The sequence below is a fragment of the Eucalyptus grandis genome, chromosome 5 (genome assembly GCF_016545825.1).
Source record: "Eucalyptus grandis isolate ANBG69807.140 chromosome 5, ASM1654582v1, whole genome shotgun sequence".
NCBI lineage: Eukaryota > Viridiplantae > Streptophyta > Magnoliopsida > Myrtales > Myrtaceae > Eucalyptus > Eucalyptus grandis.
Genome location: NC_052616.1, coordinates 48439323 through 48560873, shown reverse-complemented (window position 1 = coordinate 48560873; position 121551 = coordinate 48439323). Strand labels below are relative to the sequence as shown.

The 121551-nt window shown below is 39.2% G+C and overlaps 11 protein-coding genes, 1 long non-coding RNA gene and 2 other non-coding genes across 14 annotated transcripts; 8 read left to right on the top strand and 6 right to left on the bottom strand.

Moving 5' to 3' along the window:
- The first annotated feature begins 13404 nt into the window (after positions 1 to 13404).
- On the top strand, positions 13405 to 13600 carry LOC120294174. The gene has a single exon (XR_005551665.1). It is a non-coding gene; the product is annotated as a U2 spliceosomal RNA (small nuclear RNA).
- A 6319-nt stretch (positions 13601 to 19919) lies between these two features.
- Positions 19920 to 25641, top strand: LOC104445311 (COP1-interacting protein 7). Its single transcript, XM_010059160.3, has 10 exons — positions 19920 to 20076; positions 20275 to 20363; positions 20496 to 20672; positions 21126 to 21259; positions 21471 to 21523; positions 21613 to 21665; positions 21757 to 21909; positions 22118 to 22371; positions 23251 to 24992; positions 25165 to 25641. Exons 2-10 carry the CDS (start codon positions 20293 to 20295, stop codon positions 25384 to 25386), a joined length of 2859 nt encoding a protein of 952 aa, XP_010057462.2. The 5' UTR covers positions 19920 to 20076; positions 20275 to 20292; the 3' UTR covers positions 25387 to 25641.
- A 1924-nt stretch (positions 25642 to 27565) lies between these two features.
- Positions 27566 to 29595, top strand: LOC104447258 (uncharacterized protein At4g04980-like). Its single transcript, XM_010061021.3, has 5 exons — positions 27566 to 28317; positions 28406 to 28571; positions 28651 to 28815; positions 28933 to 29085; positions 29200 to 29595. The coding sequence occupies exons 1-5, from the start codon at positions 27566 to 27568 to the stop codon at positions 29392 to 29394; spliced, it is 1431 nt and encodes a 476-aa protein (XP_010059323.3). The 3' UTR covers positions 29395 to 29595.
- A 1650-nt stretch (positions 29596 to 31245) lies between these two features.
- Positions 31246 to 34618, top strand: LOC104447257 (uncharacterized protein At4g04980). The gene is made up of 9 exons (XM_039313808.1): positions 31246 to 31643; positions 31747 to 31836; positions 31932 to 32058; positions 32207 to 32899; positions 32974 to 33493; positions 33603 to 33768; positions 33860 to 34024; positions 34130 to 34282; positions 34389 to 34618. Exons 2-9 carry the CDS (start codon positions 31750 to 31752, stop codon positions 34581 to 34583), a joined length of 2106 nt encoding a protein of 701 aa, XP_039169742.1. The 5' UTR covers positions 31246 to 31643; positions 31747 to 31749; the 3' UTR covers positions 34584 to 34618.
- On the bottom strand, positions 34606 to 35904 carry LOC104445310. Its single transcript, XM_010059158.3, has 3 exons — positions 35564 to 35904; positions 35274 to 35461; positions 34606 to 35192 (listed from the first exon to the last, which is right to left on the bottom strand). The coding sequence occupies exons 1-3, from the start codon at positions 35639 to 35641 to the stop codon at positions 34991 to 34993; spliced, it is 468 nt and encodes a 155-aa protein (XP_010057460.2). The 5' UTR covers positions 35642 to 35904; the 3' UTR covers positions 34606 to 34990.
- Positions 35905 to 40115: 4211 nt separating this feature from the next.
- On the bottom strand, positions 40116 to 42359 carry LOC104445309 (lactosylceramide 4-alpha-galactosyltransferase). Its single transcript, XM_010059157.3, has one exon. The coding sequence runs from the start codon at positions 41915 to 41917 to the stop codon at positions 40586 to 40588; it is 1332 nt and encodes a 443-aa protein (XP_010057459.2). The 5' UTR covers positions 41918 to 42359; the 3' UTR covers positions 40116 to 40585.
- Positions 42360 to 46014: 3655 nt separating this feature from the next.
- On the bottom strand, positions 46015 to 49510 carry LOC104445308 (protein RTF1 homolog). The gene is made up of 2 exons (XM_010059156.3): positions 49217 to 49510; positions 46015 to 48427 (listed from the first exon to the last, which is right to left on the bottom strand). The coding sequence occupies exon 2, from the start codon at positions 48414 to 48416 to the stop codon at positions 46455 to 46457; it is 1962 nt and encodes a 653-aa protein (XP_010057458.2). The 5' UTR covers positions 48417 to 48427; positions 49217 to 49510; the 3' UTR covers positions 46015 to 46454.
- A 2094-nt stretch (positions 49511 to 51604) lies between these two features.
- LOC104445307 (wings apart-like protein 1) lies at positions 51605 to 63131 on the bottom strand. Its single transcript, XM_010059154.3, is given in 14 exon segments — positions 51605 to 52120; positions 52582 to 52663; positions 52751 to 52845; positions 53091 to 53241; positions 53665 to 53930; positions 54263 to 54864; positions 56534 to 56638; positions 56764 to 56857; positions 56953 to 57078; positions 57535 to 57647; positions 58488 to 58568; positions 58571 to 58826; positions 59814 to 59913; positions 62308 to 63131. Coding segments are annotated over 14 exon segments (2724 nt in total). The 5' UTR covers positions 62877 to 63131; the 3' UTR covers positions 51605 to 52036.
- A 3768-nt stretch (positions 63132 to 66899) lies between these two features.
- On the bottom strand, positions 66900 to 72490 carry LOC104445306 (protein ABCI12, chloroplastic). The gene is made up of 7 exons (XM_010059153.3): positions 72019 to 72490; positions 70978 to 71094; positions 70166 to 70402; positions 69697 to 69861; positions 69525 to 69600; positions 68628 to 68692; positions 66900 to 67237 (listed from the first exon to the last, which is right to left on the bottom strand). The coding sequence occupies exons 1-7, from the start codon at positions 72370 to 72372 to the stop codon at positions 67085 to 67087; spliced, it is 1167 nt and encodes a 388-aa protein (XP_010057455.2). The 5' UTR covers positions 72373 to 72490; the 3' UTR covers positions 66900 to 67084.
- Positions 72491 to 79492: 7002 nt separating this feature from the next.
- LOC104445305 (RNA polymerase II C-terminal domain phosphatase-like 1) lies at positions 79493 to 89706 on the top strand. The gene is given in 17 exon segments (XM_039312268.1): positions 79493 to 80526; positions 81553 to 82029; positions 82280 to 82490; positions 82712 to 82869; positions 83001 to 83071; positions 83257 to 83362; positions 83470 to 83553; positions 84022 to 84614; positions 84707 to 84759; positions 85247 to 85377; positions 85485 to 85538; positions 85741 to 85837; positions 87503 to 87738; positions 87840 to 87926; positions 88249 to 88314; positions 88427 to 88500; positions 89017 to 89706. Coding segments are annotated over 17 exon segments (2931 nt in total). The 5' UTR covers positions 79493 to 80202; the 3' UTR covers positions 89126 to 89706.
- A 2791-nt stretch (positions 89707 to 92497) lies between these two features.
- LOC104445304 (clathrin light chain 2) lies at positions 92498 to 97459 on the top strand. Its single transcript, XM_010059151.3, has 3 exons — positions 92498 to 93044; positions 96415 to 96568; positions 96659 to 97459. Exons 1-3 carry the CDS (start codon positions 92644 to 92646, stop codon positions 97136 to 97138), a joined length of 1035 nt encoding a protein of 344 aa, XP_010057453.2. The 5' UTR covers positions 92498 to 92643; the 3' UTR covers positions 97139 to 97459.
- A 4845-nt stretch (positions 97460 to 102304) lies between these two features.
- On the bottom strand, positions 102305 to 103485 carry LOC120294135. The gene is made up of 3 exons (XR_005551621.1): positions 103296 to 103485; positions 102944 to 103010; positions 102305 to 102351 (listed from the first exon to the last, which is right to left on the bottom strand). It is a non-coding gene; the product is annotated as an uncharacterized LOC120294135 (long non-coding RNA).
- A 10378-nt stretch (positions 103486 to 113863) lies between these two features.
- On the top strand, positions 113864 to 118718 carry LOC104433399 (MDIS1-interacting receptor like kinase 2). The gene is given in 19 exon segments (XM_039313807.1): positions 113864 to 114035; positions 115380 to 115595; positions 115888 to 116002; positions 116004 to 116030; positions 116195 to 116226; positions 116229 to 116269; positions 116591 to 116636; positions 116639 to 116660; positions 116926 to 116985; positions 117133 to 117173; positions 117176 to 117284; positions 117378 to 117458; positions 117559 to 117614; positions 117617 to 117629; positions 117779 to 117818; positions 117820 to 117851; positions 118389 to 118463; positions 118561 to 118590; positions 118592 to 118718. Coding segments are annotated over 19 exon segments (1335 nt in total).
- A 1849-nt stretch (positions 118719 to 120567) lies between these two features.
- Positions 120568 to 120642, top strand: TRNAT-AGU. Its single transcript has one exon. It is a non-coding gene; the product is annotated as a tRNA-Thr (tRNA).
- Positions 120643 to 121551: the final 909 nt, after the last annotated feature.

The following is a 121551-nucleotide window of genomic DNA, read 5'->3' as shown; positions in this document are numbered from 1 at the left end:
TTCTAGACATTTTACTATGTGATTAGATGGATGGTATACTTAGATCGTTAATTATAAGGGGTAATGTCATGAAAGGTTCTTAGAATTTTCTTTGATTGTTTAATGTTATCTTTGAATTTTATTTTATTTTTGAATTAGTCCATCGACATTTAGAAATCTGCTTAATGTAGTACTATAAAATTAAATGGATCGCCTTACGTTAGCAATCTTACCGGACTCAAGAGACCAAATATGTACTTTATGCACCAATCACCATATTTATAGCATTATTCATTTTAAATAATCTACACTTGTGTATTCCTACTTTACTTTCATGTGTTCTAAATATTTTAATATGTTATTAGATGGTATGCTTAGATTGTTAATTACAAGAGGTAATATTACAAAAGGTCCCTAAAATTTTCTTTGAATGTTCAATGTCGTTTTTGAATTTTGCTTTTGTTCAAGTTAGTTCACCGACAAGTTGTTGTTGTCCCTAGTGACAACGGAATTAGGAAGAAGAAAGAAGGAAAACAGAGAAGAAGTAGCATCCACATCAACAAATACCATTAACTTCGCATCGATGTTAGTTCAAGGTCCAACGAGGATCCTATTGAATCTAGTCATAATATCAATATATTGCCAAGTTGGTATCGCTTAGATAATCGATCTCTATTCACGGATAATACCCCTTTGGACATTCACTTGCTTAGGTTCGGACATCATTTTCATACTCTTTTTCATATGAATGCTTCCTCACACAATCTGTTTTTCTAAATGAAACTTTGCCTCTTGTATTGCTCAACGCTAAGTATTCATAGGCTTAACACAAAGTAATTATCGTTCATATATAAGTCTCATAATTTCAACGTGGATGTCTTGCCTTTTACAAAACTTATGTGGGTAGCACGGTACTCAAAACTAATTTTCATTTTGGAGCTTCCATAACAAAGAGATGCTGGTTTATAAGGAAGTTTCGAGAATGTGTAGAGCCATTTGTGCTTTTAACTTGTGGCTCTGCAAAAAATTCGGGAAACTCACCCTATGTCTTTTATTTAAATCTGAGTCACTCGAAACATTTTAAAATATCCAAATATTGCACAAGCATGCATTTATTTTATGATTTGTTAGGAATTAAAGTAATTTTTTTGCATTTCCAAATTAAGTAAGGAAAGTTTATACGCAAAAGCCAGATGTGGCTGGCTATAAAATTAGGATTCTCACGGAAGGTGTTGCATCCCTTCAAAACTTGTATGGCTTCTTGGGCCTAAATCACTTTGATCTTCCTTCCATTTACTTTGGACTTTTCCGAAAGAAAAGCCCCTCAAGGTAAAGGCCGAACTTGACTTGAAGTTGTGACCCAGATCCGGAATTGAATTGAAGACTGGGTTGTTGATTTTCTGTTTTCTTATATATTTGGTTGTGGTGAATTAACTTTTGAAATTAACCCGACTGAAGTGTTCTTCATATATTTACCCTTGATACTTCACATATACAGCCAATTAAATGCTACTATTCGCATCGAGCTTTAATTTTTGTAACATGGCTGCATTTTGGGCACATTCTCAAAACCCTTTGATTTTCTAAAAGTCCCAAGACAAATAGGAGCAAACTTCTTCTTCATATTACAATGTTTGTATCCATAGGAAATCCATTTTCAGGAAATCTACTTAAATTACAAAATGTACTTGAACTAAGCTTGAACTGAGATATCTATTTGGATAAAATTCTCTTCATAAGCTCAAACTCAAAACATATTCTGATAAGAGGTTAGAACTTTGTGTTCTTGGAAAGCTATTATATCATCACGTTTTCTTGACAACGAAAGACGCTCGGACAATTACATCGCAATATCACTCTCAGCTTCCTTTCGATTTTCGTACACCCGACCGCATCTTCGGACATCATCATTGCCTTGTGGTAAACGAAAGAGTTTTTTCCACAAGAGAGAGTAGCATGCAGCCTGACATTTTGACTCACTTAATGATAACAATCAAAATCCCCTACGTTTTCTCTTCTTCGACACTTAAGAATATTCATGCAGAGACATTGCCCTACGTGTCTCTACTTCATTGGCTGACCTGTCGGGTGAAGCCTTCGTTACGCTCGTAGACTCGTCCCCCTGGCCAACAGTAGCGGAAAAGAACTTTACTTTTTGCCTCGTGCATTGTTTGCCAAGGCATGAAAAAGAAAATTTCACCTAAAACGGCTTTTGGATTCTAGATAAGGGTTGCGATTTTCATACATAAATTTAGACGAACCTAACCAGAAAAAAGGTTTGGAAATATTTAGTCATATGAAGAAATTTGCTTTAATTCACGATATTTTGCTAGTCGTGACTTATAAGTTACTCTTATGCTCTCTCTTGAATCAAGCAATTTTGAGATATTTTGTTGAAAAAAGAATACATTAAAATAAGTGTTTGCTAAGACCATGAAAAAGAAAATTTCACCTAAAACAGCTTTTGAATTCTAGATGAAGGTTGCGATTTTAATACATTAATTTAGACAAGCATAACCAGAAAAAAGGTTTGAAAATATTTAATGAGACGAAGAAAATTGCTTTAATTCATCATATTTTGCTAGTTGTGACTTATAAGTTATTCTTACGCTCTCTCTTGAATCGAGCAGTTTTGAGATATTTTGTTGAGAAAAGAATACATTGAAATAAGTGTTTGCTAAGACCATAAAAAGAAAATTTCACCTAAAACAGCTTTTGGATTCTAGATGAGGGTTGCAATTTTAATACATAAATTTAGACAAGCATAACCAGAAAAAAGGTTTGAAAATATTTAGTGAGATGAAGAAAATTGCTTTAATTCATCATATTTTGTTAGTCGTGACTTATAAGTTACTCTTACATTCTCTCTTGAATTGAGTTGTTTTGAAATTTTTTGTTGAAAAAAAAAATACATATTTCAATATTTCGTATATTCACATTTACAAGATTAAGTTGTTGAGTTTCAAAGAATAGTTAGCTTACTCTACTATTTAATGAATGCTACATCGACTAATTGTTTGTCACATTACTTTCCCCGTTGGTTTTCTACATTTATATACACTTGATATACTTATTTAAGTAGCTATATAAGATAAATTTAGAGTGAAAACAAATTCTTTGATTGGGACTTGAATTCTTTAAAAAAAAATTGCCCACTTTTTTTAATAGTTCGTTTTAAGAAAAAGCGCCAATCAAAAGTTCTTTGCATTTCTCTAGTCAAAGTTTTGGGGAGTGATTGGTCCAATGTCAATACTAAACTTATTGACTTTTTCTCCTTCATCAATTCTTTTCTAGATTTTCTTTCATTCTCCGTTGGAGATTGTTGCTCCTGGTTTGCTCTTAGTTGCAGAATTGCCGCCCTACGCTTCTTTGATGGGTAGAAAAACTCGTTCATCACATTCAACTTCTGTTGAGATCATATACGAGAAATCCATGCTTCCAAACTGCGCAAAATTTCGATCGATGTAGCGCATAGTTCAGCTAGTACTCTCACAAAATCTCCAAATATAAATACATACAACAAATATATAGTTGGAGAAAATGTGAAACTTCTTCCCCTTTAAGCTCGGTTAAATTGTTCAACGACAGCAATTGAGTCGTCTGTTGTTTTCCTCCGGGCTCGAAAAGCCTTGTCCAGCTCTCTTTAAACGGTCTTTCATGATCCCACACGAATTCCCACCTTCGTTATTGAGGGACTGAAACAGCATTTCAAATGCGACCGAGCCAACAGCTTTTCTTAAAACTCTCCAAAACACTTTGCGAAGTTGCTTTTCTGGGTCAGTCCCAAGGTGTGAAAAGCTGGCCCTTCTTTCCCCCATTTTGAAGAATCGATTCGTCACCTTTGGAATTGGTCGAACCCTAGCCTATGTTGATAATAGAAACGTGAGTTTGGACGATATAGGCTTCAAGATTTTAAGTCGACGTGGCTTTATTTATTTGTCAAAGTGTCTGGAGCATAAAATCAGTCAGACGTCCTGAATGTTGAGAAAGAGAGAGGGAAAGTACTTGGAGATCAAGGAAATAGACACGTGCCTCAGAAGTCCGAATGGAATTTGAAACATTATGGTTTCCAAATACATGGAGATGTCCTCAAGGAAATTATCCGACGCAAATTCTCTAGTTTTGACATATGATTTGACACGATCTTATTGGACCCAAAAGACCAAATTTGTGCTTGATATGCTAAATTTGAGAGCCAAGGGAAAAATAATGGTCAAATATGTACTTAATACACCAATCTCCCTATTTCTAGCATTTTCCTTTTCAAATAAGGTGCAAATGCATATTCCTACATAGCTTTCGGGTGTTCTACACCTTTTGATATGTGATTGGATGGTACACTTCAGTATTAATCGCAATGGGTAATGTCACAAGATCTTGAAAATTCTTGTCCATTGTCTAGTGTCATCTCTGATTTTCTTTCTTGTTCAGTTTAATGTTTGAACTTTTAAAATTTGCCTAATGCATCGCGTTCATCAAATGGAGCGCTAGTCCTTTTCTTTTAATCTCTATGGTGGCCCAAGTCGGCAATCACGAGATAAAACTAGTGAGATGTAACACCAATTTGATGACAACAGTTCTTTCAACTACCCTTTTCGTCTATCCACCGGGGCGGCCGATGCCGGTTTATCGAGTTGAATATGTTATGTGTTGCTAAACATCACCACATGCCAATACCAGTGCAATGCCACCATCACTACCACCCTTCTCTCTCTCTCTCTCTTTTTGTGGCTGGCTAACCTCCAATGGAGGTAACGACATTGGCCAGCGTTGTTGGCTCATATTGGTGTAATTGTTGGTGCTAATGAATAGTGGTTGACGAGTTTGGGGTCAGTGGGCTGATCACATGGTGGTGGGGACCGAGCTCGCCGTGGGTTGTCATGATAATGGGGCAGTGGCAGAGTTTGGTGGTGGTAAACGCCACCGCCTACAATCCATTTCTGAAATTAGTTCACGATCTAAAATGCCAAAAAATTTGATGTCATTATTTAGTCACCGTGTTAAAAGTTCCTAAGTTAGTATCTCTTGGATAATCAATCTTTCTTTGAGCACCGATGGTGTTTCTAGTCATGAGTAATAACCACATCGCAATATTCACTCGCTTAGTTTTGGACATCATATTCAATGTATGTTTTCTAATACAATCTATTTCAAGAACATCGATGTTATTTTCCCTCCAATGTGGAGGATCATTTAAATCTGTAGGCTGATCCATTAATATTTCTCTTTTTGTAGTGAAACTTTGCTTCTTTAATTGCTCGAAACATTGATATTCATAGACTTGCAATGAAGTAACTATTGTTCATATATAAATTTAGTTATCTCAACGTGGATTTCAACGTGGATGTCTTGCCTTAAACAAAACTTATGCAAGTAGTACAATCCAGAAAAGCTTAATCACCATCCCACTTAACTACACTATCTGTACAATAAAGACAAGGCCTTTATGTTTGGTAACTTTCGATCGTCTTAGCGGATGCAAATTTTGTCCAAGTTGGATGCGGAATTTCAGAATAAAAAACAAATCGGTCTGCATCAACTATTGAATGCTTTTTGTTCTCTTATCGGCTTGAAAGCTTCGTCAAGGTCTCTTGAATTGAAACAATCTTCTTGAGCTACACGTATTCACACCTTCGTTTTTTTTTTTTTTTTTTTACAAGTATTCACACCTTCGTTATTGAAGGACTTGCTTTGCACTTCACGTACGACCGAGCCAATGGTTTCGTGAAACTTCCCAAAAAGACGAACTTTCTCTTTTGGGTCAGTCTCCCGGTGTGAAAAGCTGGCCCGTCGTCCGCCACGTTGAAGAAGCTTTTCGCCACCTTCAAATCGGTCAAACCCTACCTTGTGTTGATAATAACAACTTGAGTTTGGACTGTAGCCTTCGAGGGTTTAACCTGTGAGACTTTATTTTCTCTGTCAAAGGGTTTGGAGCAAAACCAGTCGCAATTTCAGAATATTAAGAAGCGAGAAGAGAACAGAAATATGCTTGGAGATCAAGGAAATACATGCCTCAAAAGTCCAAATGAGAGTTGAAAAATTAGGGTTTCCGTTCTTCTTATTGCCGCAAACTATACACAAAAGTTCTCGAGAAAATTATCCGACCCAAATTCTCTAGCTCTGGAATGAATTGACTCGATCTTGCCGGACCCAAAGGCCAAATATGTACTTATGGCCAAAAGAAAGGTCTCTAGAATTTTCTCTAATTGTTCAATGCCGTCTTTGATATTTTTTTCTCAAGTTAGTCCATTGACTTTTAAAAATCTGCTTCACAATTAGATGGTTCGCTTAGATTGTTAATTACAAGAGATAGCATCATGAAAGGTCCCTAGAATTTTCTCTGATTATTCAGTGTCGTCTTTGAATTTTTTTATTCAATTTAGTCCGTCAACTTTTAAAAATCTACTCAATGTAGTACTTTAAAATTAAATGGAACGCCAAATATTAGCAATCTTACCAGACCCAAAAGACTAAATATGGACTTCATACACCAATCACCATATTTCTAGCATTATTTTTTTTAAATAATCTACACTTATGTATTCCTACTTGACTTCTTGGTGTTCTAAACATTTAAATATGTGATTAGATGATACGCTTAAATATAAGAGGTAACGTCACGAAAGATCCCTAGAATTTTCTCTGATTGCTCAGTGTCATCATCTTTGATTTTTTTATTTTTTTTTGTTCATGTTAGTCCATCGACATTTAAGAATCTTCTTCATGTAGTCCTTTAAAATTCAATGGAACGCCATATGCTAGTAATCTTACCAGACCCAAAAGACTAAATATGGACTTCATACACCAATCACCATATTTCTAGCATTATTCATTTTAAATAATCTACATTTATGTATCCCTACTTGACTTCTGGTTGTTCCAAACATTTAAATATGTGATAAGATGGTATATTTAAATTGTTATTTCCGAGGGGTATTGTCACGAAAGGTCCTTAGAATTTTCTTTGATTGTTCAGTATCATCTTTGAATTATTATTTTTTTTTTTTGAGATAGTTAAAAATCTACTTCACGTAGTACTTTAAAATTAAATAGAGCGTCATATGTTAGCAATCTTACCAGACCCAAAAGGCCAAATATGTACTTTATGCATCAATCACCATATTTGTAGAATTATTCAGTTTAAATAATCTATACTTGTGTACTCCTACTTGACTTTCTGGTGTTCTAGACATTTTACTATGTGATTAGATGGTATACTTAGATCGTTAATTATAAGGGGTAATATCACGAAAGGTTCTTAGAATTTTCTTTGATTGTTTAATGTCGTCTTTGAATTTTATTTTATTTTTGAATTAGTCCATCGACATTTAGAAATCTGCTTAATTTAATACTATAAAATTAAATGGATCGCCATACGTTAGCAATCTTACTAGACCCAAAAGGCCAAATATGTACTTTGTACACCAATCACCATATTTCTAGCATTATTCATTTTAAATAATCTACGCTTGTGTCTTCCTACTTTACTTTCATGTGTTCTAAACATTTTAATATGTTATTAGATGGTATGCTTAGATTGTTAATTACAAGAGGTAATATTACAAAAGGTCCCCAAAATTTTCTTTGAATGTTCAATGTTTTTGAATTTTTCTTTTTTTCAAGTTAGTTCACCAACAAGTTGTCATTGTCCCTAGTGGCAACGGAATTAGGAAGAAGAAAGAAGGAAAACAGAGAAGAAGAAGTAGCATCCACATCAACAAATACCATTAACTTCGCATCGATGTTAGTTCAAGGTCCAACGAGGATCCTATTGAATCTAGTCATAATATCAATATATTGCCAAGTTGGTATCGCTCGGATAATCGATCTCTATTCACGGATAATACCCCTTTGGACATTCACTTGCTTAGGTTTGGACATCATTTTCATACTCTTTTTCATATGAATGCTTCCTCACACAATCTGTTTTTCTAAATGAAACTTTGCTTCTTGTATTGCTCAACGCTAAGTATTCATATGCTTAATACAAAGTAATTATCGTTCATATATAAGTCTCATAATTTCAACGTGGATGTCTTGCCTTTTACAAAACTTATGTGGGTAGCACGGTCCTCAAAATTAATTTTCATTTTGGAGCTTACATAACGAAGAGATGCTGGTTTATAAGGAAGTTTCGAGAATGTGTAGAGCCATTTGTGCTTTTAACTTGTGGATCTGCAAAAAATTCAAGGAACTCCCCCTATGTCTTTTATTTAAATCCGAGTCACTTGAAACCTTTTAAAATATCAAGATATTGCACAGGCATGCATTTATTTTATGATTTTTTTAGGAATTAAAGTAATTTTTTTGCATTTCCAAATTAAGTAAGGAAAGTTTATACGCAAAAGCCAGATGTGACTGGCTATAAAATTAGGATTCTCACGGAAGGTGTTGCATCTCTTCAAAACTTGTATGGCTTCTTGGGCCTAAATCATTTTGATCTTCCTTCCATTTACTTTGGACTTTTCCGAAAGAAAAGCCCCTCAAGGTGGAGGCCGAGCTTGACTTGAAGTTCTGACCCGGATCCGGAATTGAATTGAAGACTGGGTTGTTGATTTTCTGTTTTCTTATATATTTGGATGTGGTGAATTAACTTTTGAAATTAACCTGACTGAAGCGTTCTTCATAAATTTACCCTTGATACTTCACATATACAGCCAATTAAATTATAATATTCGCATATTTTTTTGTAACACGGCTGCATTTTGGGCACGTTCTCAAAACCCTTCAATTTGCTAAAGGTCCCGAGGTAAATAGGAGCGGACTTGTATTTCAATGTTTGTATCCATAATAGGAAATTCATTTTTGGGAAATCTACTTAAATTACAAAATGTACTTGAACTAAGCTCAAACTGAGATATCTATTTGGATATAATTTTCTTCACAAGCTCAAGAATTTGTGTTCTTGTAAAGCTATTATATCAGCACGTTTTCTTGACAACGAGAGACGCTCGGACAATTACATCGCAATATCACTCTCAGCTTCCTTTCGATTTTCGTACACCCGACCGCATCCTCGGACATCATTGCCTTGTGGAAAACGAAAGAGTTTTTTCCACAAGAGAGAGTAGCATGCAGCCTGACATTTTGACTCACTCAATGATAACAATCGAAATCCCCTACGTTCTCTCTTCTTCGACACTTAAGAATATTCATGCAGAGACATTGCCCTACGTGTCTCTACTTCATTGGCTGACCCGTCGAGTGAAGCCTTCGTTACGCTTGAACGACTCGTAGACTCGTCCCCCTAGCCAACAGTAGGGGAAAAGAACTTTACTTTTTGTCTCGTGCATTGTTTGCCAAGGCATGAAAAAGAAAATTTCACCTAAAACGGCTTTTGGATTCTAGATGAGGGTTGCGATTTTAGTACATTAATTTAGACGAGCATAACCCGAAAAAAGGTTTGAAAATATTTAGTGAGACAAAGAAAATTGCTTTAATTCATCGTATTTTGATAGTCGTGACTTATAAGTTACTTCTTACGCTCTCTCTTGAATCGAGCAATTTGGAAATATTTTGTTGACAAAAGAATACATCGAAATGACCATATGAAATATTTCGTATGTTCACATTTACAAGATTAAGTTGTTGAGTTTCAAAGAATAGTTAGCTTACTCTACTATTTAATTAATGCTGCATCGACCAGTTGTTTGCCACATTACTTTCTTCGTTGGTTTTCTACATTTATGTACACTTGATATACTTATTTAAGTAGCTATATAAGATACTAAATTTAGAGTGAAAACAAATTCTTTAATTGGGACTTGAATTCTTTAAAAAAAAATTTGCCCACTTTTTTTAATAGTTCGTTTTAAGAAAAAGCGCCAATCAAAAGTTCTTTGCATTTCTCTAGTCAAAATTTTGGGGAGTGATTGGTCCAATGTCAAAGAATATGATTCGGGTTACTAAACTTATTAACTTTTTCTCCTTCATCAATTCTTTTCTTGATTTTCTTTCATTCTCCGTTTGAGATTGTTACTCCTGGTTTGCTCTTAGTTGCAGAATTGCCGCCCTACGCTTCTTTGATGGGTAGAAAAACTCGTTCATCACATTCAACTTCTGTTGAGATCATATATGAGAAATCCACGCTTCCAAACGGCGCAAAATCTTGATCGATGTAGCGCATAGTTCAGCTACTACTCTCACCAAATTTTCCAAATATAAATACATACAACAAAATTTTTGTTCCCGGAACAATTTTGGATATTCTCCGTCCGAGAATTAAAAGAATCACCTCGGTCATAAATTGTTCAACGACAGCAATTGAGTCGTCTGTTGTTCTAGCCGATGAAGAAGAAGAAGAATAGGAAAAAGGGAAAAAACAAAAAAACAAAAAAGTAAAAAAGTTATTTAAAATTTATTTAAAAATTAAAAGAAATTAATTTGGAACATAATCAATCCGGGCTCGAAAAAAATTTTAAACGGTTACCAAACGCCTTGTCCAGCTCTCTTTAAACGGTCTTTCATGATCCCACACGTATTCCCACCTTCGTTATTGAGGGACTGAAACAGCATTTCAAACGCGACCGAGCCAACAGCTTTTCTTAAAACTCTCCAAAACCCTTTGCGAAGATGCTATTCTGGGTCAGTCCCAAGGTGTGAAAAGCTGTTCCTTCTTTCCCCCATTTTGAAGAAGCGATTCGTCACCTTTGGAATTGGTCGAACCCTAGCTTGGGTTGATAATAGAAACGTGAGTTTGGACCACATAGGCTTCAAGATTTTAAGTCGACGTGGCTTTATTTATTTGTCAAAGTGTCTGGAGCATAAAATCAGTCAGACGTCCAGAATGTTGAGAATCCAAAAGAGAGAGGGAAAGTACTTGGAGATCAAGGAAATAGACACGTGCCTCAGAAGTCCGAATGGAATTTGAAACATTACGGTTTCCAGACACATAGAGATGTCCTCAAGGAAATTATCGGATGCAAATTCTCTAGTTTTGACATATGATTTGACACGACCTTATTGGACCCAAAAGACCAAATTTGTGCTTGATATGCTAAATTTGAGAGCCAAGGGGAAAAGAATGGTCAAATATGTACTTAATACACCAATCGCCCTTTTTCTAGCATTTTCCTTTTCAAATAAGGTACAAATGCATATTCCTACATAGCTTCCGGGTGTTCTACACCTTTTGATATGTGATTGGATGGTACACTTCAATATTAATTGCAATGGGTAATGTCACAAGATCTTGAAAATTCTTGTCCATTGTCTAGTGTCGTCTCTTATTTTCTTTTCTTGTTCAATTTAATGTTTGAACTTTTAAAATTTGCCTAATGCATTGATTTTATCAAATGGAGCACTAGTCCTTTTTTTTTAATCTCTATGGTGGCCCAAGTCAGCAATCACGAGATAAAACTAGTGAGATGTAACACCAATTTGATGACGATAGTTCTTTCAATTGCCCTTTTCATCTAGCCACCGAGGCAGCCGATGCCGGTCCATCGAGTTAAATATGTTATGTGTTGCTAAACATCACCACATGCCAATACCAGTGCAATGCCACCATCACTACCACCTCTCTCTCTCTCTCTCTGTGGCTGGCTGGCTAACCTCCAATGGAGGTAACGACATTGGCCAGCGTTGTGAGCTCATATTGGTGTAATTGTTGGTGCTAATGAATAGTGGTTGACGAGTTTGGGGTCGGTGGGCTGATCACATGGTGGTGGGGACCGAGCTCGCCGTGGGTTGTCATGATAATGGGGCAGTGGCAGAGTTTTTTGGTGGTGAACGCCACCACCTACAATCCATTTCTGAAATTAGTTCACGATCTAAAATGAGAAAAAATTCGATGTCATTATTTAGTCACCATGTTAAAAGTTCCTAAGTTGGCATCTCTTGGATGATCAATCTTTCTTGAGCACCGATGATGTTTCTAGTCATGGGTAATACCCCCTTCACAATATCCACTCACTTAGATTTGGACATCATATTCAATGTATGTTTTCTAATACAATCTATTTCAAGAACATCGATATTATTTTCCCTCCAATGTAAAGGATCATCTAAATCTGTAGGCTGATCCATTAATATTTCTCTTTTTGTAACGAAACTTTGCTTCTTTAATTGCTCGAAATATCGATATTCATAGACTTGCAATGAAGTAACTATTGTTCATATATAAATTTGGTTACGTAGATGTCTTGCCTTAGACAAAACTTATGCAAGTAGTACAATCCAGAAAAGCTTAATCACCATCCCACTTAACTACACTATCTGTAAAATAAAGACAAGGCCTTTATGTTTGGTAACTTTCTATAACTACTATTCATCTTGGAGCTTCTATAACGAAGAGATACCGTTGTTTATGGAGAATTAGGGCATGTCTAGAGTGCCTCGTGCTTTCAAGTTTTAATTTTTCACAAATTGTGGGGAAGTCACACTTTTGGTTTTATCCAATGCGAAGCACTTGAAACCTTTTAAAATATTCAGATAATGTAGAAAGTTTATATTATTTTTTTTTAAAGCTATTAGAGTGTGTCTCCTGTCATTTGTCCTGTTGCAAGAAGTTTGAGAAAGCAAAACTTTTGGAGTGCGTATCTCATCGCTCCAACAATTTTTTTAGACGATATTTATGTTGATTTTGCATAACTGTTCGGGAGGAAAGTAATGAGCAGAAGCCAGATGTAAATGTCATTAGGATTATGATTCTTAGGGAAGCTATTGGATCTCATCAAAACTTGTATGGCTTCTTGGACCTAAATCACTTTGATCTCCCTTCCATCCACATGGGCTTTGCCAAGAATAAATCCCACAAGGCTTGAGGCCCAACTTCAGCTGAAGTGTTGGCGTCACTTAGAATTTATGACCCAGAAACGGAATTGAATTGAAGACTGGAACTGCTGATCTTCTTCTTTCGTTGATTGAAATGGAAGGCTGGAGTGTGGATTTTCTTCCGGTCTGTTCTCAAGGAAGTTTCGAAAAAGAAGCTATCGCGATTGTGCAATTTGCTTTAAAGTGAAGGAAGCCCTTTTCTTCATCAGAGAAGCCGAAGCAGCTCAAGGCAAAACCATGTTTTCAGTGTGCTCATTCAAGCCTCATTTAGTTGAAGAGTCTGCTCATCTTACCATTTTCTTTGAGCTTCGTCCTTCCTGCAGCTCGAGTCACTGATTAGTAGGTTGAAAACCCATTAGACTTTCCACTGATTTCGCATCTTGCTGAATTAGTTCTTCTCGAGGTCAACTGTTTGTCGAATATATATGAACTGAAACGTTTTCAATCAAGGCAAACTCCTGGTTTCCTGATACAGAGAGCTTTCACAGCACATGACTTCTGATGCTGGGAAGCTGAAAGAGAAAGAGGGAGGGAGGGAGGGAGGGCGTGCACGAGAGCGATGGAGAGCTTTGATCAGTCCCACATCAGTAGGGAGAGCAGAGGAACGAGCAGGGATGTGGGCTTAAGAAGCAAGGCGGAGAAGGCTTAAGCATACCTTTCTCGGCCTTTTGGCTAAGATCAAGTGTAGTATCTGTTCTTATCAGTTTAATATCTGATACGTGGGCCATCGGTCCACATGATATTAAATTAATTTCTTTAGGGGGAGAGCCCATCACGGAAGCTTGCTGCTGGGGCTCTCGCGCGTCGCCTTGGCGTTGCACTATTGCCTTGGCCTGGCGCACCCCACCAATTCTAGTTTAATTTTCTCTATGCAAGAGCAAGAAGTTTAAGGCACAAAACTTTATGTTTGGTCTACTTCGTGTGGAATTTCATCACTTGATTCAATGAATTTTTCATGAACCCGACTTACACAGGACTTGAACAGAAACGACAGGTTGATTCTGGTTTACTTGTTTTTTCCCATTCCTTCCTCCTCGTCCTTCATATCCGTCGCAACTTCATAGCAACTTTGCTCCATAGTCAAGCGCATCATCATAGACATATTTTGAGATGATGACGGAAGGTCCGAAAAGTCATCGACGAGATCATCTTTACCGGCGACAAGGTGCCTTCAGATCTGGGGCGTGTCCTCTCGAATTGGAGAGGATGAGGCTCTATGACTGCTAATCTCATCGAAGATCTGGATGGCCATGGAGGAAAGAAACAGAGCTCGAGTGTGGACAACCATGACCACAGCTCTGAATATCTAGACGTCCATGGACGCATCGAGACTTGGACGACCATGAATGACGGATCCGGCAAAGTTGATGTTGAGTTGTTCGCGTTGAGGTGCCGCCGAACATGAAGGTCCGGCGGATGGTGGCAGTGAGGGGGATGGAGGCGGAGGTGCTGACGGAGGGAGGGGAGCTGTCTAGCGTTTATTCCTTCTATATATGTTTAATGTGTCTCGAATCATTCGGACATACAATTCAAAACGAGGCCAAACCGTCAAGATAGCTTTTTACTAACTACCCAAATGGGCACGAGACCCAGGATCCGTGCTTCAGTTTGGGTATTTTTCACACCCCTACCCATCAACAACATTATTTCATATTTAAGATGAAACTTACGGACCCTGAACATAATACAACTTGATTTATACATATATTTAAGGATCATATTATTCAATTAAAAAGTTTTTGTTCCAAGACTTTGAGTACACCTAATTATCTTAGAAATATCAATTAATCACGAGATATCCAATTCACACATTCAATAACCTTTTAAGGAGAACCTGTTGTGGAAATAATTTGAAGTAAAAAGTTGTTAACGTTCAGCTCTCCTTTTATGTGAAATCATTGATATTTCTTGGTATCTAGGGAAGAAAAATATTTAGAACCAGCTTAAGGGTGTGAGACGATGGGTATGGACACGTAAAAATGAGGAGCGCGGTCTTATTGGGCGCCCTGCTAGGGGACTATTGGGTACGGAATAGCCTCTTACGCATTGGGCCCAAGTCACTTAAATGTGCAACCCTCTTGGACACCAGCCTAAAGTCAAACAGACGACATGAACCAACTTCGAAACCCTAACAAAATTAACACGGAAATCGCTTTCAGCTACGGCAGTCAGAAAGTCATGGTTTCAGTGAAAGAGCTCGTGCTCGAAATGACTGTTCGAAAGTCAAACTTAGGATGAGCTATCTAAGTCAACTGAAGAGATGATCCATCGACCCAATGAAGTCGCCGAGGAGCATTGTAGAATAATGGCGGGCAGCACATGGGCATTCCGATTTCCAGATCATATATATGGTCATCATGTGCTCCGAGATTGAGCTGATTTGTCTCATAAACTACAAGTACGCAACATGCATGATTACCTAGCTAGAAAATTCACAATTCAATTAGTGTAGGAAAGAAGATTAGTGTCGAATGCAAATGCAAAAAGCTTTTGACTTGACGTACCACTCTTGCAAGTCAGAGAAAGCCTAAAAGGATTTTATAAATATAAAAGAAAAATCATTTGATAGTGAAGTTCTACTGTGTGGTTAGTATGTTTGAGAAAGTAAAAAATAAATTTATGCTTAATATTTTGAAGCGTTAACCCTTGGATTAGTAGTGTGATGAATTGGGTCTTTACATGTCAGAAACTATGAGGGTTGAATTCATTTCCAATTTAATGCAGTCTTTCTCACATAAAGTCTGAGAAATTGATTTGATCTGTATGCGAAAATTATTCCAAGATAAATTGACTGTTATCCTGAAAAAAGGGTAATAGTAGTAGGTATAATAAAATAAAAGATGTTAAGTATTTAATGCCAAGTCATTTTCCATTACTGGTATTAGGCTTTTTTGGAGGCCAGCAATCGGTGTATGTACGGTAGAAGAAGAACCAATTTCTTTAAAAAAAATGGGTTAAGGAAATTTTCCATTTTTTGAAGCCAAAAAAACAATTGAGCATTGATAAAAAAAAACAAAAGAAAACAAAAAAAGAAGAAGCAAAGAATATAAATATGGTGTATTCTAATGATATTTGCTGCTTTTCTCTCTTTGGCAACATGTGACTGCTTGACTTGCAAGAGGAGCATTGTGAGCTGGTGGATGCCAGCTTCTTTCCCTTTTATCAAACAATGAAAAAGCTAGCCCGAATTTTATTTAAAAAAATTATTTCTTCAATTCTTTTTTTTTAAATCAAGAACTACCTCCAAGTAAAAATCAAACCTAAGACCCTGTTGGATCTTAGTGAGAAAGGACCACCTCACCACACTTCGGTCAAGCTCTAATTCCTCTATTTTATTTTATTTTATGGGTTAAAATTTATATTATGGGAGGAGGATGGGATATCTAAATCATTGTAGCGATGATTATATTCTCTCACATAGAGAAAATGACAGAATAATTTATTAGAAGCCAGAAGGAAGGTCATGTGTTTATCCAGCTAGACCAGCACATGTAGCTGTGGCATGGTTGGCTTTGTTCTATTCCACCCATGTTCACTTAACTCTTTTGGTGTTGACTGTTCTTGAGGTGTTAAGCCACATAAAACCAAAACATGCTGGTCCATCATCAATGATGTTGCAGCTTCTGTTCCTGCTTGCGAGAGAGAGATAGAGAGAGAGAGACCCAAGATATTTCACATCTTTTTCTTTGCGTGAATGTATTATTTCTTGAGATACTACTAGAAATATGTGGATTATCTCACGCCACACATATTAAATGAAAGTTTAATAGATGAGGGAACGCTTGTGACCTTTGCATCGTGTTGATGTGTCCATGAAATTTCAGATCCACTCAAAGTTGTACTTGATAAAAAAAAGCAGAAAAGTTGAGTGTGAAGGAAAATGATGAGAAAAAAATAGATTGATAGAGAATGAAGTATGTAAAAACAATTTTAACGCGACGAGAGATTCATAAGATACTTCACAATTACTTTGATTTCGAATTTAGAACATAAGAGGACTTTTTTCGATTATCGCAAAAATAGATTGATAGAGAATGAAGTTTAAAAACAATTTTAAGATACTTCATAAGATACTTCACTTTTGATTTCGAATTTAGAACATAAGAGGACTTGCCACTCATTTCGATTATCTCAAATAACGATTTTTTCTATCTATAATTATGTGTGGTGATGGAGTTCTTTTCTTAAATATGGCACAAGTTTTTCATGAAAGTCTCTTCGTAAAAGTTTGATAATGAAGTGGTGATTGAGTTTGGTTAATTTATAGTATAGATGCTTCTATGACTTTTACCCAAGATTATGTCACAATAATATTTTCAAAATCCTACCAAAGATCGAATTGGATTTTATAAGAGATAGTGACAGGTGAATCGGGTCAATTCGCTCAAAACCTTGAAAAATACAAAAACATCATATAAAAAGCCAACCAATTGTTAATTGAGGCTCCGTTTATTTTGCGGAACAAAATGACTTGAAAAATATTTTTTTAAAAATAATAGTCTATATCGCTTGAAATAATTAATCAGCGAAAAATATTTTCATTATCAATAACAATTTATGTTTAAATATTTTTGTTCGTTAATTTTTTCTAGCGACAAAGATAATTATTTTCAGGAAAATATTTTTCAAATCATTTATTTTCTTTGAAACAAATGCACCACGAATCTATCCAAACTGAGCCCCCTTAATTCAATTTTCAAAATATCAATAAATAGAGAATTTCTATGAACACATTCTTTCTCCTGACCTTGTTAAAAAAGAAATATCACGTGGTAGATCTAGCTAGGTCCAGTTGTCGATGATAAAAGAGGGATACTGATGTCGACTCTCCACCTAAAACAGGTCCGCAAGATTTCTGCTGCCGCCCATGAATGAAAAGGAAAACCATTTAATGAAAACAAAAGCGGCCTCATTTGCGGCTTTGACTTTTCTTCATGAAACAAAATTTCTACGAAAACCTCATATTTCTGTGAAATGGACAATATTATCTAATATAAATTTACCATATGCTCGACAATTATTTTTAACCGAATTTTGCAAAATGAGAGATGCATGATTTCTGTTTGTCCATAAATACTTTTTGCAATGCTTATCATTTATTTTAAAATTTAGGGATGAACTTTGCGAGATTTAATTTCGAAGTTACTATTGAGTTTGCTTCTTCTTCTTTTTCCCCTAAAGGTAGAAAAAAAAAAGATTAATTGATTTTGATGTCGGCTCCCAACAACAGTTAGCATATCGTGTCAATCCAATTATTTATCTGTTAAAAAAAAAAAAAAATCAATTATTTAAATCAAATGTCACTTTAAGATCTACATGGACCCCAATGATTGTCTGTCAAATCCCCCACTACTTTATGAATAATTAGACCATTATGAAAACTATGTTTATCTAGCTAAAATAGATAAGCAGGCACAAAGTCTATCATAATTAAGAGTGATCATGACAACTTCACAGTATAAGCTTCACCATGAGGAGATCATTCAGTAAACTATGCTAAACTTCATTGTGTTTGGAAGAAAATGTACACATATGACATCTTGACTTATTCTGCTATTTTTTTTTTTTCAGTCCTCAAGCTTGTGATATAAGTCTTGAATGTAGTGAAGTTCTCTAATCAAATCCCTCTAAGTTGGCAAATCTATCAATTATAATCAAAAGTATAATATTAGGAAAATTAGTGCCACTACAACGACCAATTTCCACTCACCAAAAGCTCCAAGAGCAATTATATAAAGATACAATTACATGAATGTTTAATAGTTTTTCATATCCTTGTACATGCTGTACTTGTACCAGACTTTAAGTTGGCACATCAGCATGTTAACTTTAGTTTGTCAAAATTAGAGATAGAGGGACTTAATTGGAAGAATCCTTCATTTTTTAAGACTCAATTGCAAAAGTTACTTGTTTGAGATCCTCATTGAAGAAATGGTGTGGTTCCAAGGACCAAATGTGCACCTTTTCCAATGTTAAATATGCACGGATTGATTTTAAATAGGGAAAATATCACCCGTGGTCCCTCTACTTTTGTTAAACAAAAGCACTCATTTACCTTTTTTTTGGGTCCAAACTCATCTTTGTATTTTTTTAAAAGTGAAATTGTTCAATTCTTTGATACTAATTTCTTTTGGCTGATTACTGCTGGCACGGCTTGGAAAGCTAAGTTTTCAATCTGAAAAGCTGGTGTGAAAAATTACAAAAATAAAATGTAATACCATTTTAGTGACACAAATACCCAAAAAAATTGTAACTAAAAATCCTTAATTTGCTTGTTATGATACAAAACCCAAACTTTTTTTTTGTTATAAAAAACTCTGAACTTATACTAATATGATAAATATACATTTGATGGAATTGAAATAAAGAACACATATGTCACATATAAAAGTTTAGATTTTTTTGTGACAAAAAAGGTTTGGGATATTTATGTTACAATGGATAAGTTCAAGTTTTTTTTTTACATAAAAATGTTTGACATATTTATGTGGCAATAAGGATGGTTTAGATTTTCTGAAGTATTTGCCCAAACTAAAAAGAAAAAAAAAAACCCTAGCCTCGTCGGCACTGAGATCACAACTTACCTCCGAGTCTCGATGTTGACTCAAGTTCAATCTTCCATGGTTAGGAGACGCCAAAGCTCAAGTGGCCTTGGCTGCAAGCTCGAGATATGACAAGCTTCATGGCTACAAGGTCAAAACTTATACGGTCATGGCTGCCAAGAGCTCGAGCACAACCACCAATTGTGAAACTCCAAATCAAATGTCCATTGCCACCGACACTCTGTAAATCTAGCAACCAAAACTAACACTAATCATCTTAGCATCTTACATTGTTTATGTGCTAAATAAGATACATCAAATCACTATACTTCCTCATAAATGGAAATTAAATTACCAAATGCCATAGTGATATATTAAAATAAAATCGAAACTGTTCAACCACATGATTATACTATGGTTTCGCCCCGCGATTCTATAGATCAATCTTTTCGAATTTGATGTTAATTAGACCTATAATAATCCAGCAGTGTACTAAACAATGATAATTAATTTAACATAGGATGCTTTAGTTAATGTCTCGGGTTTCTTTTAGGCACATATTTTGATTAGGTAGTTATGATCATGAATGACATGATAAAGGCAAAGAAAAGGAAAGGAATAGGAGAAAATGAAAGTAGGTAGGAGAGAGAGAGAGAGAGAGAGAGAGAGCCAATGAATGACATGCTCTCATCAGCTTTTCTCTGGCATCTCTGGTTGCAGCCTGCTTAAGGAAGAAGGAGAAGAAGAGGAAAGCTCCTGCTTCACACTACCCTGTGAAAAAGTAGGTCCCACCTCCAACCCATCTCACAACACTCCTTGTCAATCTCTCAGTTCAACTCCCTTTGCATGTGCATGCACCTCTCTCTCTCTCTTCCAGTTCAGAACCGCCAAGTACCTGCAACACCCACGTTTGTCCAATGTCCTGATGTTCTTGTCTTCTTGACAACTCTCTCTCTCTCTCTCTCTCTCTCTCTCTCAGGGTGTGTGTGTGTGTTGAATGTGTGTGGGAATGGACTCGGGAACTGGTCTTGATCATGCTGTGTTTCACCTCACCCCGACTCGGACCAGGTAAAGATTCCATCTTCAATCTCACTCCACTTCTCGCTCTGTGCTCTGCAATTTCCAATGTGTACAGTCACGAACTGCTCCTAATTGCGGGTGATTTTGGATGTGGGTGTGTTCCTACTGCGGTGCTTGAAGATGTGATCTGGTGATCTTCTGTGGAGGCACCCAAGAGAAGCTGGCTTCTGGGCTGTTCCAACCCTTCGTCTCCCACCTCAAATTCGTGAAAGACGAGATTTCCAAAGGTGGGTATTCGATCACTCTTCGCCCACCCGCCAAAGATCTCTCCTGGTTCACCAAATCCACCTTCGAGAGGTAATGATTTCTTCTTTTCTTGATTTTGCCTACTCACTGGTCTGTTGCGAGTTCACTTGTAGTTTCAGTTGTTTTTTTGTGTTCTGAATTTGATTTCTTGTTCTTTTGATAATTGGATGCTGTAGAGAGTAAGCCATTTGCTTTTTATCTTTTGGGAAATAGGTTTTTTTTTTTTTTTTTTGGTGAAAATCTTTTGGGAAATAGTTTCTGCGTGATTATATGCAAAGATTTCTTTCTTGTTCCGTATTAACTGAGAATTTGTCCTTAATTTGTTTTCCGACTACCTGTTTGGACGGCGAAAGCGTAATTCCTACTGTAGCCATATTCTTTACAAGCTCCGGTAAAAGATCACTGAGATTGAAGATTTGTTAAATGCTGTGTTGCTACGACTCGTTACAGGGTCGAAACAAAGGGGTAAAGGGATTATTTAATACTGATTCACTATTGTCACAGATTTGTGCGCTTTGTTAGCACACCGGAAATTCTTGAGCGTTTTATTAGCCTGGAGAAGGAGATTGGACAAATTGAGAGTTCACTTCAAGATTATGACCTGGATGTTGCGACTGTAGCTGGACAAGGAGATGAAGGTATGTTCAAGATCCTCATGCTTACTTGTTTTTGGCCGAACTTAGTCCCCCACAAGGTTAATTGAGAGAAGGGAAAAGAAAAGAAAAAAACCATTGTGCTGTGTGGGATATATTTCCCATATTGTGCTTTCGGTGACTCATGAAGGACCTGCTCATCAACAGTAACACACTCCTGGTATTCTCATTTTATCTATTTGATTTTTATGTGTAGGAAGCCCTCCAGCTGCGAATTTAAGCATAGTGAAGTTGCCTGATTCTTCTAAGGTAGTATATTAACTATATTGGATTCAGCCAATTGTTATGCTTGCAAGAAGCTCATTCAAATGCTATGAACTCTTTGGTGTCTACTACAGCTACAGAGTGAAACTGTTGAAGAAAATAATCATCCACAAGAGGAAAACTCGAGGTATTTCTTAACTTTTTCTAATAGTATCTGCTCTTTGTGGTGCTTTTGTGAATAACTTATCACTGATTCATTCAGTCTTTCTGTTGGCAAGGCTTCGTCTTCAACACCTTCTGGAATCTCGGAAGGCAATGCTCCTTAAATCACAAGCGATGGCATATGCTCGTGGACGAGCTGCTGGATTTGATATGGACGATATGGATGAACTTATTTCTTTCGCAGATGCGTTTGGAGCATCACGTTTAAGGTATGAACAAGGCTGAAGATGAAGAGATTGTGCAGAATGTTTGAGTTGTGAAACAGAACACACAATTTCGTCTAACCGTTTTTATAGCGATGTCTTAATGTTTACAACTTCTCTTTATTTCTTGATGATAGATTCACTCATATTTTCCAGCAAAGTTGAAATCTCTTCCTGGCTGCAATAATCCTAACATATGGATTAATTACTGCAGAGAAGCATGCCTTGAATTTAAGAAATTATGCGAGAAAAAGCAAGCAGATGTTCCTTGGATGGAAGAACTATCTGCAATGGAGGCATACGTATCATCAAACCTGTCATTTCCTGCAAATTCTGGGATTATGCTTGCTAATGAAATGAGTGCTCCTGGTCAAGGTGTCACTTTGCACTATCCAAGCGGAGATGGCTCCAATGACACTGTTGCGGCAAATGGGTTTCCTGGTGAACCAAATGTTGAAAACGGGAAAGGTACTTACTCGTGCTGGGCTTGCTTTTTTCATTGCATAATCTTTTCCCTCTTTTCAATCCTCATTGGCATAATTAAGGATATCTTCTTTGTGATAGTGCAATAGAACTTTATTGGTACTCCTTAGGCACATTTTGTCAATCCCCATCAGAATATCACCCACTAAAGTTTGTAGAATATACTTAGGACCTTAAATAGATGCTAGAGATGGTAATGTTGATTTGAACTAAACTTTATAGTTACTCCATCCCTTATCCTGACTTTGTATATTTTTCTGATTTTCAAGAGTATATTGCTAACGCTAAAGTCTTTTGCAGATAAGGGTGTTTCATGTTTCTTTTCTCATACTGTTAATCTTTCCATAATATGCTCCGTGGAAGACATAACCTAATTAAACATTTCATGCCTAGTGATTGGGTATCTTATGCTACGACTCGCCATTCAAGTAGACCTATTACTTAAGCAGCCATGCTATCTTTTTGGTCTAGTAAGGATGGTGATAGGGTTAAAGAGCATTTCAGGGTAGTGAAACATGAATTCAAATCTGGAAGCAGACAATGCCAATATAGAGAATTTCTATCACGGTCTAAATTAAATGTATTACACAGAATAAGTCTCAATTCATCCTGTTTGTCATGATGGATATTGGTCAGTAAACTGCACTTCATTAAGGGAGGCATTTTGAATTTCAAGTATGAGAAGCAAATTTTTCGTCTTATCTTTTAGACCTCCTATGTAAGATTTCTCAGTTCTCTTATTGTGATTGCTGATACCACACTCCATACCCTCTATAATGCTTGGACTCCTCTTTTTGTTTGTCAGAACCCTCTTAACCATATACATAAATATTCTGTGTTTTCAAGCTGAACTATCTTGTGCAGATGATAATGTTTCTTCAACTCCATCTGCCAAAGCTCAAATGCAAATTCCATGGCCACATCAGTTTCCTCCATACATGTACCCTATTCAGCAAATGCCTCCATATCCCGGATATCCTTTCCCTGTTATGCAGTCTGGTCTTCCTAACAATCCAAATGGCAACAACCAATGGCCTTTCAATTCAGAAGCATCGTATCCTGATATGAAACGGGAGAAGAAAAACGTTTCCAAGTCATCCTCAGAGAGGAAGAAGAAAACTTCACATAAAGAAGAAGACGAATATTCTGAAGAAGAAACCCACTCCAGCAACTCTGACAGTGGGGAGGACTCCGGAGAATCTGATACAACTTCAGTACGGGAGAGGAGGCATTCCTCTGCAGGGAGTACCCATCGTCGAAAACACAAGAAGAAATCCTCTCGGACAGTCGTCATCCGTAATATTAACTACATTTCATCAAAGGGAAAAGAAGGAGACCCAGATGGGGACTCTGCCGAATATTCTTCTATCGAGGATGAGTTGATTGATGGAGATACTTTGAAACAGAGCGTCGAGGATGTTGTTGAATCCTTGAAGAAGAACCGTAAGACCAAGCAGCATACTCACGGTAAAAAGGACAGAAACGACCAGATTCTTGGGAATGGTACAGTGGATGCTGAGGATAACGATCATGTGGACAACCAATCTCCTCTGGGGAATAAGACAAATGACAACTGGGGTGCTTTTCAGACTCTTCTTATGACATCCACAGACAAAACTGACCAACCACCGTACTCTATGGATGAGCAATCAATGCTCAGAAGCTTCGAGAATGAATCTTCTTATATGACTGAACAGACTGTAGAACTGGGAAAAGAGAAAGTGGGAATAAAACTGAAAGCTTCAGAGGATTCGTTTTTAGCAACTAAGGATAGGCGAGGGATGGATGGTAGTGTGATCAACTCGATGGATTTTGGTAGTGTGGAGAATCTCCGTCCAGGTTTGAAGAGGGCTGATTGTGGTAATGAGGTAATGTTAATCTCAGGAAGAACTGAGGAATATGGAAAGATGCTGAATCACACACCTGCTGGCGATGTAGACACATCTTTAACCAGAATGAGGAAGGGTGAAGATTCCTTTATCGTGAACATGAGGCCATTACAAAGCGGAGATGCAACTCTCAAAGAAATGATATTTGACGGCAACTATGCATCCATGGAGAATCAATCCGTCAGGCCTGGGAGAGGTAAAGAAGATATTGTCGTTGACGATTCTATCATGATACAATCTCGGCCAACAGTCGATGAGCCATACAATGATTTCCACTTGACAAGAGACATCAGCATGGTTGCCGAGTTTACTTCCACCATCCAACATGAAAATGGCACATTAGATAATTCAGAAGATAAGCGTGGCTTATCAAAATCCTATGAGCCTGATGATCTTTTCATGATGCTCGATAGGGACTCTGAAGTGGATCCTGGCAAGCAGTCTTGGTCTATGGACTCTGCAATCAATATTTCGCTTGCAGAAGCTGAAAGGTTCTCTAGAAATGAAGCATGCGATAACACTAATGACAAGAATGCTTTGGATGGGGACACCAACTCTGGGAACAAAGAAGTCCAGGCAAAGAAAGAACCGGGTAAGGATGCGAAATCCAAAGTTGTACAGAGAACCATCGGAAGGAGCAGACCTGACCTGACCAGTAAAACCAGGAAACCGAGTACTATTACTCGACCAACTGTTCAAAAGAGCAAATTGGAAAAGGTACTTCCGAATTTTGGGCTTTACAGTTATCAAATTCTTGATTTTTTTTCTCTTCACCATATTTCGACCGCAATCAACAGATCTAAAAACTTAAGCTGTGAAAGATAGAGACAATGCTTGATCATTGGTATTTATTTGAGCAGAATCGCTGACTTCTTGTGCCTGTAAACAGGAGGAAGAGACTCGGAAGAAGATGGAAGAATTGTTGATTCAGCGCCAAAAAAGAATCGCCGAAAGAACTGCCACGAGTGGATTAACTTCAGCGGGTTCCAAGAAGTCACCTGCTGATAGCAAAACCGCGAAAACGCCCACCAAGGTCGACAAGACTAAGTCTCCATCCACAGGCAGGGTGATAAATAAAGTAAATTCTCAGAACCGAGCCGTGCGTGTTTAGCCATTCATGGCTGCCTTGCCAGAAAGAGGATAGAATGTCTGATCAGGACACAAATTCATTTGGTATTTAGCTAAGCTTGTTGTGATTCTTTATTACGTGCAGATAAGCACACTGTATAATCTATACTAATAATCGTGGTTTTCAAACTATTGGTGGTCACATTGAGTTTAATAATAGGCATGGAAACTTTACTTGGGGCTGTAATGTATGGTGGAAGTATATTTTATGTATTTTTTTTATTTTTGGGTTTGTGTACACATTTTGCTTACTTCCAAGTTTCATCTGTAGTATGAATAGCCAATTCAATTAGCTGAAAGCATCATCTATATCCTCATATACCCTTTTTGGAATATTTTCACTTCACTCGAATCTGGGTAATAATGTAAATGTTTGTTTTTTGCGAATCAAAACCCGAAAATAACGAAAAAATATCACCGAAGCAGCATCAAATTAAGCAGGAAAAAGCTGTGAGCAACTCTCATATTCATCATCAAATGTGACCTGAATTTCGACCTAAAAAGAAAGAAAGAAACTCTACATCTTCAGTTTTATGGTAGGAAATGTCCATAAATCCTTTTTTTTTTCATGGAAATAATTGGAAAGGGTAAAGATAACGTTTGCCTCCAACATGGAAGGACAATCTGTATTCCTTGTTTACCGAGTGACAGAAACACTGCCATTCCTTATAGGGCATCGCCTAAAGAAGAAATATATATATCAAGATTTCAATTATTATCTTCTTTTCCTGATTTATGCATCGGCTCGGCTCGTCACTATCTCAGATACATGCTGTTAATAAAATTGACCATGTACAGATTCTCGTGGAGGTTTCTTGAAGTCGACCCATAAGGATTTTCCACAAATTCTTATAGGTAATTTGGGATCAACCGAAAAGTCTAGACAAATAAGTATCTAACATACCACGAAATAGAAATAGAAAGGCGAATAACCCTAAATCGGTCTTCGCACGACTCATCCAACACGAGTTGTTGTCATTGTGTTGGTAAAAGGGCACCTACATAACCAACGTTACATCTGCAGCTGCAACTTAAGCAAGACATTTGTATGCAAGGTATGATAAAATAGTGGATTTAGAGTACCTTTCTATGCTCATCTCTCCTATGTAGGTCTGATGAAAATTGAGGACAAAACAAATAGATAGTACAGACAACTACTGTCTTTTTCCTTTCAATCAGCAATAAGGTTCTGACTGCACCATCAAGAAATCTCCATGAGAATCTGCACTATCAAGTTCTGCCTTCATGCTTGAATTGAACATATTGACATCTAGAAATTTATTATGTTCTAGTGTTTGATGTTTTGTCTAAAAGAATGATTCTGTCCCACGGTATCAAAACAGATCGAGACCGGCCATAATTTGAATCCAGGTGCTGGCAACAAAACCGGAAACTTTCTGGGTGAATAAGGAAATTAATTGATGAAGATGACTTGGTGTAACCGGAGAACATTATGGTGACAAAGTGATCTTGTTGCCGGAGGAATAAGATGATCTAATTAGCCGAGGATCAACAAATCAAAGGCTTTGAATTCTATGGATCAACGGACAGGTGAATTCATTTTGATGATGAAGCTCAATTCAATGAATACTGTTCCTAGAAAGCTCTTTCTACCAACATCTTGCTGTCGCTTTACTTTTGCAAAATCGCCTTGCCTTGTCCTTTTATCATTGTCAGCAAATCTTTTCCGAAGCAGCCTGAGAGACATTAGATTTTGACTGCACTGGCAAAATTTTCTCAGCAACATCACTTTTTTCTTTACTGGCGACAGAGAAAATGAGTGATCTCAAAAGTAATAGCCCCAAGGGCAGGGAGAGGCTTAGACTCTTAGAAATGAAGAAAGCAGCAATAGATCAGGTTTTTTGCTATTTCATTAGTACAATGACAAAAGAATCGTCCTGTGAAACTAACATATCATAAGATTTATCCTAAGCCAGGACTTGCTTCAACAGGGAGTGGCCTACTTTTGTACTGCTTTGAAATCTCTAGGGGAGTTCTGGAAGACGAACCATGAATGGATGGCCAAGATGAATTGCGACAAACTTCATGGCAAGGAGAGCATCAATTGGGAAAAGCTTGGTACACTGCAAGTATCTACTAAACTCAATTTGCACAGGCATTGAATTCTCACTGTGATTTTTCAATTTCTCTGACTCCACTTGATGATTTGTTTTTTTTTTCCTATTCGGTTTTTAACTGCAGTTGATGAAGTGTTGGCAACTCTTTATGACCTGATAAAAGCAGCGGCAGAAAGTTCCGAGCAGACGGTTCAACCTGAGCAGAAGAAAGATCACAGTCAACAAAACATCACACCTGGCAAATTCCCCACGGGGTCTCCGCCCTGTCAGACCTCTTGCTTTAGACCGCCAACTTTCAATTTGGTATGGAAGACAGCCAGAAGGCCTTTCACCGATGTGTCATTCATCCTGTGTCTTCTCCAGTCTTGCGGTGGTAGCACTGAGTGGAAACTGAGGCCCATCCAGGTGAGAGAAATCGAGGCAAGCAATTCGGAAGCACAACCTGCAGCTGCAGTACAAAGAAATGCAAATGTAGTGGTCGCAGAGGCGGCACCACCACCACCACCACGATCTGTGCCGCCACCAAGACCCCCACCACCACCTCTTACTACACCCTCAAAAGGTTTGCTTACATCACCGCCGCCGCTGCCACCAGTCAAAGGAGGTGCTCCACCGCCTCCTCCTCCACGAACTACAACAACATCATCATACACCAAGAAAGCAACCACTAGGTTGAGAAGATCAGCTCAATTTTCCAGCCTTTATCGGTTGTTGAAAGTGAAGATGGAGGGGTCAAATCTAGAGGGTAAATCCAACAGTGGAAGAAAACATCATGCTCGGGTTTCTTCCGGCGGAAAGCAAGGGATGGCTGATGCATTAGCAGAGATGACAAAGAGGTACATTGATGTAGCACATAATTAATCTAGATGTATGAACTAAATTGTAGAATGTACTTTACCATTTTATCCTCCCTGTTTCCCTCAGATCGGATTACTTCCAAAAGATCGAGACAGACGTACAAACACATGGAAAAACGATCATGGACTTGAAAGCTAAGATAAATTCCTTTCACACCAAGGACATGGTCGAGCTTTTCAAGTTCCACAACTTCGTTGAATCACATCTCAATAGCTTAACAGATGAAACACAGGTCAACGGATAGGGTCAGATTGTTGCACATTGTTTCCAATACGTAATGCTGTGGTCATAAGCTTAACTCTTCTGCACAGGTTTTAGCAAAGTTTGAAGGTTTTCCTGTGAAGAAGCTGGAAGCTTTAAGAGCAGCAGCTGCTCTGTACTCGAAACTTGAGGTGATTGCCATTCGCTTGCAGAACTGGGAGATTGTGCCTCCACTTGGCAAGCTCCTTGACCAGATTGAGAACTACTTCAGCAAGGTAACTTACATTTGCAATCCTTCATATCTTACCTCATGAAAACTTTCTTGGCGGTTTTTGTCCAAATGCCTCTACCTACATATTAGACTAACTTAAAGGAACTTAAAATGTATATAGATGAAGCGAGAGGTTGACATGCTCGAACAAATAAAGGAAGAAGAGTCCAAGAAGTTTCAGAGATACAATGTTGAATTCGACTTCAATATCCTTGTAAGAATCAAGGAATCAATGGTTGATGTTTCTTCGAGGTGCATGGAGTTGGTACTTGAGGTACTCCACAGTCCACATTCAGTTAATGATACTAGAGTCAGCTATGTCAATTTGGAAAGCATTAGAGAAAAAAAAAACTGCCCTCAAACTTGACCTTTGGGATATCTGATTCAGGAAAGAAGAGAAGCAAAGGAGAAAGAGAAAGAGGACACCACAGCGAGATTGGGAAGGCAAAGAGATGATAACAACAAGATGCTTTGGAGGGCTTTTCAATTGGCTTTCCGGGTGTACTCGTTCGCCGGTGGCCATGACGACCGTGCAGACAAACTCAGCAAAGAATTAGCTCAAGAAATCGAGACCGGTGCCTAGCATCATCAAATCCCACATTTCTCTAACTTGCCGTTTTAACCATGCATTATTTTGAAGCGCCTCTTACTAATTCTGTTGATGATCACTTGACAGTGGACAGATAGGACACAAGTACAGCTGAGAACAAAGGGAGAAAGTAATCTTATTCCATCGGATACACAACGTGCCACCCATCCGAGTTGAGACATTTTGATGGACTACTGTTTTCCCTGTAACACACACTGACTTTATTAACATTTAAATGATGTTCTTGACAGCATCAATAGTGCAACTTATACAATACTTTCTCAGTGCCACGAGTCTTCTAAATACGCTTGATTTTGCTGTGGCGCTTACTCATAACACGTCACGAATTATCCATGAAAACATGACATCCACCGCCACATTCCATACAACGTAAAATATGCCGGCAAAGAAATATGGTTGACAGGATATTATCAAACCCAAACTGCATCTGAGCATAGACAGCACCATAATCGTCATCTCGATTCCATCTCTCTGTTAAGTGAAGAAGCGATGATTCCTTATTGTTTCTGTATGAAACGACAGGCCGAGTTTGAGCAGCATAAACTCATAACTTCAGTCTCTTCCTCCGTTTAGAGAGAACGCTGGAAACTAACAGCTCTGTCGAAAAGGAGAAAAGGAGAACTTGCACCAGTGAACAATAACGTTTGGCATCTTCGCAGCTGAGTTCTCAATTTATCTTTCCTTTACTCCGATCACGTGTGATTCCAGTCCTGAAGCCAATTTTAGGACAAATTTGGATTGCAGTTCTGCCAAGTGACACATTTTTCACTGGCATTTTCGGGTGTCCGAAGATTTGTAATGGTGAAAAGAGAAGAGAGGGACCAAGAACGTTCATTGCTCGACTCTGAGGGCATGTCCATAATCAACAAAAAAACCCAAGTACCATGGTTCTTTTAGGGTCAGAATGAGAAAACCAAATAGACCCTATGGCTTCTCTGTTGTATACTTGTCAACCTTACCACAAAAATATATGAAGTGAAAGCTTTTGTTTATATAAAGCCTCGAACTTTCACAGTTTGGTTCCCAAGCAATAGCAAGAACAGGTGTCGTGTTATGGTCGATGCAGAAGAGATCTGCACGAACCCACGAGAGGTATAAAAACTATGATTGCAAATTTGCGAATTAAGAGAGGTGCTACTGTGTTATGCCAAAGGAGGCTGTTCTCCTAAAGATGAATCCAAGCTTATATATCAACAATAAGTCGAGCAATTGGCGTTTAATGTCTTATCGACTATAACATCGGAAGCGCAAACCCGTAGTTATGTAATTATTACCCAATTTGCGAAATTCGAAGTGGAAGAGGTCAATGATTCAACTCTTGGCCCTAAAAGAGGTGGGAACAAGCGATTTATACGAGGACCACTATACCTTGGTTTTCCATAAAAGTATGAAAAAAGATGGTGTGTGCGCATGTGCGTAATGCAGTTCATCAGTTCTTGATCTCCAAGGCCAGATTACTTGTGACCCATTGACTTTTCTTTCCTAGTAAATTTCCCGGCAAATTGAGTAATCCTTGTACATTAAGCAACCCAGGCTTTGAAGTCGTCCAACAAATCTAGAAAAGTTGACTTTTCCATGAGAAATTGAGAGGGAGTTGCTCAAGGCTTGAAGCGTTAAACCAATACTTTTCCTCCCATATGACACAGTTACTTCTAAGACCAGAAGGCTGACCAGGACTCTTAAGACCAAAGTGATTTAATTCATCAAAACCTCTCGAGCTTTAAACATGGCTTCCTCGAGGTGCTCTGGCGAAGCAAGGCTCATCTACAGCTGCAAAACATGCAGGTCACATATATATCAGGTATGACTGTGTCCAATTGAAAAGATGTTTTAATCTCCGCCTATCTTTGATGTAAATCAAGGACAAAACATGCATGTGGTGTCAAAGGTTATTTTCCAAAGAACCAAAGCTATGTATCAATCATCGAACTCCGAGTCAGTAATCATGCTTGATGGTGCTAAAATCTGTTGGAAATTCAACATGCTCAAATAACAATTGCTTTTTGCCAAGTGTACAAGTTAATTAAAGAAAATATGCAATTGCATCAGTACATCAAACAATATAGACAGAGCAGTTGCAGGAGATACTGAATCTGAATTAGACATGAATCGACAGAAGAAGCTGGTGGATTCAAGAAGTGGATCAAATTTATGGACAGGCAAGTTCATTTGGATGATGACACTCCGGCTGAAGACAAATTGATTCAAGAGACGGTATTAAGGTAACTCCTTGTTGCTTTACTTCCACAGGAGTACCTGGCCGCCAAGAGCCTTTGAAGGTACTGTCACACTTGAGAAATTTATGTTCAATGGTCCATCTCACAGCTGATGATAGAGGCAATGGATGACTTCCATGGGAATAGGATAAGGAGGAGAGTGAAGCTCATAGAAATGAAGAGAGCCGCAATTGATCAGGTCTTTTGCTATTTAATCAGATTCAAACTGTCATGCAGAGCAGGGACATCACTTATCAGAATATTAATGCCAATGGTCAATTTATGTTTCGACAGGGAGTGGCCTCCTTCTGCAATGCTTTAAAATCTCTAGGAGAGCTTTGGAAGATGAATCATGGATGGATGGAGAACATCAGGTCTGATGAAGTTGGCATCATGGAGAGCATCAATTTGGAAAAACTAGGTATGCTCCAAGTCCCAATGAAATTCACTTTGCATTGGCAAGACATTCTTGCCGTGGTTTTTCAGTTATCTATTCCACTTGATGATTCAGTTTGTTTGAGAATTCAGTCCCTAAATTGTTTTCACTTTTCCCTTTTTTTCTCCCGCAGTTGATAAAGTGGTGGAAACTCTTCATGACCTCATAAAAGCAGCAGCAGAAAATTGGGAGCTGGTGTATCAAGATGACCATGAGAAAGACCATAGCCAACAAAGCACCACATCTTATGATGTCCTTGGGGAGTCTCAGGCAAACCAAAACTCCTGCTTTAATCCCATTCCAACTACTTCCATTTCAGAACTGAGGAAGACCAGAAAGCCTGATGTCTCATTCGTCCCTTGTCTTTTTAGGAGTCTCAGAGGTGAAGCTGTGAAAAAACCGGAGCCCCTTCAGGGAAGATTAGCAGAAGCAAGTAAATCTGGTGCAAGACCAGCAGCTTTGGCACAAAATTCTTCCTTCAGTGCAAAAGCACCACCAACACCCCCACCCCCACCTCCACCTCCACCTCCACCTCCATCTTCTCCCAATTTAATACTAACTCTTGCAGCTCAGCCAGCTCGACAGCCAGCACCATCCAAGATCTCAGGAACAGTGTTGCCAAAGAAACCACTACCACCTCCTCTTCCTCCTTCTCAGGCGGCACCACCTCCACAACCACCAAAATCCAAGATCTCTGGAACTGTGTTGGCAAAGAAACCACCACCTCCACCTCCACCTCCACCTCCACCTCCTCATCGGCCAATGACTCCCCTAGAACCGGCACCATTCAAGATCTCTGGAGCTGAGTTGACAAAAAATCACCACCGCCGCCGCCACCTCCTCTTCCGGCTGCAAAAGAAGCCCCACCTTCTCCACCTAACCCTGAACCTCCTGTACCAGAAAATGTAGCAACTCAAGGAGCAGTGGATTCAGAACCAGCAGCTCACACGATTGTAGTTGTGACGATAAAAGCACCACCCCCTGCTGCACCGTCTTTACCACCACCTAAATTACCACCAATTGAATTGGCTGCAGGAGAACTGCCCCCATTGCCAACAGTACCAAAGATACCAAGAACTGCACAAATAGCAGCATCGCCACCACTTCCGCCTGCGCCACCTCCCCTTCCTGCACCCTCCAAATGGTCAATTCCATCACCATCGCCTCAACCACCGGTCATTAAAGGAGCTCCTCCACCACCTCCTCCTTCGCTAAGTGCAACTAAATCCTTGTACCCCAAAAAAGCAATGACAAAATTGAGGAGATCAACACAAATTGCAAGCCTTTATCGGTTCTTGAAAGGAAAAATAGAAGGGTCGAACTTAGAGATTAAACATAACAGTGGAAAAAATCGTCAAGTTGGGGGCTCTGCCAGTGGAAAACAAGGAAAGGCTGAATATATAGAAGAGATGAAAAAGAGGTAGGCTTCCAGTACCTCAACAAACAGTGATCTATCTAAATGATAGAAGGTAAACATATAAAGTAAATGGAATTCTCTACTTAACCATTTTATGGCTCTTGTCTCCCAGATCAGCATACTACCAAAAAATAGAGAAAGACATGCAAACACATGGAAAAACAATCATGGATTTGAAAGCTAAAATAAATTCTTTTCAAACCAAGGATATGATTGAGCTCATCAAGTTCCGCAACTTCATTGAATCCCATCTCGAAAATTTGACAGATGAAACACAGGTAAACATAGGCTTACACAGTTTTTAGCCCCTATCACGCATTTTATCTAGTCCATTATATCAGGATCATAATATAATTTTCTAACATGCAGGTTTTAGCAAGGTTTGAAGACTTCCCCACAAAGAAGCTGGAAGCTTTAAGAGCAGCAGCAGCTCTACGCTTAAAGTTAGAGGCAATTGTAGTTGACTTGCAGAACTGGAAGATTGCACCTCCTCTTGGCAAGCTATTCGACCAGATTGAGAACTACTTCAACAAGGTAATTTCAAATTGCTTCTGTAGTTTCTTGGTGAACAAAACCTTTTTATCGGCTATTTTCTAGACACTCTATATTTTAAAGTAACATAAAGGAACTAAACTACAGATGAAACGAGAAATTGACACGCTCGAACGAATAAAGGATGAAGAGTCCAAGATCTTTCGGAGAAATAAGATCGAATTCGACTTCAGTATCCTTGTAAAAATCAAGGAATTGATGGTTGACATATCTTCAAGATGCATGGAATTAGCACTTAAGGTACTCAAAATAATTTGACCAGTGAGCTGTCTTTGCAATTTACATATTACTCGGGGAAGAGAACATGAGCCCTCAACTGCTCCTTTCTTTTTTGGATTTGACACAGGAAAGCAGAGAAGCAAAAGGAATTGAGAACAAATTGACGTTAACAAAATCACAAACACAAAGAACTGATTACACAAAAATGCTTTGGAGGGCTTTTCAGTTCGCATTCCGAGTGTACTCATTTGCCGGTGGCCACGACGACCATGCTGAAAAACTAAGCAAAGAATTAGCTCACGAGATTGAGACCAGTTCATAGCACCATCAATTATTCATGCAGAGTCGAATATTGGTCTCAAGCAACATACCAGATGGAAGCATCTCCAGCTAGTTCTGCCTATACGGTATATTGTGGGAGAAGCAATTCCATGGACTCTTGTAAATACACTTCATTTTGCAGTTAGCACATCACACATGATTGCAGTCACAGAATATCATAACATGATACTTTATATCTTCAAGTTATCTCGTATGCTACTCAAGATGAACCATAGCTCTATTTCATCAAATCAAAATCGAACATGAGCGAAGATAACAGGGAAAATAATCTTTCTTCATTCTCTGGTGTAGTAGCCAAACAAGTAATAAAAGTTCATCATTATCACTATCACCTTCCAGCCTTTGATCCAGCCAACAGAATCATCCACTGAATAGCACAGTATCACGTCAGCTCACAGATCCGAAAATAGAGAGCTTCTCTTTTACCTCATTTAGCTCGTCTCTTAATTCCTCTATGCGAATCTGGCAATCCACGACGAATCCGTTAGTAGCTTCCTTAAAATCCTTCATTTCACCGGTCTGCGCTCGGTAGAATCCGTCCTTCTCCTTCTCCACCTCCTCGAGCTCCTCCACCTCGCACTTCAACGCCCTAAAAATCAAGCATAACCGACCTCGTATGAAGAGAAAGCCATAGCACGCGACTAATCTTAACGTACGAGCAGTGCTTCACCTTAATTGCTGCACATTGTTGTCATACTCGGCATCGAGAGCGGCAATCTTAGATTCGAGAGCCGAGATCTTCAAGCTCTGCGAAGCCAGGCTCCGCTCAAGCCTCAAGCACCTCTCTTCCATCGACCTGATGCCCGCGCGCTTCGACTCCAGGACCAGTGATTTGGCGGCTTGCAGCTCTCTCTCCGCCTGCAAAATTTCAGGCACCTCTCATCCGCTTCCGATCCGTCGACGCAGACCGAACCGATCGCCTCGCGAAAGAAAAAAGTTCGAGAGATCGCGATTGGGGACCTGGAGGAGAGAGAGGCGCTGGTTCCTGGTCCGGTCCAGCTGTTCCAGCCGCTCGCCGAACGCCGCGGAGAGCGACATTTCCGTACGGACCGGAAGCTAATATCAGGCGGCGGCGGCGCCGGGATGCGCTGGCCGGCAAAAGGCTCGTGGAGGCGGCGATTCCCGGCGAACCGGCACGGCGGATTCGCGCGATTCTCGCCGGATCCCGTGCTCGGAATCGGAGCAGGACGGAGCAGATTTCTAGGGTTTTCGGCTTCGTGCTGGAGAGGATCGAGGCGCGACGGTTTCTTTACCGTTTGAGCGCCGGAATTCAACGAAGCTGGAGATGAAGCTCTGCACAGAGAGAGAGAGAGAGAGAGTGGCGCGAAAATATTTTCAGATTTACCCCTGAACTTTCGGTTTTTTGCATCAAGAGCTCTCAATTATGCCCGCCGTGACAAATTTACCCCTGAATTTTTATTTTTTCCGGTGATGTCAAGTAACTCTAAATTATGATTATCTACCCATGCAACACGTTTACCTTCCCTCCGTCGAGGTTCCGTTGGATGATTTTTTTTTCCCAATCGAAAAGACATCATTTTTGTTTCGTTTAAGATAAGTGGGTGACATGTCAACACCATTTGTTTTCCACTGTCTATGTAGGTAAATTTTTTAATGGTTCTCATCAAAAGAACCTTAATTGAGGGAAAATATGTCGGGTTTAAGTTTAAGATTTTCAGTGTCACTCATAAAAAATCGTTAAATTGTTGATGTGTAAAATGAACTTCCTCCTAGACCCATCAATCATCCAAAATAGGAAAATGTTCAAATAAGAACTCAAAGTATTCTCATTTTCTCAATTAAGGATTTGAAGTGGAAATCTTGTTCCAAATAAAAAACTAACTTGTCCTCATTTTTTCAAATAAGGACCTAAAGTAAAATTTATTTCAAATATATACATGGGTAGCTATATCTATTTCAAATAAAGACTTAACTTTCTAATTGATTAAGGTTATTTTCGTCATTTATCTTTCTTTCTTTTTTCTCTTTTCTAATTTTCTCTTCTTCTTCATCAATTGCTGAGAAGCAAGCTAGGTAAGGGTCGCCTTCGCCAGATCTTTCAAGGAATCACAAGTGAGGTCACCTCGCCTGAGGGAGGCAACCCTCGCCCTGAGTGAGGCTGCCCTCGCCAAATTTGAGCAAGAATGAGGAATGGCTTTGCCTCGGTGAGGAACGGCCTTGCATCAACGAGGTGACCCTCGCCCTAGGTGAGGCCACCCTCATTGGCTTTAGGTGAGTCCAACCTTTTTCAGATTTTAGCCTTCCCTACCGGCCGAGGTCGCTAGGCCCTTGCTAAATGCTTATCGGGAGAGAGAGAAGAAAAGAAGAAGGAAAAAATAAAAATAAAAATGGTCTTATGATGAAAACACCCTTTGATCGGCCAAAATATTTAGCCGGCTGGCAATCGGCGATCTTAAATGATTATTTGAGATTATCATATCCACCTCAACTCTTATTTAAGACTAATATAGTTATTTTAGATCCTTAGGACCTCATGCCTTTAATTAGAATTTTTCCTCCAAAATATAACATCTATCATACTTCCAGCGAGCCTATCGATAAATCGATATGAAATCGACATTCTCCGACCAAAGCGCTTCCATAGTCAAGCGACGTTCCATGTCGATACTTCGCAGAAGAATCAGTCAGGCTCGTTGTAGAATGTATCAACTGCAATATATGAGCAATTGACTCGAAGTTATGGCCTCGTTAGCTATATTTAAAAGTTCAGGGGCCCATTATAAATTTAATTAAAAATTCGTTAGTCCTTCAGAATTTGGTTCTTGCAAATTTACTGTTTCACGAGCCTTGCCAACTTTTAACGAAATTAAATTTCGCGACATGCCCTCATTCATCCAACCTTCTTCAATTTTTCAGCACTAGGGCACAATTCCACCGCATACCCTAAGTCAAATACGAATTAGCACGTGAACCTTTTTGGCTGTGAACCTATTAAATTCAGACCCTTCGTCTATACAAATGGTCTTAATTCAAAGCAGTTTATGTACAGCAAGTGTGATCATGTGGCAAGTCTGATTTAGACATATGACCTTCGGGTCCTAAACAAAATAATACCCCAGCCCCTCAACACCCCAACCATCTGCACCAACCTTAGAAGTAAGCATGTGAATCCTTTAATTTTCGCATCAATCACGACTTAAGTTGCGTTTGTTCGAGGGAATGTGTTTTTCCATAATTAATTTTCCAAATTTTCACCCATTTGATTCGCCAGAAATAATTAGTCAACCGAAAACATTGTTCCGTCAAGGAAAACATTCATGAATAAAATTAGAAAATTGAATTCCTTATTTAAAGAAGGTGAAATACTTTGTGAAAGTGCTTCTTTTGAATTTTTTAATATTTTTTTTTTTTTTTAAAAAAATCATTTTTAATTTTAATTTTTATTTTTATTTTTATGTTCTACTTCTCTTTATTTTTTTCTTTCTTTCTTCCTCCTCTACTGAACACCGAGCCTCACACGATTATGCCTCGTCCGAGCCTCACACGACCAACCACGGGCGTAAGCTAGCAAGGGCCAACCTCTAGTGAACTTGACTTCGCCGGATCACAACGAGCTCTAGGCAAGCCTCATCACAGTGAACTCAAACTCGCCTGAGGTCGAGCTCACTAGGATCTAGCGAACTCGAGCTCAACTTGACCTAAGTCCGACAAGGCTCGACCTCACTCGAGGCCAACTAGGTTAGCCCTTGTTGGGCCTTGATGACACCGTGGCCTATAGTAGCCATTACGAGGTCCAAGTGACAGCCAATGGAAAAGAAGGAAAAAATAAATAAATAAATTAAACTAAAGTTTAAAAGAGATTTACCCAAAATAAAGTTATGAGATTAAAATCATTTTCTAAATAAAATTCAAACATTGAACAACATTTTCGATCGCATATCACAAATAAAGAAAAATAACTATTATTCTTTAAAAAAAAATTCTCAAAAAATATTGTCCTTTTTCATGATGTATTTATTCAAACTAACCATAAATATCGGTCTAGAAAGCATTCCCCGTTTAGGACCTAAGCAAGTTCTTAAAATGCTCTGACCACCAGAAAAGTTTGGGTAAAGGCCCGGGTCCAGGGTCTTGATAAAAATATACCGGATCATTGATTCTCCCGTCCACACCCCCCTTACGGGGGGGGAACCAACCTAGATTTCTGTAAAGCCTTCCCGACTGAAACACACCGTCGTGGTTCAGGGAAATGAAAGGTCCGGGTGAGTCCCTGGACCTTTTTTTCATGATGTATTTATTCAAACTAACAATAAATACCGATCTAGAAAGCATTCCCCGTTTCGAATTGCAAAGACGCTTATCCTCTTCCGAGCCCCACCAAACATCGACCTTGTCCTTAAATAATTGTCGGGAGAACAAAAACCGAGCGTGCACGTGGGGGCCCCACGCGACGGTCCAAGCGCCAGTAGTCCGAACGCGATGTGGGAGCATTTATGCCACGGTTCGGATGTAGAGAAATTTCCCCCATGTGCTGCTTCATCAATTGTCCCCAATATAAGACAGGCACGTTTCTGGAATGGAGTTAATGAAAGGTTCCTGCACAATAACCCGTCTTGCAGGACTTGCTTGTCCTTTTTTTTTAATCTTTTTTCCTGCTTTTTTTTTTCTTTTTTTTTTTTTTTTCGGGTCGAGTTGTTCGAAAACTGGTTGATCGGAGCCGGCGTGCCCATTTGAGCCGGCGAGAATTGAAGGTGGGAAAGCTCGATCACAATGTTGGCGGGAAGAGACTCCCGCCGAGGGTATGGTTGCAGTCTTTGATTTCAAGGGTCTTTGACTCTAAGGAACATATTTGAAGTTACAAGAAATTTCAATCGAAAGTGTTATGTACATTCAAAGATTTGATTGAATAAATTAAAAGCTTATGATGACGTGGTGAATGGGAAAATGCGTACATTCGAGAAAGCAAAGTTCAGAATTTTCCCCATTTTAAAATTGGGCATTTGCCAGAGGAGTATTGGTGCATATCTTGCTTGGCTCTTTTCTTATGACGTGGAATCTGTTGTAAGGACCAGCTAAATCAGTTGAATTGTCGCCTTGCTTGGCAAAACATAAATAAATATATGAACAAATAAAAGACAATAAAAATGTAGAGTTTTTCTTTGTATAAAAATAAACTAAACCAGGTCAGAATCAAATGTAAGCTTGCTTAGCCTTGTCCACAAAAGATTTTTTTTTTCCTTTTTTTAATACATGAGAGGGAGCAAATCAATGCCACTGATGGAGATGCAATTGATTTTCATTCAATCTCACAAGATTTGATCTCTATGACGACACATTCGATTCATTAATCGAATCGCTTATTATCAAATCAGTCGATAACCGTTAAATAATGCATGGATCTCAAAGATCAAGATTTATTTAGTATTAATTCGTCAATTTTAGCCATTACTTGAAAAAAGGGTCAAAGTGTAAGGGAGGATCCATCCAAAACCACGAGGGGAGGGGGGTAGGTGCTCCTATTGATTGAAAGATGAGACGTCACTTTCACCACTTGAACTTGAAATTGACAAGATATTGAAGGAGAAAAAAAAATTACATAAATCAATACTTTCCCCTTATCACAGGCTAACCCCCAAAAGCCAGTTCCAATCCCACCCCTCAGCATTTATGAAATTCCTCATCTGACCCAAAAAGAAGGTTCCATCATCATTCCCCCCAAAATCAATGAATGAACCACCAAATTTGCCAATCAAATGGGCGGCAATCTCTTCCCTGTGCCCTTTCTGCATTTTGCAGCTTGCGCTGCTAGGGCAGGACAAGAGAAGAGATCAGAAGAAACAGAACCCATCAACAGAACCAAGATTCTGATTCAATTATTGACTAAAAAAGAACAGATCGAAACGCTATCCTTGCACTGGAATGGACTGAGTTTGTCCCATGTCCACAAGCAAGCCCTACGTTGTATACTTTAAAAATCTATGCTGGAATTGGCAAATTGCACTAGTCCTTGTCCTTGTGTATCTACAGATTGGACATTGATCTGTTGCAGAAGATGCAGCAATCCGCCATTATGTGATCGACTATGCTCCCCCTCTCCACCCTCAGCTTCCTGCTCTGCTTGTTCCAGAGGTGGACGGCGTAGCTCCGGCTGCGGATGTGGCGCAGCTTGTCGTGCAGCCACTTGGCGTGCAGGTGGCCCCGGGGCCCCCGGAAGAGGCTCCGGACCCGGCTCCAGTCGACTGGGTAGAACGCCGACGGGGGCAGCACCGCGAAGTCGCGGTACCCGGGCCGCCGACCTACCCTCGCGACGACCCGCGACACCAGGTAGGGACCGTTGTGGCCCCACTTGTTGCCGTCGAACGTGAGGGCGAATTCCTGGATGAACTTGAACAGCAGCGGGTGGCCCTTGTCGAAGGCCAGCACGGCATTGTTCAGCCGGCTCCAGTTCCCGGTCCCGGCGTCGAGCGTCTGCGCCCCGATCACGTTCCGTAGCCGGGACATGCTCTTCAGGACCACGACGTCGGTGTCGATGTACACGCCGCCGAACTTGTACAGCAGGACTAGCCTGAGCAAATTCGATAGGTTCTGGCCCAGGGCGACCTCGCCAGGATCCAATCTCCCTCTCTTCAACCTCTGGAACCATAATTCAGCATGAGTGTTCCTGAACAAGTATCCGAAATTCGGCGAAATCGCGATCGCCTTGAGGCCCTTGTCGCGGAACGGCCGCAGGATGTCGCGGCCCTCGTCCGAATCCAACGAGCTCGACACGATCACGAGGCAGCCGTCCGGGTGGGAATTGAACAGGCTCTCGACGGCGAACGCCTCCCTGTCGCCGAACGACTCGAGCGAGCTGATCCAGGTCATGAAGAACCGCGCCTCGCAGGAGGACGCCGCGAAGAAGCCGTTCACCCTCGCCGCGAACCCCGTCGACTGAGCCCCGAGCCGCAGCGCTCGAGCGGCGCGCTTGGCGGGCCTGCGGCGACCCGGCTGCTGCGGCCTCGGCGGCGGCGGCGGCGGGGGCGGGGAACCGACGACGGGTCGGGTCAAAATCTCGTCTTTCTGCAGAAGAGCCAACTGGGTCCTCGAGACCGGCGGCGGGTTCTCTTCCCGGACGGCGTACATGACATTGCCGCCCGAGGAAATCTTGGCGCCCGCAGCCGAAGGCGAAGAAGGCGGTCTTCGAAGCGGGTCGGCGGGGACTCGGACGGAGAATATGGAGGCGGCGTTGTAGGCCAGGAGGAGCAGGAGGAGGAGGGCGAAGAAGGAAGCGGGCAAGAGGCGGTGGAGGAAACCGAGGGCGGATCTCCGGACGCCCCGCGCCGCGCGAATTGCGCTCCCCGCGAGGCCCCACATGGTCGGTCGGTGGCGCTGCTGCTGCTGCTGCTACGGGCGTGACATTGACGGAGCTCTAGGCGGCGGCGGCGGCGGCGGCGGAGGAGGAGGTGGTGGCATTGCCAATGCTTGCGCGTGGCGGAGGCGGCAAAGGGAAATTGAAAGTGTGGGAAAGGTGGGGATTTGATTGATGGCTCTTTGGTCTTTGGGAAGTGAAGCATAAAAGGACGTGCTTTGCTTTGCTCTGGTCTGCTGTAGAGAGAGAAAGAGAGAGAGAGAGAGAGATGGTGATGGTGATGGTGATGGTGATGGTGATGGTGATGGTGGTGATGGAGTCGTGCCATGTGAGCTTTTGGGTGTGTGTAGTTGGCTCATGATACTTTAATGGGGGAGGGATTGAAATTGTCATTGTGTACCAATTTCTAGATTTTGGGTTTGTTTATTTGTTGATGTGATTTGATGATGAAGTATAGAGACCGGCCAGATTAGAGAAAATGAAGAGAGAAAAGTACAAGAAAATTTGATATGAAGTATAGGCATTGACCAAATTAAGGGAAAAAAGAAAGGAGGGAAGGTACAAGATGATGGGCATAACGTGGGAGATGACGAGGGCTATCCACATCCACTTCAAGCAACTTTATTAAAAGCAAAGGAGATTTGAAAAGGGGGAGATGGCATGCAGATGTGACAAATTTTTCTTTTCAAGGGATTTGTAAAGTCAATCAATCATTTTCCTCTCTTTCTTTTTTGTTCTTGCTATGAATAAAGAAACTGATTGCGAGAGTCGAATGATGAAAAAAGAGGAGTTTCGAAGAATATAAAAATGCAAGTTTGACGTTGAGGATTTGCTAGAGAGGGTTTTGGCCAAGAGGACAATGGAATTGTTGAGAGAGGGGGAATCAAATTATAAATGAATTTACTTAGATAAATCCGGTATATAAATCACCACATTTTATAGGTAATTATGTTTTACAAATTACATCGAGAAAGAAGAAAGAAAAATGAAAGATGATTGGTCAAGAGATGTTTTCTTTGTATTTCCTCAGAAGAAGTTGCCTCGTTCCCTCATGTTTGGTCCTCTCGACAATGAGCTTTTCGATCTTGCAAAATGGAGGTTTTATCTGTGACATAAGTCCTCAATCCCTTCTTCAATTTGAATTCAGATCATAATGTTTTTGTGCGACGAAGTTGAATAGGCCATCCAAAAGCGGCTCATAGAACCAAAGTTGATCTCGACATCTCATATACAAGCACCTTGACTGATATCCAAAAAGAAAGTTTGGTTGAAATCGTGACTATTAACGTCTCATTTTTCTTAATTTTTATGAGTTTCTAATTTTTAATCGAGACAAACTATTGTGCATGCTTAATGACTAAGTCACAAGTAAAGTCTCCAATCTCATTGGTATGATTGGATATAGAAAGGAAAAATCATATCCGTGAAGGTCTTTTTTTTTTTTTTTTTTTTTTTGGTCGGTATATTCGTGAAGGTTGGGTTGGTGTGAAGTGCATTCTTTATCTATGGTCTTCCCTAACGAGTCATGAAGGTTTCTAGGTTTACCCTATGCTACACATATACATACATATATATGGGGGGTCCCTATCTTCTTATCTTCTTCTTTTTTTCAATTCCTTTTATTTTATTGATGAGAATAGATTTTGGTCGATGAGTGACCACCGAGAGGAGAAAGTTAGATGTGTAGCAGCTATGCTTAAATATTTATTATTAGGAACATGCTAGTTCATGCACACAAATTGCACATGAAGACAATTTTTGTTTAAGAAAGAAATTGAGGAAACAGACGTGTTCGCACGTTAGGGGATACCAATTGAGGGGTGAGGGGAAGTTGGACAGATCCTTCCTGTTCAGAGGGAAAAAGAAAATAAATATTGATAACACTATAATGGTTAAATCTACTCTTAGAATAAGATCCTTGAATTATAGGGTGTGCGCATTTTCTTCTTTTAAATCCTAGCAACCTCCATCGACATGATGTAGTTACTCACGCCTTTCTGTAAATTCGGGTATAAATGGAATATCTTGATTAGACAAATCAAATTGCGTCACTTGATGCTCCGATCGCCAAAGGTCAATAGTGGCGGCCAATTTAAAAAGGGATGAATGGAATGATTTTCTTGGCCTGAGAAATTAGTTGTCAAGGGGGAAATATAACTATCCAAATCAACATTAGTTTGGTCAAAGATGCAAATTTTTCCAATGTTTGGTGAAATCGATCAAGGAGTATAAGAACACCCATTATTTCTACCTCATAGTGCGTAGGCTATGTTTGAAAAGGAGGAGAAGAAAATCCACTGTTCTTCAATTGGATGTAGATGGAACCAAAGTGGATTGGCACTGCACAACAGCCTCCTAGTAATTCTAACAAAGCATACGTGATTGAAAAGATAGTTTATTGTCTTAATTAATTGCTTCAATCTAGAGAAGTTCCAATTCCTTTTTGTCTCCACCCTCATTTTCTTTCTTTCCCACTATTCTCCTTTTGAATTGTTTCAGATAGCCTTCGGAAAGGTCCTCAAGAAAGTAATACCCTTTAATATTGCATACATTATTTGATTTTATCTGTGACAAGTGCACCAAAGTTCAAAACGTTTAAAAATATAATCGAATCCTAATATTCTTAAAAACATAATCAAATCTAAACGTATCATGAAAATATAATCGAATCCCAAATTCTTAAATAACATAATCAAATTCTAAAATTTATTAAATTGATGCGATCAAATCCATTTATTCACTCCATCCAATTTAGCTAACGAAAATTGCTGACTTGGGATCTTTCCTTATTTTCAATGAGAGAGGGGCTGAGATGGTGTCCATAACTCCAACATCTTCTTCCTTGTTCTGGCGTTGTGCAAATCCATTGTAACTCCAACATCTTCTTCCCTGGTCTGGAGTTGTGCAAATCCATTCACCGTCGTCGCCTTGGCTCCGCGAGGTCGACCTCCACCAAATGATGTTTGAAGACTCGAGCAGCCATGGCCAAGCTGGACGAAATAGCCACAGCCGTGAGCTTAAAGATGCCTGGAAGCTGGAGCAGCCGTGGCCAAACTCAATTAAACTCGAGCGGTCACAACTGCAGGCTTGAAGAAGTTTAGAAGCTGGAGCGACCATGGCCGAGCTCGACTAAACTTTAGCATCAATGGCTGCAAGCTTGCAGAGCTCAAGAACTTCAACAAAGCTCAAGTTGCCATGACCGGAGGCTTGAAGAAACTCGAGAGTTGGAGGGGTCATGGCCAACCAATTCATGAAACTTGAAAGCTGGAGCGGCCATGGCCAACCAATTCATAAGATGGCCTTCTGTGCCAAATAGATGTCTTGACTCCTCCATCTTTTCGGCTAGTAGATAATGCCTGCCCTTCTCTATTTTGAGGGTTCCCTCCAGGCTTTGCTGATACTCAAGTAGCCATGGCAGGGGATCAACAAAACTCGATCGGCTATGGTTGTGAGCGTGAACACGACTATGTTTCCACCTCGAGAACCTCAAATCTATGATAGGCCGAGTCTGGCGTGAGGCCGGCCGGACCTGTGGCGACTAGTGGTGGTGAGGCCGATCAAGGGTAGTGGTGGCACCATTGCGTAAGCAGAGGTGGCAGGACAGCCGAGCCTCCTGTCAAATGCAATCTTCTTTATTTGCCATCAGTCCTAACGAAAATGCTAGGCAGTCTTGACCTATTAACCAGCCTCTCCAACCTCAAGTTTTACATTCTCAAGCTAACATAAACTGGCAGTTTCTTGATGGCATTTGCAGTAGTGTACAGGCACTCAAAAAAATGAGGACGCTAGGACACTATAAAATCTGAAAGTTGACACACATTGACCTGCCTAGCTCAATTCCTAAACAACAAATCCTCCTCGATAAGAAGTCTTAGCTAATCAACCGCGAAAGTTCATTCAATAAGCATATCTCCACACATTTTAACACATTATCTAGGACGGATCTCTACTTCATACAAAGATAAGTCAGAGACTAGGCATTAAACTTTAGCTGTGACTTACGGGACCTTCTGATCTTAAATCTAATGAGATGCAAAACAATCAATCAACTATTCATGCTGATCAAAACCTTATTTTCAAAACAACTGAGTCATGGCAACAATTGAAGGGTAATGAGTGACGAATGACGCACACAATTGCTCGAGAAGAACATAACATTTATCTCCTGCTCACACAGTGTCCAAGAAAAAAGCACTTAAGTGTCTTTGTCAGTCAGTCAAGACTCAAGGCTAACAGAAAATCCTGCTTGCATACCAAAAAGAACTGAGAATGATACCCAAACTGTGTATCAGCTCATTGAAGCTGCTGAAACATGTCCCAAGACAGAGCCTAGCCTGGGTTCAATAGATAGTACTTGATACACAACAAGCAAAAATAAGTGCACTGCATGGAAGTCACCATAAAGGCAAAATAAGTCCACAAGATGAGGCAGACCCCAAGCGAACCCACCAATAAAAATCACGAGCATGGATCACTGGCTTGAGAGGATGGAGGACTAGGAATATGTCTGCCTTTATAAATGCCATCTGGTCAAATCATTACTCAGAGGAGCCCTCTCCGTCTCTTATAATCGCTAACTGTCAGGGTCAAAATATGCCGCCTCCCATCATTCTCTGGCACACGGCATCCAACTGTTGCTTCAATCCTCTGTTTTCTAGCCATGAAACCGGTTAATGCTCCTTGGGCCCCACCAAACTTCCGAAGTACATTCAATGAGATTGGAAGTTCGAAATTGTGCAACAAATTTGATTCAGTGCCCTGATCAACTGGTGCGTTCGTATCAACCAGTTTCCCAGCATCAGCAGCAGCTTCAAGCGCCTCGACTGTTGCTACCACACCGGATTCTGACACAACTGGGACCGATCCATTGCTCTCGGCAACCATGGATGCAACATTAACATTGTCATTGGCACCTCCAGCCTCACTTCCTCCATTCGGCTTAGAGACGTAGTAATTCCTTGACCTGGTCCATCTTCTTGAAAAGGGATCATACCCAGCCTCTCCAGCTTTTAGGCCTGTATTCACGGGCTTCAATTCTGAGGCATTCTTGAAATTCTCAACCCTGTTCTTTCTGTTCATCTCAGCAAGCTTAATAGCCTTTGCATCGGTCTTCTGAGCTTGTCGAGTGGCCTCCAATTGCTGAAGTTTCTCTTTGATCCGTTTGACTTCCGCCTCATCTTCCTTGTACTGTGCGATTTCCAATTCTCTCCTCAGCCTATCCTTCTCAGCTGCGATATTCATTGGCCTTGATGAGGCCGATTTTTTCTCCTGCAACATCTGCTTCACTGTAGCAGCTGAGTAAACAAATGTGTTAATTTTCTTGATGGCCTCCTTCTTCTCCAACACATCCTGTTTGCTAGGCATCCGTCCACCACTCCGCTCCACCTCTCTAACCCACTGATTAAATTCCTCCTCAAGTGGTGGGGAGTCTGAAACCATCGCCATCTGCCACCTAGCTGCGGAGCTTTCATTCCCCCACACAACATTTAAGTACTTGTACGTCATCTTGTTTTCTAGCTTATATTGTCGATCTGGATCTGAGGCATCAACATTCCGAATAATGCAGAGCCGATAGATTGGTTGTCTGCTTTTTGACATTCCGATTCCAACCCTTACAAAGCAACCAACAATTAATTCCTCGAAAAAGGGCTCCATTAACCACTTTCCCAGTTTTGACCTCCGAACTGTAATTTCTTTAACATCCTCAAATTTCAGAGTCTCTGAACCCAGCAGCGCCCTGTCATCGTCACTGTCAACCAGTCCATCGCCAGTTGATGCGTCATCATCACTGTCAGACCGACTTTCACTCTCACTCCGGCTCGAACTACTCAGACTTGAAGCAGGAAAAGCTTTTCTCTTGGCTGATGATAAATCTCGGTTAGCAGAACCTCCTCTAGATCCATCTCTCAGTTTACGGTGAGCCTCCGGGTCTTGCTGCTTTAACCTTTTTGCTCTCAGTTCATTTAAAGCTTCGTCCTTGGCAGCAGCTCTGTCAGCAGATCTAGATGATGAGCGTCCGCGTGACGCGAGAGGTGGTGTCTCCTTCCGCGACTGAGAGGCCTTCCTATCCTTCCTCAAATTTTTCGCCATGCTTTTATCCGTCATCTTTTCTGCCCGTTCAGCCAAAATCATCTCTCTTTCAAGTTCAGACAATTTTGCAAGCCTTTGACGATCATCTTCATTCTTATACAAGTCGCTGCCAACATCAGATTCATCGCTACTGTCACCTCTGCGATCCGAGCCCCCATAGTCATCATCACCTTCTTCTAAACTTCCTTGATCATCATCCCTTTCATATCTTTTCTTCAAAGGAACCTGAGACCCAGATGGCTTCCTGCTTGAATAACCCCGATTATCATCAGACTCATCGTCCCTGGAGTCGCTCCCATGATCAGAGTACGAGCCCTCTCGCCTCCTCCTTGATGGCGGTAATGACTGCTTATTCCTTCCTCTCCCATTGGTTCTCCCAGCGGCCTCAAGCAGCAAATTTTCCAAGTCCGCCATGATTCTCGCAGCTGTAGAAAACTTACATGATTAGAATAATGATTCAAAACTCAGTTGACTGACTAATACTTCCTCCAAGAGAAAATTCCATATCACTTAATTACACTTTCCCTAAATGATATCCTCGAAACATCACATTATATGATGGGAAACAACCAATTAAATGGTTCCACTCTTAACAAGTACAAGCACGGCATTCTCTAATCGCAGATCTCCTGAAAACGAAAAAAACCAATCCAGAATCTATATCATTAATAATACTCCTTACTCCTTAGCCACTAGAATCGGCAACCCGCCTTAGGAAAAGCAAACACGCCGCGCCCGCAAGCGCTTTCTTTTCCAATTTCGTTTTCGGTAATTACAAGTCTCAACAAGTCAACAACTTCACTCCATCACATAACCGTACAAACCAAAAAAAAAGGGGCTTGGACCTTTCTCACTCCACCGACATCTACTCTCTCAGTATGCCAAACAACACGGGAACCAAGAAACGTCGATCAAAGATCCCTTTAGCGAGCAATCAAGAAACGCACAACCCCCAACCACAGACGGATGACCCCAGAAATTTCCCGAAGGAGGAACCTTTATCACTGCAGACAATCGAAAACGGGGAAATTCACCGGCAAGAAGTTCGACAGGACGCCCAGATCGTCCTCCCGCGACGTCTCCAAACCAAATCAGGACATGGGTATCGCAGAAAACTCGTGGGCAAGCTCAAAAATCAAAGAACTCGGAAGCAAGAAACGTAATTTGAATGAAAAGATCCGCGACAACACAGACAGAGAGAGAGAGAAGCGTACCAGAGAAACCCTAATTGCAAGAAACTCTCAAGGGATCTGATGATTTCTTCCTGGCTTGATGACTCTCCTGGAAAGAATGCCTTTCGGATGAAATAGGCAATCAGCGGACAACCTTAGCCATCATTGAATAACCTTCGAATTAGGAAATATCTTTCCTTATCTAAACTCGGGGCCCGACCGAACCGACATAAATGATCGATTTTGGGAAGAATCAGTTTAATTTTCGGATCTACTGCCCCGAAACCGATCGAGGACATTAAGGTTGGAATTGCCAATCCTACTCGGAAATACCGAAATATTCAGCAAGAGCTGCTCCTGTATAAGGAGCGAGGTATTGTAACGTAGCTGTAGCTGGGAATCCGCCGTAATCGATTAAAAATGACCTTTTGAGCCATTAAAAATCGGGAAAATTCCAAAAAAGAACCCAAAGAACTTTTTTTCTTAAATAAGGGTTCGAAGTGAATCTTATTTTAAATAAAAGATTTGGAAGTGCTTTTTATTTTCTCAAATAAAAGTCTAAAGTAGATATTATTTTAAATGAGAACCTAAATTGATTATGTTTATTTTAAATAAGAGCCTGAAGTGGTTATGTCCATTTCAAATAAGGAACCGTCTTTCCAACAATCAAGGTGCTTTCATCATTTGTCATTTTTCCCTTTTTTTTTTTTTTTTTTTTTTCCATTTTTTGGCTAGTTCTTCTTCCTCTTCGTCGGTAGCTAGCCAGCCACTGATAATGCCTACAAAGGGCTAGGTGAGGGATGGCCTCACCTGGGTATGACAACCCTCGCCTAGGGACCATCTCGCAAGGTCGGCCTTCACTAGTCTCGAACGAGGGCCAACCTCACGAATGGCCCCTAGTTGAGGGTCACCATGCTTAAGCGAGGTCGTCCCTCACTTGTGGCCACCATGGGGCGGCCCTCGCCAACCTAACGAAGAGAAAGAAGAATTAGAATTAGAAAAAATGGGCAAAATGACAAAAATACTCGACCGCCGGAAAATTTAGCCCTCTTTCGAGCATCGGTGAGGTTGGGTCCTTATTTGAACAACTAAAATCACTTCAGGTCCTTATTTTAGGCCCTTATTTAAAACAAAATTCACTTTGGACCCTCATTTAAAAAAATAATAACATTTCGGGTCCTTTTTTGAATTTTTCCCTTAAAAATCGAACTGTAACCCTTACCGGAACAAACAATTATATATAATCATGACCAACATATATTTTTATTGGGTTAATACCTTAAAAAACCCAAAACTAGTACATTTGTGACAAATTTACCCAAAACTATTTTTTTTACCATGAAAAATCTCTAACTGGTACACATGTGACAAATTTACCATAATTAACTATAAAAAAACCCTAAAGTGGTACATTTATGAAAATTTACCCTAAACTAATTTATTCCTAATATTTGTAACTAATATACCCTCAAAAATTAGACTAATGCCAAAAAATCTTTAAATTATAAACCGCGAGAAAATAATAACATTTTTCCGGGTCCTTTTTTAACTTTATAATTTAACAAGAAAATTTAACTAAAACTAACATAGAAAATTGTCCGTGACCCTTACCGGAACAAAAAATGATATATAAATCACGACCAACATATATTTTTTATAATAAAAGGCCGCAACTTTCCTATTTATTATGGAATTTAAATTTTTACTAAAATATACGTAAAATTGGCTAGTTCGACTCTCAGTTTTAATTGTCTAGAAACGGAAGTCCCAAGCAATTGATTCTCCTATTATATATAAACGATTTCAAGAAAGCTATTTATTTCTTGTCTCGTTTTATTTTTGTCAGGAGGATTCCTTTATTTATTGCTTTTATTTTTGTCTCGTTTTATTTTTGTCAGGAGGATTCCTTTATTTATTGTTTACTAACGGTCACATTTCTTTTACAATTCTGATGTCCCAGCTCCAAGAATGATCGACAATTATCAGAAAATTTCGAGAATGTTTCCATCATAAATGTTACAATTATAAGCTTCCTTAGCAGGGCGTGACTTGTGAAATCTCAACTTTTCTTGGGGAAACAAATATTAAATAGAGCCTAAAATTTGGAATTTTTTTTTTTTAAAAACCAGACATCAATTTATACACAAAATATATAATTATGTTCTTGTGATTTTGACCTGACTCTAGTCTCTCGTATAATTATTAACAATTTATATCTAAATATTTCACCATTTGATTTTCATTTGATTTTCATTTGATTTTCACAAACATACAATGACCATCTTTAAAATTATATTTTTTAAATCATTCATTTCCGAACGCAGCCTTAATAAATAAAAAAAATTATCACAAAAACTTAGTCCAAGTGACTTGCTTGTTTTTTAAAGTTCAATTAATAATTGTAAAAAAAAAATGCTGCACAGACCTGTATAAGGCTCTCAACCATTCTTCTTTTTGTTAATTTTTTTTTAGATAACAAGAGTACAAAATACTTGAGGGGGCGACACTAAAACAAAGAATAAGAAAATTTACAAATTACAGCAGTAATGCACAAAGTGAAGATTCTCCTAAGCTCACCAAGAAGGTGAAAAACAAACAAAAGATACACTGTCGAAAAGCCAAAAGTACATAACAAAGAGGCAAAAAAGGGTAAAAGAAGAGAAGGGATCAAAAAGGCTTTAAAAGAGAAGAACAAGAGAGGGTGAAAAAATAAAGGCCTATAAAAGACTATTAACAGAGGCTTGTAGTCAACTCAATAGACTGCTGCATCTGCCACACACTTCCACCGTGTGATGCTCAAACAACTATCCTGAAAGAAAGATGCTGTACACAGGAATTTGGGTCTCTCTACCATTTGAGTTCTCAAAGAACTCTACACGACTCGATCACTTCGCTTACGGTTTTATGCGTCTCTGGCGTCATCATGTCTAGCGACAAGTGAAATGCCTGGATGAGAGGAAACAGAAAACGAAGTAAATCTCACAGACCAATGCCACAAATTTTCAGTATCTAGTAACTTCATGCACAAAGCTTTATATAAATCAAACTTCAGTGACAACAATCACCGGGTCCCCAGGGTGATAAATGCTATTGTTGGACAAATTCACATTGGGGAACAAACGCTAATTGTAGGAAAAAGTCACACTGGGCAGTATCCAGATCACAGACAAGAAGAGAGAAATGCAGTAACAATAAACCTTGACTGCAGAGACCATTAACCCAGTAGATGACCACAGAAATGAAACAACCTATAGTTGGCCCCCCGAAAAGAAAAGTTAACCCTCTATCATTTAGGATAAGAAACTTATATTGCACTATTTCACGGGCAAAAGCAAGAGACGAGATGGAATGAGGCTGAAGAGAACTTGTTAAGAGTGCAGATTTGAAATCCCATAAGAGATACATACCACAAATCTCTCCAACACGGGGACCAGAACCGCCAGATTATGATTCGGGAGACATGCAGCAATTTTGTCACGGATGCTTTTGCTGAATATGGCAGTGAAATCAGTACGTTCTAAAATAGAAGATGATGTCAAGGAAAATCATACAAATGAAAAGGTAGAGGCGGAAAACCTTTCTGTGGAGAGGAATGCCAGAAGCAAGGCAGAATAAGCTTCGACAATCATCTTCTCAGCTTCTTTCTCTCCTTGTAACAAAGTGGCCTCATCCTGCAAAGTGTTCAAAAATGAAGATTTTGTGAGATTGAAGGGAACAGATAACTCAAGCATCAAATCAATTTGGCGATTCCTCAAGAACCAATAACTTGGCATGGTTATATTAACAGGCAAGTCCTAGCAAGGAAAATAATAAAGAAAATATATAGAACTCCAAGCAATAAAAAAGGGGTTTTCCATATTATAACAGCACAATATTCATGTGCCATCACTTATAATTGCTAAAAGCAGGCACATACCAATTCCATAACCTGTTCTTCACCAGCTGCTTCACTTCCACCTCTGTTAGCCAAAAAGATGGAGCACAATAATGGAATTACATCCCTCCTGCTCCCACTTTCAAGACCTTCTAAGTTGGGTACAGTAACACTGGTTGTTGCAAGCCGCGATCTGCATTAGAAGCTTAGTAAGTACTAGGACTAGCAATGGAATCCTTACTTATATGCTGCACCAATGAATATTGACTCTAACTATCAAAAGTTCTAGACTTCTAGCCTAAGAGTAAAGGAAGCCCATCCCATAAGATTGACCAAACATAGCAAGTTATCAATTTCAATGTACAGGTTGGACTATTGAATTAAGTTAAGAGACCAGACATGTGCTTCTTTCTAAACACTGTATATCAATCATTTCATATTAAGATCTACTGAAGAAATGAAAATTTATGGAAAAAGGGAAATATGTCCATGCATTTTTAACAAAACTAACTTAATTGAATTCTTCTCCAACATTCATGCATTGCTGCACTTGCCCGGCAGAAGTTTCAAGCAGAACATTTTGTGTATGAGGAGGAGGAGGAGACAGTATGATGACCTGTTACTTCCATCTTTCTCAACCAAGTTCACAAGCAAACCCAAAATAGCAACAAGAAAGTCCAACTCTTGGTCTGTGAGGTGCTTTTCCTTTTCAAGGTCAAGATCAACATTCTGATTCTTCTCCTTACTGTCACTGAAGAGAGACAACGAGGAGCTAAACATTGGGAAGTGGCCTGCAATTATTGACACCATGGTCTCTAATCCTCCACAAGCAGCAATTTGCTTACATCCGAGAGGATTATCATTTGTTAAATTCATCAATACCTGCCAAGGGAGCAACTCGTAAATGCTTCATCTTATGTACAAATCAAATCCGGACACTGTACTAAACATATACACATGAGAAGTGAGGGAAGAGGCCCTCCAATGATTCAAAAAAATCATTAAAAGGTACTCCTGCATAGCTTCCCTTCTATAATTAGTATTTGACTGAAAATTTACTCCTACAGTATATCATCACCATCAATCAAATCAGGAAGGAAAATACTTAAGCTCACATGCAACTTGAGATATTTTTGACAGGGTGAACTTGATTGAATTTTCTTGCAAAAGCTGACCAACATTTAATAACTGAGCTTATTGGAACATTGTAATACCTTAACAGCAGTAAGAAGGCAGTCCGTTAGATAGCTGTGATTTTCTTCATCAATGGCTCCTGAAGTAGATGCTTCCTGAGAACAATTGTTATCACAGCTACTTGATTCTTGAAGAGGACGTTCCCCCTTATCTAAATCTTCTAGCCTTTTCAGCTGCAGTTGACAGACATCCTCAGTTTCTCTGATCGGTAATCTACTGTTCTTACTTCTAGAATGTTTCTTCCCTGATAGTAATTCCCACTTAGAGGGCGCAAACTCATCTTCATCAAATGCGAAAGGATCCTGGCTATGTTCCAAAGATTCAAACATGGCATCATCACTAACAATGTCTCTCTTGCCATTGCTGAAGTTGCACTTTAAACCATTACTAGTCGAATTAGTCCCACTGCTTGAACTCTTCAACAGCCCACCACGTGAACTTGAGGCAGAAGAACTGAAATTTATCTTCAACAAAGAGCTGCCATTTGACGATGTTGTCACCTCGGAACTGGATGATGAATATCTTGGAGGAACAGATGCACCAGAAATTTTCTGCAAGGAAATTTCCTCCACACTGCAACGCTCACTAGTGGATCTGACGGACAAAATCTCATTGCTTTCCTCTGAAGATATGAAAAAGTCAATTGTAACATATATTTAAGCTAATCCAAAATAATAACTTAGGAAGCAGCTATAACAATCCCAGCCCCAGAAAATATCAATCATAAGTAAAAAGGTGGACCCACCAAAAATTATTTCTCTCCCTTTCCTTCTCTTGGAAGATAAACAAGCATATGTCCTTTCAAAATTCTAAACCAACTCATAATAAAGGTGAGAAATAGAAAAGGAACAAAAGCTATTTTTGTCTATTAATTAACTTCAATTCCCTCCACATCATTGCCCCTCCATGCATATCCAAACAAAAAAAAATTACAATTTCCTTCCAAGTTTTTTTACATTTCTCTTCTAACTTGATTTGTTAACACCAAAAAAAAAAAAAAAAATCCTACTTCTCTTCATTTTCCTCAAGTTGAAAAAAAAAAATAACAAAAAACAAAAGAAAATGGTAATAAAAGAAAACACTCCTTCGACAACAACTTCTAACCAACCATCCAGTTATCAACCTTTTCATCATAGAGAGATAACCCATCCACTACCAGAAGACAATAATATGAACAGGATGAATAAATCGCTAGGTTAGCACCAATTGAATTCCCACATTATTCAATCACAAAATTGATATTCTTTCTTTTTATGTCAAATCATGACAGTATGTTGCTGATGTGCCAAAAACAAGGATTTAGCCACAAAGGATCCCTAAGTTGACTATCAATAGAGAGATCCTGCAGCTAAAATCTGCACTACCAAGAACATAAGACTCACAATCTAAAGCTCTTCAAGTATAAAAAGGTGGAATGCAGAAGTGGAGAAAAAAGGTCTAAATCTCCCAGCACCAAGAGCAGACCACAGGCAAGCCTTGGTGTAACAGTAAGGTAGCATACGTCTGACCCTTGACCCTTGCAGAACCTCAAGCACTAAAATGCCCTTTTATGCACTCACCAAGCATAGCGCTAGATTATTTTGACACTTAATGGCAAGTGATAGTAGAAGAATGCTACACTGTGACTGTAATCCACTTAAAATCAAGATCATCACTCTAATTGGTAAACCTAACATGTTTTATGTGAATACTATTTAAGTATGTCTTATATATATATAGATATAATGAAGTATCAAGATAATTTTACAAAAGTAAACTTATATTTTACTCAAGACTTGGTAAAAGAACACTTCTTACAGTTTTCTATTCAACAACAAAAGCGTTATCTGCATCATTCAAATTATTGAACATGCAAATTTAGCCATAAATAATATTTCATAAAGTGCTCTGGTTCTGTGCAGTTTGAATGACAAATTGCTTGCAAACTATACAAAGTACAATTGAGTTCACTTCTATGCAAATCTGCCACACAATGGGTCACAAACTCAAATGCATGTGACTGTTCAGAAAGAAAATGCTGTTATAGGGCCAAGTGGATAATCTCTGCAAACTATGTAGCATATCCACTTTAATTGAAATGAAATAAAATGAACTCATTATATACGTGTGCACTATGATCTAAGAGAATAGGAGAATAGAGAATAAAATTCCCCAACGTGGAGTCTCCTGTGATTTATTAAAGAAAGGGCCGTACTTAAAAAACCACCACCCCCACCCCCTGAAACCGGGGCCACGGATTTTTTTGGGGGGGAGGTGAGGCTACAATAGTGAAATTAGTTGTCAACCATTACCTTTGTCAGCAGCAACCAAAGCCAATCGAGAAGTATGATATATGCCATTGGAGAACTCAGATTCTTGACTGTTTGGAGCGGGAGTGCTTTTGAGAAGATAAAGACCTAAAGATAAAATGCAAAAAATCAGTTGAACAAGCAATGATTGAAAATGCCTCCAAAATAATAACAACAGGCGATTAAATTAACAGACAAAATTAAAGTATGTAACTCTATAGATGATATATTACCTGAGAGAATCTTGATTACATTTATAATAAGTTTTGTGAAAGATATATTGGATCTTTCAGAACCCAGGTTCCCTTGCATTTCAAGCAAATGAGTCTGTTCAAAGAAAAAGCAAATGGAATCATTGTGAACCAAATTAAGTGTAGTGATGAATAATAGCTATAGAGCCATAACACTTTATTGTCCTATACCTGGTTATCGTTACTAAGGAAGGTTGCATTTTCCATGATCTTCAAACATTTTAAAAGCAGCACAAGGCTACTTAGATACACGTCATTTTTAGCATCCCAAGAAGAAGGGTGTTGCTCTCTCGAACCCTGCAAAGCAGCAACGCATTTGAAGGGCTACATGTAGCTTTGAGAACAGCAATGAATATAAACTTCTTCTGGGAATATAAACAGTCAGAACAACTAAAAAAAAAAAGGTTTGAAATTCTCCAGAACAAGCACAAGAACTTCTTTCAATGATATCTAATTGTGAGAAACATTCAATTTTACGGCATTTCAGTTATCAAGGACCTCTTCTATTTTTCGTTCATAAATATGGAGTTTACATAAGATTAAACAAGACTCCAAACTAGTTCTTCTCCAGCACACAAGGATTTAACTCCAGCAGTAGTTTCTATTGTTTCTAAATCAGGACACAATCTCCTGGGAGGGCAGAAAGATAAGGACAATTCCTAGTGCTTAAAGCATTGTTTCCTGCATAAACTAGGCCAACCCAGCCCGAGTAGGTGAACAAATACTAGATCAAGCAAACATACAAGCTCACACCTCCATTATGGAATAGCAATGCATGGAGACCCCAAAGACAGCATCAAGTCCTCCAAACTCACGCAATTTCTCCTTAAAGTTGCCTCCTGTCTTTCTTACAATACCAGAAGTTTCTGCAAGAATTATTTTGAAAGATAAGTCTGCATTCAGTGAGGACTATGCTAGAAACAAAGGAAGCAGCGAGGAAATATAACTTAAATACTCTGCTAAATTTGTAACACACAGACCAGGAGCTAATCTTCCAAAAAGTTGCAACAAAATTAATGACAAGCATCCCATAAACAAAGCAGATCAGAAAACTAAAAAGGGAGACTATGAGATGGAAGATCAATAATTTGCTTTTAATGATTTAGAAGATTGATAGAAAAGATAACTCGAAATTTTAAAAAGATAAATTCTTCCAGCAGTTGCTGAAAATCGCTGGGCATAATTAAGAAATTGATTATGCAGGTTTTCACCATTATAGTAGAAATAAAAGACCATATGCATTTTACTCATGTGAGAAGATAAGCAGGCACAACAACAACAATCGAATCAGAGAACTTATCCAGATACAGTTGTTACAAAAAGGAATGGAGGTTTTGTCAAAACAACTGCTAGGGGAAACGCGAGAGAGAGAGAGAGAAAGAGAGAGACGACACCATGATTTGCAACAGAAAACCAATAAAACTGTTTGAGTCGCAAACCTCCAAAGTAGACCAACCAAGTCTAACTATTGATCTAATGATGTAGCCAACTCCACCTAGTGGGATAAAGCTTAAGTTGTTGTAGTTATTGTTAATTTTTTGATGATGTATGCAAGAAGTAATCTCCAGCATATTCCCTGGTTAGCTAGCCAGTGCCATCAACATGAGCTTTATCCCTCATGTAATCCAAGAAAAGGCCGTACCAGGGAAGAAAACTAAAAGGTTTTTCAGAGAAATGGAACAAGAGTTTGATTCAGTTCATAGTACCTTCAAGAGCAATGGTAGATAAACTAGCTTTCTCCATAGTTAACAAAGCTATCCACTTGGGGCTTAACTCAGGCCTCTGAATTCCACTATCATGCAAAAGCTCGGCTTCAGTTCCTTGCAACTCACAAGAATTTCCTTCACTCTCGATATGATATTGGCAGCGCCACTATCCTTTTTGTTCATCCCCCCATGGAATATCTCAGAATCCTTACGTAATCCTAAAAGCTTAAAACCGAATCGGGAGGACTTTTCTTCGGTAGATGCAGAGACAGTCGGTTTCAACATCTTAACAAGGAAATTAATGCATCTTGGTGATTCCAAAAGCTGATCGTCTTGACCCTGAGATTGTAATTTAGACATAAATCAGGCCTTTGATTGACAAATGAAGACTAAAGAAAGCACTTTATACAAAGCTGAAGATTAGATCTATATAGAGAGAAGTTCGATAAAGGATGCCATGCTGCAAGATCATCCTCAAAAGCAGATAAAATAATTTGCGACTATCCACTTGTATTGCTTTTTCAGGACCTAACACTCCTGATGATGAAATGATTAGTGTATCCCTGTTTGAGTTCTGTTGGCTTATATTTTCCTCAGGTCAATTACATACATTGTCTTTTACCTATTTTATTTTACTTTTTTTTGGGGGGGAGGGAGGGGGTTGTTTGCTGCTTGATAATTTGAGTTCCAACAGCTTTTGGAAATTGAAAAAATAGATACCAGTGTAGCCCCAGAATTACTGGTGACTTCATATGTAATATCTGAATGCTGTGAATGACACAATGAAATCAGTTCAACAATGATGAAGTGGTCATTATTGGCTCATGGTTGATAATAATATCTTTAATCAATCCTATTTATATATCTTGACAGTCTTCATTCATGTCTTGTCCATAAATACAATACGATAACAACATACTGAACAATTTCAGTCCCAGAAATATGAAGATACTCTAATTTAGGGGCCAACAAAGAGTCATCCGTATTCATTATTCTGAGTGTAGAAACATATAAACTTCATCAATTAAAGAGCCCTGCCATAATGATACAGCAGGACCAAATTGAATATTCCTCATATATACTCTAGTCATCAAGTTTATATACACATGACCAGGCAAGCAGGAAAGGGTAACCACACCTTCTACTGTTGAAACATTGTATGAGGTACAAGATTGATATGGGAACCGTGATGCCATTTTCTTTTTAGGGAAGTTTATAGGCTCAATTACTAGCGACACTTGTTCAGAAGAGTTCAATTCCATTGGTGCACATCAAGGGAAGCTGAAATGAATTCGCTCTATTGCATGCAGATTTTGAATGACTTACGTCACCGGTCAAAAGATAAAAGAGGGTTGCTGCTGCCAGATTACTGGGTGAGTCGTCGAAATTGAGACCTATAAGAGCATCGACTATAGTCTTCGCAATCCTGAAAACAAGGCATTATGAATGTCAGTTTGAGTAAGCCAAAAAATATTGCAATATTGACGAATGCATGAAAAGCAGAATATGTCGCCTAACTCCTCTAAACTAAACAAAACATAATCAGGCGTCAACTGTGAGCATGTCAACGATCCACCATTTTGAATAGACAACATATTTTCCACCATGGCCATGTGAACCTACTGTTTATTTCATTTATTAAGTGTAAATTCAAGCTCTTTACACTTTTGATTTTACTTTTAAGCATGTAAACTTAAGGTCATTGCCTTTAAATTAATATAGGATGACTTAAGTATTTCAAAAATGTATAGTTATAAAACATTTAAACTATATGAATTTTGCTCATTGTTTCTAAAATCAAAATCGTTTTTTTATTTGGGGCAACCTCCCAAAATGCATCCTGAATTAACTTTCACTGAGCAACGAATTAAATAATATAGGAAAAAAAGGTGTCATGGATAATAATGAGAGAAAAAAGAAGAGGACAGAAAGGAGGCTTGCATGGGGAAGAAGTCTTTTTATTCTAAAGGTGACAGGAATACATTGTTTATCTTTCTAAATTGCTAACAGCAAAGAAAATTAACACAAGCAAAAGAAACAGCATGACAATGAAATGTGCCCACTCAAGGCGGCACCATATACCACCCTCTGTTTCTAAACAATGCGAGCGACTCCAAGAAGATTTTTGTTAAAAAGGATTGGAGTTAGATAATTTAATTCCACTAGAACGTCCAAAATAAGACTTCTCTCCTTCCTCATCAGAGGTAAACAATAAGATAGCTGCAGTCAACAGTAGGATGGCATCACGCTACATTAACCAGAAAGGAACACAGTTTTTGCTGTGAACATATCATGAGCTGAATATAGTTTAATCTGCACTTCTATTCATTACTTCACAATAAAGTTTGTGGATCAGGAGAAGACAGAACCGTATGAAAGCCATCAGACAACTAGCAGAATAATCTCAAAATCTTCGACTCCACTCCACAATTTGCAAAGTGCACTATGGTTTTTATTGGAGCTTCACACATAACATCATGGATGCCATCTGGTCTGAACATTAAAGCCACACACGAACAACAATAGCTTCTTCTCAAATGGTGCGCAGCTAAAGAACTATGAGCCTCTTTTTTAAGTCACCTCATCTTTACTGGGTCATACAATGGATGGCAAGGAGCTCCTACTTTGGGATTTATCACTTCATCATGGCCTGACTTCATGGAAACAGACTTTTTGGAAAATAGGGGTAAGCCTGCAACCATCAAACCCTCCCCAGACCCCCAGTGCCGGAAGCCTTGTGCAATGGGACACCCTTTTTAGACAATCCTAAATAGGTATTCCCTTTGTTTAAAGGCACTCATGGCGGAGAAGGAACCACATTATTTTTTAACAATTACAAATGATGCCATCAAAGTTTGGAATCCTTTTGTTACACCAATTATCCAGCTCCTCCTATCTGGATTAAATGCTTCATTTTTCCTAACAAAATTGTTGCAATTGTCTCTGAAAGTGGTGCAGACTACTAATCCTTTGGCTAACTAATGCTCCATGACTTCTTTCTATGAGAAAAGTTCTAAAGCACTTCGATACACCAGGATCTAAATTTTGGTTCGTCATAGCAGTTTCAACAGCAGCCAGGGGATGCTGAAGAAAAAATTGCTCAGGCAGTGAGGCATTTGGCTGCTTCTCTACTGCAGAACCAAGAAGGGAAAAATATACACTTTCAGAAGTTGATGGAAGCTATACCTTAGGTTTTTCATGTTATGTCAAGCATAACATGCAGTGAGCAAATCCAAAGTTGAATCAGGAATCCTAAAAGCTGGACACTTCCAAAAACCAACAAGCAATGCAATGTTCAAACCATATATTGGTTACTTTCTAATTTTGGCTTTCCCCTTATATCACCACTTACTGCTTTGAAGCTACAATGAGAAGATCAATGAATTTTTGAACTTTCCAAGAAAGAAAACACGATACTGGAAAACTCAGCTCAAAAGCTCACTGGCCAGAAAGATGAACTTCTGGAGATTTCCTCCCATCTTAATACTACACACCTACTATGATGAAATCATGAGGTGTTTCTTGGAAACTGAAAGCTTGCAGGACTAGAAACCGGAATCTAAATTAAACAGACTTAAGAATCAAAATATCAACATCACCAAAAGTTTCCTAATTCATCAAAACTCAAGCCCAACCCACCAAGAAGACATCAATCTCTCTTAACACCCTCCCAAAACTCAATTCACCGGATCGCCTCATTTCGACAAAACACAACAGTTCTAACACCCCCAATTAGCCGCGCCCCTCGAAAGCACACAACGCATCCCAAAGAAAGAAAAAAGAAAAAAAGGAAACATTTTTAGCTCGACAACAGACGTACCCCTGAGTCCTCAAGAGCCGGCGCTGCTGGGCGGTGCTGCAAATCCCCAACAAGGAGAGCAAACTCGCCCTCCGGATCCTCACGGGCTGCCCCTTCCTTAGCCCATCTAGGGCGAAATTCACCTCGTCCACGTGCTCCATCATCTCCCCGAACTCCTGCGTCTCCATCAGCGTCGACGTCGCCCTCGACCCCTCGCGCCGCCGCTCTTCCCCCCGTACCCCTTCCCCCTCCTGCCGCCCCCTCCCCGTTCCTAGCCTTCTTCGACTTCCTCGCCGCCCCTCCCACCCCTCCGCCGCCGCCGCCGCCGCCGTAGCCCCCGTAATCCTCCGCCGCCGCCGGAGGAGCGAAGGGGTCGGAGTCGAAGAAGGGCAGGTGGTGGTGGTGGGGGCCGGCGGGGGTGGTGGAGTCCTGGGAGGAGGAGAAGGCGTAGAAGTCTTGCGGGGCCGTGGCGTCGTGGTGGGAGGAGAGGGAGTCTCTGTAAGGGTCGTCCAAGATCGAGTCGTCGTCCATCGAGTCGGGGTACCCCGGGGAATGCCGCGGTTCCTGCGTCCGTAGGTCCGCACGATCATCGGGGAGCCAGTGGTGTCGCCGTCGCTTCGCCGCCGCCACCCGCAGCCGCCGTCCGCCGCCCTTCTCGGCAACAACCCCGGCCCGATTCGATTCGATTCGAGTCGATTCGGCACGCGGCGGCGGAGGAGGAGGAGGAGGAGGAGGAGGAATTTGAATCTTGGGTGGTGTAGAGATAGAGAGAGAAAGAGAGGGATTTGAGGGTTCTTGAATTCGAGATTGAAGGAGGAAGACGGTCGTCCGGGACGAGTGGTTGGATTTGCCGATCTTTTTTTTTTTTTTTTTTTTTGGGTTCGTTTCGGGGGTTTTTTTTTTTTTTTTTTGAAAATTTTGGTCTCGCGAGACCGGTTTTTTCCACTCTCTGGCCGGTTCGGTTCGTGGAATTCCGTGCCCCGTCGTGTCGTTTCGCTTGAGCCGTTGAGGAGAGAGGAAGCCGCTTGGCGTTACGTGAACTTTAAGGAAACGTGATGGGCAGTGCAGGAGTGTAATTCATTTTTAAAAAGTTAGGATTATATATAAAAAATATTAAATTTATTTTAAATTAATTTTTTTAAATTAATTTTTAATCATGAAAAATTTATAAACTAAATTTTGTCACCAATAACCATAAAAAATTATAAATTAGTACATTGTGATAAATTTACCCTAAATTAATTTATTTAACTGTCAAAAACCCTAAAACCCTAAACTAATTTTTTTGTAATAATACTATACTCACTCGTTAAATTAGATTAATATTACAAACCCCTCAACCACATAAATTATATAACTATAATAAATGGATAATAAAATCCCAAACTAGTATATTTAATTATCAACTTTCAACGCCATTCAACTTAAAGACCCTTCTACTAAATATGGGTGTTTGAATAATCTCGATGAGCTTTCAAATAATAAAAGAAAATTTTTTCTTTTCAAACTATCCTCATTAATTTTTCAATTTTTTTTTTGTCAGTAAATTTGTTAAAAATATACTGGTTTTAGGTTTGTGGTTGTCAAAAAATTCGTCTACCGAGGTCGCCGAGGTCAAGCGACCTCCGGGAGGGTCGCGCAACCTAGCCAAGGGCCGCGGAGGTCACCCGACCTCGGCAACCCTCGCGCAGTCGCTCGACCTGTGCGACCGCCGGGGTCTCGCGGTCGCAGCGACCCTTGCCTGGATCTCGCGAGGTCGCGCAACGGCGTCGAGTCGTGTGACCCTCACGAGACCCAGGGCGGCCACCGGGTCGCGCAGCCCCAGGGTCGAGCAACCCTCGCCGGAGGTCCCCCGACCTTGGGCGACCTCACCGACGGCAAGCCGTAGCCCTTCGCCGATCCAACGAAGAATTTAGCTGAATTTTCAAATATATATTATACCCATCAAGCCTTGAGAAATTTTTCTTTACCAAATGCACATTTAATTCAAAGTCCATTTGCAAAGAAATTTTTTACCAAACATAATTACATTTTCCCCAAGTAACTTTAGGTTTTCAACCAGACGTGGACTCAAAGCCATTGCAAATGCCGAACCAAACGCAGCCTTAGTAATTTGACAAATAAATTTAATGGAAACTAATTTATGATAAATTTGTCATAAATATATTAATTTGGGGTTTTTCAAAGACATACCAATTTTGGGTTTGCCAAAAAAATGTATTTTTCAATACAAAATATTAATCCTTACCAAAAAAACAAACCCAAAAAATTAATACTATGAAAAGCTATAAATCGAGCACATTATAACAATTTTATCCCAAATTGATTTTTTTTTACCATTAAAAATCTCAAATTGATATATTTATGATGGATTTATTTATTTATTTATTTTATCTCAAATCGGTGGGCATTTTCGTTCACAAAAACCACAAACTAATACATTTGTTACAACTTCTCCCTCAAGATAAAATCTCAAATTGGTACTACAGAGTCATTTATGCAACTTATCATTGATTTTCAAATTATCACCTACCAAAAATAAAAAAAATATCAAATTGTATCATCCAACATATCATTTAACTAAATAATTTGACTATAATTGATGATAAATTTATTATAGATATACTAATTTGTGTTTTTTATTGATCAAAAAATTAGTTTTGGGACATATTTATTTATACCTGTTCGGTGGTGGCGACAAAGGATGAGGACTTTGAATCGTGGTTGGTGGGTCGTTCGGGTAGCGCGACAGGGATTGGAGGATGAAACGGAGAGAGGCTTCGAGGCTCTTGAATTCCAGCTGAACAAGAAGACGGAGGAGGAGGATTTGCCGGCCCCTTGGGTTTGGCATTTTTCGAATATTATTTCTCGCGACCGGTTTTTTTTTATTTTTTGGTTCTCTCGCCGGTTCGGTTCGTGGACTTCCACGCGCCGTCGTATCGTACCGCTGAGATGCGGAGGAGGGAGGAGGGAGGCAGGTGCAGGTGCAGGTGCAGTTTCGTGAACTTTAAGGAACTGGGATAATTGCATTTTATGACTCGCATAGCACGTGGTCCGGAAGTTTTGATTTATTAATCATGATCGTTATATTTTAATTCAATATAAAATGTGGGCCCTATGTTTTTAATTTGTTAGATTTAGTTCCCGATCTTTTGATATATTTTTTTAGAATTATTATTTCTATGTATTTGATATAGTTTATAGACTCTTCATTTAATTTGACTAAATTAATAAGTACCAAGATTTAATATTTACATTGAATAAATTAAAGGATTTAAATCATATTAAGAATCATATTGAGTTATTTAAAAGTTTAAAATCACATTACACATTTGAAATGAACATTCGAGAAATATTGTTTCATTTTCCTTAAATATAATATTCAATGTCCAAGAAACGTCTCTTCGAATAAATTTTTGAACTTATAAAATCTTTATTAATGAGGACGTGGATCGCCATTTTAGGTTGTCACGTGAACGCTGACTGGACTATTGAATGGACACCGATTTTGTTTCAAACCATGCCATATGGATTAAGTACACAAAACAGGGAAAAATGCCTAAAACTCTAGGACAGACAGAGAGACTGTGCGCGCATCTGATAGAACGGAGGGGAAAAGGGGGTACGGCGACTTGGCGACACTGGCCTAGCCACCGGCCAGGGTCCGGCCATCGCCTTGGAGACCGTAGACTAGGTTGTCGCAACCTCAAATCATGGGGGTGTGACCTAGGTTCATGGTGGTTGCGACAGTGAATAGAGAGGCTGCAACAGGTCTCCAGTGGCTGCTGTGGCAATGGCCGTGTTCGATGACTACAAAGATGGGGTTTCCGACAAGAGTATTCTTCTCCAGCAGCCTCAACGCAACACGACGACTGAGTGAATGTTCGTGCAATGCAGCGGCAATGGCAGAGGCTTCAGCTAAGCATGGCAATGTCACCGTGCGATCGTGATGGTCGCACCCAAGCTCAAGTCCAACCAAAGCTCGCGTTGCCCAGATCCGCCACCTTGCCGATCGTCGAGCCACCTCTGGTTGCCTGCCGTGCCTGTGCTTCTAACCAACAAGCTCTGTCTCAAAGCATGCTACTTTACCTGCTTCACTCTATGAATAAGCAGACTTCTATGACAATCTATCTCTAGGAATTAGCTGTGTTTCGATAACACAGAGGAGAGCTCTGACTAGTCCGCGAACTGCGATGTCCTGTTTCGAACGACAGCGACTGCTCTGCTTCAGGGAGCGGCTTCAAGCTTTGGTTAGGTCTTAAATTTGCATACCTAAATACAGTTTGATGATTTCGCCAAACCATTTCCATCTTCAATACACGAATTCCCTAGCATCGAATATTAAGTAACAAACACCAATTTGGCCACTCGCAGGGCATAATCTGTAGCGTGATATACTCTCTTTCCCTTCTATTTCCTTGTTAATGGAGTAAAAGCATGCTGTACTGCATTTATTGTTCAGTTCACCAATCTTCTCATGAAGAATGGATTCTCATTCTCAATCCCAGGCATTTCCAGCTTTTTCCCCCTTTCCTTTGCCCCGTGACGAGGTACAGCAGACAATTGCTCTGGTAGAGAACCGTTGCCAAGCAACTCATCACGCTAGATAGAGCTTACGCTAAGAACCTGATCAATGCAGAGCAAGTTCCCAATACAGAGAAAACAAGGGTCGATTTGTTGCTGCACCTATGATGCCATCCATGTCGGGTAAAATTCCTACTTATACACAGATATGATTTGGAAAACCCGGGAACACTGCTATACTTAAACACAAAATAATGATATATTGATTTAAGCATCAAACGATCAAGTAATCGGACAGAATTGCTGCACCTACAATGCCCATCAGGCACAATAAGGAAACAGTATCTGCCATGCCATTTGATGAGGTTGATCGGAAATAAATCTTGTGCTTGTTGCTGTCACCTCTGAAGCCTCTTATAATCATCGCCTGTTAAAACCATTAATTTGAAGGATCAAAAGACAACAAAGCACAGGTGGGGAACTGCTTTTAAAGCTAAGCATTGTAAATGGGCACCACTGGCCTAAAAATTGAAACTACATTAGCTTTGGTTTTTCGAATTCTCGAGTGATATCCAACTGGGCTTTAAATAAACACTAGAGAACCAACAGATAAATGCAAGGTGTTGGAGTGCAATTCAGAAAGGGACGGTTGCTTACTCTAACAGTCAAAGTGAAACGAAATCAGTTATTCTGATTTATACCTGAACTATTGGACTCAAAACCACATAAGTTAGACATCAAACCAAGAATTAAGTCCCTACTTCTACATTTTCATCTCAAATTTCACGTACAGGTTGATCAACACTTCCTCATTGAGGGTTCCAATGAGATATTAAATCTCAGTTCACAGTCAATAAGGATAAATTAGATGCATTGCCCATCCAATCTGGCAGCCTCGAGGCAGAGCTGTACAAAAACTCTCCCCCCGCACCCCACACGCGCACGCGCACCCTCAAATCAAGGTCATGCACAATCAAATCGTCTCTGCAACAGTTTCACTCACTTTCGGAGCAAAACTTTCAAGAAAGGATCTTAAAGTTGGCCTAAAATCATGCAAAGAATTGGGACATACCATCACCCTAAGAGGAGTAAATAGGTGATTATTTTTTCATTCCAAAGCAAATAATGCATATTCTGAAGTGGCACATTGCTAGATATAACTGTTGTGCTAATGAGTGAAAAATTGCAGATAGATCACACTAAATTTCAGCTGAAACTGAGAATCTAACAAAGTGCCTAGACTGTATTATGTGATCATCCTAGACTGTATTATGTGATCATATTACATCAAATCAAGTAGAACTAGCTTTGCAATCTCAGATAGATTAAGGACATTCAGTAACCCGATCAAATGTGCCTAGATAATTCTAAATGTGAAATACTTGATTTCACGAAGTCCGTATCTTTGACTCGGGTTTTGCAGATGGTGCCAAGCTAAGGTGACAAGTGTCTATAAAAGTCTATAAATCAACAGAAAACAGAGTAAAACTATCATGCCAGCATTGTCCTATGAACAATTTCCTAAATTCAACTTAGGTCTATGCTTTAGCATCATTAGCTACAAACATATTTCTTTATTTGTTCTCCAAATTGGTATTTTTCATTTTCTCTGAAGTTGGCTATTGTAGCGTAAGATTGAGATATGAAATCATTGCATGAAACTTTTGACAATGCAAGCAACAAGAAAATCTTCTGGTCATCAGAAAAGGGTTAGACAGTTTCTCAGTTGGCAATTGGTGGATCTAAAAAAGACGCAACATTTCGCTACATGCATTTGAAGGAGGAACTATAATTCTAAACCAGAACGATATATAAACCTGTGAGATCTGCTCGGCATGGGTAAATATATTTTTGAAGATCCGACGAATGTAGGAAATGAACACTGCATAGTAAAAACCAATACAATATAATTAGTAGAGTAACTATAAAAGTTGAATAGTGTTAAAACAACAAAAAATATTTATTAGTAAGGAATCATAATGCACCCACACTCTTCATTATATTTTATTTTCAACATCATGACCCTTTGTATGCAGTTTTACATAAAATCAATAAATTTGAGTGAAGGAATATGAATAGGCAATGGAAAAAACGAGAGAGGTGCGCTAAATAAGTTTGGCCATACAGTATACAAATTGTTCAAAGAACAAGATGAAAGTGTAGTGACTACTGAGACAGCAAATAAATATAAATTTATAGTCCTGGCAATAGGGGCAGACTCCTGTGAGAACAGATTAGTATAACTACTAAATGAATATCACAATGATATTGATTGAGAGTTCCCACCAATTGAGACAAAGTATGTTCTGATAGCTTGTTAGCAATAGTATTATACTTCTATCTGCAGAGTAGTAGGTCATACTTTGCATGAGTTGGTACTTCATTAAGCATTTCTGCATGCAAGCATGTGATCGAGAGAGAGAGAGAGAGAGCAGGGGTAAAGAAGACAGGTTTTTTTCTTTTCTGCCCTCCTCCCACAAAGCCATATAAATTAACTGACGAAAAGGAGGCTATAAGATGCACGGGAGCAAAACATCAGTGGATCTACATCACTGTGACTAAAAGATATTGAACCCAAGATACTTTGTCACCTGTATAAAAGAGGATTAAAATGTAACCGGTGATCTGACTAAAAAGTTCCAGTTTCCAACTTCTCGAAGCCAACTAAAAGATGACTAAAAGCCAATAATGAATGCCAGAGATATAGTCGTTACCATCAATTGTCTCCATCATGGTCAACTTTTGCCAACTTATTCTACGAGATACTATTCCAAGTGCCACATTACGGACCTGCCATATGAAGTGGACATTTCAAACATATGAGACGACGCGGTAAACCTAATAGATTGATACTGAAGGAACTCATCCGACCAATTATAGTCTTACCTCATCAAATACAAGATTAATGAACCTTAATGAGAGCAAGAGGGTGAGGATAATTTCAGCAACTGGCGCACCAACATAACTAAATGGGAGCATATACCACTTCAAAGCAGATGCTAGTTGTTCTGGTGTTGTAGTTGTTAGGCAAAGGCTCGCACCTTGGAAAATCTTCAAAAGGAAGAATGATCTCTCCTCAGGATAATCTTTTTTTCAGTCTATATATGCAATTGATAGAACTTGAGAACATGAAAGTTCTATAAAATGAATATACCGTTGCAAGAAAAAAATTTAATCACTTATCTTCGAAGAAATGCTTCTTAGGAGTACCATTCCACATCAATCTAAAATAAATAATGAAGACAAGTACATTGGCTAAAGTATCTAACTCCACATTACTGAATTCACTGTGAACTACTTGTTACTGAATTCAATGTAAAGTGCAACTAAATAAGGATAATTATAAGCAACTCACAGTGAATGTTAAACAGGCAGCTGTGCTAGCCACTGACAAGCCCTTCCTTGTAAATCGTAGCGGTCCCAGCTTCATAATTAAGTATGAATAACCTTCAAAAGATGGAGGAACATTGGGCAATCCAACCATCGTGGGGGGTGGAGTTCTTGACTGGACTAATGGAGGCACACCATCTGATCCGAATCCCAACATTATAAAAAGAATGCCAGAGAGCAACGTTACTCTTCCCAGTTGATCCTGGAATAGCCAAACAAGTAAACAGGAAATTCCACCAGGGGGGAAAAGGATAGATAAAATCCGGTCATTCTTACATGCTGTATATCAAAGAATAAAGAGAATGTCCAGTAGGATATGTTTTCAACTGTTCAGAGTTAAATCATATTAGACCGTTCAGCTGATGCCTTTATGTCATTGTCCCTTGATAAAAGACCCTCAAATGGAATGAGGCCACAAAGGGCATGGAATAGCCAGTTCAACAAAGAGACAAACATAAATACAACGAACAACCGTAACTGAACAGAGGCATGACTCTCTTCCCCCCAACACCATGTCTCCGTTCTGAAGACCACAAGCCATAAGCAGAGAAGACAATTCATCTTAATGCCAGATATGACTTGATTTTACAAAAGGAATAGAATTATGGAAAACCAGACAGAGTCCCAAATTCTACTGTGTGCTCCTTAGATGCTGCAGTTATCTTTCTACGAAAAACACAAACAATGATCTGTTTGAACTAAAGGTATCCAGGGAAGCTCATTAAACGAATCTTAAAAGGATACGTGACTGTGTCAACGAGTCAACAGATCACTCACCATCCATGTATGTCTCGGTAGAATCCACACAGAAAGAAAGGCCAGGTACAACACTAGCCCAAAACGCATTATTATGTGGGACCTGGCTGGTAAAACAACAAGAACCAGAAGCCAAACCTGCAAACCAAAGACAATTGAGAAATTAATAACCTGTCTAGCTCTTGTGGAGGGTGAAGTAATTGCTTAAACTATTTGTACAGGCAGCCATCTGTTGTATTAGAGTATACATCATAGGAGCAAGTGGATAAGGGCACCTGAGCATCAATCTTGCATATGAAAAAGAGCTCGCATAACATAAAATATTTTGAATTAAAAGAAGGATTTGTCACAAGTCTTTTTAATAATCAAAAGAAGTCGTGCAAACAGCTTTTGAATCTTTGGTGCGTTTAGTGGAGAAGAAAAAATTCTTGATAAATACTGTGACTCCAAATGCCACAATCTTTCAGAGCTTAGTTCTGCTTACTAGAATGAATGGCAGTGCAGAGCAGCTGGAGATAGCAACTGCCAGAAATCACTTGATGGCAAGGAAGCAGCTGGTCAAAAGCTAAAACACTTCTACAATGTCAAGGATCATGACTAAAAGCTGTCAATTCACATAAGACCAGAGAAATGACAAGCAGTGCCCCTCCAAGCCGTGGCTACAGAACTTAAAAACAGGGGAAACAGCAGACTTAGTGTATGGATTTACTCTAGTTGACATGGCCCAAAAGACGTGTGCAGATCCCCATTGCCAAAAACTCAATGCAAATCAACACTTGGAAGTTCCCCTTCTCTTTCCAGAGTGTTTGCAAGCCAAGGGAAAACCAAGAAGTTACACTGCCTTATACTACTCTATCATTCCCAGAAATTCGGACTGAATTGATAGATTGACGGATATATAAACACATAGAACTCAGCACCATATCAAACAATCATGTAAGAGATCATGCCGATGAACAACCAATGAGTCCCTGCACGGCACGAAGTCGAAACACGAGAAAATTCGGCACCGGCGAAAATCTATTGCGACCACGTCAGTTCACGGCATGGAAAGTGCCTCACCAATTTGATCCTGGGATCCACCAAATGCAAGAACGTGGTGGGCGCCGCCACGAACTGGCTGATGGGGCTGGCGGTAGCATTGGCGATCAACCGCAGCACCTTATCGGCCCCAAGCACGCCCCTCGGCAGCCGCTCCACCCATCTCTCGACTCCCCCGCCGCTGCCATCTTCGGCTGACGACCTCGCCCGGAGACTCCGCCTTCCGGACGAAAGCAAGCTCCTTTTCGGCAAGACGAGGGGCCTAGGGTTTCGGCAGCTGGGCCGCAAGCTCCCGGCCGGCGAGCGGTTGAGGAGGGGGGTTTGCGGGAGAGGGGCAAAGGGTGCAGTTCGGAATGCGCAATTGGTGCAATTCATGGATGGAGAAGGGGAATTTGAGAGGTTTTGAGCAGAAGAATTTGCAGAAATGGAGAAAGAAAGGGGGAAGAAGGAAGAGTGAGCTGAAAATGGCGGGAGTTCAACGGTTAAGTTATTATATTTTGGGGGGGACGAAAAATGAAAATTATCCAAATATTGAGCCAAATGTGTGTGCGTTTGTATTGTATATATACGCATATATTTTCGGTTGAGGACAACCCTTACCGCACTGTCCTCAACCGGGGACTGAGTCAATTTGTAGTTGAGAACAGTGCCGTAAGGCATGTTAACTCACCTGTGTGCATTTAATTCATCTTCACTCACTTTAGGCGCGGAAAACTACTAGCTAAAACTGAAGTTCTGACATGGTATCTACTTTCACCACCGCGAGGAATTCTCTATTTTTTTATTTTTTATTTTTTATTTTATGACCCAGGGAATCCGCACACCGTACTGTCTGCACATGGATAGGCTCGACAAGGCCCGCAGGTAACGAGGGGGTAAACCCTGGTGACGCTAGTGGAAGACTCACCACCCCGACGTCGCACTTAAATCATATGCAGCTAGCGGGATTCAAATTCCTCTTATCTAGCAAATGATCATGGGAGTATTTATCCAACTAGGCCACCACAGACGGTGGTAAATTCTCTGTTTATCTTTGTCTTTCCAACATAGAGGGCAAATGATTATGAGAGCACTTATTCAATTAGGCCACCGCAGGCGGTTGTAAACTCTCTATTTATCTTTGTCTTTCCGACGGAGAGAGAATAGGAGGACAGCACAGGGTCTCCCACCCAAGGCGATTCTCCCGCCTGTTTCCTCCGTAAGCCTTTTAAGGACCTACTGAGATCCATGTACGCGTGTATATATACACAGTTACGCACATATATTTTCGGCAGAAATTGAAATAAATCCAGCCCTTGTATTCCATGCAAATCGTGTTTATGTTGATTTTGAAAATCTATGTTTCCAAAAATCGAGATTTTATTTTTCAAAATAGTCGGGAGATGATAAATTAACGATTTTCTTCAAGACTTCGGCATGTTCGACTAAAGGGAGGATTTCGACATTTTGTTTCGTTTTGCTCAAACAAAGGAGCCTCGAAATGCTGAGGGGAATGGGGTAAACCCTGGACTGATATGTCTTCCCACCACACACGTGCCATCGGGTAAATCGCCTGCGATGTCCGGGAATCAAACTCCTCCCCTTGTGTTAGGGGGAGAAGCTCACCGCCAGCCGCATCACCCAGGTAGTGGTTGGATTTCGACATTTTGTTTCCTTTTGCTCAACAAAGGAGCCTCGAAAACTTGTCAAGAAGCGATTAAGGATTTTGCACATGGACGACATTGCCATAGGGAAGGACGAGTGGTTGCGACACGATGGAGTCTTAAATGACTTTTGGATCGTATAATAAGAAAGAGACGGTGTTTTGAAAATGACAGTTTTTTTCTTTATTTAGATGTTTAATGACTACCTTAAAAGCACTCTTGAATATAATCAATTTCAGAATTTAAAGATTGAATGGGTATTGTGGGGAGTGTAGTAGTAGTTAAGGTGTGCAAAAAAATCGAGAACTGCCCAGAACCAACCATTCTAAAGGGAACCGGTCTTATTCCCAATTATAATTTATTGGAACCAATAGGTATAAGTCCAGTTTCTAATTCCAAGTGTAGAACCATCCACTCAAATTTAAAACAAAAAAAAAATTTTAAGAAAAATGAAAACCCTAAAATCTTTAATCTAAACCTCAACCCTCGTGAGCTAAGTGTTTGTCTCGTCTCAATCTTACCTCATCTAAGTCATCCTTCTATCTCTCACTTACATCATCGATTTTCAAACTCAACACCCATCGACTTACGGCATCAACTCTAAACATTAAATAGGAGCCAAATCTTTTTACTTGATCTTGTAATTAAGAATGTGGAAGTTCTTTGTCTTTTGCTTTACTTTGGCTTATTGGAGAACATTGCATTAAGTACGTGAAACTTGGTGGGACCAGTTCCATGAACCTACCTGAGAACTAAACTAGATCAACAGTCTAATTGTTGAATGGATCTATGAAACCAACTAGTGATTCTCGGTTTCAATTTTTCGAAACCGGTCCTTAGTGGCGGTTCCTAATTTCGGGTAAGAACCACCCACCTGAACCATACTCACCCCTAATTGTAGTTGTGGATTATATTCCAAATCCACTGAGATGAATTTTGAATTAGCCGGTATAATTTCTTGAAAAGCGAAAAAAATATCTAAAAAGGTGAAACTATTATTTGATATGGAAATTAGAAAAATTAAGGATGACTAATGACAATTTTTAGACGAATGTTTGATGACAGTTAAAGTTGGTGGTTTTCTTGTAAACAAAAAAGATTCGAGGTAGATTTTGGATTGAAGAAAGTTTGGAGTTTTTCAGACAAAGAAAGTTGGGACAAATTTGGATTTTACCTAAAGATAAAAAAAAAAAATCGAATCATAATTGAAGCTGAATTCAAATTAGAGATTAGGCCAAAATAATTAGGGCACAATTATATGCAATTATTTATATCAACATCTGTTGTTTGCGAGAATAATTACAAAGCCCAAAAGAGGAGGCAACAAAGTCACGCGACTGGACAAAAAGGTAAAGGTTAGCTTTCGATAATGTTTTGACCGGATCAAATCGGGTACAGTTCCTTGCTCAGGACATCACGTTTCCATTCCTTTCCCCACACTTCACTCAACAATTCTTGTCCGCATTTTAGGTGATACATGAAATTTACCTTGAAATCGAGATTAAAATTAATTTTTGGGGACCAAATCGGTTGCATAATAGAGTACGATAACCAAAATCGAACACGGTATTAGTGTAGGGACCATTTTTGTAACTTCTCGTCTTTTGTTTATTTTTTCTCTATGCATTTATCTTAGGCAGCGGCGCTCATTAGCGATTTATGTTGACATTTGGATGGAAAGTATAGACTTTGTTCTGAAATCACAATAAGAGATTGGTGTAGGGATCAAATTTGTCACAAGGAGGTAAAATATGAAGAATAGTCCGACAAAATAAAAATACCACATGGATCTTTCATGTAATATCCTCTAGTGATTAAATTTGATTCGGGCATAATAAGTGGTTTTTACCTCTTCTAATTATGCATGCCTTTTTGACCAAAAAAAAAAAAAAAAAAAATTATGCATGCCTTCTTCTTTAGTGGTCAAGTGACGTTTGGGCCAATTTTCGTGCACCTTTTCTACTTATGTACATCTTTTACTCGCTGTCATAAAGTAAATAATCTTTAAAGAATCTCCAAATAGGAGAAATAATTTTTTTTGGCACATATAAAAGCCTTTTAAATGTTTTCATGAGGCGACAGTAGCACAAATGCCCACGAATTTTGATTTATTATGTAATGTTGTCCATAAACTTTTAATTAAAGCAACATGATTCATGAATTTTAACTTAATGTACCATATTATCTTTAGAATTTTAATTTATTCAATGCGATTTCTAAATTACATGAAAATGTAACATTAGACCAAAATTTATGGTTCACTCAAATATATTAAAAGTTCAATGACGATATTACGTAGTTGACAAAAGTTCAGTATTATATCGACAAATTAAATGTTTCGGGACCACTTATATGATCTTCCCTTTTCATAAAGTTATTTTCTATTATTTATTTTGTTTTCTCGTATGGAGTGCAGATTATTTAAGCTTACTATATGATACTTGGACAATACGCTCATTTTTCATTAAACATGTTGTAAAGTTTCTAGAGAATAGATGAAACTCTATTGCGCAGCTTTTTTAAGCTTATACGAAAACTCTTTTATTTTATTACTTATCTTAAAATGAATGGGACAAACCAATTTATAAAATCTTTTTATTTTCTGATTTTTTTTTTATCTCATAAGTACCACGCATATTAAGTATGACACGCAAATGACGAGATGTATAGTTTCAACTTGGTATCGTACAAATTTATAACAAGAGAATAATATCACCAAGCCAAAGTAGGTTATAATTTGACGCAAGAAGAGTAATAACATTTCATAATTAATTCATTTTCAGGAAATTGTGAAATTTTCATCTCGATACAAAACTAATTTTACATTGGTTCAAATCCAATTATAAAGAAAAAAAGAACTCCATATGTTTATGTTTATGGATTATTTGATGTTTTGATATGGTAATTTTTTAAATAAAATCTAATTTTCAATTTTTGTGTTCCCCCATTAATTATTCTGGCTAAATCTAACCCCAAATTGGGAGGAAAAAAAAAGTTCGACACGTCTCAGGGGCAAATACCCGTGCCACGTGGCACTCGTCCCTACCACTCAATAAAATCTCGGCCTTTTGCTCAAACGCGTCACGGCCAATCGCCATCAGCCAATCCCCGCTCTACTCGTATCCATGAAGATCAACTTTTAGGATTTATTTTTTTAATTACTAAGAAATATTTTCCTAATCAAATAATATTTCCTTTTTTGACTAAAAAAAGTTGATATTTCCTTTTCGCCACCTTAACGAACCCATTTTAGATTCAACAGCAATCGTGCTATATACTCGATTTATTTTTTAATTGTTTGCTAATATGGTATTGTTCCATGATTGGGTAAGGATGCACAACTCTAGTTGCATCCACAAAATCATTTTCGAGGTTAAAGTTTTGACTGTTTAGTAGTATTTCATAATTAAGTAACAAAAGGCGATGTAACATTAACTCTCTTTTTTTTGTCCTTTTGACCACTTTATGAAACCCTTTTTAGATCCAATAGAAATCACATCTTATTCTTAATTTATCTCTTATTTATTTAGTAATCGAGTAACGATGGATGACTCTACTTGTATTCATAAAATCACTTTTAATTCTTCAATTTCTTAGTAATATTCCCTAATTGAGTGACGGCGAGGTCATCGAGCTGCCTATTCGTTTTTGGGATAAATATACCAAAAGTCCTAAAACTTGTAATCACATCATAAAATTTACAAAAAAATGTAATCTAATCTTACAATTCATTAAAATGGCGTAATTAAATCGTTCTATTAACCCGATCTAAGTTGGCTGATAAAAAATGCTAATTCGTTTTTCTTATTATTTTCTCTCTCCTACATGTTTAAAACATGAAGGACGATGTTAAAATGACACCATTTTGGTTTAAATATGATTTTTAATATAAATATTATAAATAAATTAACTTAAAAAAAAAAGCAAAGCAAAATTGCCGCCGCCGCCCCCACCATTGTCAGGAAGGATGATTGATGGCCAAGGGTCAATGAGGATTGTCGGGCCCTAGTTAGTGGATAAAATCTAATTTTGATCAAAATCTCTTGTTCCTTACTTAGAGATTTCGACAAAATCTAATTTGAATCCTTGCGTTCCCATTGCTTTTTAACCAAACCAATTCTTAATTATTCTGGTTTACTAACCCAAAAAAAAAAAAAAAGGGGTGGATGGGAAAAAAGCCCGACACGTGTCAAGGGAAAATACTCGTGCCACGTGGCATTCTTCCCCAACACTCAATCGAGTCTCCGACTTTTGCTCAAACGCGTCATGGGTGTGCAAAAAGCATAGACTTTTTACGATCAGCCAATCACCACTCTGCTCTTACTCATCAAAAATCAAAATTTCGAGATTTTTTTTTTCATTACTTAGAAATATACCCTAATCAAGTAATATTTTCTTTTGACCACTTTACGAAACCCATTTTAGATTCAAGAGCAATGCAATGCATCATTAAATTGGTTTTTTCAATTATTCAGTAATATGGTAATTTTTCGTGATCGAGGAAAAATGCACGACTCTACTTGTATTAATAAAATTATTTTCACGAATTAACTTTTTGATTGTTTAGTAGTATTCTGTAATCAAATAACAACGAATGTGGTAAAATTGACTTTTTATTTTGGAATAATTATATAAATTGGTCATTGAATTTTGCCAAAATGTGCAATTTAATCTACTGAATTTTTAATTTTTTCAATGTGGTTATTGACTTTATTTCATTGTGCAATATGATATATGAACTTTTAATTCACTTAATATAATCTATCTATCTATATATATATTTTTCATAAATGTTCAATCCAGTCTTTGAATGATTGTGTCACTACGTTTAATCTAGTTTATTGATTATTTAGCCTGTAGACTAAATTGAATGTGTACACAAATTTAGAGATTACATTAAATTAATTAAAAGTTTAATGACCACAAATTGCATATTGAGGCAAAGTTAGGAACTACATTTAATAAATCAAAAGTTCATAAATTACATAATACGTTTAGACAAAGTTCATCAACTATATATGCCATTTTCCTCAAGCCACTTCTAGCGAGCCCTTTTTAAATTTAATGGCAATCGCACTATATTCTTAACCTATATTTTAATTATTGGGTTAATATTATAAAAATCCTAAACTGGCATACTCATGACAATTTTACCCATAACTAGTTTGTGGTTATAAAAAACACTCAACCTAGCACACTCGTGACAATTATATCACCGACTAATGTTGCATCACCAAAAACCCAAGCTAATGCACACTTGACATGTTTATTCTCTATTAGATTCTTTCAAATTTTATCGTGAAATCATTGAGTTTGATGACACATGGCACAAACTCAATCAACATGGTAAGTCCACGTGGAAATCCTTTTTAATTTGAAGTAAATTTGTCACAGTTGAATTAGTTTCAATTTTGTTACGACAGTAACCCTCGGTCATCTAGCAATACACTAATATTCCCGATCGAGTAAGGATGCACCACTTTGCTCATGTCCAGAAAACCGTGACTAATCTCTCAATTATCAAGTAATATTTCCTAATCGAGCAACGACGGACGAGGGCATGGTCAGATCAGCTTTTCCTTTAGGCCCACTCTACAAAAAAAAAAACCCTAATCTATTTCTTTAATTATCTAGCAGACTATAGCAACTGGGCAATACCCTCCTAATCAAGCAACCACGGGCATTGCTTAGATCAATCAAATTTCCACATTATCTTAAATCTAAATTCAAAATTAAAACAAATAATGAATTAAAAATTTAAATTATCACCATCATCATCACCATCATTATTATATTCATGCGTGTATTATCATCGATATCGTCACCATATACGGGCGCGCCAGGAGGCGCTGGCTTTTGACCTTTCGCCATCCGGATCTAGGGTTTCTAATTTTTCGCCTCCTCTCTCTCCCCCTTTTTCCTCTAAAAGGAGGTGCAGATTTTCATCCCCATCTCCATCTTCTGCAACATCTTCTCCATCTTCGCCTCCAATCGACCCCCACCACCGCCACCGCCACCGCCAAACCCTAACTCAGAACGCCGCCGCCGCCGCTGCTTCTCCGCCGCTTTCCGGCGGCCGATCGGTGGGTCGGTCGGGGATTTCTCGGCGCCGATTGGTTAAAAAAAAAAACTAGGGTTTGGAGGAGCTTTTGCCCCCTGCCCCCTGCCCCCGGCCACCCGTTTTCTTGTTCGGTTCTTGCCCCCTTTTGTATACCCACATCTGGCCGTCGTCGAAATCGGTGGCGGATCTAAGCAATTTTCGAACGGGAACACGCACGCGAGAAAAGGGCTGACCTAAATTTTTCATTTTTATTTCGGCCTCGTCTTCGTTTGACCTTTTTTTTTTTTTCGTTTCCGGGTTCGTTCTCACTTAAAAAGACAAAAATTTCAAGATCAGGCAAGGGCCTTTAAAAAGGGGTATCATCATCCGTGATTTGATTCGATTCGATCTTGATCGATTTGATGATTGATTGATTATTATTAAAGGGACGGACGGAGGAGGGACTGACGGAGGAGGGGGTTTTGACCGATTTTTGATTGAGCCCCGTGGGGGAGGAAGAACATGTACAAATCGGTGGTGTACCATGGGGAGGAGCTGGCGGGGGAGGTGGAGATTTATCTGCAACAGCCGAACAGGGACGGAGGAGGAGGGGAAGACGAGGGTTGTTATCAGAGTAGGAAGGAGAAGGCGAGACTGGTGGAGAATGTGGTGAAGGAGAGGGTCACGGTCGATCACCTGTCGCCGCCCAGCGAGAGGTGCCCCCCGCTCGCGGTGCTCCACACCATTGCTCCTAGTGGGATTTGCTTCAAAATGGAGGCCAAGTCCTCCCTGTCACCGGACTCGCCGCTCTCCCTTTTGCACTCCTCCTGTACCAGAGACAGCAAGGTATCTATCCATCAGCACACAACCCATTGAACTTCAGGAACATAACCCAGATAATTCAACAAAAGAAAGAATTAATTCGAAAGAAGATCAAGAAATGGGAAATACCCATAAAGATTTAAGAGCTTAGTACACATGAATTGGTAATCAAGGCGAACCCTTTAATTTTACTATGGACTGTGGACAAATTATTGAGGACGAACTATATGACATGCACCTTTGTATCTGTTTTCGAGAGTTTCAGGGAACTCCCAGGATGAATGGGCTTCTAAATTTTGCAGATTTGTTCTTAACTTCTGGGGACAAGGTTTCATTTGATTGACGATTGTACACAAAAGCTTGGACTTTATTCCTGTTCCTATTATAGAACTCTGTCTTGATTGACTTGAAGACTTGTTCCTCAGCTTGCTGAAGTTGGAGCGCTGTAATGAGACTTAAATGATGCTAGAACTATGCCATCTGATTTTAATGATTGATTTCTGTGTTTGACATGGATGTGGTCTGGAAACTGCTGTTTTTGTTGATAAATGACAATTGAGTACTTAAAATCATGGTAGCAGATTTCAGTAGTTGATTGATTGCAGCGTTTGCAGTATTACACCACCTACTATAGGTGTCTGGACTAGTTGATATTTCAAAATTTGAGGAAATGTCCGAATTTTAATGTTGTTGATCTTATTAACAAGGTGATTTTTAGCATAAAATGTCACAATGTAGCTCTGAGGACAATCCATTGAATTTTCGTGAACATGTTGAGTCGTGTTGGCAGGAACATGCAGGCATGTATGGTACAGAAATTACCTGCAAACATAATTGCATTGAATTGCTACCATTAATTTGCCTCACTTCTACAATCGTTTTTACAAGAACAAGATGTGACACCCTTGCAAACCGAATCTCACCTCATACAAGGCTCTGAGGAGAGCTCACTGTAGAGAATTTATTTAAAGTACCTGATATCTGTCATGTTTGGTGCTTGATATCGGTTTTCTTGAAAATTGACGTTTGTTTTTTCAATATCAATTTCAGACTGCAGTGATGCTACTCGGAGAAGATGAACTTCACTTGGTTGCCATGTACTCCCGAAATGGTGATAGACAACATCCATGCTTTTGGGGGTTTTGTGTCTCATCGGGACTTTACAGTTCTTGTCTTGTCATGCTGAACCTAAGGTGTCTTGGGATCGTATTTGATCTCGATGAAACGCTCATTGTCGCCAATACCATGCGATCCTTTGAGGATAGGATTGATGCTCTCCAACGCAAAATAAATTCCGAGTCAGATCCGCAACGCATTTCTGGCATGCATGCAGAGGTGAAGAGGTATCAGGATGATAAGACGATTCTTAAGCAGTATGTCGACAATGATCAGGTTGTTGAGAATGGGAAAGTGATCAAAGTTCAGTATGAGAATGTCCCTGCGTTTTCTGACAACAGCCAACCTCTTGTTCGTCCACTCATACGGTTGCCAGAGAAAAATATTATTCTGACCCGCATTAATCCGCTGGTATGCATGTAATGCTGAGCAGTACTTGTGCCTGTCCACCGATGTTTGTCTCTGTTTTTTTGTTTTGTGCGACTGAAATGTACAATTGAAATGTTGGTATGTGGGATTTTCAAGGTCTCTTCTAAAAAAATGTGTATCAAGATTTTCTACAATATTGACTCGATGCTGCAGCTAGTATTTAGTGTCTTTGAGAAGGCTAGCACGTACCAACCACCATCGCTTATGCAATTTTTCTCTTTTACCCATGCAGATTCGCGATACAAGTGTTCTCGTGAGGTTGAGACCTGCATGGGAGGAACTTCGAAGTTACTTAACTGCTAGAGGGCGCAAGCGCTTTGAGGTTTATGTTTGCACTATGGCTGAAAGAGATTATGCTTTGGAAATGTGGAGGCTTCTTGATCCAGAGTCAAACTTGATACAGTCAAAAGAATTTCCGGAGCGCATTGTGTGTGTTAAGTCTGGTAAGTTACTTAAGTTTGTTAGATCTCCTTTCGCTTTCTTCATCTGGCTAATGAAACTGTATACTTGATGAATGGCCTTTCATTGTTAGTTTTCTGGGAAAATATGAATAGCCTCCTGTTGATAGACTTACTTTAAGCGTCTTTGGGTGGTTGTATCATAGAGGACACTGATTTTTTTTTTCCTTTTTTGGGGGGATCTCTTCATCTGTTGCTGTGCACAGGTTCAAGGAAATCACTGTTTGATGTCTTTCAAAATGGAATATGCCATCCTAAGATGGCATTGGTGATTGATGACCGTTTAAAAGTTTGGGATGAGAAAGACCAACCTCGTGTTCATGTTGTTCCTGCATTTGCCCCATACTATGCTCCCCAAGCTGAGGTACAAGAATGAAGTTTCTCTGCTGCTTGAAGTTGTGATGGGCTAAGACATATTTGCCCCTGCAAGTTGAAGAGTTTTCTTTATCCTGCCTTACCAGCATTCATAATTTTTTTCCCCTCTCTGTTTTACAGGCAAACAGTGCTGTTCCAGTATTATGTGTTGCAAGAAATGTTGCTTGTAATGTTAGAGGCGGCTTTTTCAAGTAAGTCAGTAAAAGGCGGACATTTTTTTCTGAAGTATGCATGAATATGCTTATCCTATGATATCCTTTGGTATAACATGAGTTTAAATTTAATATTTGGACATTTTTTCTGTTGTATGCATGAATGTGCTTATCCTATGATGTCCTTCGGTAGAACTTGGGCTTAAATTTAACATTTGGAACAGAGAATTTGATGAGGGTCTTCTACAAAGAATTTCAGAAGTTGCATATGAAGATGACACAAGAGATATCCCTTGTCCTCCTGACGTGAGCAACTATTTAGTTTCAGAGGTTAGTTGTGATGGTCGTGTCATAGGCTAAATACTAGCCAAATACTGGTTGCATAGGTCTGTCGTTCTGCATGATTTTCTCACCACAGTTGAACCATACTGTTTCAGGATGACACTTCTGCCTCAAATGGAAACAAAGATCCACTTTCTTCAGATGGAATGGCAGGTGCTGAGGTCGAAAGAAGATTAAAGGTACATAATATCTTTCTTGATGTCAACATGTAAAGCTGCATAGTATTTATTGTTGCTTATTAGAAAGGATTTCATTAACGAGTGTCCCACGGGCAATGGAAAAGCAACTACTGAAGGAAATTTTCTAATTTCCATCGTACTAATTGCCCTCATGGATGCATAACCAATGCCTTGAAAGTTGAATTATTTGCAGTAGTGTACTTAACAAGTGTCTGGGGCACTTGTTACAAGACCCAATGAATAAATAGAGAAAAAAAAAAGTGTTGTTCTGCTTATGCAAGCATACGTTAATGTTACTTGATGGTTTTCAGGCTGAGAGCCAACTTTTTGATAGGTTGTGGGAGCAGATCATTTCAATGATTTCATATCAAAATGTGGAATTTTTTTTTTTTCTGTCATTCGTGTTAATTGATTACCTGCCTTTTGGAGTTATCAGTTCAGCCTAGTGAAATCAATGTTCTAATGCAGGATGCAATTCCAGCTTCAATTGTCTCTTCAGCAATTTCTAATTTGGATCCAAGGATACTTGCATCTCTTCAGAATGCACTGGCATCTTCTGCAAGCACAATTTCTTTGTCTACATCTCAGACAACAGCTTCTACCTTTCCCAGTGCACAGTTTCCTGAAGCTACTGGTTTAGTTAAAAAATTTGGCCAGGTTAGTCCTCCAGAGCAAAGCATGCAGAGTTCACCTGCTAGGGAAGAGGGTGAGGTGCCAGAATCAGAATTAGATCCCGACACCAGGAGGCGGCTGCTCATATTGCAACACGGGCAAGATACTAGGGATCAAGCTCCTGGGGAACCGCCATTTCCTGTAAGACCTCCTATTCAAGTATCCGCTCCAAGGGCACAGTCACATGGAACCTGGTTTCCGGTGGAAGAAGAGATGAGTCCAAGGCGACTAACCAGATCAGTTCCGAAAGAATATCCATTAGATTCTGAAATGCATATTGACAAGCATCGACCTCATCATCCATCCCTTTTTCCCAATATGGAGAGTTCCATTCCTCCTGAAAGAACTGTTCATGAAAGTCAAAGATTGCAAAAGAGGTGAAGATGGAAGTTGATTCGGTTGAATGATTTGAATCTGCTTAAGTGAAATTTTGTTGTGAAGGTTGTGCATTTGACCTTATTTTCTTTCAGGGATATGGTAGAGATGACAGGCTAAAGCTAAACCATAACTTTTCCACTTATCATTCTATCTCTGGTGAGTTACAGCTCGTTTCATGGGGTCCTTCATCAAAAACCATTTTGGACATAAAGTGGTGTTTTTCTAGTGTTGATAATATTGCTTATAGAATTTGGTGGGGCCTGTAACTTTTGTCAAAGTTGTTTGTGTGATGTGAATGTTCTGTTGGACATTATTACCTTGTTCTTGCGCGGGGTAGGGGCCGTGGTGTGGGGACCTGTTGAAAAGGACACCCCTGCCTTGGTTAGGTCAATGCCGTGCTGATAATTTTACTGATCATTACTTTTGCCAATGGTCCTAAAATTTTCAGTTGTTGGTTTTGTATAATACGACAGAAATGTAGGAGTTCTCAATATAATCTCTGTTACTTACATACTACCTGCCCGGTTGAGTGCATGTCTCATCGTGTTGCTTTTTTGGTTTTTCTTGATAAATATTCTATTATCATTTATAATCAGTAGTTTTGTTTTGTAGACTCATGTTCTCATTGCTGATTGACTTGAAGGTGAGGAAAATTCTTTGAGTCGCGCATCAACAACTGGTCGAGATTTTGACTCTGAATCGGGGCGACCTACACCAACTAGAGAAGCTCCAGCTGTTGTTTTACAGGAAATTGCAATGAAGTGTGGAGCAAAGGTAATTAGAAAATGCCTTGTTATTGTTGAGGTTCAGTTAGAATGCACTTTTCTGTAGTCTTTGGATCCCTTAAAGTTTCATCTGTTAATTTGAACAAAAATTTGCAGGTGGAGTTTAAACCGTCTTTGCTTCTAAGCATGGATCTGCAGTTTTCTATTGAGGTACTTCCTCACTAGGAATAGTGTTGAGAATTTTTACTTTCACTCTCAACATTTCTCACCTCATTGGATTTGTAAACTCAATTATCTACATTGTGTATAGGTCCCTTGGCTGTGACATTCTTAGTTAAGTATAATTTAAAAACACGCTACTTATAGGAAAAGGTATACTTAAGAACACTCTACAAATTGATTTCTCTTGTAGGCTTGGTTTGCGGGAGAGAAGGTTGGTGAAGGGAGTGGTAGAACAAGAAGAGAAGCTCAACACCAGGCTGCTGTAGCTTCGCTAAGGCATTTGGCCGGTGAGATGCTCTCTTACAGTGTCCTGTTTACTGCCTTGTCTTGGTTCTGTTTGACTGCTTAATCTTGATGGTTATTGGAAATGGTGTCATAAGAAATATGTCAATTGATGGTCATTGGGAAACAAGTGTGGGTTCTAGTATGTCTCGTCGATTTTCTGCTAAATGTAAGGATGTTCGAGCATAGTTGACACGACATATGTAGGCTTGGATACTTTGAAACAACCTAAAGAAAAGTTCTGTCTCCTGGTTAATCTGCCAGAGTGACCATTGGAATGTTTGGTAAAATGAAATTAGCGTTACCTGTTTCATTAAGCATTTTTAATACTTTTATTGCTATAATATAAGAATAGGCAATTTTATTGAATCATAAGGGATTACTATGTCATAATGCTGTTGACTACTGTAACTTAAGCTAAATATGTGTTTGCCTGTAAAGATGCATGCAAAATAATTTACCTTCACTTTAGTAGGTGTGTTTTTTCTGGCTGGATTTTATGTTTATTATTTTGGGGCGGGAGAAAAGAAGGGGAGGGCAGCCTATTAGAGCCTGAATTAACATGGCCAGAAAATGTCAAGGTTATCTTGGAGAAGCATGAGACAATTAATATCTGGTCAAGGAAATCCTAAGTGCCTGATGGACTATGTATATCTCCCGGGAGAGAGTGCTGAAATTTTTCAGTATATGATTGGGCTGCTCTGTCTTACTACTGCCAGAAAGGTGGTTCTTTTTGCTCTCTATAAGGATCAGCCTTCATTTTACCCCTCAATCCTTATTTTCAACCTTTTGGGTACCTGTTATGGGAATTAGTTGGAAATATCCATAAATCCTTATATTTTTTAACAGAGACCATAAATCCTTATCTACTTGAATAGCCATCTTTTTCATGAATCTTGGTACTACAGTATTGCTTAAGCTGTAATGTGAAGTTTGCAAGGCCAGTCCCAGTTCTTTGTGGATTCTATTGGGGTGGACCAAAGAGTGTGGGATCTAGCCTTTTTTTGGGCCAAAGTGTACTATCTAGTTGAAGCCATGGGATATCTGTTTCAACAAACTCCATAGGATCAGAATGTGGAAGTTTGCTGCTCCTCTAGGACCTCTACTATGCATCTAAAATGGAAAAAGTATTCCTCTACCATGTGCACCTACTAGACGTCCGAGAAGTTAGTGATTGCTAATTTATGATCAAAATGCAGTAGGAGCATTGATAGGTTTTAGGACTTGTTTGGACCCCAGAATGTTGGATATGTTCCCATTCTTTGTTGTCATGCTTATAAATAACTATTGAATAAACAGGCCTGAGGAAAATGCATGATAACTGAGATGTTTATGCCTTTCAGTGAAACACGCTGTACATGTTGAATGAAAAACTTAATTATGAACAATTGCGTTTGAATTCTTAAGGTTCTTTTTTGCAGAACCATCAGAAAAAACTCATTATGTCTGGCTTCGTTGCAGCTTGAACTATGGGTTTCTTTTTTTTATAATTAAATTTATTTATTTATTTTAATTTCCATCTCCTGGGTTTTTCAAGTATTATTGGTCTGGCGTTTCTTTGAAAAATTCATAGATCTTAGCACTTCTCACAACTACTAACGTCGTGGATGGAAATACTAAGAATTGATTTTCTATTCAGTTTATTGACTTTTTGCAATATTATTTTTCAGGTATATACATGAACCGGGCAAAGTCCGATCCTGCTTCCAGACAAGGAGATGGAAATCGGCCATCCCCAGCAAGCGAGAATGGATATTTTGGTAGTATTTACTCTTTTGGGAATCAACCGTTGCCCAAAGGGGATCCTGTTCCTTATGCTACTGCAGCTGAGCCATCAAGATTTCCAGACCCGAGATTTGAAGGCCCTAAGACTTCAATGGGCTCTGTTTCTGCACTTAAAGAATTAGTGAGAAATTAAAGAACTTGTTCAATCTTTTTGTATATAAATCAAAGCATGATTTGCGTGTCTGCTTAACAAGATCCATTCCTTTTCCTTTTGATCATCAGTGCATGATGGAGGGTCTTGGCATGGTCTTCCAATCCCCACCACAGCTGACAACGAATCCCACGCAGAATAAGGAGGTTCACGCACAGGTCGAGCAAATGCAATTTTGATTCTCTGACATTCTAATTTTGTGAACTTCAGAGCATCGATTGAATTCTTCATTTTGAATTCCTTGTTAATTAGAAGTCAATAGAGGAATAAAAGCCTGGTTTTAGTGAATTATACCCTTGACTTGAATAAACTAATTTCTGACACTATAAACCATATTGTTGTTTTATTTTTCAAGGCCTTTCCAATAGACAACATGATTTGCTAGAACGGGAAAGGCTTATGGATTGTTTTGTGATGCATCCTTGGTTCTATTGTTGAAATTCGACTAATGTCTTTTTCTACTCCATTATCAACTTTCAGGTTGAAATCGATGGGCAGGTTTTGGGGAGGGGAATTGGCTTGACATGGGAAGAAGCTAAGATACAGGTAACTTCTTCCTACAAAATTCAATGTATTAGACATGTCATGATTATATCAAGCATCAGAGACACAAATTATCTTTTCCAGGCTCTCTCAACAACTTTATTTCTTTTCTTAGGCTGCTGAGAGGGCTCTGGGGTCGTTGAGGTCAATGCTTGGTCAAGTTACTCCAAAACGTGCAGGCTCCCCCAGGTCAGTGATTTCACATGTGGCCAATCTTAGCCATAATTTTGTCTTCCTTTTGTTGTAGTGAACTCAAGCCAATGCTAATATAGGAAAGGCTGGATTGGCCTATCTGGCTCTTTAGAACTCCTGATTTGCAAAGCTTACTGGAAAACTTATTACTATCTTGCACAAATTTACTGCGAATTTTTTCGCAAGTGCTCTATCACACTTCCTTTGGCCATCACTTCTTTCCATTTTTCTCATTGGTCCACTTTTTAGGCACTTTAATTTTGCCATTACTTACGAAATGGAACAAGGGAGCTTGCAAAAGTGCTCTACCCCACTTCCATTGGCCATCTCTTCCATTTTTTCATCGGTTACTTTTTAGGCACTTTAATTTTGCCACTAACAAAATGGAAACAAGGGAGCTTTGGTAGCTCTCTCTCTCCCTCTACAAGTGATTGATTTCTTGCCATCTAAATAAATTCTTGTCTGTTTATCAAGATGAATATGCCATTGTACTAATTCGATGTTGTGGAAAAGAACATTGCAAGGGATACCGAGTAAACGACTCAAGCCGGAGTTCCCGAGAGCTATGCAGCGGATGCCCTCTTCAGCTAGATACCCCAAGAACGCCCCTGCTGTTCCCTAACTGTTTGAGTTGAGGTTTCATTCTTTTTGCTCTCTATCTGGGTCGTTCTCAGTTCACATGTGGAGAAGTCGGAGATATCGAATCGCAGGGTCATGTTTCGTTTCGACAACTGACAACATGTCCCAGCCAAAATCTTCCATGTTGGCCTGACGGCTTTGAGGGCGTTCAGTATCAGAAGTGTAGATGAACCCGAGACTGCCTCACAACTCGAGCCATCATTTTGTCTGCATGATTCCGGTCTCTGGTGTAAATCAGATTCTTTGGTTGCGCCGTGTGTATTTACTACACAAGGCAGGACCCAGGAATTGTGCACGGCTCGACAAACCGCCGCGGATCGAAAGGCTGCTTCCACTCGATGCCTCGGGGTGGCGCGAGGACCTGACCAACTGACCGACAGTGTTAACCGTGCTACACTTAACTGTTTTCCCTTTTTTTCTCTGCTCGGCGGCCCGCAAGATGGGGGAGATTATGGTAATTGTAGAGCTGCGGTACTGGTGAAATTTTTCGGCATGGCGATGTAACGTTTCGGTGTATCATGGTTGATTCTTTGAGCAATGAAATCTGCACGATTTGTTTGGTGAGTGTTGTGTGCATTCAGACTGATGTTTCTAAGTTCTCTATGGCCGATGGACTAAATACACAGGCGCATGATCTTGCAGGAAAATGGGCGAGCAGTGCATATAAGATTTTTGTGAAATATTAGGAATGTCCTCAATATGGTAATGCTTGATATGGCAATGGATTAATATTACGAAAGATCCTAAACTTGTACATTTTTGATAAATTTATTTCAATTTAATTTTTTGATAATAAAAAATCCGAAACTGATAAGTTTGTAATAAACTCAATTTTTGTTAGTTTCTTTTTAATTGAAGTAATACTACAATAAAAAATGATAAATTTATACATGACAAATGGAGAATAAAATTTTCAAATTATTTAATTTAGCAATTTGATAGTAAAATTTAATTGAAATCAATAGTGGGTAAATTGGTATATTTGTTGATTATCATTTTCATCCGACTTAATAATTTGATAGAGAAATTTAATCGAAATTAATAATGGGTAAATTTATTAGAAGTGTATCGATTAAAATAAATTTGTTATATATATATATCGGTTTGGAGTTATTCGTGGTATTAATCTATGTTAATAAGCAGCAAAACTTGAATGTATAGGTCAATCCTCCGAGAGCCTTGACATCATCGGATGTCGAGGAAAACGATAGTGATAGTGTCTGCTCGATTTGGAGACGTTATTTTTTCAAGTGATCATTTAAGCGTCAAAACATTTAGAAATCGCATGTTACAAGGGCAACTTTCCTTTGCCTAAAAAATCTTATGCGATGTTGGTTTAGTATCAAATCATCTAATAAAAATTATTGCCGATGAAACTTAATCGATTTTGCTTTTAAAAGTTAAATAATTGCTCGAAAAGCTGACGCCAAAGCGAGCGCCAACACCGTCGGTATTCTTTATCGTCATCGCAACAAAGACTTATGTCTTGACAAATCACTTTGAATCTCGAGTTTTAATCCTACCATGGCTTATCAAAATCAAATATTATGAATAAGAAAATGAAAAAGTCACAAAAAAACTCCAAACTTTACCAATTATGACATATATATCTTAAACTTATTTTGTGGCACCAAAAATTCTAAACTTATACTCGTGTGATATATTTATCCCAAATTTAATTTTGTGACTCAAAAAACCAAAAATTTGTACTCATGTGATACATTTATTTCAGAAATTTGGTATTACAAAAAAAATTGAGTTAAATGTGTCACACAAATATAAATTTGAGATTTTTAGTGACAGAAAAAGCTGATGTAAATATATTACATGAGTAGAGGTTTGTCAAAAAAATTAAGAAAAATATGTTACAAGTATGGAGTCTTTTTGTGGCTTTTTTCCATTGAAAAAAATATCCGACATTTTATAATCTTAGGTAGGCCTTGAAAAGCAATTTCTAGGCTTACGTCTGAGTCACTCAAGATCCGACCAATCATCAGCAAATTCTAGGCCTTTGATTCCGATTTTACCAAAATGCCCATTACCGATAGCGCCCCACGGCCTACCTCCACTCGCCAGGTCCACCGCCCTTACGACGCCGTTTCCCACACCCAAAATAAAAAAAAAGTAAAAATAAAAATGCCCAACGACGCCGTTTCCCGCACCCATTCATCTCTCGCCACTAAAATAGAATATATAAAGGCATAAATAATTTATAAACTTTCGATTTATTTAATGTGCAATGCCGTTTCCCACAACTGCTCATCTCTCAACACCAAAAAAAAAAAAAAAAAAAAAACTAAAAAAAAAAGGCCCGATGACCCCTTTCCCACACCCATTCATCTCCCGCCACTAAAAAGATTAGATAAAGGCATAAGTAATTCATAAACTTTTAATTTATTTAACGTGCGATGCTGTTTCCCACACTCGCTCATCTCTCAACACCCCAAAAGAAAAAAAAAACTAAAAATAAAAAATGCCGAATGACCCCGTTTTCCGCGCCCATTCATCTCTCGCACTAAAAAAATAGATAATTACATAAATAATTCATAAACTTTCAATTTATTTAATGTGATATCTAAACTTTAATGTAATGTTCAATATGATTCCTCAACTTTTAATTTATTTAACGTAATCCTTAAACTTTAGGTACATATTCAAATTAGTCCCCGGATTATATATATTAAAAATTTAAAGATTGCATTCAGTAAATTAAAAATTTAGAAATTTAGGGTTAATATCTTGAAAACCCCAAACCTAATACTTTGTGATAAATTTATTTATATCTATTTTTTAATCACAAAAAACCTCAAATTGGTATATTTTTGACAAATTTACCTCAAACTGGTACACTTGTGACAAATTTATCCTCTGTTAGTTTTCGTTAAATTTTATTATCAAATTATTAAGTTAAATGATACGTGATAGTTGACTGGTATATCAATTTGAGATTTTATGTTAAATATATAGTTTATAATTTTTGTGATATTTTTGTAGTATTAATACAATTTGGCAGATGATATATTTGTCATAAATTTACCAGTTGAGGTTTTTTGCGATCAAATAAATTAGTTTGGGGTAAATTTATAATAAATGTACTTAGTTTAAGGATTTTTTTATAATCGGCTGGGATAAATTTGTCCAAAGTGTACCGGTTTGGAGTTTTTCATGATCAAAAAAATGATTTGGGGAAATATATCAGTCTAGGGTTTTTTCAAAGTATTAACCTTAAATGTTAAATAAAAGTTTAGTAGCCACGTTGAATAAATTAAAGTTTGAGGATTCATATTTAAAAAAAAAAAAAATCGCTGACCAGAAAGCGAAGAAGAAAAAAGGAAGAACATAAAAAGGAAAGGAGCAGAAATCGCGAGATCTCAGAAAAGCAAAAACACCACCAGTCCAGCGGATCTCTCTCTCTCTCTCTCTCTCTCTTTCATTTCCATCTCTCCATCTCCGATCTCCAAATCCTCCGGCCGATCGGATCGGTCGATCGATCCCCCAGCCATGTCCGCTTCCTTCGACGCCTTCAGCATGGACGGCGATGAGGTCCACCACGCCGCCGCCGCCGCCGCCGCCGACCACGACGGCGCCTTCTCCGGCTACGGCGGCTACTCCAGCTTCTCCCCGGCCTCCGGCGGCGGCCTCGACGGGTTCCCGGCCGACGGCGATGTCGCCGTCGACCGGTCCCCGGAGATCTTCGGGTACGAGGACCAGGGCTCCGGGTACTCGCCGTCGCCCTTCGACTCGGTCCACGTGGAGAACGGGAACGGCAACGGGAACGGGAACGGGAACGGGAACATGTTCGAGAACGACGACGACGGGGTCTTCGCGTCGTCCGACGGGCCGATCCTGCCCCCGCCGAACGAGATGCAGGAGGAAGGGTTCGCCCTGCGCGAGTGGCGGCGGTGAGGGCTTTTCGAGTTCGTTGGTGTGGATTTAATCGGATTCGGTTAGATCCGGCGTTGGTGTGCTGTTTGATGCTTAGATCTAGGCTCGATTGCTCGGGTTTGAATTGCTGTTGCCTTCGAAATGTGGTGAAATGCGCTTGGCGAGCTGCGGTTTCGAGCGATAGCTGAAGTGGATTAGTCCTGGTGGCGATCTCGATTCCGAAATTCGTGCTTCATTCTATGCAATTTATCTAGTCATCAGTTATCTGGTTCTCGATATCTTATTCGCTCGTCTGAACTGCTAGTTAGTTAAGATCTGATTCTGAGTTTACTTTATGGTTGGACGCTTGGACTTTGATTTTGATTTTCACTTTGTAATTAGGCTTAGAGCGATTGGGTAACTGTGGACTTGTGCAATTTCTTGTTGATTTTGCAGCTGACTCTAGAAACTTTGAAATATTTAGATGTTCTTGGATCTAGATTTAGATCTGAGGTGAAAGTTACCTTTTGACTGGGACTAGCAAATTTGGAAACAGTTAATCAATAACTGCCGGTGATGGGATAGATGTCATCGTTCATTTTGTTACATTGAAACAGTAACTTAGCAAAATGATTCGTTAGTTTAGAGCTGAAAAGATTACAGTAGAATGATGCTGATCAACCTTACGTCTAGATCCTACAGTTGTGTTATGGGAACGGTTTCCTTTATAATTCCATTATAGAACAACTTAATGAGCTGTAGATTGTTTTTGCAATATTTCTTCAGAAATATATCCGAATTGTCGTTGGTTGTATACCTGAATTGAAATCATACTGTTATGTGTAGATGAAGAACTTCATTTACTTTCCTACATTAGGATTAGTAAGCCTTTTCATGAAAAACCATAGCTTGTCCACTGTTCAGTGACCTCAGCCCATGACTGACAGTTTCACGGTGAAATTTTACTACTGTCTATCTTTGCAGGATATTGTCATGTCAGCATATACATAAATCCCACTAAAGGGAAACATAGGAGTTGTTAGCATGAGGTGCTGAACTGGAAAAGGGAACCTAAAAGACATGACTCTCTCTTACCAAGATAGCAGGTTTCTCTAGGGGAACAGTCAAGTTACATTTAGTTGACATAGGAAGATGCCAATTCTCATCATGAACTCAATTGTGGGTTGTTTTTCATATTTAGTCAGCGCATAAGAATAATCTACACACTCAAGTGCAAGCGACCCCATTCAAACTGAGTAATTAATCATAATTGATTTCGAGAGCAATCTCCAGTTTTTCTATTTTATGCAGATAAAAGAATAAAAGTAGATTCTGTTCTAGCTCCAGACCACAATATAATGAAGAAGATGCATTTCAAACGAAGCCCCTAAATGACTGTCTGCAAGATCCATAGAAATCAATACAGTTGAACTTAACTTGGCTTGATGGTCAAGAACTGTGAAGAGAGTTTGCAGCTTCATCTATAGATAGAGAGAGGAAATGAAAAGCTGAGAATTGTGAAGATGGCACTAGTGTAAACTAGCAGAGTTGACACCATTTTCCCGTTGAACTTAACTTGGCTTGATGGTCAATAACTCAAGCTTGATTGGGCTTAATTTTTCAGCATGAGCTTGAATCTATTTAATAGCATGCTCAAGCTTGAATGGGCTTGACTTGGTCATTATAAGTACACATTAACACAAAATTGTGTTAAGCTCAAGCGAAGCTCAAACTGAAGCTCGTACTAGTCTAAAATCTATATCTGTGTTTACTATATTTATGCAATCCTGTTTAGAATCAATATCAAATCTTAAATGTTTAATTAGACTTGGAGTGAAGTATTTCCAAGTCTAAACTTGGTCCGATCAAAACTCACTGGACTTAGTTCGAAAGGAGTTGATTCAAGCTCGAGTATAAAGGAAGTTCTATTCAATAGGTGACAAGTAGTTGAACTTAGCTCAAGTGTATCATCCTAAGGGTTTTCATTTTGAAATTTTGAGATGAAAACCTGATCTAATTTCTAGCTCCCTGAGTATTTCTTAAATGGCTCTTTATTTAAACTTGAGTTTGGTCCCCAAAGTAGTTTGAAGAGTGCTCTAAAACTTTGCACCGAAGGTCGGATCCTTACTTGGTGTAATAGTTGCTGACATAGGTGGAGCCCCATGTAGTTGGATTATTTTGTGTACAGAGCATACTTCTCGAAAGAGTGATCTTCTCTTACCAGTAGAAAATGAGTTGAGTGAGTTAAGCGGTCCATTATTACCCCCGATAGAGTCATGATTCCTTGGCATCATCAGTAAGCCTCAGACTTAAACCCAAATATGTGCAATATGGTTCTCGATGATGGTAGCAGTGGTAGGATGTTCTAATCGTAAGAGACTCCCAGTACTTTTGTTTTTATTTTGCATGATTGCCTATTACACTCTATCTAGATACATGCTGCGTACGGTACATAAATTTTTTACTACTGGATGCTTATATTGAATATGCATATATTTGGTGAGTATTTGTTGAATTTTAGTTATATAGATTCTGCTATAGTTATTAAGAGCTAGTTCTTTTTTGTTCAAAAGAAATTTCATGTGCCAAGGTATTAATGAAAAAGGACTATATAGAGTCTTTTCATTTGAGAACCGAGAGAATATCCGCTAGTTTGAGCTTGTGTGGTAAAACTATTCTAATTAGTGAAAACTGGAAACACTTCAATTATAGTAGATGTAGTAAAGCAATCAAGTCCTCCTGCCTCTCTAGTAGCTTGACTGATTTGCATTGTTGGCTTGGCTTGAAAACTATGATGCGTTTGATCAGTATCCTAGGTGTTTTGTTGAAACACAGTTGATGGTGGTGGTGATGGTATTGATATTTTTTTATAGACATGTATGTAGTTACTAACAGATGTGTATGCTGATTGGTCTAAAGTCACATTGTCCAAAGGAGTAGTTTGGCATGTGTTTGTCTGTGTCGAGTACTGTATTGTCCAATGAAGTAGCTTGACATGTATGTCTGAAGTTCTTTGTATGATCACATTGATAGATGGACATAACTTTTTTGAAAATAGCTAAATTAACATAGGTTTCTGCATGTTTTTACTAATAAAAGATCCACAAATAATTTTTTTTGGAGTCCAAACAAAGCAGTGACATGGCACCTGGTTTTTGCTTAAGCACAGTGTAGAAGGAAACTGTAGTTTCATTGGAGTGCAAGTAGATTATTTACATGGTTAGACATATCTCGCAATATGTCGTGTGTCTGATTCTGTGATTTTTTCCAAATTAGTTGACTAAGGCTGGAAGGTTTTAATTGAGAGATCAGACGGTTTCACCCTGCCGTTGATGCCTTGTTCTAGCATGTTTGCAAACGCAGCATGACCTTAACTTATTGTTTATGTGCTTCCATTTGCTTCTGCAGCCAAAATGCAATTTTGCTTGAGGAGAAGGAGAAGCAGGAGAAGGACATGAGGATCCAGATCATCCTAGATGCTGAGGATTATATACGAGATTTTTATGAGAAAAGAAAGCTGAATGTTGAAAGCAACAAGACCAACAACAGGGAGAGGGAGAAGGTAAGGAACTCAAAAGTGTCCCATCGACTGCCCAATTCACTAGATTAGTTCTGAACCAGGTGATCATAATGACTTGTACATGTCTTGCAGTTATTCCTAGCTAATCAGGAGAAATTCCATAAAGAGGCTGATAAGCAGTACTGGAAGGCCATAGGAGAGCTGATCCCCCATGAGGTTCCGAATATTGAAAAGAGGCGAGGGAAGAAGGAACAGGAGAAAAAGCCAGGGATCACCATCGTCCAGGGTCCAAAGCCTGGAAAGCCGACTGAACTCTCTAGGATGCGTCAAATTCTCATAAAACTGAAGCACAATCCACCGCCTCACATGATCCCACCCCCACCACCTCCCAAGGATGCGAAAGATGCGAAAGATGGGAAGAATGCAAAAGACGGGAAGGACAAGGAGAAGGAGAAGGAGAAGGATAAAGAGAAGGACGGCGCACCTACTGCTAACGGAGCGCCTGCGGTGGCTGCAGCAGTATCCCCTGTTAAAGATGGTGTCAATGGCTCATCAAGCCCGCCGAAAGAAGCAGCTCCTGCGGAGGAACAACCCGAGCAAGCGAGTGCTTGAGCATGGTTTCACCCTTGCTTCTCTGAAGCGCAATGAAGCGCGCTACCATCGGTCTCGCTCGTCATGATATCTTTTGGTGAACCTATTTTGGTCTATTGAATATTTTTTCTTCTCTTGAATGTCGTGATTCATTTTTCTCGAGTCTCAGGTTTTCTTACTGCTTGGTTGCTTTCGTTGTCACATGTTGCGCGGATATAGACGTTCAAACTGAAGAAACCACGATATGCAGTTCTGTAACCCAGGGATCGATCGAATTTTACTCCCATGTATTGATATATTTGTAGTTTATCCTCCTCGTTGCTGGAGATTGCCATGCCGAAATATGTTCCCCTTATGGGAATCGTCAATCCAAACCATGGATCCATTGTCCCAAATTTCAGATAAATCCGGCCATCCCACCTCATTTCAAGAAGTGGGTTTTCAGTAATAGCATTGTTGAGGAGATGACTAGTGATTATATAAATCCTCAAGTAAAGTGCCCTCCCGCATGTCAGGTTTTCTCTTGACCTTCTTCAGCTTTTCGAGTGATCGTTTTCCCCAGTCGCATCCACATGTCCACGTACTTATCACTCAACAGTAGTTCCGAGTAATCATTCTTCTCCGTTTCTCGCCTCTGCAGAAAATTATCCTCTGTCCCTTCAAATCCGGACATTCATCATGAACAATAAAAAGAATTGTAAAGGAAAAGAACCTTCTTCTTCTCCGGGTTCTCTGAATTTCGGTTCAACAGCATCTTCCTTCCATCCTTAATCTTCCGAACCCCACATCCAAAGCCAAATATTAAATTTACAATGCTACAATTCTTCATCCTTGCCCTTTCGTTGCACTTCCTCCAATCTTCGATGCTTCTTCTCTTGTTTACATTGTTAGCTAGAAAGAGGCGACCAGCTTGCAAAACCTCCAATCTTGAGGAAGATTTTTCCACTTAAAACTTCCTTCACCAAGATTGGAACTTAAGGGCCCTTTGGAGGAGCACGGAGTGAAGAGTAGAGGAGAATCTTCATAACACTCTTAGTGGTCTCTCTCTAATTCAAAGCTGATACAACTTGCGTACCAAACCCATTGACTCGAGTGTTGGACATAGCAATAAACTCCTCCGAGGAATCTCATTCATTCAGCAATGCGGGACCCAGTGGGCTAAGCAAGGCAAACACCGTGGATATCCAAAAACAACGGCCACTATACTGGTCATAAGACGTTTCTTGCAAAACATCAAAGATATTGAGATAACAAACAACACGGTACATCACATCCGCCATAAAAAATGTTACCAAATTCAATTGGCAGATGGAGCAGACTCACGAGCGATGATATCATATCAAAATAACAAAAGTGTCCATTATAAAGTACAAGCTATCATGGAATCGTCATAGTCAAAGAGTCGAAGCCGAATTCCAAAGTTGAACCATTTCCTGATGATAGCCTTTCACGACCAAGATCAGCCATAGTGGAAATAGAGCTGAGGCATAGCAAGGAAAGAAAACATACAAGTTCCCAGGCCTCGATATCCTTTGCGCCCTCTCTTGAAGGAATGTCCTGCTCACACGAGAATGCCATGAAAAGGGGTCGAGGGTTACGCGGGCCAATTTGGGATGCCTAGATAAGATTGCAGCGGGGAACAGATAATCCCTCATTAACAGCGGACAAACGAGGTGAACTGGAGCGGTGAGTAATAGGCCACCGGCCCGTTGGATTCGAAGGTGCATTGGAAAAGCACCGAGAGAGAGAGGTGAGAGAGAGAGAGATTATACTGGGAAATGTTAATTGTATTAAAGTCCCACGGCGGGGCGGCGGGGCGGGAAAATTTAGGGGAGCGGCAAGGGTCGTCCAAGCGTTGAATCATTTCTTAACCGAACCCCGAGGTGCACATGGACGGGGTTGCAATGGCCCGAAACACCATAGTCATCAAAAGTGATAACCTGAGAAGCCCATTTGATGAGTATCGTCCTATGGAGCAAGATCACTTCTATGTTACCGGAGCAGGGAGAATTCTCAATTTGACATAAGGGATAAAGATGCGCTTTGCATACAATACAAATTAGGGTTTCATGACTGCTTGCATAAATTACAAGGCGATTGGGAAACAGGGAAAGCATCTTTCCCAAAGATGGGTTAAAGTGCCTGCTTTGAGTCAATATTTGGCACATTAATGCCAGAGCAAGGACTTCCTCTTCTAGATCTTGGAAATAAGTTATGATGGCCATTTGTTGCCAAACCCATCCTAGACATTATAGATAAAATTAAAGACAACTCAAGCAAAATTTCTAATAAAATTAAATAGAAATATGATTTCCTGATCAGGAGTGCCTGAAATTGGATGGTCCATGACTTTGCCTTGTTGGGTGGCACCTTCATACAAGATTCACATAGAGACAGTTCAAAATGTGGACAAAATGTATGGGCAAGTTCTGAAAATCACCTTGAAATCACACAAGCTTGGTAAAGCTCCTCTTTTCTTATATTTCCTTTGCAATTGGCTCACCTTAAAAGCAAATAGCTCACAAGAGAATTTTGTGCACAATAATCACAGGTAAGAAAACAACTTTTCTAAGAACATTCTTGACAGAAAGGCATCATTAGAATGGGTAAAAACTTTTACTAATTTATCATTGATGGGATACACAAAACATCATTATGAAACACGGACCAAAAATTTTGGAAGCTCCAGTGTGATGATGAAATTCTATTCCATACTTCTTTTTGCTAAGATCATATAGTATTGCTCTCAAATCATACTAGCTCCAACTCAGTCATGGATTAGACCATTTGGAGTCTTTGCATTTTAATACTTAGACAACATGAAAGGTTGCGCTATTCCACCACACCATTATAATGCGAAATTAATTAAAATCTAATAAGAACAGTTTAATGAGATAACACAAAGAAAATATCATTACAGCAATCATAAAATATTAGGTTATGTCCCCTTGAACCAAAAATTTCTTGTTGGTGAGAAAAACCTGCAAAGATCTTTCCAGAAAATCTTCAATACACTGAAAAATCATTTCATTATTTACAGATAAATTTTGTCTTTTGCATGTCAACATGTTGATTGTTGGACAACTATAGAGTAGTCTTGAGATTGGAAGAATAGACCTTGATAATAGTAATCTCATAAAACCAAGAATACCTTCAACTTAAATGGTTACCATCAATATACACAAGTAAGTTTCGCAACTACGAAGGCACTTATAGAACGTTTTTTGAAACTGTGGAGTTTTCGCTCAAATACATGATAGGCATTTGATTATTACACAAGTGATAGGTGACATTTCTTGTCAAGGGCTAAAACTCAGCCTTGAGCTTGGAGCCTTAGACAATGGATGTCCTCAGAGTTGAATAACAGAACAATATCCACTAAAAGTAGCTTTGTTTTCAGCCAATGTTAGCTTTCAAAGAAAAATTACATGGACTCAACTTCCATTGGGTACAAGTAGCAATACATTGCCTTGTTAGCATTTTGATGATCATTCCACATGTAGTTTAAAACAAACATAAATGACTCAAAAACGAACAAGATGAACTGGATCACCAAGCATGATGAGAAACGCCGAGTTTTCTGGGGAACTTGCTAAAGAGACGCAAACCATAGAAAACCTAGCGACGCGAGAGCCAAGTGCCACGATGCCCCTCGGCCTGCGAAAATAACACACATCGTCGTTAAAACAATCAGCAAATCCAGTTGAAAGAATCACCCTCACTAGTGATTAGGGGTGTAGACCGGACTTTGATTTACCCGACCTTGACCCGAAACACATTAAACTAGCAGGAAATTCGGATCTCATTTTGGGCTTCCTTTTCTTGACTTTTTGGGCCGCAAATGAATGAATCTTCTACAAATGAGCACAAGCATAGCATGTGGGGAAAAGAAAGTTAAATGGGGTCGGAAAGTAAATGTTTAAAAATACATTATAGGTTTGAAAAAGAAGATGCTAGAAATCAGAACTAAGAAAAGCTGCACTTCTTGCCAATCCCAAGAATTTTAAGGTATGGTGAGCTCGGTAAATATGCAAAAGGGTTTTTCAGGAGAATCGACCTGTCTAATTTTGTAGTAACTTCAGTGCAGCAAGAATTCATGCTATTGCCAGAACTTTCTGGACAAAAAGAAATATGCATCGTGCGGATTGGCCATCATCTGTCCTATAATTGATCTGACACACACCAAAGATACTCAAAAATTAACAAAACCAGATTCGAGCCCAATGCAGTCTTTCACGCGAGAATTTTAACAAGGCAAACACAAATCACTCTGTTTGAAAGACCAGAGTCTTAAATCCCCGAAGATTTCGTGTAATGAAAATAAAGGACTACATATCATAAGAACCAAACACCAAATTCTTAAATCTTCATTCAATGAAATTCCCAAAAAATGATTTTTCCCCTTTTAAATAAATCATTTCTAATCCAACGCTAACCAGCACTCATTTCTAATGCAAACATTAACCAACACTGCCCACTATCCAGAATACCAGAAAATTACTCTCATTCTCAGCCTTCCTCACACAAGAGAGTCCAACTCAGCCCTTAGTCAAGCAAAATCAAAGCTAAAGCAACAACAGAAGTCCCCACCTGCCAAAAGCAACAACCCTAAATTCTTAGCAGCCTGATCATTGAGAGTCACATTAGCACCCACCACTATTACCTTATACCTCTTGGTCTTCCAAACCATGATCTTGAACACTGCAGTGGCCAAATCCACCCTAAAGACCAAAGACTCGTTCTTGGCCACATGGGATCTTCAAGGAATGGAAGTAAATCAATTCCCAAGGCATATACTGCAGTATTACCAGTCTATTTTCATACGAATATAATACAAAGAGCTTTCGCGTCCTATCTTCTTTCTCCTCCACATCAATTTACTTCATTATACATCTAAAACAAAGATGTAGGTATTGCCTTCTGCCTTTCTCCCATATCATTTCTCTCCCAACTTAAAATCGCCAAACATTCTCTTAAAAAATAGCATTATGGGTCATGTTCGTCAGCCAAGTTCGCTCAAACATAGGAATACTATGCATTGCCATTACAAATTCAAGAATGAGATAACCTTTTCTGTCCAAAGCTTCAATAATAAATTCAGGAAGGGCAGCATTGTTAGGAGCGCAAAAGAAGGAGGACTTACACAAGTTGCATATTATAAAATACTGACCTCTAATACGTCAATCATCGAGAAGACAACATCGAGCTTGACTCCGTGGTCGTATTTGGCAATTCTACAATAAATTCACGACGAAAATTAAAAGACGTAAATATGGCATAAGTTTTCAGAATGTATAGTTCAAGTCTATCAGCTTATTTTTTCCATGAAAGTAACCTTATTTTTGATAGGACAAAAATGTGACCTTGATCGTGACAAGATTTTGATTGCCATAAATTAATCTTCGTATTCCTCGCTCTGCAGTGGAGAGCAAACTTTCTAACACCACATATATGAAGAGACCAAAAGATCCACAGGAAAACAAATATACATTACTCTATTCTCCAGAACTTGTCAATCCATAATTGAGAATCTCAAATGCAATTATCACGAACCACAAATGCCATAATTCTCCAGAAACTTCCATCTGTAAGTATTCCAGCTAGCCGTTTTCAAAAGTACAAAAATAGTTTCTAAGAGCAAAACTGTTCCGGCCCCAGAATCGAGGCTAATATGAGATACTGAAACACTGAAGCTTGATAAAAGGCGAAAGACATTGCTACAGCCTTCTTCCTCTCCTACCGCCCATTCACACTCCAACCAACCATTCATTTTAACAGTTTTGCTCGAACAAGAAAGACCCATCAATCAATTTTAAAGAACTTTACCTCCTGTTCATGATGTTGTTCAGAAAGCACATACTGCTCAGCTAGCTGCTTCAGCTTAACTTTTAACCTGAACCCAAAGAATTTCATAGACAACTAAATGCATCAGACAAGCAATTTCCTTAATACAAGAATCTAAAAATTCAAGCGCACAGAAACACAATCGCCGAATCAAATCGCCCCGCAACGAAGAGCAACAGACAATCATCAACAATCGCGCCGAGCGGAAAGCGGCGACTTTGCGAAACGCAAAATTCCCGATCTCCACGGCCAATGTTGAGCGCCATCGAGCAGAAATTCGGGACGGCATTTGACGAGCGGCGAGAGGGAGCGCGTGGATCTGGAGGCTCCTCACCTGCCGGGACTTGGAAACGAGGCGAGAAACGAGCGCCATGATCGCCGAGCGAACCCAGTCCCCAAGCTGTCGACGATGGTCGGCCACACGCGGCGGCAAGGGTTTCGGCGTCGGCGAGGCGGAGGCGACGGGTGGCGACGGCGACGGCGAGGCGGAGGCGGAGGCGCGTCGATCGGAGGGCGGCAGCGGATTCCACGGAAGGCGCACTCGTCGGAGAAGAACGCGGAGCCGACGAGGTATGTGCTTCAGCCTTCAGTGCTTGAATTGTGATCGACTGTTCGCGTTTTGGGGCTAAAGCCTAAAGCCTAAAGCGTTTGTGTTTTGGGTTTTGGCGTCTTTGGACTTTAGAAAACTTGTTTCGGGTCGAACAATGTTCGAACCTTGACCCAACCCGAACACATTCTTTTTTCTTGTTTATATTTGTTACCCGAACACGAAACACGTATACGTGTTTTGTATTCGGAGTCGTGTTCAGGTCGGGTCGGGTCTTTTTGACACCCCTACCAGTGATGAACCAACCGAAGAAAACTGGGAGTAAATAAAAATCCGATCTTCAGCCAAAGCAAACTAGTTTAGAATCAGGACGATCGACAGCGGATTAATGCCGGCTCGACCCACACGTCGGAGATGGCAAATGGGTGAGCAGGATCAGGTTCGGCACGACTGCAGATTCGTCTCCGGCGAACGCGTTCGATCGGCCACATGAGAGCATGGAAACGAACTGAACCGACCCATCTAAACTCGCGGAATCATGACCCACTACAACCCGCAACCTAAGACAAACAGGGAAATCAAGCATCAATCGAGACCGACCCATCGAAGACCAACCCCGACGATGGGCGAGATGAACAGGAAGAGAAGAACGCTCGAGTTACCTGAGAATTCAGACGACTGGCTCCGACCGGATTCACGATCTCGGCCACCTCTCTGGAGCGAGCAGATGAGGAGCCCGACCCGGGTCGGGTGTTCTGTGGGTTTTTGGGCCTATGGATTCAATGAGACATGGGCTGGGCTTTTAATTTGATAAGTGATCCTCCTTAGATCTTCTTATTTCTTCGCATGGTTCATGAAAAGTTAGATTACTGAATCCGATGACGTTACAATGAATTTACGAGAAAAAATAAAAGAAATTGACAACTCGTCAAGCGAAAAATTGGATGGGTAGGCTAAAAGTGAGTAACAAATTTTTTTATATGAATGGGTTATTAGTAGATGTGACAATTCATTTTTCGATTTGCTAAATGATAGAGGAGAAATTCAATTATTAATTTAATGTACGTATTTTCTAAACATGAAAACAAAAGTAAAGATGATCAAAGGGCAGGCGGCTGTCCAGACGGTAAAGGCAAATGTTGCGGGCTTGAGAATGTCATTGCATCAGGAAGCTCGACCAGCCCAACTAGGACTTGGGTCTAGCCTGAATTTATGTGACTTAAATATCATTGGCGAAGCTGGGGCAATACATTAGACTCTTTTAGCTCCGGCACCCTCGATGATCACTTTGTAGAGGATATTTCCTCATATCATCGTGCTTGGATACAAAATGATGGTCCATAATATTTTAATGCAGAGCATATCAAATTAATTTGACATGACTAAGATTGATCAGATTACTTTACTTAAAAATGACTTGTATTTGGTGCAATCTTCATTTTGTATTTATAATTGAAAAAAGGACGTTTTAGATTTTTTAAGGTATTTAATAACTGTTTCACGGCCATCGTAAGAAAGTCATTCTACCCAAATGATAAGAAGGCTCGCATGGCAACATTTCTTGGCTGAGGAACAATTTTTTTCGAAATAGTTTTTCTATTTCTATTACGGAGAACAATTTCTATGTAAAAAGCCCATTTGGTAACTACACAAAATTTTTAATCTAGAAATAGAAAAAGAATAGAAATGCGTTTGGTAAAAAATAGTTTCTTTTTATATTTTTTTTTATTTTTGCCGGTAGACCGCGCCGCCGCCGGACGCTGCCGTTGCGCCGTCGCCGCCGGCCGATCGCCGCCGGCGTGCGGCGGCGGCGGCGATCGGTCGGCCGGTGATGCGACGGCTGCGGCGTGCGGCGGCAATATCGGCGACCCGGCGAAAGCGGTCGGCGGCGGCAGCGGCGGCGGTCGGTTGGCCTCATTGGCGGCGGCAACGATCAAGGGCGGTCAATGGTGGTCGGCAAGAGAAGAATAAAAGAAAAAAATTCACTTATTTCTTAAACTTGTTCAGGGAACAAGAAGCGCTTTTTTACTTCATTTCTATTCCAAAACCATTCCAGGTAACTTTTTATTCAGGAACAACTAACTTGCCGTTATCAAACGGGTTTTATTCTTTTTTGTTACGGAAGAGAATAAGGGTGTGCATGGAAACGCTCCAAAGAAGTGTTTAGGAACACTTGTACGGATTTTGTTCAGGAACAAAAAGAACAGAAATGCGTTTGGTCGCGTTTACTTCTTTTTTATTCTTTGTTCCAGAACAAAAAAACAACAAATTGTTGTTTCTTGTTCCAAGCAATTTTGAAGAAACATATTTTCTCTCTCTTCTCTTTCCTTCTTCTTTTCTTCTTCTTTTTTTCTTCTTTTTCTTTGGCCGGTTGCCGGCCTCGGCCATGGCAGCAGGCCGTCGAGGGCGGTGTGACGCCGTCAAGGGTCGGCGACCTCGCCGGAGCGTCGCGCGGCCCGGCGGCAAGCCTCACCATGGTTGGGGCGAGCTCTCGCCGAGCCTCGCCTTGAGTGGGGCGGCTCGGGCTCGCCCGGATCAGACGAGGCCGAGCCTCGCCCAACCACGGTGAGGCTCGGCCTCGCGAGGCTGCGAGCCTCGCCATGGCTGAGGCGAGGCTGCCGGCCCGTCATTGCGTCATTGGAGGCGGTGGCCGCTGAAAAGATAAAAAATAAAAAGAAAGGAAAAACTGAAAAATAAAATAAAAATGTTTAAAAAATTAAAAGAAACAAAAAGAATAAAATTTACTAACGTGTTTCTATTCATTTTTATTCCAGGAACAAACGTTACCAAACGCGTTCTTGTTCCAAAAGTTCAGGAGAAACACTTTTGTTTTACGTTCCAGAACGAAAAGGAAACGAAACATTACCATGCAACCCTAATAGAAATTCTTTGGCTGGGGAAGTTTACCATGCGCACCAGAAGTCGATCTTGTATATGTCGGTAATTTGCTAAAGGACATCCTACAAAAGTTCATAGGTTGTGTTAAATGCCTACGCAAGGAAGTAATGCTCCCATAGGCATTTATAATTGCTATCATCCTTCCATAAATTACAAAGGAAAAAAATATGTTTCATGAAGGGTGGTAATACAAGGAAAATTGTTCAAAAAGTAATAAATTTATTATATTTTGACCAATTTAGTCATAAGTCTTTTAATTGTGCCAATTGAATTCTAAATTTTTCATGTTTTTATCAATTGAGTCCCTCCAGATTCCGTAGAATTTATTGAACAGGTGGTGTATGCTTCCAAAACATATCTCAAATTCGAAATCAGTGCAGCTTTGAATACAAACTCAGTATTGCAACCTTCAGATCTGAGTAAATCAAGGAGAGACAGTTTCGATTCTAAGCGATCCGTACCCAAGCGTTTTAATGCAGGTCGGCCTTAACCAAAGCAAAGCAAAACAGAGGAAAGATTACCCAATTAATGAAGCAAGGCGAAGATACGAGTATTGATGGAATCGATGAAGGAAGCTTCAATGTGCGCCCGCGATGAATATTTGCCCCCGCGGAGGATCTCGAGCAGGAGCCGAGTCGCCTCGCGTTTCCGGCCGAGAAACAAAGTAGAGTCGAGCTCGGATGAACGGCGTTGGAGGATGGACAATTGCGTCGATCGGTGGCGGTGAACAGTGACGATCTCGGAACGGCCGTTGATATGGCTGGAGAAGAACCGGCAACTGTTTACTTAAACAAAGCAATTGAGGCGGTGGATGAATCACGGTTTCGAAATCTGCAAATGTGTCTACATTTTCTGAGGGAACAGTTATCACTTATGAGCAGGATCACGAGACAAATAACGATCAGGCAAAAGTAAGTAGTTAACACACCGTCTAGGAGGACCGATCGTTTAGCAATAGAAGCATGGTTTTATTAAATCGAGGGCACGAAATTTGCGGATATAGAAGGACATGGAGGCCATCAACGGATACCAATTCCAGGAAATGCAACTGTCGAAAATCTCTAGAAAAACCTCTAGAAAATAGTTATCACGCAACCATTATAAATACCACTGGTGGTCAATTAGGAACCTCCCACAAATCAAACAAATTTATTATAATTTTAGTACTCTTATCTTTCTGTACTGCACTTTATTTTCCCTGTTCTAGTTTTCAGATTCACATTATTGATTAAATTCTAGCGTGCATCTTTACTCTGAGTTGTTCAATTAAATTTTGGCTTAGTTTGTTTATATCTAGCTACTTCATTGAGTCTGTATCTTTCAAACCTCGTCATTGATTAAATTCCAGCTTAATTTGTGTTTTTATGGTCCTAATCTGACATAAGTTGTTGGTTCCTTTTGCTTGTGATATATTCTGTTTGAAATAGATGTAGAACCCTTGTTTCTTTATACATAAGTCAAAAAATGACTTTCAATGAAGGATATTTCGTTTCGGAAGAAATTCCGGTGACATAAGTCCTCATTAATTCTAACTCAAGATGCTAAAATAATGGTGGGGGACCAAAGCATGCATCTATGCAATACTACTCTCCTGGAATTTGGCAAATCCTCATATAATTTTGCGACTCTAGATGCTAATTGACACTCATGAAACGAGGGTTGTATACATTAGATATGAAGCAACCAAACTCAGTCTAAATTTTAGACCCAACATGAAATTAAACTTCCTCAATGATAATTCTAGTATTAATATTTGTGGCAATCAAGCAAATCGATCGATTTTTTTATTTATTTTTAATAACAAGATATAGGATATCGATGCTATGAGATACATGTTTTGAATTTTAAATTATCTAAAACTCTATGAATCAACCTAGATTTTACGTCAAGAATTATACAATTGATTTTTGTTTGACCCAAATGAACGATTATCGATACACGAGAGAATTAGGGGTCTCAATGGATTAGTTCTAATTATAATTTGAGTCAAACACAATTATTCCCGAATCGAAATTTCATTTATCATCCAAAATCGTCAAATGGAGAACTTCATTATGTCCCTAACAAGGAAGATGCTTTGAGGGGTCTAGATATATTGTTCGAGGACAAACGAAAAATCATGCCTGATTAAGCTCTATGTAGGTACTCATACATTGCATATTTGATTGGGTCTTTCAACATTGTGAGGTTTACATAGTCATAATTGAATGCGTGATATGCACGTCTAAAGGTTAGTTGCCACTTACATATAGGCAAATTTGGGCCTTATCCTAACCTCATCTTGGTACTAATAGAGGAAACAAATTTTCTTTAAAAAAAGGAAAGAAAAGAAAGAAATACTTAAGAGACTTAAATGTTGCTATGGATGTGATGGAGAGAAGGTGGTGAAATTGTGATGGCATTAAGTTTTGGTTTTCCCCCATTTTCTACGCTCAACTTCATCATTCATTCTCTCAAATCAAACAAAAATATTTAAGTTCACATTCTTCTGGTCTCGCATATAAGCCATGGTACGATCGCATTCCCCACAAGCCAACACATCGAACGTGACTAGTGTTATTATCAGTAGTGGGATGGTTGAATCTTTACCGACTATAGGTACCCCCATCCACAAAGGGCAATAAATTAAAAAACCTAAGCCCTAGTTCTTTTTATGTTGCCTTCATGTGTATCTCGCTTCGCATTTAAACTCCTTCATATCACCTCCATCCCTCTCTCTCTCTCTCTCTCTAAAGCGCCCGTCTTCACATCAACCCCCAATTCGAAAGTTTTCTGAAGGCCTCTCTCGGCAGCAAAGTGCAGCCACCAATCATGAAGAGACCTTCATCTTCATCTTCTTCGTTAACCCCCTGCAACTCTGCAACTTCAACCAAGTTCTTGATCTTGACCCTGCTTCTCTGCCTCCACCCCGTAATGTCCACGTCGGCGGTGACTTCGGCGATGATCTCCCGCTCTTCCAGTTCATTTGGAAAATCTTGGAGGAGCCACGACAGCCACCACCACCACCACCACCACCTCCTCCATCATTCTTGCGATCCTCGTCCGGCGAAAATCCGCCGCATTACACTTCTTCTCTGTGCTTCCATCTCGAACAAATCCGCCGCCGCCGCCAGCCCCCGCCGCCGCCCCCTCCGGACGAGATCGACCCCAGATATGGCGTCAACAAGAGGCTCGTCCCCTCGGGCCTAACCCCTTCACAACTGAAAGTACACTCAAGAAGATTTTTCTTGCATTTTCCAGTCCTTTTTTTGGGTAGTTTGAACTTCTTTGATATAAGTATGGTAAGAGGAAATGCGCTCTTTGCAGCAACAGACCTTCTTTTTCCCCTTAGGTGTCAGCGAGGGAGGAATTAAGGAAGGCTCGACGGGGTACGTGCAAATTTATTGCTGACGAGGAAAGAAGATCGGAGAGGGGCACACATGCACGGCTAATGCTAAAAGTCTACAAACCGTCATTTTCAATCGTTCGAGGTTTTTATGTATTTATTTTCTTCCCTCTATGCTCGTGTAGCATGTAGTAGAGCCCATTTCCACGCTTGTCTTTGTCTTGGCTAATTCCATGAAAGCTAGAGAGAGAGAGAGAGAGTTTCATGGAAGGAGAGGATGGAGCAGAAACAAGCATGGAAATGGTCGACAACCTAGCAAATATAGATCGTGTATTTACTGTGTTGCTGGTTCTTGTCTGGGTTTTCTGGGGAGAGAGACAGAGGTTTGGCGTTGGCGTTGGTGGGTTCAAGAGATGCCATGACTTCAATTAATTTCAAGGCTGCTACGGCTAACCGCTAAGGAGCTGTCATGTCACTTTTTAGTTGGATGTTGTGTTATGGTCAAAGATTCAAAGGTGCATGCCAAAAGAGGAGAGAGAGAGAGGTGTTAGGTTTTCATCTTCTCGCAATTACTGCACTCGATATATGTACAGCTCTTGCTTTACAGTTGCTCTTTAAGCCGCGCGCAGTTTATCCCTTTTTTTCAATTTCTTTCCCGATCAAATCCCGTGGGTGACGGTATCCGGAGGCGCACTTCGGGTTGATTTACCTTCACGAGATCGCAATATCACCTACGGTGCCATCTGAATCACGGTTCCCAGACGTTATTATTCACCTTTAGTAGGGGGGCCTCGTGTTGTGATCTCAAGGATAAATCGGGGTTCGACACGGTGTCCCTAAATCGAGATGGGTTCAATTTCCATAGGCCAATTCTCAATATGACATCTCTTTCCGGTGAAGCTCTTCGGGTACATAGGCAACGGCGGGAGAGTGTCCTTTAGGCCTTGTTCGCTCTACTAATTCGAGAAAGCAAAACCCGTGAACGACCACGCTAAATAATGCGCCTGCGCGGGCTCCATTCTCTCGGCAATGATATGCAGCGGGGAAAGCAACAAACGGTAGTGTGCGGGCGAATAGACTTAAGATACTATTTGAATTTCAAAAAATCATGGAGAAAATATATGTGAATTTGCGTATTGATATAAAGGAAAAGTCAACAGGTGTATGTCGCAAAATCTAAAATTAAGCAAAAAGTAAGGACTGAGTATATTCGTCATGTTAATTACCTGTCATGCTATCAAGATGAAATTCTATTTTACTAGAGATAAATACTGAGGATGCAAGCTCCTTCCCTCCTTGTGGGGGCCTTTTCGACAAAATTAGTAAACGCAACAAAAAGCATGTGGAACCCAATATTAATGACTCAAGTGTCTGCGGCAGGATAATCAGAGTAAATTTAATATGCCAAACGAAAAAAATCAATTGATGACCCCACAAATAAACAACTTTAAAACTTGAAAATTTTAATAAATGTTGAGCTAACCGTACCGTGAAAACATTAAAAGGAAACGGTGGCTTACGTACAAAACCGCTTAAACGATTTCCTTGGAAAGATTAGAATTGGAAATGGAGTTGGGTTTGCTTGTACGCTAGTAAATTACGCCGAGCGGATTTAAATTTCCATGATTAACAAAAGAAAAAGAGCCTAACCAAATTTAGATATTTATTGTATTATTATATCGATATTGATACTCATGTCATTTCATGTTGTGACAAACTATTTCAATTCGATGGCAAACAATTTTTTTATCAAAAATTTATCAAAGATTGTCAGTTCGTGTCAATTTCTAGCTGACTACATTGTATTATGGCGTGTTAGCTTTAGGTTCATGTGTCTTAGTAAACTCATATCATATTCAAAATCATGTTTTTCTTTGTTATTAGTAATTGGGATCTCACGTGCAAAACGATTTATATTCATTTTTACTTTTACATCACATAGTATTTTGATTTTCCTTTTCAATTAATTATTAAAATCCAAAAATATAGGTAAGTAAATTTTGAGCATACGAGATTTTGTGAGTTCACAACTAGAGTGTAAAATTGGTCTAAACCCATATATTAACTTATATTTGGCAAAATGAGTTGCCTTAAGTTATAAAAGAAGGCTTAAACGGAGGTCTAAATAGGTCATCTAACAACTTAATGGGTCTTAAATGAGTTGATAACTAGCCCACTTCTAATTAATATGAAAATATAAAAACAAACTCATTTTATAACACATATTAGGTGAAGTTGGACTTAAGAAATGTGGGAGGCCAATTTTTATATATTTTAATTTTGTTATTTCTTTTCTTTTTTTTTTCTTCTAAGTCCAACTAGCTGAACCTTGCCGACCATGGAGCCATGGAGCCAAGTCCAATGACCCTCATTGACAAGGGACAAGAATTCGTGGCTCTCGGCCCATGTAAGCAAGAGTGGCAACCCTCACCCAACAACCAAGAGGTCTGTTATGGTCGGATGGTTAGCGCTTTTATGACCGGCAAGTGTTAGCGGAATTGCGAACTTAGAAGAAAAAAAAGGAAAAAAATAAAAGAAAAATAGAAATATAAAAATTAATTTTTTTATAAAAATTCTAAAAACCGTCTACTAGAATTCCTAGAGTGAAATTTTATGGACAAATGAGTGGTTTAACATATAAATATTCTAACACGAGCATTGACTAGCTATGTGAATACTTACTATTATTAGGGCAAAAGCTACAAAGAACTCTAGAATATGCCCATTGGCCTCAAGATTATTATTTTTGTAATATTAAAAATCTCAATTGTACTCATTGGACAATTTATTCAAAACTTATATTTATGGGACACATTTACCTCAATTTTTTTTGTGCTACAAAAAAAAATCTCATACTTGTATCCATATGACACGTTTATTATAAGCTCTTTTTTTTTTTTTTTTTTTTTTTTTGGATGAGAACCAGGCCACAACAACACCACGTAAGCCAGGAGTGACCCAGGAGGACCTGCCCCGCGTGCAACGTAAATCACGCAGTAACCATGCGTGCTCCCTCGGAGGATTGAAGCCTACCTAGGAAGTCACCACAGCCGGTGGGACACAAAAAATCACAAATTTAGATTTGCACCACACATTTATCATCTGTCAACCCTTGCCACTGCTGGTGCTTATCATCCCGTTGTCACCATCCTTATTGTCGCCAAACCAAGGAAGAAAACCAAGGAGGAAGTTTAAAAAAGAGTAAAAGATAACAAGAAACCAAAACATACACTAAGTTTATATATTTTTGCCATGTCATCACCATTTACTTTCCATCATCGATGTAGGCAAACACATAAGATTTTTAACGGCATCTACTAATGGAATTTTAATGATGGGTAAATATGCCAAACGGACATAAGATTTGAGGTTTTTGTGTCACTAAAAGAGAGTGAATATGTTATACGAGTACAAGTTTTAGGATTAATGATTTAAACAACAAAAATTAGGCAATTGTGTGAATGTGGGATAGTTTAGGTTTGTGGTTTATTATTATTATTATTATTATTATTATTATTATTATTATTATTATTATTATTATTAATCTCAGGAAAAATAAATACAAATTTAAAGAGCAGGCAACCATACCACCAAAGGCAAAGCCATCAGCAATAAATGGATCTTAGTGTGTGCTCATAACTAAAGATGGATTCGGTGCAACAGCTGATTTTGGTTTAAAGAAATAGCTTATATGCTCTTTGAGCAGGTGACTCATAATATTGTTTTGATGATTCCTCTTGTTATCAATAACTCATTTTAAAGAAGTTCTCTTGGATTTGTCTTGATTAGCGCTAGATTGCAATATTTTTGTTTGTATTTCCATGGAAATGAATTACTTTGATAGAAAAAAAATCATAAAACTTGTCAAATTTGTACAATTAAGTTATTCTATTAACTCTAATAACAAAAATGCTAGCGAACTTTTTAAGTATTTTCTCTATTCACGTGGTGATGCCTTAGCTAAAATATGAAATTTAAAGTTAAAATGACTAGTTTTGACCAAAATATTATTTTTAATAAGTATTTATTTAAATTTAATGAAAAACCGAGCTAAATTTTTATTTACAAAAAAGGAAGAAGAAGGGGAAAATAGCAAGGGCTACTCCACCCCACTATTGCGAAAAGGCCGACAATGGTTGGGGATGGCGTGTGGTCGGCGATGGTTGCAGCCCTCCCCAAATTCGAGATGAAGGTCACCTGCCCTCCACCTAGATCTGGCCGAGGGCCACACTATTGCGTGACCTTGCTCATGTCTGGGGAGGAATTTGGGAGAGTTTATCGGTTCTTGTTTGCAATCAATGAAGGTTGCTGGCTACTAGGCCCAGTGATCGTCGCTTATTGTTGATCGGCCATCCCACAACAATTGCTGCTTCCAGGCGATGGTGGAGCGGTGATCACGATGGCCAGGGGCCCCTTGCCAGTTGCCTTTCCCCCTATGTTCCCATTTTTTAAAATTTTTGATGTAACTTATTTTTTTTCATTTAATTTAAATATTCTACTTATTAAAAATTAGATTTTGGCTAAAATAATGCATTTTAACCTTAAATTTCTTGTTTTAGCCGCATGATTTGTCACATAGAGAAATAAAATATTTTCAAAAAAGTACATTGAATGTTATGTCAATCAAGTTGGACCGAAGTTATCGAAAATGTTGATTATACTAATTGAGATAAGTTTTATGATTTAATTACACTTTTTTTATAACTTTAGATTTCAATTATATTTTTATGAAAAATTTTAAGATTTTAATACACTTATCCCTCATTATTGTTAGAGAAAATTTCAAATATTAGCTTGAAGTGTCATTATTTTTCTCAAATAATGGCACAAATGAATATTATTTCAAATAAAGGCTTGAAATAACCAAAATCGTCTTAAATAATGGTCCAAGTAGAACTTATTTTAAATAAGGGCCTAAATAGCCATATTAGTTTAAAAATGAGTCTAATCTTAGATCAAGGGCATTTTTGTCTTTTAACTCAATTTTTTCCTATTTATTTTCTTTTTTTTCCTTCTTCCTTGTCCCCCTCCCTCCATGACCATGGTGCAAGTTATTGGACTCAGGCCAGGAGAGCCCCCATCGATGTCGAGCAAGGGCTGCCATTGTTGAATCTAGCAAGGGTCGCCTGACACCGATGAGGCCTGGCCTCACTTGAGGTGGGCGACCTTTGTTCACCGTCACGAAGGAGATAGTTAAGGGAGGAAGAGGAAAATAGGGAAAAGAAAGAAAATCAAAATATTACAAAGATATAGTTACAAATTTTAATGATCAAAATATCCTTCTTTAATAGTCGGAATAGTCACCGACCAAGCTAAAGACCTTCATTCAAGACAATATAGCTACTCAAATCTTATTTGAAATGATTTGATCACTTTTAACTCAATTTGAAATAAGATTCATTTCGGATTTTAGTTGAGAAAATAAGAGCATTTGAAATGTGGACGACAAATGAATAAAAATATAAAAGAGCAGGCGAGAGCATTTCCGCGTCTAGACGCGTAGTAAAACAATTTCAATTTTCCTTTTTAACGCCCATCATTATTTTCTCCAATAATTCACATAAAAATAAGAGAAATCGAAACCCAGCTCGTCGGTGATGATCCGACCCCCGTCGCATTCAGATCTGCCAATCCCACTGCGGACTGAAATAATTTCACATCCCCACTTCCGCCAACACGAAGAAGAAGAAGAAGAAGAAGAAGAAGAAGAAGATCGATCTCCCTCTCGGCGTCGATCCCTCGCCTCCGCAGATCTGAGCGCGCCCCCGTCTCATGGCGCGCTTCCCGCTCGCGATCTCACCCGATCCTCGTCTCGCCGTTGCTGTTCTCCGCCGTAGCCTTCTCCAAAACCCTCAAGCGCGACGGTAAGCCCGATCGCCGGTGGCTGATTCCCGCGCGATCTCTCGCTTCCAGATTTTCCCGCTTTTTTGTCCTCCTCTATTTATCCTCGCCGGCGCTTGGATTTGGCCGGTCTTTCGTTCGTTCCTCTCTAGTTGAAGTTAGCTAAAATTGGGATGTTTTGGGAGTAGAGCCGAGGTCATTCCTCCTGCTTGATTGATTGCCTGTTGTGTTTTCTTTGCGGACTTCTCAAATACTGCGAATGCTTTTTTAAGAAAAAAAAATTAACGCGGTGCTTCGCTTGAAATGTGGTTGCAGTGAAGGCATTGAACGAGATTAAGGCGTCGCTCGTGGAGGTAGTGTACTCGTGGGTCGGGGATGATCCGTGCGGCGACGGCGATCTTCCACCTTGGTCTGGCGTGACGTGCTCCTCCAGGAGACTATAGGGTCGTGACCGAATTGTGTTTACGATTGTTCTCCATTTGGGATTTCCTGTGAATTGGCCGTTAGTGGGTTCTGTTGATGTCATTTTTGTGGTTCGAAGTATATGCTTCGCCATTTGCGTGATCAGATAGATTGGTTTGATTCATGTCTATATGTTGGACTCGACTGGTTTTTTCCTACAGGAGGTCTATGCAGTCTCGATAGTAGGGCCTTTTCAACAGCTGTTACTAATTTGCTGGATCTGACTAGCCTGTAAGTTCCTGTGTCATTGCAAGCTTCTTTCGGTCATGAGTTTAGTTCACTAAACGTGTAACGTGTGAATTTGTACCATGATCCAAGATACTAAAGTGCTGAAATTATGATGACTTTGGTTTCTATTAAAATTGCACCAGTGCATGCATTTGTTGTTCCACAGTTCCACTTATAAATTACTATATTTAAACAACATATGAGGAGACTAGAGTCTTTTCTGAAAAAAACAGTGTTAAGTCCTTGACTTTTCTGTGTCCTAATTGCACAGCATAATTAGGTTATCTATTATCATATTATCAACTGATATGTCTGTCTCCACCGGCAGGATCTCCATAACAACAAATTGACTGGACCTATTCCTCCTCAGATTGGTGGTTAAAGCGTCTCAAAATACTGTAAGATTGTTGGCTTATGGATGAATAATTTCATTTTGCTTTGCTAATGCTGCAGCAAATTTTTGTAATGTTGTTTGGCTCGATATAGTAGAACATCATGTCCAGTGAGCATCAGTGGACTACCTGTTGAGTTTTAGGCCTTATGACTGCCATATGATAATTTTCACAGGAAACAGCCTTCCTTGGGATTTTTTTAATGCACTGGTCACTGTATATTGTATCCATGCCTTTAAGTGATTTCACTGAATCTCTGTTATGTTGCCAGCAACTTGCGATGGAATAAGCTGCAAGATGTGATTCCTCCAGAGATTGGTGAAATTGAAGAGTCTGACGCATTTTGTAAGTTATTTCTCCTCTGTGACTATGAGTAAAATGATTATGTTGTACCCTGCAAGGTGATAGTGGATTGTTTTAACAAGGGCACTTCACTTTGTGCTACTTCTTACCTTCCTATGTGCCTGACAAGCCAAAGTTTCTGCAGATATCTTAGCTTCAATAACTTTAAGGGGGAAATTCTGCGGAGCTTGCTAATCTTCCTGAACTTCGATATCTCTATCTGCAAGAGAACCGTTTGGCGGGACGAATTTCGCCAGGGATTATGCAACTTGCCAAATCTCGTCACCTGTAAATTTTTCTTTTCATTAGAAAATCTTTTAATAGAGCACTAATTTTATTCTTACTTGTTATTAATCCCATTGCTAAATTTTGCTTCCATAGGGATGTTGGTAACAATCATTTAGTAGGTACTTTGAGGAACTGACACTGAAATGAAGGCTGCTTTCCAGCTTTGAGGAACTTGTAGTACAATTGCTGGCAAGTTTGTAGTTATTAACTGTGGAAGCTTGGTATGATTTTGCTTTTAACAAACTCATTCCATGTGAAATTCTGAATATGACAGTTATCTGAATAACAACTATTTTACTGGAGGTATTCCAGCACAACTTGCTAATGTCACCAACTGGAAATCTTGTAAGTATCATTTGGCGCCTCTCTGTCGTTGTTGTTTTCTTTTTATATGCGTAAACATCTAAAATACCCATCAGTCCATATCATTGCTGTTTTGATCTACTTTTCTTACCCTAAGTCTGTCATGGCATTGATTGCTCTGTCAATTGCAGGTATTTGTCCTACAACAAAATGTCAGGAATTATACCAACCGAAAATTGCTCGTATTCCTAAACTAACATTCTTGTAAGTTGCCTTTTCCGTACTTATAACGTTTCTTTGGATTCCCAGGAGGATTCATTTAAAAAAGGATTATAATCATGACTAGTCAGTTTTTGTATGTGGATATTTATATTTGAACACTAGTCATTTCTTTGGCAATATTAGTAGTAGTACTGTAAAAAACAGTAATGGTTTAGACACCACTGAATGGTGTATACAATAGCTGTATATGATGTAGGTAATGGAACTTTGTCAGTGAAGAGAAACTGTTTTAGTGTATCAGAAAGAACAGAGAGTAAAAGAAAGACTATCAATATTATGTAATATAAATGTCAGCTCAAAAGAAATGGTTTGCCTTTTTAATAATATTTCTAATGAATAGTCAATAAAGAGCGTTATTGACTTCTCAATATAAATGTCATTTGTCATTTTCTTCTAATTATATCCACGTGTGAGCATGATTGCCATCTTATCATGAGCTAACTAAAACAATGACATTTTTTTTTTACTTTAATCTATTTACCAACTTTTTCATGTCGGAAGTTTCTTTGTTGATCTCAGATATTTGGATCACAATCAATTTTCCGGAAGAATTCCTGATGCTTTCTACAAACACCCATTCTTGAAAGAAAATGAGTCCCTTTTTGCACGTATCGGAATCTTCATTTTGCTCGATGCCCTCCAACTTTGCGACTCCTGGCACTAATTTTATGATTATCTGCATGTTGTGCAGGTACATCGAAGGGAACTCATTCCGACCAGGGTAAGCCAATCGGAGTTCATAGAGTCCTTGAACTTTCTGACTCAAGAATTTCTGTTTTAGTTGAAGAAGAACGACGAGCTTTTGATTACATAGGATCGTGTGTCAATAGATGGGGAAAACTAGTATGATTAGTTGATGCAAGCCAAATGGTAATGCTCGGTATGCAATATTTTTGTGCAATAGGGTTATTGATTTTGTTCATATAGCAAAGCGACGCCAATCATCATCTTCAATTGTCATTATCTTTTGAGGTGGGAACTTGCGATGTATTTTTATCAGTCCAATCCAGTATCATCATTTGAAGTGATCGAGACATTGTACTTAGAGCTACCAGTGAAAGAACTTGTCGATGTTACTTCTCCCAAGTGGTTAACTAAGTTTTGGGAGAAAATTATAAAAAAAAAAAAGGTCTTGAATTTATTGTAATAGTGTTAATTGGATTTAAATTTATTTTTTTGGCCAATTAAGTGCTTAAATTTTATGCAATTGTACCAGTTCAATCTATTTGTTCAAATTTGGTTGGTGACGTGGCACTCAGTCAGTGCGGAGACAATTTTTAATATTATTTTATATTTTCAAGTTATTTTATAATAAAATTATCTCTTTTTCCTTTTTTCCCCTCTTCCCTCCTCCCTTTAGCTTCAACAATTGGCCAGGCGAAGGCTACCACCACTGGGTGAGGCGGCCAAGCGAGCTTGTCTCATATCGCTTAGCGAGTTAGGTTTACCTAGCCATTGGTAAAGCAAGTCCTCACCAAGCCTGTCTGGGACTCACCACGCCAAACCTAGCAATGGCGAGGCACCCTTAATGGATCTGGCAAGGGCTTGTCTTGCGATTGCGGGGTGAGCCTATCGATTGGCTAAGGAGCCTTGCCGCATCCAATAGGGCTTGCTTGGGACAACGAGGTGAGCTCACTTGGTCACCTCAATCCAATGATTAACCCTCCCCTCTAGCCCGTCCCCGGAACCAAGGCGAGCCCTTGCTAGATTCGGCAAAGGACTCACCTTGCCAACAATGACGGCGCGAGGCGAGCTCACCCAATTGCCTTAGTTCTCGCAAGTAGCCAATCCTCCCTTTGGCTGGTCGCAAGAAAAAAAAATACAGAGAAAAAAAATGATAAAAAATTAATAAAATAATTTGGAAAAAATAAAATATTACTTAAAAATTGTTGCCGATGCGGTACGTTAAATTTGACCGAATTGATTGAATTGACAAATTACAAAATGATTGAGACTCAATTGATAAAAAAAAAAAATTTACCGAGCTGAATTGGTTCAAAATTTGGTCTCAACTTCTCTTCTTTTTATTATTATAATAAGATTCAGGGAAATCAGCTTTGTTTAAACTTCCAGTTTACTGCAGCGCGAGCCGATGAGGTGTCGCGCACACCGTATCCTACAAATGCCTGTGACATTTGGGAATCGCTGAAAAATATATTGACATTGAACTGTTAAGAGGGTGGTTGTGTCTCTACCAGCAGATATACTGAAAATGGGCGCATCTCGTGTGGCAAGAAAGCATCGTTTTGTGATCTCGTAGCACAAAGGTTAGACAAGGAATGAACCGGTCACGCCATTTTTTGAGGGTGTGCATTGGGGAAAGTTTAAAAAATTGCAAACAAAGCGAGAAGTACCACTAATTGTCATCTCAGATCCATAATGGGAGTTTTATTAGAAAAGCACCTACAGAATGGGTAAAGATTCTATGCCCAAGAGCACACATATATTCCTATATTTTCGCAAATTAGTTTTCCAGATTTCAACGTGTTTGACTTGTTGAAAAACATCAGTATTTAAAGTTAGAAAAATAAATTTATAACACATTTTCCTTAAACGGTGATTTTTTCTGAAATAATCGCACCATTAGTTTTCATCCTATATCACGTCGCTTCGCTACCAGGTTTTGAGCCTTTGCGTGTTTATCTAAGGATGACTGTATTCAATAATTAATTTATTAGTAAGAGAATCTAACGTCCAAGCTTTCATAGCTCAGTTGGTTAGGAGCACCCGTTTAGTAAGCGGGAGGTCTTGAGTTCGACTCTCAATGAAAGCACAATTTCTTTTCTCTTTTTGTTTTTGGGAGAAAAACTGATGCCGGAAAAACAGATACACGTTGACATAAATTAGAATTAAGAAACAGATACACGTTGACATGAAATTGAATTAAGAAAAGGGATAAAGATTGAAATATCTCGAAATACCTTTTTTAGACAAACTAATGTGAAAGAACAATATATTTACTATAAACAATCGGTGAAACTTCTTATCTCTACATATGACACTTTAATTTAAAATCACAATATGGCACACAGAAATTCGTCATCTAATTACCTATTCAATCAAGTTTCAACATATTGAATTTAATTCCTTGGGTTCTGATGATTGTTTGCTTTAAGGTCGAAGAAAGTGCACAATAGTATATTAGGTGTTGGAACCAAAAGAATGACAATAAACTTTGGAAACTTGGAATAAGAACACTAGAAATTTGAGGAAGAAATTTTATTGGGAATGCTTATTTGTGTCTTCGTGAACTATGGCTTGTGGCTTGATTTACAACTCACGACTTCCATCCCTTTATATAGGAATTGAAGTTTACAAACGCCAATGATTACATCAACCCCACAAATTTAATGACTAAAACAAACAGCCTCATATATGTAATCATAAACACAATCAAAATGCTCAATAAAGTAATAGAAGTTTTTAATAACTTCCATTCTTCAAATCCATGGCCTACCATAAAGTTTTTATGGCCCCTTCAATCTTGCAGGTTTCTCATCCAGCAATCGTCATCGATAATCAAATTTATTTTATTTAAACAACCTCCTTAAAATTGATTTTGGAATTCAACAACTCCAAGCATCATCTTCAATTTTTCAAACAAATCTGCCTTCAATGATTTAGTCAAAATATTTGCAACGATCTTCCAATTTGTGAAGTTAAGCTCAATTTTGCCATCTTT

What these genes read in the sequence shown, in the direction of transcription:
- LOC104445311 (XM_010059160.3), top strand. Translation starts at nt 20,293, where the DNA reads ATGTGTGTGGGAATGGACTCGGGAACTGGTCTTGATCATGCTGTGTTT. An exon ending in CCACAAGAGGAAAACTCGAG is followed by an intron (nt 21,666 to 21,756) that starts GTATTTCTTAAC and finishes TCTGTTGGCAAG; the next exon opens with GCTTCGTCTTCAACACCTTC. An exon ending in AAATGTTGAAAACGGGAAAG is followed by an intron (nt 22,372 to 23,250) that starts GTACTTACTCGT and finishes TATCTTGTGCAG; the next exon opens with ATGATAATGTTTCTTCAACT.
- LOC104445309 (XM_010059157.3), bottom strand. Translation starts at nt 41,917, where the DNA reads ATGTGGGGCCTCGCGGGGAGCGCAATTCGCGCGGCGCGGGGCGTCCGG.
- LOC104445310 (XM_010059158.3), bottom strand. Translation starts at nt 35,641, where the DNA reads ATGTCGCTCTCCGCGGCGTTCGGCGAGCGGCTGGAACAGCTGGACCGG. An exon ending in AGCGCCTCTCTCTCCTCCAG is followed by an intron (nt 35,462 to 35,563) that starts GTCCCCAATCGC and finishes GAAATTTTGCAG; the next exon opens with GCGGAGAGAGAGCTGCAAGC. An exon ending in AACAATGTGCAGCAATTAAG is followed by an intron (nt 35,193 to 35,273) that starts GTGAAGCACTGC and finishes CTTGATTTTTAG; the next exon opens with GGCGTTGAAGTGCGAGGTGG.
- LOC104445304 (XM_010059151.3), top strand. Translation starts at nt 92,644, where the DNA reads ATGTCCGCTTCCTTCGACGCCTTCAGCATGGACGGCGATGAGGTCCAC. An exon ending in GCCCTGCGCGAGTGGCGGCG is followed by an intron (nt 93,045 to 96,414) that starts GTGAGGGCTTTT and finishes TTGCTTCTGCAG; the next exon opens with CCAAAATGCAATTTTGCTTG. An exon ending in ACAACAGGGAGAGGGAGAAG is followed by an intron (nt 96,569 to 96,658) that starts GTAAGGAACTCA and finishes CATGTCTTGCAG; the next exon opens with TTATTCCTAGCTAATCAGGA.
- LOC104445308 (XM_010059156.3), bottom strand. Translation starts at nt 48,416, where the DNA reads ATGGCGGACTTGGAAAATTTGCTGCTTGAGGCCGCTGGGAGAACCAAT.
- LOC104445306 (XM_010059153.3), bottom strand. Translation starts at nt 72,372, where the DNA reads ATGAATTGCACCAATTGCGCATTCCGAACTGCACCCTTTGCCCCTCTC. An exon ending in TGGATCCCAGGATCAAATTG is followed by an intron (nt 71,095 to 72,018) that starts GTGAGGCACTTT and finishes TTTGGTTTGCAG; the next exon opens with GTTTGGCTTCTGGTTCTTGT. An exon ending in TACCGAGACATACATGGATG is followed by an intron (nt 70,403 to 70,977) that starts GTGAGTGATCTG and finishes TGGCTATTCCAG; the next exon opens with GATCAACTGGGAAGAGTAAC.
- LOC104447258 (XM_010061021.3), top strand. Translation starts at nt 27,566, where the DNA reads ATGATTTGTTTTTTTTTTCCTATTCGGTTTTTAACTGCAGTTGATGAA. An exon ending in TTAGCAGAGATGACAAAGAG is followed by an intron (nt 28,318 to 28,405) that starts GTACATTGATGT and finishes TGTTTCCCTCAG; the next exon opens with ATCGGATTACTTCCAAAAGA. An exon ending in GCATGGAGTTGGTACTTGAG is followed by an intron (nt 29,086 to 29,199) that starts GTACTCCACAGT and finishes TATCTGATTCAG; the next exon opens with GAAAGAAGAGAAGCAAAGGA.
- LOC104447257 (XM_039313808.1), top strand. Translation starts at nt 31,750, where the DNA reads ATGATAGAGGCAATGGATGACTTCCATGGGAATAGGATAAGGAGGAGA. An exon ending in ATTTGACAGATGAAACACAG is followed by an intron (nt 33,769 to 33,859) that starts GTAAACATAGGC and finishes TCTAACATGCAG; the next exon opens with GTTTTAGCAAGGTTTGAAGA. An exon ending in TTGAGAACTACTTCAACAAG is followed by an intron (nt 34,025 to 34,129) that starts GTAATTTCAAAT and finishes ACTAAACTACAG; the next exon opens with ATGAAACGAGAAATTGACAC.